This window comes from Pelodiscus sinensis, chromosome 1, assembly GCF_052426305.1.
Source record: "Pelodiscus sinensis isolate ZL-2025 chromosome 1, ASM5242630v1, whole genome shotgun sequence".
Lineage (NCBI taxonomy): Eukaryota > Metazoa > Chordata > Testudines > Trionychidae > Pelodiscus > Pelodiscus sinensis.
The window spans coordinates 227,920,689-228,064,867 of record NC_143052.1 but is presented as its reverse complement, the minus strand read 5'-3'; the positions used below and the strand labels follow the sequence as shown (position 1 = coordinate 228,064,867).

Sequence of the window (144,179 nt, the reverse complement as noted above, 5' to 3'; positions counted from 1 at the left end):
AGGGGAGGGTATGCTCACTCAAATTGTTTAGCCCTGCAAGATAATTAACTGTTGCTATGTAAATACAGCTCATGCTGGGATGGGGAAGGAATCTGTGGTGTGGTTTTGTAAATCTAATTCAGCCAGGGCTGATGGAGGGTGAATTGTTGGAATGGAATGTGATGTATTGTAACTAATTTGGCTGTTGTGGGATCACAAACCATGCTACCCCTAAATGTAGGAACTGTAAAATATGACACCAATTCTTGCAGGAGAGACACCATCATTTTATAGGGTCTCAGATGAATAAGCCTCCCCCTTCCAGATTTGAGTGGATGAGTTTGGGGGGGTGGCAGGCATGAGGGGCAGGGGCAGCCTGCTGCATGCCTGCCAGATGTGAGCCGTAAGACTGGTTCAACCTGTCTCCTTTCCCCCTGTTCTAAGGATAAACCTAAAGTAGATTCTATAAGGAGTCTCTCTGTTATTCCAGTGGAAGCTAAAATCTTTTGGCCAGCCTAGATGGTGGCTAAGAGTTGAGATCACTAAGAGCTGAAGTCACTGGTTTGGCTTGGAGCCAGACCGATTGTGACTGGTGGGTGGCCGGCAGAGCAGCTGCCGGAGCAAGCAGACCACAGGAGCAGCACAAAGGTGGCATGGCATCAGGTTCAGTGAGTGGAGTCATGAGGGTGATGTATCTGCATCCGCACTGACTGGACAGAGCTGTAAGTGGGGCATTTGAAGTGGGATATGGAGAAAGTTTGGGTAAGTGAATGAGACCCTTACACTGTTGGACTAGTGAGCTTGAGAGGCAAAGTACATTGCTCAATCCATTTGAGCTGGGACGGTTACTCATGGGTTGGTTATGAATTCTGGATGTGGTCTTTTCCCAAGTTAATGCCATGTGACTTCTCTCTCTCCTTCATTAAAAATTTCTATGCTCAAACTCTGTACTTGTGAGTGGGGAAGCATTGTCTCTCAGAGGCACCCAGGGTGTGTGTGAATTTCCCAGGCTGCTGGGTGGGGGCCCGAGCCAATTCTGTGTGAGATGGATGAAAAGGAACCCCTAGATATTGAACCCGGCCCTGGCTGCTGCCGGCTCTACCTGGCAGAGGGTTACACCAATGAGCTAGCCTGTTTATACCAGTTGAGGATCTGGCTTTATAAATCTATCCTATGATACAGCATCAAACTCAGTCTAGAAGATTTTCCTCACTCTTGAATTGTGCAGTGTGGGTTATGAGGCATGAAGGTGACTTTGCCAGGAGCTCCTGCTTCTGAGTAATTTGTTCTGAATGCTCCCTTGCTTTTTAAACAATGGAGGGTGTTTCTTCCCACAGGAAACATGCCCTCAAACCAGAATAATCCAAAGAAGCTGGCAATGATAAGTGTGCCTGCTCAGACTTTTTTTTCCATTTAAATACAGTCAAAAGAAAATATCTTACTTATTCAACTACACCAAACATATTATTTGCATGATAAAGAATAGCCTAGGGAAAATTGTGTTATAATATCTGGATTAATTACCCTTTTCTGTGACAGAATTAAGTGGTTAACTTTGTTAACCCTTTTGTGTTTTTAACTGAGGAAATGTTAGTGGTACCCTTGAAGGATTATCACTGTTTGAACAAATCCCTCTAATGCCACTTTACTTATAGGTAACTAAAACTGCACACAACATGTGGCCCAGCTTAATAGCTTTCACTGTTGTAACTCTTGTCTTCTCATACTCTCCCAACACCTATAAGTGTCTGTCATTCTTGCTATATAAACCCTAATTGAAGTGTCAGGCCTTCTAGATGTGGATTTGTCATTTGACACATTCATAAAACACCATGTGGGCCCATAGAATACGGTGAATAAAGAAAAAGCATTCAATCATAACCAAAGAATTCTTCTATGGTTTCAGTAGCCTGTACTGATGGGCTGAGTGTACGAGAACAATGTTTTTTAAAAAATCATGTTCTTGCAAAAACTAGGCTATAGCATTCTTGCTTGTTATCAAAATAGTTTCCAAAGTGTGTAGACAGAGGGCACAAGCCCTGTCCTGATGAGCTTCCAATCTAAAAAAACCGCAAAAGGTAGTGGAAAGTTGAAACCATATATGGAACAGGTGAGTGCTAACAGGGAGTTTTGAGAGGGAGTTCTCCAGGTGAAGGAGAAGCAGATACAGGACTCTTGAGGGAAGTGTGTTTTATTAGTGGGGCGTTCTTACTGTGTACTGAGCTTGTGTTTGTTTGTGTGGTGGTGTTGGTTTTTTTTTTCTTTCTTTCCCTGTTTGAGTGAGGCTTTAGAGAGGGAGTTCTCCAGGTAGAGGAGAGGCAGATACAGGAGTCTTGGGGGAAGTGGCTGTTGTGTTTGGGGCTTTCTTGCTGTGTGCTGAGCTTGTGTTTGTGAGTGAGGGTTGGTGTGTGTTCTTTTTTTGTTTATTTATTTATTTTCCCCTGTGTTTGAGAGTGAGGCTTTTTTTTTCCCCCACCTGCCCTCTGCCCTCCCCCTCCCCTTGATGGAGTTTGTGCTGTGATTGGCAGGTGGAAACTGTTGGCTTCTAATTAAAGTTTGGATTCTAGAAGCCTCTGCTGATTGGCTGAGCCTTGGTAGGGGGAGGGGCTTTATAAGGCAAGTGACCAAGAAGCTTGCGAACAGGTGAGTGCTAACAGGGAGTTTTGAGAGGGAGTTGGGAAGGGGAGAGGGAAGGGCGGGAGGTTCTCTTGCCTTTCTTTTTAAATCCTTTTTCCAGGACAGCAGCGATGGTTGGTGATGGGTCTGCTGTTGTTACCTGCACAGCGTGTGCCATGTTTGTCTTCCTCCTGGAAGAAAGAACGGATTTCATCTGCACCAAGTGCAAGCTGGTCGACATTTTGGAAGAAAAAATTAGAGGACTGGAGGCCCAAGTGTCGACCCTACGCTTGATCAGAGAGGATGAAGACTTCCTCGATAGAAGGCAGCATTTAATCCTTCAAGCATGGCAGGCAGAAGAGCCAGAGAGGGCAGTACGTGACCAAGAAGAGAACTGGCAGCATGTAACTTCTAGAAGGGGGAAAAGGCCAGCACGGGAATCCCCCGATGCTATAGAAGTAAGCAATCGCTTTCAAGCTCTCTCCACAGGCTCTGCAGTGCTGAAAGCTCTGGAAGGGACCTCACAAGGAAGAAACCAGAAGCGAACACCATCTACTGGAAGGCATGGGATGCGTAGTCCTACGGATGGGGGTTCCACGGCCACCCCCCCCAAAGGAAACGACGGGTGATGATGGTCGGGGACTCCCTCCTAAGAGGGACTGAGCCATCCCTCTGCCGTCCGGACCTGGAATCTCGAGAGGTGTGCTCTTTACCGGGAGCTCGCATTCAGGATGTCACTGAGAGGCTTACCAAGCTGATCAAACCTTCAGATCGCTACCCCTTCCTGCTTCTCCATGTGGGAACTAATGATACGGCCAAGAATGATCTTGAGAGTGTTACTGCGGATTATATAGCGTGAGGAAGAAAGATCCAAGAATTTGGAGTGCAAGTGGTATTGTCCTCCATCCTCCCTGTTGAAGGGAAAGGACTGGGCAGGGATCGTTGAATTGAGGACGTGGTTGCGCAGATGGTGTCGCAGAGAGGGCTTTGGTTTCTTCGACCATGGGACTCTGTTCCGGGAGCAAAGATTGTTAGGAAGAGATGGGATCCACCTAACGAAGAGAGGAAGGAGCATCTTCGCGGGCAGCCTTGCAAACCTAGTGAGGAGGGCTTTAAACTAGGTTCGTCGGGGGACGGTGACCAAAACCCTGAGGGGAGTGGGAAAGTCGGATACCGGGAAGAAATGCAGAGAGGAAGGGGCAAGAAAGGAGGACCCATGTTTCGAATGGAGAAGATAGGATGATCAGCTGGTTACCTGAAGTGTTTGTACATTAATGCGAGAAGCCTGGGCAACAAACAGGAAGAACCGGAGGCCCTGGCCCAGACCAAGAAATATGATTTAATTGGGATAACAGAGACTTGGTGGGATGACTTGCATGACTGGAGCGCTGTCATGGAAGGGTATAGACTGTTCAGGAACAATAGGCAGGGGAGAAAAGGAGGAGGAGTTGCACTATATGTAAGAGAGCACTACGATTGCTCTGAACTCCAGTATAAAGAGGGAGAAAAACCTGTTGAGAGTCTATGGCTTAAGTTTAAAGGAGCAAACAACAGCATTGATGTTGTGGTTGGTGTTTGCTACAGGCCACCGAATCAGGTGGATGAGGTAGATGAGGCTTTCTTCGGACAACTGAGCGAAGCTTCCAGATCACAGGCCCTGGTTCTCGTGGGGGACTTTAATCACCCTGACATCTGCTGGGAAACCTATACGGCAGTACACAGGCAATCCAGTTTTTGGAGAATGTTGGGGATAACTTCTTCACACAGGTGCTGAAGGATCCGACCAGGGGCCGTGCACAGCTTGACCTTCTGCTCACAAACAGGGAGGAACTAATAGGGGAAGTGGAGGTGGGTGACAACCTGGGAAGCAGTGATCATGAGATGGCAGATTTCAGGATCCTGACCACAGGAAGAAAAGAGAGTAGTAAAATACACACCTTGGACTTCAAAAAAGCAGATTTTGACTCCCTCTGAGATCTGATGGGCAGAATCCCCAGGGATGTTAACATGAAGGGGAAAGGAGTCCAGGACAGCTGGCAGTATTTTAAAGAAGCCTTATTGAAGGCACAGAAAGAAACCATCCCGACGCCTAGCAAGAGAGGCAAACATGGTAGGAGACCGGATTGGCTTACAGGGGAAATCCTTGGTGAACTTAAGCACAAAAAGGAAGCTTACAAAGAGTGGAAACTTGGACAAATGACCAGGGAGGAGTTTAAAGGTATAGCTCAAGAATGCCGGGGGGTTATCAGGAAGGCGAAAGCGCAAATGGAATTGCGACTGGCTAAGGATGTGAAGGATAACAAGAAAGGTTTCTACAGGCATGTTAACAAGAAGAAGGTGATTAGAGAGGGTGTGCGGCCCCTACTGGATGAAGGAGGTAACCTAGTGACAGATGATGTGGGGAAAGCTGAAGTACTCAATGCTTTCTTTGCCTCTGTATTCACAGACAAGGTCGGCTCCTGGACTTCTGCGCCAAGTGACGCAAGATGGGATGAAGATGGACAGCTCGTGGTGGGTAAAGAACAGGTTAGGAACTATTTAGAAAAGCTAAACGTACATAAATCCATGGGTCCGGACTTAGTGCATCCGAGGGTACTGAGGGAGTTGGCAAATGTCATTGTGGAGCCTTTGGCTATTATCTTTGAAAAGTCGTGGAGATCAGGAGAAATCCCAGATGACTGGAAAAAGGCCAATGTAGTGCCCATCTTCAAAAAAGGGAAGAAGGAAGATCCAGGGAACTATAGGCCGGTCAGTCTTACCTCGGTTCCTGGAAAAATCATGGAAGGGATCCTTAAGGAATCCATATTGAGGCACTTAGATGAGAGGAAAGTGATTAGGACTAGTTAGCATGGATTCACAAAGGGCAAGTCGTGCCTGACCAATCTGATTAGCTTCTATGATGAGGTAACTGGCTCGGTGGACACGGGGAAGTCAGTGGATGTTATATACCTTGACTTTAGCAAGGCTTTTGATACGGTCTCCCACAATATTCTTGCCAGCAAGTTAAGGGATTGTGGATTGGATAAATGAACGGTAAGATGGATAGAAAGATGGCTAGAAGGCCGGGCCCAGCGGGTAGTGATCAATGGCTTGATGTCAGGATGGCGGTCGGTTTCTAGCGGAGTGCCCCAAGGTTCGGTTCTATGACCGGTTTTGTTCAATATCTTTATTAATGATTTGGATGAGGGGATGGATTGCACCCTCAGCAAGTTTGCGGATGACACTAAGCTGGGGGGAGAGGTAGATACGCTTAAAGGCAGAGATAGGGTACAGAATGACTGAGACAAATTGGAGGATTGGGCCACAAGAAATCTGATGAGGTTCAACAAGGACAAGTGTAGAGTCCTGCACTTGGGACGGAAGAATCCCAAGCATAGTTACAAGCTGGGGACCAACCGGTTAAGTAGTAGTTCTGCAGAAAAGGACCTGGGGATGAGAAGCTAGATATGAGTCAACAGTGTGCCCTTGTAGCCAAGAAGGCTAATGGCATATTAGGTTGCATTAAGAGAAACATTGCCAGCAGATCCAGAGATGTAATTATTCCCCTTTATTCGGCTTTGGTGAGGCCGCATCTGGAGTATTGTGTCCAGTTCTGGGCCCCGCACTACAAAAAGGACGTGAACGCATTGGAGAGAGTCCAGCGGAGGGCAACCAAAATGATTAGGGGGCTGGAGCATATGACTTATGAGGAGAGGCTGAGGGACTTGGGTCTGTTTAGTCTGCAGAAGCGAAGAGTGAGGGGGGGATTTGATAGCAGCCTTCAGCTTCCTGAAGGGAGGTTCCAAAGAGGCTGGAGAGAGGCTGTTCTCAGTAGTGACAGATGGCAGAACAAGGAGCAATGGTCTCAAGTTGTGGTGGAAGAGGTCCAGGTTGAATATTAGGAAAAACTATTTCACTAGGAGGGTGGTGAAGCACTGGAATGGGTTACCTAGGGAAGTAGTGGAGTCTCCATCCCTAGAGGTGTTTAAGTCTCGGCTTGACAAAGCCCTGGCCGGGTTGATTTAGTTGGAATTGGTCCTGTCTAGAGCAGGGGGCTGGACTTGATGACCTTCTGAGGTCTCTTCCAGTTCTATGATTCTATGGACAAAAGGGCTTTGTTATATATAAATGAGAGATTGGGAGGTACTTAAATAGCTAATCAAACATGGGATTAGGCCCCAAACCGAATTCATACATATGAGTGCATGCTTCCTTCCTAGCAGGTGTGTTAGTCACAGGGTACGTCTACACTAGCCCCCTAGTTTGAACTAGGGAGGCTTATGAAGGCGACCGAAATTGCTAATCAAGCACGGGACTTAAATATCTACGCTTGATTAGCATATTCCCAGCCGGTCGCCATTTTGGAAACTGACTAGTCCAAAGTAACTGCCCTCGTCTACAAGTGTCAGAAAAGCGGGATTCCGAGAATAAACCCCTTAGTTCGAATTAACTGTTAAACCGACCGCCCAGGAATATGCTAATTAAATGCGGGATATTTAAATCTCGCGCTTGATTAGCAATTTCGGTCGCCCTCATTAGTCTCCATAGTTCGAACTAGGAGGCTAGTGTACACGTACCCACAGTGCTTAAGCTCCAAGGAGTAAAGATGGTCAAGAGATTGGGCTGCTAGACTGGAACTCAGGTTCAATTTTTCTGCTCTGCCACTAAAATCAAAGGGCATGAGATTCCTAAATACCTTTGTGAATTTAAGTTTGCCTGTGTGTCACAACCCTGGCAGTAATAACAGCACTTCCTTACATCATAGGAGAAACTAATTTAAAAATAATGATATTATGGTAGGATTTCTTAAATATTGGTATATTGGGGAAAAAATAGGCCATAAAATCTTTTTATGACCTAACACAGTGGCTTTCACCCTTTCCATATTATTGTACCCCTTTCAGGAGTCTGATTTCTCTTGCATACCCTCAAGCACACCTTACCTAAAAACTATTTGCTTACAAATCAGACATAAAAATACAAAAGATTAATAGCACACTACTACTGAAAAAAATCTTATTTTCTCATTTTTTGCCATATAATTATGAAATAAATCAATTGGAATATAAATATTATGCTTACATTTCATTGTGTATTATATACAAGTCCTTGTCTATATGAAATTTTAGTTTCTACTGACTTTGGTAATTTTTTTATGTACCCTATTGTAAAGCTGGACAAATATCTAGGGGTATGTCTACGCTACAGTGCTATTTTGAATTAGTTAATTCGAATTAAGCCATTTCGAAATAACGCATCTAGACACAAAAACTAAATCGAAATAGTGTTTTTCTAATTCGAAATAGTGCATCCACATTGACTGGACCCTGAATCAAAGCGAGGTGAGGATGACCGTGCCCTGCACTATCAGAGAACGTGCTTGCACAGAGGCCATGGTCGGGATGTCTGGCTCTCCCCAGGAGTGGGAGCTGCCCCAAGACTGTACCCATGCCCCTGTGCCATGTATAGTGCGGCCAAGGCAGGGGGGAGGAGGAGGAGGAGATGTCCCCTGCCTCTGTGTAGAGGGGGCGTGTGAAGGGAGGGCATCCTTCTGGGTCCCGCCCCAGGGTCGGGAGCATGTCAGGTCTCTACACATACACGTGTGCCTATTGGGCCACGGCCCCTGGGTGTCACGCAGCTGGATCCACCTGCCCAAGGGTGGCATTGCACTTGCAAGCATGTGCACAGGTGGCTGCGTGATCCGTGGGAGGCATGGCCCACGTGCGTGGTCCCTGGTCTCCCTCCCTGACTTCCCCCCCGGGTAGGGGACAATGCTGGCACTTACCTGGTATGGCCTCCCTGGACAACCCTGATGACTCCGGTACCAGGACAGCTGGTGGTGGCCCCTCTGCGGTGCCTGGGTCAGGGTCCTCCGCTCCCGGCTCACTGCCTCCCGGGCTGGTGTGGACCGCTCCGCCCCCCAGGATTTGGTTGAGGGCGGGGAAGTAGGGGCAGGTGGCAGCCCCTGCTGCATTGCCACCCCTGGTGTCCCCAGCTCCTTCACCTTCAGGCACGTTCCTCCACCTAGTGCAGAGATCATGGACGTTGGGGGCCTCCCCTCAAACCTCAATGAAGTCCATGATCTCCACACTAGTTCATGAGGGCACGTGCTGTCTACAGCCCCTGGCTGGCCCCTGGGTGCTGGAGGACTGGGCGGGGGATGTCTGGCTGCCACTGGCTGCCATTGTGTGGAGGCCGGTAGCTACTGGCAGGCATGGCTCTCACACATGCCCAGTGGCCAGAATCTACTCCTTTAAGGGCCCCGGGTCTGGGGGAGAGGAGAGGAGTTTTCCTGGTTTGGCCCAGAGAGGCCACCAGGGGAAACTGGGAAGGACTGGTGGCCCCCTAATTCGAAAAAAGTGTCTACACAACACTTATTTCGAATTAGCTATTTCGAATTTGGTGTTATTCCTCGTAGAATGAGATTTACCAAATTCGAAATAAGCGCTCCACTATTTCGAATTTATTTCGAAACAGTGGCTGTGTAGACGCCATTAAAGTTAATTTGAAATAACTACTGTTATTTCGAATTAACTCTGTAGTGTAGACATACCCTAGATGATTTAATGTCCACACTCCAGAAGACCTCTGTGTACCTGTAGCTGTATATGTACATCTGGTTGAGGACTACTTACCTAACATATCACACTGTTTTAATAGGGCAGATCCTACCACTGTTGGTGTCAATGATAAATTTGACCTTGACTGCAAGGACAGCGGTATTGGGTCTTTTTGGTGTAGATAAACTAGATCCTTAATTCTGTGAATTCATTCATGAAGTTTCAAAAATGCCCTGCTGTACCTGACAGACACATCAGTGGCTCAGGGATAATTTGGATAGGCAAGATATACAACTGATATATCTAACCGCCCATTAGATATGACAAGGTTCCAAAATGCTGGGAGTATAAAGGGCTATCTCAACCAGCAAGTAAGCAGAGTACAATTTAAAAATGAAATGAGAGCAGAATAACAATTAATTTATGTTGGCATATTGAAGATGAGATGATATTTGTGAAGTCAAAGAGTGTCAGAATAGTTGCACACAATACCATCATGCTATAGGTATTCCTAAAAGATTAAAAGAGTCTTCAATTATCTAAACTACTATTCCTTGGATGTCTTTCATCCTTCATGTCCTTGGCTTATGTCTGAATGGCCAACTGCATGCTGCAGAGATTAACAAAATATTCCTTGGCACTTTGCTAAACTATATGACAAAGAAAATAATGTTGAATGGTTTATGGGACTATTATGAAGCCAATGTTTAATTAAAAATACATAACTTCAGAGACAAGGTGACTTTATGGCAGGGTGCATATGCTATTTCAGCTGTATCCTTATTCTTATATATCCACTCAGTTCTGTCCTTTCCCTTCTAATTCTCACCTAGCTAGGTTTTTTTTCTTGTTTGTTATCAGAATTTCACTTCTTTCTGTCTAATCTCTACTTTTTCTCTATCTATATTGGTGAAATAGAGTTGTTCTACAAACATGGAACACTTGTAAAGCATAAGACATTAGTTATTCATTCAGGCTGAGATTTTTCAGAGCCGCTTCACAGATTCAGATCCCAATTCCCGTTCATTTTAACCATGCTCAAGCTGCATGGAAAACATCAGCCTACATATTAATGAGACCAAAAAAAGTCCTCTAGTCCTTTTTCCATGATCCTGGTCCTAGAGACATAAAAAAGAATAGACTGAGCTAAATTCTTCTCTCCATTTCCCTGCCATGAATTCAAAGAAACTTTATGCTACTGTGGATTTACTTTGAGGTAAAAACAATTATTTGGCCAGTAATGTTGGTATAAATTATGAATACCATGAAAAAGACCTATTCTGCATATGAAGAATATACTTTCAGTAAAATACAGCTGCTTCTGATCTTTCCATTGCGGATTATTGGAATATCACTTGTAAAGAGCCGTCCTCCTCACCAAGTTTCCCACGGGTCCCTCATCATTGAATTGTAGAACTGGAAGGAACCTTGAGTATGGTTGCCCACTTTCTAACTTCAGAAAACCAAATACCCTTGCTCTACCCACTGCTATGGCCCTTCATTGAGGCCCCCCCTCCACTTTTTCTTGAGATCTCAACCCCCATTTACTTAATCCTCCCTCCTCTGTCACTGCGCCCCACACCATATGCTCATTTTCACTACGAGGCCGAAACAGGCATATTTGTTGTTTTGATAGATGTATTATGCTAAGTTCCAGTTTTATGTGTTACAGGAGTCATTAGAGCTGACAGCAGTACACATACCTTTCCTACACAAAAACACATAGTCTCTTACACCCACTTTCCGTACACTTTTCCAGAAACAAAATTCAAGTTCAGGTATAATCAGCATGGAGAAGAGAGAGGGGGTATGTCTACACTACAATGTTAGTTCGAACTAACGGACGTTCGTTCGAACTAACATTCATAGCCACTACACTAGCACTCCGCTAGTTCGAATTTGAATTGAACTAGCGGAGCGCTTAGTTCGAACTAGGTAAACCTCATTTTACGAGGTAGACCCTTAATTCGAACTAGTGGGAGGCTAGCCCTCCTCAGCTTTCCCTGGTGGCCACTCTGGCCAACACCAGGGAAACTCTATGCCCCCTTCCCGGCCCTGGACGCCTTAAAGGGGCACGGGCTTGCTATGGTGCCCGTGCCAGGTACAAGCCTGCCAGCACCCAGCCAGCAGACCCTGCACCTGGCACGGCACAGAGCCACCCACCCGATGCCCCCCAGCCCACCCCCTCTTCCCGGGACCAGGCTGGCAGCTCCCGGGAGCTTGCCCTGGACCGCAAGAGGCGGGCACCTTCCTGGGCTAGTGCGGACATCGTGGACCTCGTCCATGATCTCCGCACTAGGCACAGGAAAGTGGCCGTCTAGGGCAGGAGAGCTGCCAGCCTGGTCACCCAGGAGCAGGTGTGCATGAAAATCAAGGGGGTCCACTGAGACCCCCGACCCTGAGCCCTGAGCTTACAATGGCCGTCCTGGGTCAGACCAAAGGTCCATCTAGCCCAGTAGCCTGTCTGCTGACAGCGGCCAACCCTAGAGACCCTGGAGGGGATAGACCGAAGACAGTGACCAAGCCATTTGTCTCGTGCCATCCCTCTCCAGCCTTCCACAAACTTTGGGCAGGGACACCACTCCTACCCCCTGGCTAAGACTACTCCATGGACCCAACCTCCATGACTTGATCTCACTTCCCTTTAAACTCTGTTCTAGTTGTAGCCTTCACAGCCTCCTGCAGCAAGGAGTTCCACAGGTTAACTATTTGCTTTGTCAAGAACAACAACTTTCTCTGACTAGTTTCAAGCCTGCTACCCATTCCTTTCCTTTGGTGTCCTCTAGTCCTTCTTTAGGGGAACTCAGGAAGAACTTTTATGAATGCACCCTCTCCACCCAACCCCTGCTTTTAGAGACCTCTATCCTGTCCCCGCTCCATCTCCTCTTTTCTAAGCTGAACAGTCCCAGTCTCTTTAGCCTCTCTTCATCTGGGACCTGTTCCCAACCCCTGATCATGTTAGTTGCCCTCCCCTCTCCCAGCCTTTCTCTTCCCCTCTCCCACCTCCTTTTCCCAGTCTCCCCCAGTTTTGTTCAATAAAGACAGAGTCAATGTTGGAAGAAACGTTATCTTTATTTTGTACATCAATAAGAAGGGGGGCTAGGGAAGGGTAAGTGGAAGGAGGTGAGGGAGGAATGGGGTACGAGCCCCCGATGGGGAGGACTGGGCTGGCTCTGCGGGCTTCTGGGGGTGGAAGCTCTCCTGCAGCCCCCCAATTGCCCCCTCTTCCCAGATCGCAGCCTGCGGCAAGTGCAGCCGGGCTGATGGCCGAGTGCTGTGATGTGCCCAGTGTGGGTACTCCGGGCAATCCAAGCCAGGACTGCTTTGCAAGCGGGGCACCCCTTAGAACTGTCTGTCCGGGGTGGGGGTCGGGACCCTTTAAGCGCAGCCCACGGCTAGCCTGAGACAGCATCTCCACGCTCTAAGTCCTCCTCTGATGCCCTGCCGGCACTGCTTCCGGCCATCCTTAAGCTCTGTTCAGGGTCCACTCAATGTGGACTTGCTAGTTCGAATTAGCAAAATGCTAATTCGAACTAGTTTTTAGTTCTAGACGCGTTAGTTCGAATTAGCTTAGTTCGAACTAACTAATTCGAACTAAGTTAGTTCGAATTAGCGCTGTAGTGTAGACATACCCAGGGAGAATTACATCTCTTTTCTTACTTACACAACTCTGCTAATACATCACAGAATGGTGTTGGCTTTTTTTGTGACAGATTTAGCTTGTGATCAAGTATGACCTCCAGATCTTCTTCCACAGTACTCCTTTCTAGACAGTCATTTCCCATTTTGTAAGTGGCAACTGATTATTCCGTCCTAAGTAGAGTACTTTGCCTTTGTCCTTATTGAATTTCATCCTATTTCCTCCAGATCATTTCTCCAGATTCTCCAGTTTCTCCAGATCATTTTGAATTATAATACCATCCTCCAAAGTACTTACAACGTGGAATCATCCACAACATTTATAAGTATACTCTCTATGCCATTATCTAAATCGCTGATGAAGAAACTGAATGGAACCAAACCCCATATTGATCTCTGTGGAACCCCATTTGTTATGCTCTTCCAATATGGCTGTGAAACACTGATAACTATTGTCTGGGAATGGTTATCCAATTAGTTATGCACCCACCTTATTGTTGCTCCATCTAGATTACATCTTCCTAATTTGTTAAGAAAATGTCATACAAAAGTGAATCAAAAGACTTACTAAAGTCTAGATATACCACATCTACTGCTTCTCTTTTAGCTGCAGGATTTGTTCCCCTGTCAAAGGGCGTGTCTACACAGCAAAGTTATTTCAGAATAATGACCACCTGTGAAGGTGCTGAGAACTGTCGTTCTTGGTTTGCAGATGGGAACTGGGCTTCAGGCACTGGGTCCCCTGGGATGACTGACCATCTTTCTTTGTTCTCCACAGCCAGATCATCTGTGAGTGGAGAGTGGTTCACAGAACCCAGGACATCCTCCTGCACCCGAGGCTTCCACAGATGTGCACATCCAATGGACGAGTACCAGCAACAGCACCTGGTGGCACTGCAAGCCCTGCACAGTACTATCCACTGCTGGGTGGAGAAGGACCTGCAGCTGTAGCAGAAAAGCTGGTGGGAGCTGTTTGTGCAGGGCCGCTCCCTGTGAAATGATGTGCACATCCTGGTGCAGAGCATGCTGCCTCCCCCTGCTCCAGCCTCTGCTCCATCTCTACTATCGCTCCTCCTCCCACTCCCTTTCCCTCTCCCTCTCCCACTTCTCCCCCACCCCTTTCCACCACCCGCCATGGACGCCAAGGCCCCTGCGCCCACGGTAGTGGAATCCAAACAGGCTGGCACCACCCCCAGCCCGAGCCCTGAGCCTTTCCTCCCACTTCCAGCTCCCTCCCAAAAGGTTCTCACCACCCCCCTTCACCTCCCCTTTCTCCTCCCCTCTCCCAGGTTCTTTCCTCTCTCTCTCCCCAGTTTCATTGACCTCCCAGTTATGGAAAATACAGACTGTTTAATTGTTCAAAACAAAAGTGACTTTATTTTATTGTTGGGAAAGGGCAGAAGGGAGGGGTAAGTGGAGGGATGGCAGTGAGGGGTGAAGCAGAAGCCACAATTGGAGCGGACCAGGGAACTCTCCCACAGGGCCTCCCAGATGCACACAGCCCCCTGAAGGGCCTGCTGGATGGCAGCTGTGCACTGCTGATCATAGGCCCTGCCTAAACAGTCCACCTATACTCCCCCACCCTGGTAGGAAAGCCTCCTGCTTCCTCTTCCACATGTTGTGCAGGACACAACACACAGCCACCACATGAGGAATGTTGTGCCCCCCATGATGCAGGTGGGTGTGGAAGCAGCCAAAATGCAGGGGAGGAGGCACCATTGACCAAATGCAGGCCCTGGTCAGCCTGGCATTAAATGCCTGTCATGAGGGGTTGAGGTGGCTGGTGTAGGGCTTTATGCGCCACAGCTGCAGAGGATAAGTTACATCCCCCACCAGGCATACAAGCATGTTCATGACCCCAACCCTGATGTGGCAGTTGGGGAAGAAAGTTCCAGCATGCAGCTTCTGGCAGATGCTAGAACTCCTGAATACGTGTGCATCGTGTGCTTTCCCCGACCACCCACTATTTATGTCCTTAAACTGGCCCTAGTGGTCAGTCACAGCCTGCAGGACCACCAAAAAGTATTCCTTGTGGTTAATGAACATTGAGGCCCAGTGGCCTGGGGCATGGATAGGGATGTGTGTCCTGTCAAAAGCCCCCCTCCCTGCAGTTGGGGAAGCCCTCAATGACGGCATCAACATCTGCCAGGAGATTGACTCTGCGTAGCTTCAAACATTATTCATTTTTTTGAATAATTACCATACATAGTAATTTTGAATCAGAAGCTCATAAATCTTCCATTACTCTTTCCATAATTAATTTGAATTATTTTGTGATTTGTAATAGTAAAAATTTTCTTTACACTAAAATGGCAGTTGAATAGGCAACTCATTTTTAATTTTGTTAGTAAATATTTATATGAACTCTAATAATAATAATCACGACTTTTCTATAATGAAAAACAAAAATAATGATTTAAACCAGTGTTTCTCAAAGTGGTCCATGGACCCACTCCAAGAAAGCTCCTGTTTGTTTACTTACCGGCTCTGCAGCTATGGAGCCTCATGACTCCCATAGGCTTTAGTTTGCTGTTTGAGAAACAGTGATTTAAACCACTCACCCATCATATTCCAGTGTAAAAAGTAATGCATTCAGCTAATTTAAGTGGCAGGATTGTCGATGCAAAATTTGGTATCAGTAGGTAATCGCAAAGTATGACTTTATTTTGAACAGACAAATCCACAAACAAACTCTTCAAAATATATACTAGATATATTCAGATCTGTAAGTAGAGGTGCTTCTAGTGTTTCTTGTAAAACACTCTGAGATCTATGGATGAAAAACATGGAGAGAGTATTGTTCTCTGAAGTTCTGCCTATTTCTGATGTCAAAATCAGTTGTCATTCACAATAGAATCTGCAGACCTTCATAATGCGATTGTCCTTCCCTGCCTCTTGGCCTAGTGTACTCAGCAGTGAAACTCTCATCAATGTTGACACTTAAATTCTAATCATATAAATATGGCTGGCTGTCAATATTTTCATTACAACTTCTTATCGAAGAAAAATGGCTTTTTGAACAAAATAATTTTTTTCTGCAAATGAATATTTCCTTCCAAGCTTTTACAAGTTTTTCTTTTTTTTAGGTTTGGTTTTTGTTTTTAATCAAGAATAATTCAGGTTGTTTTTTCAAATAACCAAATTTGATTTTTCATTAAAAAAACAAACAAAAAAAGAGCTAAACTTCAGATTATCTATCTATCTATCTATCTATCTATCTATCTATCTATCTATCTATCTATCTATCTATCTATCTATCTATCTATCTGTAATTTATCTTGTGAAAAAACAATGACCATTGTTAAGAGTTCAACAGAGTGAATGCTGCAGTCATATAAACAGGAGCAGCTTGCATCTTTATCTGAACTTTTGTTTCAGCGTCTCTGCAGATGCAGGTGTGTGTCACTAAATAACCTCCAAACAATGAACTGTCACAATCATAATTAAATAATTGCCTAGAGTACAAAATAGCAGTCGGTACCAGGAGAAAAGTTCTGGCTTGACAAGATTCTTTGTGCTCCTCCAATGAACCATTGAGAGTGGATAATAAATCAGTCAAAAGGATAACATTCCTGTGTATTAAAAGATTAATTGCAATGAAAATTTGATTTGGTAAAGGGAAAGATAAGCAATGGGACCTTTAAAATAAATGTATTTTAAACCATTTTTGCAGCTGTTTTTTCATTGAGTACTTCTGTGTTGATGTTGATTGTTTTAGGTGGGGCCAGATTGTCCATTAGGCACAGTAGGCAAAGTGCTGAGGGCCTACCAAAAGTTTAGGGCCCTTGCAGAAATTCAAAATTGACTCAAAAATAAGAAAAGAAAACTGCTAAATCTCTCTTACTTTGCTATGTTTTTGCAACATGTTTAAATGTTGAAGATCAATTAAATGCAGGTATATTAAATCTTTAGTCAACAAACAACATACAGGTATAACTTACAATTAAATATTTAGTTTGCTACACATTTTGTTAGCAAAATCACAGATTACATTATCAAATGTTATTTTTCTCAAAAGCTCACTCTCAATTGAAAGTAGTGCAAGAGAAGTTAGTGATTTCTCTCCCATGGTAGACCGAAGACAGTTCTTTATACATTTTAACTTTGAAAAAGAGCATTCCCCTTCACAGTCTGTTCCCAAGATGGTGAAATACCTTCCAAAAGCAATGGTGACATTTGGAAAACTTGCCACCAACTTGCCTGCTATTTGTGCACTGATCATTGCTGCCACATATGTGAGAACAATAGAAATTCATCTGTAAAGACATGCTCAAGATTTGATGGATAGATATTTACTAATGCCCTTGCCCTAGAGGTGACTTCAGCACTGAATATTGATCTATCCACCAAAAAAACTGAACCTTTCATTCAATGTGGCATATGGGGCTTGTTGCCTGATCGTCTCTACAATAAGTTTATCCATGATAGGATAGAAGCACTGTGTGTGAAATTTGTCCCTAACACTCATATCTGAGACAGTATTATTCATAAAACTTCATTAAAGAATTGCTTTCTAAGTCTTTTGCTTTGTGTGGTCTCATTGTAGTCAGATGGTGAGTTGCAGTTGCCTCAAACACATGAAATGTATCGTGGATATCACAGAAGTGTGCTAAAAGTCCATCACATAAAGTACCAGGCTCCTGTAGAGCTTTATCATATATATAGTAGCCCAATGTCTGTGACTCTGTAACACTGTAGCTGTAGCATTACAGAGTCACCTCTGGGGGGCGCTGTTGCCTTGTGCCGTGGCACTAGGCTGAGTTCTGCGCCACTCAGCTGGGCCACCACAGGGGAGCAAGTGGTGCAAGTGGCTGTTTGGGCCCTGCGCTCCCCATGCAGCACCCCCATGCTGCATGTGGAGCATGGGGCCCAAACGGCTGCTTGCGCCACATGTTCCCCCGCGGCGGCCTGGCTGAGTGGCACGGGGAGCCCTAATGGCAGTTTGCACCACTTGCTCCCCAGCAGCGGCCCAGCTGAGTGGCGGAGAACTCAGCCAAGCGCCACGGCAGAAGGTGAAAGGGGGTGGGGCCCAGCTGTGTACATCACTGCCTCATCCCCTTCCCCTCCCACCGTGGTGCTCAGCTGATTTCTGTGCCACTCCACTGGGCCACTGAGGGGGAGTAAGTGGTGCAAGCTGCCATTTAGGCTCCACGCTCCCCATGCGGCATGAGGAGTACGGAGCCCAAACAACTGTTTGGGCTCCGCGGTCCCCCGAATGAGAGGCAGGAGGGGGAGGAGAAAAGAAAGGGAGAGTGAGAGGCAGGAGGGAGAGAAGAGAAAGAGAGGTGGAGAGAGAGGCAGGAGGTGGAGGAGTGCTGAGAGAGAGAAGGGGGAGACAGGAGGAGGAGGCGGAGGAGAGAGCAAGAGAGACAGACATGGAGGAGAGTCCGGAAAAATCCTGTTGTATGATGGGTTATTGGCTACTTCACAAGATTAGTCTTTTGTAGTATGTCATTCCAAATGATGCACATTAAAGCTGTCTCAGACTGATCCAACTTCTTAGTCAGTGACTTTGCCTTATGGACAGCTGCTGGTGTTTGTCGATCACGTTCAGCTATGTCTGTCAAAGTCTGATGAATTTCAGAACAGTTCATATAAAGTGCTCTGGTGGCATTGCTCCGGTGGCATTGCTCCATGTTGACCGTTGTGTTTCTGATATGCTTTGTACAACATGGGTATTTTTCATCATGTTATTTACTAATTTAGATCATCTATGGGTTGAAGCTTAGAGGAACGTAAAAAGTGACTGCAAAAAAAACCCCAAAATCCAAAACAACAACAACAAAAAACCTGACAACAGCAATTGATCCAACCAAATTTAGACTGCGGGCATCACATGGAACCCATTCAGCCAAACTGTTAACCTCACAAAAGCTAGCTTGAACCCCTGATTAAATGCCACTCCTATTGCTGGCACTATCATATGACTGTGACCATCAGCTTGCAATATCAATGCCATGAAGTTTGAGATTATCCTGCAAAAGATCAAATAAGTATTTTCCATCATGATGTTCAATGGGAGTGAACTGAAGAAACCACTCAACCACATTTCCATCACCGAGTACATAACGAAACACCATTGTAAGCTGATAAGCGTGACTAATATCAGGAGATGAATTGATTTTGATTCCATAATACTTTGTCTTTTTGAATTCAGATATTATCTGTGCCATAACTTTAGATCCCAATATATCAATAAATTCATTGCATATAGTTGATTAAAGGTAAGACACATTCCCTCTGTCTGGATTGTCATGTCATTGCATCTGTTCTGAGAGAAATGGCTCAAATTTAGCTAGAAGTTTAATGCAACAAAGGTAGTTTCCATTGGTAGGGCAGATGTGCATTTCAGTGTCCCCATGAAAGGCTAGTCCTTATTCAGCAAGGAATCTTATTACAGCGATTATTCTCTGTAAGACTTCAGTGCACATAAGAAAATTCAACCCAATCAAGGATGGAAATGTTAAAGGGAACACTGCTTATTAATACACTGTTTGCTTTTCACAGTTGTGTTTCAGAAATTCTAGGCTGATACTAATCACTGATTCTGGCAGAAATGTATGGCCAGCATCAGTCAATGTACTGTTATTTCATAAATGACGTTGAACAATCTTGAGACACATTTTTGCCAAGTTGTCACCTCTGTGGTGCAATGCAATACTCTGGATTTTACAGTCATAACTGCATCAACATCACTTTACTTTTCTCCCTATCCACCAATTAACTATCAGGTGAATGCTAAGTATAATTATAGTATACAACAAAATAGCTGTTCTTTTAGAATGAAGTACCATGAAATTCTCACATGGTGAGCCACTTTCAAGAGCGAAAATTAAAGTGAATGATATTAGGTGTATAGATGATAGGGCATTTCTCATTCATATATTTCTATATAGTCTAATTTAATGGCCTACACTTATGGGAGTAACTAGGGGGCCTATGAAAAGCTTAATCCAGCCCTGGTTCCAGGATGATTCAGAAAATCTTAGCAGCTTTCTTTGGAAATTTTGGAAAGGAGCAGTTAACTTAGTTGCCATTGGGTGTAGCTATTGTGTTGTTCTATTTAGAGCTGATCATAAAACTGCTGCGAAATTGTTTTTGCAGCAAAGCCAATGCAGAGGAAACTCTCTCAATAATGACTTTAAGTTCTATAGTATTTTCACAGGATGCCAGAAATCATGCAAAGAGATGAGAGAACGTTTGGAGACCCTGGATTATTTTTAAACAAAACTGAAATATATGTTTAAACTTGTACGTTGGCATGTGTGAGGAATTGTGCCTTGTCTTTGTTTTGAATACATTTAGTTTTGAAATAATAACCTGGAGACATGGAAATATCATAGGGTATATCTACACTACCCCGCTAGTTCGAACTAGCGGGGTAGTGTAGACATACCCATATTGAAGTCTGAAGAAACCTAGTGTGTGTGGATTATATATGTTCTACACATGCCTAGCAAAATTTGCCCCTCAGTTCCTGCATAAACAGTAATTTTGCATGGGGAATACAGGGAGATAGGAATCTCACTGATAAATGAGATATATTTATCAGTAGATGGATGGGATGCTCTGGAGCCTAAGCTTAGGATGCTTTCTAAACATGCTAGCACAGCAGGGCAGAAAGCAACTGCAGACCCCAAGACAAGACGTGGGGGGAGTTGTTCTATGCCCAGGAAGAAGTGAAACTGAGGAAGGGGCGGGGCCAAGGACAGTCAGCCCTTTGCACCTGCCAGCCTGTGGCATGCCCTCCAGGCTTCAGAGCTGCTCCGAGCAGTGCTTCAGTGGCAATTCAAAAGGGCCCCCTCCCCCCCACTCCCCATGTCAGCTCCTATTCTAGGGGAAAAGAAATGGAATGAAGAGAAGGAGCTACCACACACAAAAGACACTCTGGAGGACAGGATTTGATTTCAAACCTACCCTGAAAAATTGGTGTGAAATCAAGATGAAATTAAATCAAGATGAAATTCAAAGCACTGCACTTAGGAAGGAAAAAAATCAAATACACTATTACAAAATGGGGAGTAGCTTGTGAAAAGGATTGGGGACTGCAATGGATCTCAAACTAAATATGTGACAATGTGATGCAGTCACTACAAAGGCAAATATCGCTTTGGGACTTACTGACTGGATTGTCATACGTAAGGTAATTATCCCATTCTACTTGGCCCTGGTGACATCTAAGCAGGGTGTGTTGTGTCCAATTCTGTGTGGCACATTATGAAAGCTTTTGACAAAGTGGAGAGAATTCAGGGAAGAGGAACAAAAATAAGTGGTTTAGAAAACCTGACGGCTGTGTCTACACTGGCATGAATTTCCGGAACTGCTTAAAACAGAATACTATTCCGTTTTAAGTTTTTCCGGAAAAGGAGTGTCTACATTGGCAGGCTGCTTTTCCAGAAAAGCCCTTTTTCTGGAAAAGCATCTGTGGCCAATGTAGACGCGCTTTTCCGGAAAAGAGCCCCGATCGTCATTTTCGCGATCAGGGCTTTTTTCCGGAAAAAACTACTGGGCTGTCTACACTGGCCCTTTTCCAGAACAGTGTTCCAGAATAAGGACTTATGCCCGAGCGGGAGCAGAATAGTTTTTCCAGAATAGCGGCTGATTTTGTACAGTACAGCGTCGTTGCTCTTCCGGAAATTCAAGGGCCAGTGTAGACAGCTCGCAGCTTATTCCGGAAAAGCGGCTGATTTTCTGGAATAAATGGCCCAGTGTAGACACAGCTGACGTGAGGGAAGCTTAAAAAATGTGTGTGTAGTGTTAAGGAAAAGAAGATTATGGGGTGGTAGATCTGATGAACCTTCAAATATGTGAAGGACTATTATAAAGAGGATAGTGATCAATTGGTGTTAATGTCCAGTGAAGACAGATCAAGAAATAATGGGCTTAATTTACAGCAAGGGAGATTTAGGTTAGATATGAGGAAAACATTCTATCTGTAAAGGTAGGACAATGTAGCACTTTAAAGACTAACAAGATGGTTTATTAGATGATGAGCTTTCGTGGGCCAGACCCACTTCCTCAGATCAAATAGTGGAAGAAAGTAGTCACAACCATATATACCAAAGGATACAATTAAAAAAATGAACAAATATGAAAAGGACAAATCACATTGCAGAACAGAAGGGGGATGCGGGGAGGGGGGGGGGAAGGGGGAGGAAGGAAGGTAAGTGTCTGTGAATTGCTGATATTAAAGGTAGGGAGAGTGGGATGTTTGTGAGTTAATGGTATTACAGGTGATAATTGGGGAAACTGTCTTGGTAATGGGTGAGATAGTTCAAATTCTTGTTAAGTCCTTGTTGGCAAGTGTCGAATTTTAACATGAATGACAGTTCAGAGGATTCCCTTTCAAGTGCAGATGTAAAAGGTCTTTGTAGCAGAATGCAGGTGGCTAAGTCATTTAGAGAGTGTCCTTTCTGGTTAAAGTGGCAAGAAACTGTTTTCTCTTTGTGATCTTGTCTAACACGGCTACATTTCTATCACTGTAAAGGCAGGTAATTTCTGGAATGGGCTTCAGAGGGAGGTTGTGGAATGTCCATCACTGAAGGCTTTTAGGAGCAGGTTAGACAAATGCCTGCCCAGGATAGTCTAGGCAGAGAAGCTGGAACATCTTGTGTTGTGAGTGTGCTGAAAGCAATTAAACAAAACCTTTAAATCCTGCATATGAGGAAAGCCATGAATTTGGTTGCATCAAGCTAGGGGACTGCTATTGCCCCCTCAAAACCAGAGATGGAAGTGGGCTGGTATGGGCTGGTACAGCATACTGGTAAGAAGTGGGCAAAGGTATGGGCCCGTACATAGCTGACATTGAAGCACTGCTGCAGCAGCACTTTAACATTGCTCTCCCCAATCAGGCCGCTAATGTGGGGGAGGAGTGGCCAAAGGGGCAGCGATGTTAAAGCATGGCTGTCGGACTCTCCCAGCAGGGCAGCCAACGGGGTGGGGAGAAGGGGCAAAATGGGCAGCTGCCTTGGGGTCTGGTGATTTAAAAGAGCGTAGTGGGCTTCTGAATGACTGAGCCCTCGACAGCGCTCGCTGTGCAACACTGAAAGGTTAGCTGGGGGAGGCTGGCCCCCCGTCCTGCCTCTTCCAGGGACTGGAGGTGGGCCCCTGTACTGGTAAGATTTCAAAATTATTTTCACTCCCTCCCAGAATCCATAGTTCCCAGCTTCCTTAGTCTAGGTATACTCGGTCCTGCCTCCGTCTGGGGAGATGGACTGGGTGACCTCAGAAGGTCCCTTTCAGCCCTACGTTTCTGATTCTATAACAATCCCAGTTCCTAAATGAAGTCAGTGGCTGCTGAAGCTCTTTAGTCCCTGTGAAAACCAAGCCACGTCTATTCAGGTGCCTAAATTTAGATTTAGGAGCTTAACTTAGACACCCAAGATTGCCTACTTCTTATGGTCAAAATCTGTGAATGTGTGTGCACATGTTCTTGCCTGCCCAGTAAGGCCTTGAGACACATACCTAAATTACCATATGATGACAAATGTTTAGAAAAAAAATCACTTCCGCTATTCATCATCCTTCTTGCTCATTGGTCCTTGTCTAAACTCTAGGCTATATGCTTATAAGGGGAGAGACCATTTCTCTTTAGTTGCACTGTGAAACAACAAGCACCATTTTAGATGCTTCCAAACTTGGATTCTTAGGGTAGTTCTAGACATAGGGCAAAGTGCATAATACAGATGCTGCACACCCTGCTAGCTGAGGTATATAAGTAGAGTACAGACACTCCAGAAACCTGTAGTATGTACTCTACATGGCTGTCAACCTGTCCCAAAAGTGCTTCCCTATCTCTATGTCCAGGGCTCGCCAAGCGGCGGTGAACCCTGTTTGCCAGCCGTGCGGTTCGGCACGCTGAGCATGCGCAGACCGTGCTGCACATGCACTTACTGCGCTGCGCAGCTGTGCCAGCTTGTAATCTACTCGCCATGGTTGAGTAGACTACACTAATTGTTGAGCCCTGTCTATCTCTATAAGGATATTTTTAATAGTGCTGTGTCCCTGCTGCATCCTTCCTGTCAGAATCTTTCACTGCTGTCTGTAGCTACACACTGCAGCTACACAATGAACTCTACATGTTCTTGCATGTGTAGAGAAGGCCTTAAATAAACTGAATCTGACCTATGAGCCCCTAGGAGGTATTAGCTTATAGCTCCACACAGGCTATCTAGCTTGTGTATAAAGCTTGGAGAAGAGGTTTTTATGTGTGGATGGGTTCCGGGTTAGAAGAAACATAGAGTAAGAACCCAAGTGAGCTCTTCAGTAAGTGCAAAACTTCAGAAGGACATAATCAGGCTTGTTCTAGCTCAGCATTTCCAGAGGTATTTTGCCTGGGTCATGCACAGCACCTTTGTGGCTTTGTGCTGGGGTGGTGCCTATACTCCGTGCTGTAGACACACAGCTCTGAGGCAGTCTAGGATTCATTGACCTTAAGAACTGGAAGAACAAAAAGAAAAGCCACAGAGCAGCTTTGATGCATCAAACAGTGGAGGAAAGCTTATACGTCAAATACAGTGTTAAAGAAAATTAAGGGAGAGGAAAATAGATTACCTGTAGTTCATGAAACAATTGCATGATGTGAGAAAAGGGGCGAGGGAATAAAAAAATGTGGTAGTTGTTAAGACAAATTTTCCTAATTCCTAGATATCCACTACAAAGTGGTTTCTAAGCAACCAGATCATGTAGATAGCCTCAGGAGTATGAGGTAATATGAATTCTGAGACAAAGAGGAAGGAAAAGATTAAATACTGCTAGGGCCAGGTTGACAGATCACTGAGGCAATGGGATCTGTACGTGCAGCCTCTGCTCTAACTGTGCAATTGAAGAAAGGATAATTTGATTTGTACTGAGGATTTCTTCCCAGTGTAATCCATATTCTGAGGGGATGGAAAGGGGAGAGAGCAAACAGGAAAAGCAAGAACTTACAAGGTACAATTAATTCAGCTGTCTCCCATTACAACCAAATCAACAATGTAATTTCAGAATTTGTCAGTCATGGCCTTTCTGTGTCACCTCTTTGTATTCTAATGCTCTTCTCAAGCCTAACCAATGTCATCCTTTATGCCATCGTGGCTTAAATCTTTAGCTACATTCTCCTTGTAAGTTTCTGTTTGTTTTATGGCTACATTTCTATACTTAAAATAGAGCTGCGGGCATAACCTCTGTTTTGCAGCAGAGTGAGATCTACTGTTCTGCTGCTCTGTAACCAGTATTATCTGTAGTCTGCATCCTATTAAGTGCTCTGTTCTTATTCAGGCAAAAATTCAACCAAATGCAGGATTGAGCCATAAGGGAGAAAAATTATCATCCAAGATTTAAATAGCTGACTCACTATAGATATAACAATTATATAATTATTCAAATTTGATGGAAGATACTGAAAAATGTCCAGCATTATTTTTGACAGCAAACAAGATTACTGCCTTAGAGAATTACTATAATTCAGTACCAGTGGCTGTATTTGTAGTGTGCATAGCAGGCTCCCTATGGCTGTGACCCATTAGTATAAATATGTGTGCGATGAAATTCCTTGTACCGTCTTCATTAAAAAAAGTGTTTTAGGGTCTCTTAGTTTTGCATATTTTATTAAGTACATCCCTACCTAACAAGCTACATCTAGGGGTTAATGCAAACAGACTGGTTGTGACAAAATGTGCCCGCTGTGATAAAACGTGCCTGACCTTTATTTCACCCAGTCATCTTGTTGTATATGAGTTCTCTTTGTTTTTCTTTAAACTCACAGAGTCATTAGCAAATTTCACCAGTTTACTGTTTACATTTTCCTCAAATTAAGTAGGTATTAAGTAACATTGGTCCTAATCATAGACTAGTGGGTACTTTCCACAACGTTCTAAAGAGCAGATATTCACTGTACCTCTTTGTTTTCTGTTTTAGTCATTTTAAATCCATACTGGCACTTTAACTCTTTCTTGATTAGCAATAGTCTTTAATAGGTTTTTTTTTTTACGAAGAATCACATTAATATGGTTTAGAAATTGTTTCAGTAAAAAGGAAATGGTTTGACTTTTCATGTCAGAGAGACTTTTTGTTTTGGATTCAAATTCACATTGAAACAGTTGCAAACACATACACATCATCAATTTATGTTGAAACCCTCTTTAAATAAATTATCACTTGATCATCAAAATAGTTGATATGGGTTGATCAAAAACTTCAGTCAACACAAAAATGAAACTTGGACATTTTGTTTCTCCAAAAAAGTGAAACTGTTTCATTTCTGGTTCAACCTGAAAAAAAGTTTTCAAATGTTTAAGAGCTGAACCTGAACTGAATATTTAATCATTCTCATAGCCCTCATGTCTAACACAGTTATTCTTCACTTTGGAAATTACAAGAGATAGAAAGACCTAGGGAAAACCTATAAAAATCCCTATCTAGTGTTTTATGAACACTTACAAAGAAAATAATTGCTTTGCTCAATGTTAATCAGAAATCTTTGCTTTCATAAAGTTAGCAGAATATAATATTAGTACTGATCAGAAATTGGGAAAATGAGTTTGAAAAAGTTTGAGGTTGTTTCCAGTTTGCAGGGTTTTAAAATGGACCCACTTTTTCTTCTCCAGGCCACATTTCATTATCTTTAGTGAATTTTTCCTCACAATTGTCTCTTTTCCTTTGCATCATTTTGATCCCTATCTAGGAGCTTTTTTATATAATTACTTGAGCTTCCTTGGACAGCTCTTAAAGTTCTCATTTGGTCCTTCTCACAGATAACGGAGCCATTATTGGCATCACTACCTGGGATGGGTGGGTTTTATGATCATGTGTATGTATTTGAAACTGTTTCACTGTGGATTTGAACCAGTTAGCATTTATTTGAGTTACTAAATACACAGGCATTATTGTTTTTCAGTGACATTATTCATAATAAATATAACATAGGCCAATTCTAATAAATGCATTCTTAAAATTTTCCACAGAAGGAAATGAACAAATGTAATACAATATTTTATATACTTGGCATTTAGAAAGAATGAATACTAGATAGAATGAACCTTATATTCCCTCTTCCCCCTGTCACAATGGCCCCAAATTCAGCAAAGCAGATCAGTGCATGATGAAATTCATTTTTATTCAGCAAAACACTTAAGCACAAGTTTACATCCCATTGATTTAATAACACTATGGAAGCTATTCTTTGTTTTAGGTGTGCTTCAGTTCAGTTTAGGGACAATCACCACTCAGCTTCAAAGTTTGGGTTCTTATGTAAAATTTATCTTGAACCACTTTGATCTGAGGAAACTCTTGTTTAGTGCTGGAAATTTGCTGATGCCAGTACCGCTAGAAATATTTCTTGCATGCACACTCACACTCGCACACACATCCTAATCCTGTCTGGTAGGTCTAATTCCCTATAAAAGAAGATGACTATCTAGTGGGTAATGAGCCTGTGCACAGCTAAAGAAAACTAATCTCCAGTGCAGTTGTCAAAATTGTCTATAGGGTAGTTCATATGGATGATCACATACTGAATTCTCTTAACTTCGAGGATTCTCATTGACTTCTATAAGTACAGGCAGTCCCCGGGTTACATACAAGATAGGGACTGTAGGTTTGTTCTTAAGTTGAATCTGTATGTAAGTCGGAACTGGCATCCAGATTCAGCCGCTGCTGAAACTGACCAGCGGCTGACTACAGGAAGCCCGAGGCAGAGTTGCTCTGCCCTGGGCTTCATGGAATCAGCCGCTGATCAGTTTCAACAGGCTGAATCTGGACGCCAGTTCTTTCATACAGATTCAACTTAAGAACCCCAGGCGTCCCCAAGTCAGCTGCTGCTGAAACTGATCAGCGGCTGATTCCAGGAAGCCCGGGGCAGAGCAACTCTGCCTCGGGCTTCCTGTAGTCAGCGCTGGTCAGTTGCAGCAGCGGCTGACTTGGAGATGCCTGGGGCAGAGCAGCTTGGGTGCTGCTCGGTTGCTCCAGTAGCGCCGCTCCTCGGCGCTACTGGACCAACCCAGCAGCACCCAAGCTGCTGTGCCCCAGGCGTCCTGGTTCAGCTGCTGCTGAAACTGATCAGCAGCGGCTGAATCAGGACTCCTGGGGAAGAGCAGCTGGGGTGCTGCAGGGTTGGTCCAGTAGCGCCAAGGAGCGGTGCTGCGGGACCAACTGGCAGCGCCCCACCTGCTCTACCACAGGCCCCGGGCTTTGCTCCCCGTCTCCCTGGTCTGCTGGGGGGGGGGGCACTAGCTGCGTCTCCCCCCAGCAGACCAGGGAGACGCGGAGCAAAGCGGCAGAGGACCCGGGACCGCGGCGCTTCCAGATCAGCGCCGTGGTCCGGCCTGGGTCCTCCGCGGCTTTGCTCAGCGTCTCCCTGGTCTGCTGGCTCCCCCAGCAGACCAGGGAGACGGGGAGCAGATTTTCTCTCCCCGGAGGAGGCGGGCGGCGGGACCAGGCGTCCCGCCGCTCCAGTCCTCCGGGGCAAGAAAATCCATAAGTCGGATCCGCGTAACTCAGGGACTGCCAGTAGTATATAATTGAAGCCATGTCAGTGTGAGCAGCTCTGAGGTTTTCTAATGGCTCTTGACAGGTGGAATCAGCAGAGAAAAAAACCAAGTAAATCACTTTTACAATGAGGCACAGCTTATATCACTTTGAGTTTATTTACTCATAGGTCTTCTTGCCAATCCCCCTAGAAATACTTCCGCATCTGAGAACACATAAATCATTTCCTTCTATGATATATCTGTGGTGTGTATCTTAATGAGGAGTTAATTAACAGGGATGTCTTGTGAGCCTCTAATGCATCTCTGACAACTTCTCTGGAGCTAAGTAAAAGTTGATATTTAAGAGAATCTCTCAAGTAAATGGGAGACTATTAATTGAGGTTTTAGATAGTTTAACCATTAATGAAGTATTTCAGTCATTGCTTCCACTTCCTAGTAAGTTTCCTCATCTTTAGAAAAACAAAGCACAACCCCCTTTAGTGTATACAGCTCCAATTGTGCTGGTCCAAAGTCTTATCTGGATTCTGTGAGTGATGTACTGAAATCCTTCTCTAAAATACTGAATGTGGAGATTTGGAAGAACTGTATACAGTATATATTGCATTTATATTTCAGAAGGCAGACTCTTGGTTTAATAGAATCCTTTGGTAGAATATCCTGAAACAATGAATTCTGAATGCTTAAAACTAAGATAGCAAAAAGATTTAGCTTTGCAATAAAGAAAGCCAATAGAGACTTGATTCTCTTCTCTGTATGCTAGTTTTATGCCCATTTAAATGTATTTTCATTCAGTTATACCGACATATGACTGGTGGAGTAAAGAATTAGGGCCCTATGATCTTTGCAAGGGTTTTTGCATTATATGTGCAATGGTAAGAACTAAATAAAAGCTAGATAGTTCTTATTCTAAGCTAGAGAAATTTGCTCTTTGTCTAAGGATGAATTTTTAATCAGGCAATTTGGATACGAAAAGTGCTACCGAGGACAATTTTATTAGGCAAGAATTTCTTATATTCTTTAAGTATGTTGAGTAGAGTATGTGTGTATGTGTGTGTATATGTGTGTGTGTGTCACACGCACATTTAACATTTTGATCAGTTCAAGAGCCTTAGTGGAACTCAGTGATATTCCTGTCAGTTTCATTTTGATATTGATAACTTTTTCTTCTGTACCTTCTTCCCTGAGCATAGAATTGGGTGTTGAGGGGCGTACATGCTATTCAACCCTCACCCCTGAAATTAATAATTTTTTTTTTGCAAACTTAATGGGCTAATTTACTTGAGAAATTTTACTGTCTATTTTGCAAGTATAACCATGATTCATTTCCCAGTGAAAACAGAGAAACATTTTTAGAAGCTACAGGCTTATCCCTAGGGTGTTTTTTACTTCAATATAAGAGTTTTGAATGAGTAACTAAGATACAATTTAGATCTTTAAGCTTAGAAAAGCTCAAGGACATGTATGCAGTTAGTGAACCAATTCTAGACAAACAAGAATTAATGACTGCTTTGTAATTAAGTATGTCTCTAATAGAAAATAAAAAGGCCAAAACAGGTGAAATATTTGAAAATTGTAGCTAATTTTGAAAATAATTTTATGTTAATGCTAATCTTTACATTAAAATGTGTATGGTAGTTCTTCAACTTTATTCTTTTTCCTGATTTTTTTCCGTTTTTCTTTTTTGTCACTAAAAATGGTGGTAGTGGAGAAAGAATCTGTTATTTTTACCCTTTTATCTTTTGTTGAAAAAAATGAAAACTTTGGGGAAAAGACTTTTTGGAACGACCTGATTTTTTCAATTTTCATATGAAAACCATCATCTGACCTTAGAAACAATAAAGATTTAGCTATTTAAATACCAAGGATATGATCTAATCTAAATTTGTCTTAAGAAAAAAAGTTTCTTAAAGGTTGTAGGACACATATTTTTAGACCTAAGGGTTTGAGGGAAAAATAAAGGATTAAAGTCTTTATTCCTGTGTCATTATTTTGTTAAAACATATAATATGTTATTTGGATTTTATGTTAAGCCCAGGAAAGGTAGAAGAGATCACAAATTTATAATCTTGAATTCCAAAAAGGCAAACACTGTGTGTTCTGTTCTGTTTTGTTTTGCTTTGTTTGTTTGTGTTTATTTTGTTTTAAAGGGAAGGGAATAACACATTTCATAATCTGAGTCATGGAAAGGCAAAGTGGAATGTGAGGTACATTGACATAAATCAAAAAAGACAAAATACACAGAAAGCTAAGTCAATTGGGAGGGAATGGCTGACCACTTTGAAACAGAGGAAAGAAAGGGGCACCGAGGCACTGGGGCACTGGGGCACCTTGCAGGAGGCATAAGGGATCTGCTGAAAAAGACTTTCTTTCTCGACAGATCCCCCTCTAGACTGCTGCTTTTTGGCCGACAAAGTCCTGAGTCGGCAAAAACAGCGGCCATTTTTTATGCAAATTAAGCATGGGATATTTAAATTCCTGCTTCATTTGTAATGTCGACCTGCCTAGACTGCATCCCTTTGCTGACAGAGGGATGCAGTCTAGACATACCCTCAGAGATGAGAAATGTAGAATTGGTAAATGGGAACAGAAACAAGATGGCAATAATTAATGATACCCCTTGGCTCTATAGGGGCACCCTAAACCGAGGTCCTGGTTTTAAAGGATCGGTCCTGTATTTAAGCCCTCCTGCAAGTGTCCTGGCTTTTTCTTTAAAAAGAAATCCAAAAGACTAGAGAAAGATGGGACCTATACATATCTGCTTTGGCAAAAACTTATAAGACGCTTCATCCATGTACAGTAAGGAAAGAAAAAAAGTTACTTCTGGTCATGTTTAAAAGTCTCAGATGGGGAGCCGTGTTAGTCTTTAACTTCAAAAAAAGGGTAGTCCTGTAGCACCTCAGAGACTAGTATCATGAAATTTTGTGGGCAAAATCCATTTTCTCAGATAAGAGTGGAGAAAAAAGGGATACCCTTCCAATTTATAACAGAAAAGGAAGGGAGAAGGGGAGAAAAAATGCCTGTCAATTGTAATGCCAGTGCTAATGAAGTTGAGTGGTCTGGAAGTGTCCCACGCTTAGCTTTTGATATCATTTGAATGTTGAATATAATGGCCCATCCAGTTCATGTCTTTGTTCAGGCCATGAGAGATCGTGTCAATTTGCATATGAAGGCCAGTTCCATAGTTTCTCTCTGTAGTTGGTCTTTTACATTCTTTGTAGAAGAATCACTATTTTAAAATCCATTAATGAGTGCCCAGGTAGGTTAAAATGTTCCCCTACAGGTTTATGTGTGTTACCATTTCTGATATCTGACTTGTGTCCATTTAACCTTTGTTGCCGACACTGTCCTTTTTGGCCAATATACATGACAGAAGGGAAGTGCTGGCACTTGATGGCATAGATCACATTAAAGAATATGCAGTTGTATGAGCCTCTGATGTTGTGGTTTTGCACCCATTATTTCAAAAGAGATTCCAATTTTCCTGTAACACTTGTTCCACTTGTTCCACAACTTTGAGAAACACTGTAGTAGAGCAATTTCCAAAGAATAATCTGGATAAAGGATATAGCTTTTATAAAACAGTAAGTAATAATGTGTATTAGGACCATGAAGTGGGGGAAGATAAGGTTCATTACCTAAGCTGTAACAAAGACAGGAAGACAGACGAAGGATGGTTTGAGGGATAAGAAATACTTTAGGCTTCTTCTTATTTTAATTCCATCAGCCTGTTTCTACTTACAATAGCCCAGTGGTTTGCGTATCATGTCTATTGCTTAACACCAATTTAGACCTGTAGAAACATTCACATTTCATGCATATTGTTTGCAGTGTTATGATAACTATGTTGGTCTCAGGCTATTACAGTAACAAGATGGGGGGAGGGAATATATTTTATTAGAACAGCTTCTGTTGGTGGAAAGGGCACATTTTTGAACTTTAGAGTTTTCTTTAGGACACGAGAAGGTAACTAGAGTGTCATAGCTAAATGCAGATTGGGCTAAATCATTAGTCTTAACATACTCTATATTTATGGATCTGTCCCAGCATTAATTGTGATGCTCTTATTTGTCACAGCTACATACAAATCTCTCTCATTTGGGGAATGCCACACTTCTCTAGCTTTTTGAAAAATTTGTGTCATAAGTGTTTTAACTGAGTATCATATCCAGCTATTGCCATATTTTATGTAGGATGACAAATGTATCATTGCCTTCATGTAATATTAACCTTTATGTAATGTTAATGAAAACAAGCCCATTATCCTCAGCTGAAATTTCTGCTGTCCCACACAACATGTACAACAACCTCTTTTGAGATCAAGATCAGTGTGTGTGTGTATTAAAAAATTTCAGACGCCTGAAATCCATCACACCACTTACTCAAAAGACAGGGCTAGATTCTCTGCTGCTTCTGCCCTCCACTGGGTATATAGTAGAGGGGGGAGCCTTTCAGGGAGCCAACTACAGCTCCTGATTGGCTGTCCAACTCTGGCCCCAAGCACAAGTATAGAGCAGATGATCATGCATGAATTGGCAATGGCCCTTAATGGGCCATCTGCTCCTTGAGGATTGCTGGAATGCAATGTAACCTGACCACTGCTCCTGTGTTCCTTTCCAGTGCTTGTTCTGGGAGCAGTGGGCAGAAGCAATAAGAGTCAGTCCTGCTGGCGATACACCTGCAGAGACGCCCTTCTGTGCTGAGTAAATCCTAATAGAGCACATAAACCACCTGTGCATTCTTTACACTGCTTGTAATATTATGGCCTTGTCTACTCTCAGAAACTATTTCAAAATAACAAAATTCAACTTAATAACTCCCAAAATAACAAAATTGAAATACCGTGTCTCCGCTATGGGGGACCCTCAAAATTAGTCCGAGGCAGGCTCCATTACTGTGGACTCACTACCTCAACTTAGAGCCCCAGGAAGCACTGGGGAGTAATTACTTCAAATTACTCTGGGGAGTAGCTATTTTAAAATAGCAGCCGCAGCACGTCCACACTAATGCTATTTTGAAATAACTATTTTGAAATAAGCACTATTCCCCGAGGAAAGAAGGAATATAGATTTTTAAATAACCCGCCTGTTATTTCAAAATAACGGGGTTAGTAGTGTGAGCATTCCATCTATTATTTCAAAATAGTGTGGACCAGGACTGATTGTGGACACACTACCTCCACTTAGAGCCCCTGGAAGCACTGCAGAGTAATTAGTTCGAATTACTTTGGGGAGTAGATATTTTGAAATAGCGGCACCAGAGCATCCTCACTACTGCTATTTCTAAATAATTGTTTTGGAGTTAGTGTTATTCCCCAGTGAAAGCAGAAATACAGATTTTTAAATAATGAGTCCATTATTTTGAAATAACAAGCTTGGCAGTGTGGACGCTCTTCTTGTAAATTTGACTTAAGGCAGGTTATTTCGAAATAACTCCCTAGTGTAGACCAGGGCTAAGGGCACTAAGACTACATTTACATTGCAATGTAGCTCAAAATAAGATATGCAATTTGAGCTATACAAATTGTGTATCTTATTTCGATCTTATTTCTAAATAACTCGCTGTCCCTTACTCCTTGTGAGGTTTACAGGGATGTCAGAATAGTGAGCCTAAAATAACGGGCTTGCTGTTAAGATGCGGGATAACTATTTTGGGATACTCCAGTATTCTGAAATAGCATTGCAGTGTAGACATCGCCTAAAAGGGCAATGGAACATAGTGTTCAGTCCTTTTCTTTTTTCTTAGCTCATGATGAACCAACACTATCAAATTGAAAATACCTTTCATTTTTCTCAGAGCATTTTATTGCTTGTTGGTATGAGGCTGAGGATGCCATTTAAAAAATCTAATAATTTATTCCTGAAGCAGGTTTCAGGTCGCATTCCTCACTACCACCTCTTTCAAATAGCTTTACACCTATTCCTTTTTAATTAAAGGCTTCAGCACGTCTCATATTGTGTTTCAGCCAATGTGAATATTTAAAATCACATAGAGGTTAACTTTTATTTATTTATTTATTTGCTTCTCTTCACTATTAAATTATCCAGTTGTGACACATGTGGGATGAAATACACGTCTATAAGAGAAGAACAGGGTGCTCCTTTATGGCTGCAGTTTTAAATCTTGAACAATAAGGGTGTGTATAGACTGTAGGGCTTAACTCAAAATAAGCTATGCAAATTGAGCTACATCAGTAGCTTATTTCAAAATTGGGAGCATCTACAGAGCACTTATTTCAAAATACAGAACTCCTCCTCCAACTTCCCTTAGGGTATGTCTACACTACCACCCTAGTTCGAACTAGGGTGGTTAATGTAAGCAACCGAAGTTGCAGAATTCCACCTCGTTCCACGGTAGAGGAAGCCTAATCCGAACTACCTACTGCGTGTCGCGTGTAGCTGCGGGCACGGCGTCCGAACTAGCAGGGATTTAAAAATGGCTACGCCCGGCAAGATGCAAATGAAGCCCGGGAAATTGAAATCCTGGGCTTCATTTGCAACTTCGGTTGCCTACATTAACCACCCTAGTTCAAACTAGGGTGGTAGTGTAGACATACCCTTACTCCTTGTACAATGAGAGTTACCGGATTTGGAATAAGAAGTCCTCCAGTTTGACAGTGTTTTGTCACTATTTTGAAATAGTTGCCTGCTGTGTAGACGCAAACTAAGTTATTTCAGAATAGCACTTGGTATTTTGAAATAGTGTTGCAGTGTAGATTTAAAAGAGAACTAGATAAATTCATGGAGGTTAAGTCCGTTAATGGCTATTAGCCAGGATGGGTATGGAATGGTGTCTCTAGCATCTGTTTGTCAGAGAGTGGAGATGGATGGTAGGAGAGATCGCTTGATCATTACCTGTTTCGTTCACTCCCTCTGGGGCACCTGGCATTGGCCACTGTTGGCAGACAGAATAGTAGGCTGGATGGACCTTTGGTTTGACCCAGTACATCCATTCTTATGTTCTTATGTACCCTAAGTTGTTACAAATGGAAGAAATAAGTGTGAGCAGAAATTGACACCAATGCTCTCTCTAGAGAACTGCCTAAAACTTCACCAAGTCAGACCGCCAGATCATTGAGTTAAAACAGCCTGCTGGGTAAATTGCATCCAGCTGTCATTCTTTCCTGAAACAACTATACAACACAAGAATGTCCTAAACATTTTCATTCAGTTCCTCCAGCGCAATAGGACAGTTTTTGTCCAAGTTTCCAGTGCAAAGCTCTTTGAATCTAGCCGTGTAGGGTACACAGCAGGTGATGGAAACTCCTGTGCTTTGGCATTCCCTACTGTTGTTATAGCTCCATTAGGCTACTGCAAGCCAGTGTATGTTAGAGCACTATAAAAGTTGATCTGACTTGTGCCTGGGGAATAATCCTTTGCAACTTACCCCTGGAACTGAGAGTCTACATGGATGGCTTAAAGCCACCATTGCATTTCCCTGATTTCTAAGGAGAGCATCTCAGTGGAACCCTAAGGACATGTCTACACAATAGGGCAAAATCTGAATTAAGCTATGCAACTTCAGCTATGTCAATTGCATAGCTGAAGTCGAAATAGCTTAATTTGGCTTTTGGCGCTGTCTGCACAGCAGGAAGTCGAAGGAAGAACACTCTTCCTTCAACTTCCCTTACTTCTCATAAAACGAGGGTTACAGGAGTGGGAGTAAGATGTTCTCCAGCTCAACATTATTTCAAAATAATGGCTTGTAGTGTAGACTCGCTCTTTGTTATTTCAGATTAACATCAGTTATTCCGAAATAACGCTGTTGTGCAGGCATAGCCTAGGATGTGACCCAGTATTTTGTTCATTTTGAATGATCATAGATTAGATTAATAGCCCCGGTCATTACAGTATGTGGACACTGAACAAGGACTACAGAAAAAAGTCAAGATCTTCCTAGAAGGACAATTTATTGGCCTTCCTTTTTGCTTACCTTGAATTATACATATATAATGTAACTGAATGCTATTTTATGTAAGAGCACTTAAAAGTATATAAACTTTCATGTTCCCTGGTGTAAACCAACCACCAACTCCCCAGTAATCAATTATTCCAAAGTGCTCTATTACAGGGGGTTTATGTAACTCTTAGCGTCTGGTGCTAGCTGCAATTGGAGCTAAGATATCAAAGAGGATTTACCCTCAGTCTAAGATAGACTGGCAATCCCTTTCGTATTACTGCCAACATTTTCTTTCACTCCTGCTGTGGACTGCTTTGGCAAAGACATAAATCTTGAAGCTTGACCTCAAAATGAAGAGTAGTTACGGACTCTGTCATGTTGTTCAGAAAGCTCTGCCTTTGGTTCCCTTGAGCTAATCAATGGGCTATGTTAGCTGTTGTATGGTAGATGGTCAGAAATGCTGTGCTGGAAAGAGAGGCTGTCCCTCAGGTGCATATTCAGTAACAGGTTTGTTTGATAAGTGCCAGAACCTTAATTCTGGTAGTGAATGGGGGGCTTCTGCAGGTACTAGCATACCATTGTAATACTCTTTGACTTGTATTGCTTGGCAAAGAGCTGCTGTATGACTTGGACCTTTTTAGGGTCAGTCAGATTCAGCCCCAGTTGGAGTGAATTACATTAGAGCAGTCCGGCAGTGACAAATACATGGAACCCGATATTCAAATAGAGGAATGGGCTGGGCCTCCACAGGCAAAGGGATCCTTTGGTGACTCATAACTAGATGTTAGTGGCTGCACCCTAACGTGAGTGTGTGTATATATATGTATATTATGCTAATTCCTCAAAACACATCGCATCACTAGAAAAGGGAGGGCCCAGGGATAAAAACCTGGAAATGTTCAGAAACTGAATTGTGTGCCTGTCTGTGGACAGATAAAGAGAGTCCTGTGCCTGCAGTGCCTTGGAGGAGAATTTTGGGGACCTGAAAAGGAGCTTCCCTCCATATCCTGACCCAGAGATCCCCAAGAGGAACCAATTGCACCCAACATGGAGGAGCTCTGATATTTTCCCCCCTCCCACAAGAAAAACAGAGTGACAATCTTCTAACATATGGAAATCTGTCTACACCAAAAGTCATTCATACAAAAATGACTAGTATTTTGCAAACACAACTCAATGAAAACTATATTTCCAAATGCTAGCAGGATAACCACACATATTCTTGCATGGATGAAATGCCCTGCACACATTAAAATCTCCTTCCTGTGTGAAAATGAAGGTAAAGAAGGCCTTGAGGAAAATGACACTTGCAGCAAACTTTCGGGGTCAAGAATTCCTTCTGCTCCTGTGACATCCCTCCAGTTCAGCTCTTCAATCAGCATAAAAATGGACCACTCAAATACCCATATTCAGGACTCCCAAGAGCAATTTCAATTTCTGAGGAGATGACACCAGGACATCAACAAAACACCTGACCAAGCTTTCTCAATAGTGGTACACACTTCTGGTACTCCATTATCGGTCATGGAAAACAATTATTGGTAGGCAGCATTTAAACCACTGTACCAGTCACTCAGCAGACATTTTTGTGCAAGCCTCTTCTACCATCAGAATATGCATATGTAATGCAAACTGTGCAAGAAAAAAATCAATGAAACACTTTGACAATACTTACAGATGAGTGGACAAAAATATGGGGGAAAGGAATAACATCTCACCTATTTTTTTAAGAAAAGTTTTGAAACAGGAGAGAACAGATATATAGAGTATTTTAGTGAAATATGTGGAGTACTAGGGAAGGTTGGAAGTGAGAAAGTGTTTGACCTGGTGACTGATTACCTGTTACTTGAACTCAGCATAGGACATAATGGTTAACTATGTCTATGATTCTGCAATAGGATGAGCTTCTCATGGCCTAAACCTGCTTCTTAATGATTTCATGAAGTTAAGTACACTGGAAAATCTATAAAATATATGAAAATTACTCATATTTTAGCTCCAGGCTTTAAGAAGTAGTACTGGAAGAATAGTATAACAACACTGAAGAATTCTAGCAAAACAAGACTGGAACTTGTGGTGATGTTATCCAAAAGATTTTATTAAACAATGCTCTTCAAGAAACAGTGGTAATTGACACTTTCTAAGTAGTTACAAGTACAGACTGTGCTTGATGAAGATATCTTCTGGGTTCAACTGCAAAACTCCCTAAAGATTCTGCAGCCAATTGCTTTTGCAAACACTATCTAAATCAATCTGTTGCCGGCACAGAGTGCCTGAGGGAGGCAACAGCTGGGTTCGGTGCCCGGTGTGTGCGCTCCAATAAACACACTGGTGTGGAAAAGCAAAAAAAAGTTTATTTGAATGCTCAAATAGGTGCCAGGAGACTAGACATCTCTGATCAAGCACACCAACGTAAGCAGTTTTCCCTCCTTATATACCCAGGTTGTTTACTTGCAGGAAAATAGTGAACTGTAGCAAGATTCCCACGCTGGGACATGCTGCTAGCCTTATCCTCCTCCTCTCCTCTACAGAAACACATCTGAATTCTTCTTCTATACCACTGATAGTAACTAGGCAACCTCAAGGTAGGTCTTGCCGTTGCCAGCTATTAGCAAGCCAGAGAACAGTTATGCCGGGGGGGGGGGAGGAGACGGGGGGAAAATGGGGGTGCTTTTAGGGTGCTTGGGCCTAGAGCGGGGTGCTTCATCGATTCTTTTGATCTTCCACTCATCCGAGTTACCTAGGATCATGCCCAGTGACCCCAACAGCTCCCTCCTTTGAGAATACTCAACAAACTTTGGTTTGAGTTTTCTCATATTCTGAGGACAAAAGCTGATTAAGTGCTAAGGAACTGGGGTCATTTATGAGAGGGTATAGTGGGGTTCCCAGGGAATGGGAAGTACAGATTTTATGTAGGAGCGCTTTACAGCAAGTGATCAAGAGGAGAGTGATGAGATATAATACAAGACCTGTAAGCAGGAGGCAAACAATGCCTCCCCCCAGTCCTCCCAGGCTAGATAGCCAGTTCCAGAGGCCCTTCCCCATCCTGCATGCGTGGAGGGCGACACGGGAGGCAACAAGAGACTGGCACCTGTGGCCAAAAGTATTAGTAGGGCAAACTCTGCATTAGAACCCATGGTGAGTCTATTGGATAGGGCAGCTATGTTCCCAACAGAACCCCTAACCCCTCAGTGCTTTTTAAACAACAACTTAAGTCCCAGAGCGTCAGTGGATGATGCTCTGGTGGGTTGGGCGGTCCACTGTTCTGCTGGCGGTGATGCGGGCACTACTTTCAGATGCGAGTGATGAATCCAGTTTTTGTGTCCCTCAACCTTTGCTGCCATGTGGGAAACCAGCAGGATGGTGTGGGGTCCCTTCCACTTCTCCCGGAGAGGCTCGTCCTTCTAGGTATGAACGAGCACGGAGTCTCCCGGCTGTGAGCAGTGGACAGGGGCATCCAGCGGAAGAGGCTGTGAGTCTTTGGTGTACCTGTGAAGAGAAGAGAGAGCAGCAGACAGAGAGCACATATACTGAGATAAAAAGCCGCATCCCATTCCCACTCCCCTGCCAGAGCCGGTGTCCCATTCATAGGCCATGCCCTTCCAAACATAATTTTGAAGGGGCTAAGCCCTAATCTACCCTTTGGGAGAGCGCGGATGCGGAGCAAAACAATGGGCAAAGCATCAGGCCACCGTAGGGAGGCTTCTTGACAGATTTTCGAGAGGTGACGCTTAAGGGTCTGATTTGTGCATTCCACCGCTCCACTGGCCTGCGGTCGCCATGGCATGTGGAGCTTCCACGGGATTTGTAGGGCGGCTGCTATGTGGTGGACAACCTTGGATGTAAAGTGGGTTCCGTTGTCAGATTCCATCCACTGGGGCAGCCCGAAGTGGGGGATGAGTTCCTTGACAAACTTGAGAGCCACAGTCTTGGCTGTACAGTGACGGCACGGGAAGGCTTCAGGCCATCCGCTAAATCAATCCACCAGAATGAGGAGGTATTTGAACCCTTGAGTCCGTGGGAGCTCAGTGAAATCTATCTGCCAAACCAGTTCCGGGCCTGGGGTGGGTTCCAGAGTAGCTGGTGGTACTGAAAATCCTGGTCGAAGGTTGTTCTTTTGACAGACCAGACAGTTGGCCTGTATCTGAGATGCTAGGGGCCGAAGTCCAGAGGTTAAGAAGTATTTATTCATAAGCTGGGTTAGAGCCTCTTTGCCGGCGTGAGTGGTTTGATGTAGTCTCTGCAGCACTGGTCAGATTAGGTCCTTCGATAGGAGGATCTTTCCTTCTGTGGAGTGGAGCCATCCCTCCTTTTCCCAGAGCCCGAGCTTGGCGGCCAGGTTTCTTTCTTGCCCAAGGCCACCCCTTTTCGTTCATGTACATACAGTTGAAATGGCTTGGAGAGGTCTGGCAAACCTAGGGCTGGAGCTTCCATCAGTTTTCTTTTTAAAGTTTTAAATGCTTGGTCGGCTTCTGTGGACCAGTGAAAAGGGTCCTGATCTGTTCCCTTAACACATTCATACAATGGCTTAGCCCACAGTCCAAACTCTGGAATCCATATTCTACAAAAGCTCATGATACCCTCTACATGTTTTGTTAGTCTATAAAGTGCTACCAGACCATTTGACACTACACAGTTGGCTGATCTCAGTCCATCTCGATTGGTATTCAAAGCAACCGACAGACTAGAGTGTAAGTATCAATGTTTTTCCTTTGTCCATCACCAGAAGGCAATTGGCCACTAATACAAAATCTGTGTTCTTCCTTGCTCTGAAGCCAAATTGGGATGGTGAGAGGATAAGAGGGTACCAGATAATGATGTTGGAACCAGTTTGTTCCTGCTTTGTCAGTCCCAGGCATGTAACTCATTTCAGGCCAGTCTACTGTCAATAAACACTGATTTTTATTTTTTTTAGAAACGGGATAGACTGTACAATGTTTAATATGAAAATTGTTGCCTGGAGAGAATTACATGGGATAGGATATTCCAGCCAATCTTGCTGTAGTTTTCAACTAGGTAACTTTATAAATGCTTCATTCTAGACTAGCTGGTGGCAACAGAGTTGGGACAGTAACCTGTAGTAAATATAGTAGCTAGGAAAACAATGTCTGACAAATGTCAGTGTCATTGTTGCTGATCAGCATTGTACTGAAATGAGATTTCTCCCCAAACTATATAGATGGTGTGTGTCCACGTATGCATCTTACAAATCTTTATCAAGTGCCTAACAAAACAACCCTGCATTACCTACAATGCCCATAGCAGATCTCTTCAATTTTTTAAAAAATTAACTTTTTACCTCCACAAACAAATTCCGTGAATGTAAATCTTACGTGAGAAATATATTTTTGGAAGATTTGGCCCTGCTTCCCATAGTCTGCTTCACAAATACCCAGCAAGGTTTAGTTTAGCTAAGTGAACGATCAAACATCAGAATGCTTTGACAGCATGAAAGGAGAGGTGGCTCAACAATGAAGGGGTGTAAACGATACAAGTTCATTCCAGGATGAGGGTTTTAGTATAAATCCAAACTTACTTCTCCTTTTTATAATGCTTCTTTCTATGTGCTAACCCATTTTATGATCCTGAATGTAATTTCAGCAAGTAGTTTTAAAGCTATAATAATTAGAAAATCATAAAATAACGCAAACTGACAAAAATACGCTTTTTAGAACAGAACAGATTTTTCTAATGAGAACCAACTGTCTTCCAAAGAATATACTGATTTATTATTGTGCAAGGTTTACATCGTGGCAACTGCCTGTGCAATTCTTTATCTGATGAAGTGAGTTTTCCCCATGAAAGCTGCTTTTATATCTAGATAGATAGATAGATAGATAGATAGATAGATAGATAGATAGATAGATGTTAATCGTAGGAGTGGCCTAAGGCCAGCTGTGGTAGCTGGCGCCCCAGGCAGAAGGCGTGATCGGCACCCCTGCCTGTACAGCTGTCAATGACCGTGACACAATGATGGGGTGCTCGGGCGCCCTGTGACATCATCATTGGCGCCCAGGCTGGCGGTGTCCTAGGCGACCACCTAGTCTGGCTAGTCTCACGGGCCACCCCTGATTAGTCTCTAGAAGCATGTCTACACAGCAGCGTTATTTTGAAATAATTTTGAAAAAATGGGCTTCTAACTCCAGTTTCTGTATCCCCTCATTTCACAAGAAGTAGGGAAGTTGAAGGGAGAGTGTTCTTCTTTTGACTTCCTGCTGTGTAGACAGCACCAAAAGCCAAGTTAAGGTACTTTGACTTCAGCTACGCAATTAATGTAGCTGAAGTTGCATAGCTTAATTCATCTTTAGCCCACACTGTGGATATACCCTAAGGTGCCATAGTACTACTCATTGTTCTTAGCATAAATAGTTCAATGACAGTATTTTTATGATTGAATGAGAGCTGACTGGTATAATTTTCTTCCCTTCCACCTTGTAATCTGTGCTTTCAGATTTGATACTGGTTGGGATACTATGTCTTGATATTTTTATGGATATATGTTTTGAATATGAATATGCGTAATTTGAATATGCTTTATGCATACTGATGCAAGTGACCTATCATTCAAAAGCATGTTATCCCCTGAATTTGTATATTCTGTTTGTATGCATGTATCTTTTTTGTGTGTGAAGTTAAAAATATGAAGTGTAAACCTATTTATTAATTTAGATCTTTTGGTGAAAGCCATTAGTGGTACTAAAGGGACTTAATGACTTGGTGCTCAAAACAATGCTCAGTGAACGATTTTGTTTTCCCAGTAAGCTTGGATTGTGGTTGGTCTTACAAAGACCCATGACCATGCCACCTGATGCTGAAATATATCCCGAATATAGTACTATTCCTGAGAGAGGGTGGACTTGAATAAAGGATTCCTGTCCCGGGGATATTCTATTTAAAAGATGGGGAGCAAACAATGATTGTCCTCAGCTGGCTTCACAGACTGCTCCCCACTTCAAGGGAGCTCATGAAAGGACCTGGGAAGAAAAAGAACTCTCTGAGGGTATGTCTACACTACCCCGCTAGTGCTAACTAGCGGGGTAATGTATGCATACCGAACGTGCAAATGAAGCCCGGGATTTGAATTTCCCGGGCTTTATTTGCATCAGCCGGCCGGCGCCATTTTTAAATGCCGGCTTGTTCGAACCCCGTGCCGCGCGGCTACACGCGGCACGGGCTAGATAGTTCGGACTAGCTAGCCATTCCGAACTATCTGTACACCTTGGCACCTGTGGCCAAAAGTATTAGTAGGGCAAACTCTGCATTAGAACCCATAGACTCAGATCAGAGAAAATATCAGCTCTGGCCTGAAGGGCTTTCCATGAAATAAGGAGTAGTGTAAGAAATTATGAATTGTAACAATTTCTCTTAGGGTGCATCTATACTGCAACCTTACCTCGAAATAAGCTACAGAATTTGTGCTATGCAAATTGTGTAGCTTATTTCAAGGTGATTTCAAAATAAAGCACTATTCTGAAACATTCCTTAACCCTTGTGGAATGAGGGTTACAGGGTTGCTGGAATAGTACGCCCATTATTTAAAAATCTATTTCAAAATAATGGGCTGCTTTAAAGATGCAGAATACTTCCAGTATCCCAAAATAATTCCACAGTATAAACGTAGCCTTAGTGTATTAAGCTTAGATGGTATGCTTTGGTTTATTTTTTTCTTAGCAACATGCTTTGATCTGTCTGTCATCACTTGCAACCACTTATATGCTACTTTTATACTTAATAAAATCACTCTTATTTATTATCAAAGCCAGTGATAATAATTATTACCTTGTGAGAAACAACAGCTGTGCATATCTCTCTTTCATTGATAAAGAGAGTGAACTTTATGAGCTTTCTCTGCGTAAAACCTTTATAGAGTAAGTGGATTTACTTGGGGGTTTGGTTTCTATTTGGGACTGTGCTTATAAGTGCTGTCAAGTCTCTGTAACTGAGCCCTCCAGAGCTGTGCTGTTATCAATGTCTGTGTTACTCTGCTGGGGGGATGTTCCCCCAATTCTGTGCCTTTGCTGGGGGAGAGCAAGGACCATAACATCTGATTTTTTCATTCTCTTCCTAGAGATAATATTTAAAGGCTGGAGATTCATGTTGTGCCACAGTATTTCAGAATAAATATGATGTGATATACCCACCTCTTTGGAAGAGACAATGCATATGTTTTGGGAAGCTGTGGCGAGATGCTTGTTCTGCCATTATTTTCATATAATTCCTTCTGAAACTGAATAGTTTTTGTTATCATCTGTCTTGTGACATTGAGGTGACCTTGCTGATGGCTGAATTGTGAGTAATGCTTTCCAGCATGATGTGCATTTCCTTGTAGACTATAAATGATGTCTCTTCTAACAACATCAAAAATGAAAGAAACAACTATAAAACATAAGCCACAAAAGGGATTTGCATTTTAATAGTCAAAACCAAAGCTAACCTAAAATGTGCATGGGTGAATGACATTAATAAATAGCTAGTGTGTTAGATGTTAGCATTTTTACAGTGGAAATATTGGGTTTGGTTGGAAAGAATGTTAATAGTTATTTAACATTCTGCCTTAGAATCATAATAGTGTCTGCTGCAAGACCCTTCAGTAAATAGTACCTTCTGCAGTAAATCCTTTTGATCTCCTCTTTATTCCACACACTCCACATTATTTTCAATAAGAGTGTGGGTGGCATGCATGATTTTTCTCTTTAAAATAGAATCAATCTAAGCATCAAAAGTTCCTTTTCATATTGCTAGTTACACAAAAGCGAAATAACCCACTCTATACTGGCTCATTTTCACTTTTTCAATGGAGTGGTTCTGAAAAGATAATTAGACTTCACAAGATAGGGGCACACTCTGACAGGCAGGGAATGAAATAACATATATAGAGACTACTTTGCAGAATACTCTTTGCATGAACATTTCCATTAAGGAATTCCTTTATTATTTTGGTAAATGGAAACTTACTTATATGCTGTACTTCACTTTTAAATCTGTTCTACCTATGTATCACATAAACAGTGAGTTGCATAGCTTTGAGGAAGGATAAAGCTACAGGGATCCCTCTGGATTTTTAGATCTGCACTCTTCTGTGTAGACTTTTGTCTAGATCTTAATTCCATTTTCCTATGCAGTTTACTGGGTAGAAATCTTGGTGCTAATGCTACACAGTATAGATATCACATACATGATTCAAAAGAACTCTGCATGGCCTTTTACAAAAGGCCTAAGTTAATACACATAAAACTCTATTCATATCCCTGTTAGGGATTGGCTTTCCCCACTTGGGGCTTGTCTACACCAAGAAGAAGATTGATCCTCTGTAGGTTGATTCTCTAGTGTTCGATTTAGTGGGTCTATTGTAGACCCCAAAATTGAACGCTGAGGTCAGCCCCCACCAGCATTGTGTACTCCTCATTATGTGAGGAGTAAGGGAAGCCCACAGGAGCATATGCTTCCATCAGCCTCCCACACTGCAGAGGCTGCAGTGGCTTGGCTAAAGGTAAACTGATTCCAGCTGAAAATTTTGCATGGCTGGATGGTGTACCATAAACTGACCTGCCTGGCCTAATGTAGACCAGGCCTAGCAGTTCTCTCCCAGTTGGGTCAGGAGTAAAGTTGTCATCAGTTGTCAGATGGGCAGAAAATGGAACCTTTATGCCAGAGACTTGTGCTTACAGTTAGTATATTTGTGTGCATACAAGGCAGGATAAGGACATAGACATACAAGAGTTTAAGGTCAGATTATAGGCAGATCTCACAGTGTTGCCTCTTCCCTGGCATTTCCCATTATAAGCACCTATTTTCAATTGCTTAAATCTTTTCAAAATCTTAATTCTGGTATTTGCTAGTATTTCAGTGATTGCCTGTGCAACCTTAACGTTCTTTGACTATAAGGTTCTATGTGTATACAGCCCTCACAATTTGTTTCTGTTTTTTTTCTTGACATATGCTGCAGTTTGCCTACAGAAGCAAGCATTCTGCGTCTTAATCGGTCTTTATACTGTGCATGTCCAGCTCCTATTATAAGAAGTCAATGTCTTAGATAAATCTTTTTGCTTCAAGCTTAAAATATATCCTAAAATTAAACCACATAGAAACACTTTTGGGAAATGAATTTAGTCCCTTTATTCCTACAAAACAAAATGATTGTCCCTCATGCTTTGTGATTGCCTGGGAAGAATTCAGTGATCCTATGACAGAGGGCAACTTTAAGAAACATTCTTTCAATAACAGTCTCTGAACAGAACTGTTTTTATATTACATGGATTTGCCCCTGTTGTGTTTCATTGTTTGTGTGATTCCCCAAAACACAAAGTGAAATGGAGTCTAAGCCCACTACATTTCACTTAATTTTGCACCAACAATATGAAAATCTGTAATCTTCGTTAGGCCACTTTTTTAACAAATAGGCATTTATTTTAAAGGTTCATGAACTTTATGTGATTCTTTCAACAAACACTCTGAGTTTTAAGTCAAGATTTTTGATTATGCATTTCATATGGTTCTAGTTTTAGTGTGCAAGAATAAATAAGAGTCACAGCTGAGCAGATAAAACGGCTTTTTTTATCTACACAATGAGCTGAATTCTCATTTGGAATAACTCCATTTCAGTAGAATTATACCTACATAAACATCCATGCAATATTTAACACAATTTTTTTTAAACTTCATAAACTCTTTTGATGCCTTGGACACAAGGGTTAAAAATCCATTCATTCCTCAGGTATTCTCTATCCAAGAATATTTCACTGACTATTGATAAGTGATAACTTTTAAATAATTCCTTTGAGACAAAATCTTTCAAAATGAGAAGTTTCAAGTATCTAACAAAACACCTTGCCTGTGGAAATCTCTGGCTAAAATATCTATAATGATGCATTTCTAAGTATCTGAATTGATAAACAAGTTGTTAAGGTTTTGCTAACAAGGTGCAGATCAAACAATTTGTCCTGCCTTGTAAGGGTATGTCTATATTACGCCACTTTGAGCGACAACTTCCATGCAGTGTGCAGCGGCGGTCAAAAAGGCAAATAGGATGCTAGGAATTATTAGGAAAGGGATAGAAAATAAGACCCAGAATATCTTACTGCCCCTGTATAAAACTATGGTATGCCCACATCTTGAATACTGTGTACAGATGTGGTCTCTTCACCTCAAAAAAGATATTTTGGCCTTGGAAAGGGTTCAGAAAAGGGCAACTAAAATGATTAGGGGTTTGGAACGGGTCCCATACGAGGAGAGGTTAAAGCGACTGGGACTTTTCAGTTTAGAAAAGAGAAGACTGACGGGGGATATGATAGAGGTCTATAAAATCATGAGTGGTGTGGAGAGGGCCGATAAAGAAAAGTTATTTCTTAGTTTCCTAAATAGAAGAACTAGAGGACACCAAATGAAATTAATGGGTAGCAGGTTTTAAACTAATAAAAGAAAGTTCTTCTTCACACAGCGTGTAGTCAACCTGTGGAACTCCTTGCCAGAGGAGGCTGTGAAGGCTAGGACTATAACAGAGTTTAAAGAGAAGCTAGATAATTTCGTGGAGGTTAGATCCATAAAAGGCTATTAGCCAGGGGGTAAAATGGTGTCCTTGTCCTCTGTTTGTCAGAGGCTGGAGAGGGATGGCAGGAGACAAATCACTTGATCATTGTCTTCGGTCCACCCTCTCTGGGGCACCTGGTGCTGGCCACTGTCGGCAGACAGGATACTGGGCTAGATGGACCTTTGGTCTGACCCAGTACGACCGTTCTTATGTTCTATGACAACTCTGTGTCAAAACAGCCCTGTCACTAGGTGTGTGTCTAGACTGAATCTCATTTTTTGAGGAATACAGCATCTGTCAAAAAAGGCTTTATTTTCAACAGATCTGCATCTAGACTGCCATGTTTTTCGAAAAAACTCTGTTTTGAAAAAAAGCAGCAGCCATGTTTATGCTCATGAGGCACAAGATATTTAAATCCCGGCTTCATTAGCAATTTCGACATGCCTAATCTACATCTCTTTGTCGACAGAGAGATGCAGTCTAGATGTAGCCTGAGTGACTGAGTTAATTTTACAGAGAATTTATTCTAACAGTGACTCCTTTTAGATATAAAAGCATAATAATGAACTTAGTTCATTCTGCAACTAGCATTACAAGACAGAAATAGTGTAGAAAGTGAGACACTCATTCTTGGAAAAAATACCATTCCTATGATTAAAAAAATCCTTATTGGTTATAAATTTGAATATCTAAAGCAGGACTAATGAGAATTTGTGGCTCAAGATTTTGTGATAAGAAGGATGATCTAGTAGTTAAGGTGCTTGGGTGTGATGTGGGAAACCTAGAATCAATTATGTGCTCTTCCAGGGACTTCCTGTGTGATCTTGGATAAGGCCTTTGGCTCTAGCTCCTCAAATGTTTTTAGGCTCCTCACTCACAATAGATGATTGAGGATCTGTACTTAAGCCTCTTTGTATCTCAGATCCCCCATTGTAAAATAGTCATAATACTCCTCCCCCCCCTTTAAGAGGGATGCCATGAAGATTAATACACTAAAAATTGGGGTGCTCAATTATTATGCTAATGGAGGTATATTGGTATCTTGGAGCATTCAGCTTCCACTGAGGAACAATCTGTGTAGCAAGTGGCTTCATTTAATAATAATTGCCAAAGTTATATTGGCACCTAGATTTTGTCAGGTATAAATGGAACAGTCAACTAAACTCAATAAATGTGATTGGCATAGCATGAAGGGAGTACAGGCAGTCCCCGGGTTACGCGGATCTGACTTATGTTGGATCCGTACTTACGAACGGGGCTTTTCTCGCCCTGGAGGACGCGGGCGGCGGGACCACCCAGACGCGCCGTGGTCCCGCCACCCGCATCCTCCGCGGCTTTGCTCCCCATCTGCCTGGTCTGCCCGCGTCTCCCTGGTCTGCAGGGGGGGGCAGCTAGTGCGTCCCCCCACCTCTGCAGACCAGGCTTTTCTCACCAATGCCTGGGGTAGAGTAGCTGGGGCGCTGCCGGGTTGGTCAGCTGGCCCCCCAGCAGACCAGGGAGACGGGGAGCAAAGCCACAGAGAACGCGTCCTCTGCGGCGAGAAAAGCCGCTCCGTGTCTTCCTAGTCTGCTGGGGGGGAGCCCCCAGCAGACCAGGGAGACACGGAGCAAAGCCGCAGAGGATGCGGGCGGCGGGACCACGGCGCGTCTCGGTGGTCCCGCCGCCTGTGTCTCCATGGTCTTCTGGGGGGGGCACAGCAAATGCGCCCCCCAGCAGACCAGGTTTTTCTCGCCGATGCCTGGGGTAGAGCAGCTGGGGCGCTGCTGGGTTGGTCCCCGCAGCGCCACTCCTCGGTGCTACTGGACTAACCCGGCAGCACCCCAGCTGCTCTGCCCCAGGCATCCCCAAGTCAGCCGCTGCTGAAACTGACCAGCGGCTGACTACAGGAAGCCTGAGGCAGAGTTGCTCTGCCCCGGGCTTCCTGGAATCAGCCTCTGATCAGTTTCAGCAGCAGCTGATTTGGGGATGCCTGGGGTAGAGCAGCTGGGGTGCTGCCGGGTTGGTCCCCGCAGTGCCAAGGTGCGGCGCTGCGGGGGCCTACCTGGAAGCGCCCCAGCTGCTCTGTCCCAGGCGTCCAGATTCAGCCTCTGTTGAAACTGATCAGCGGCTGATTCCAGGAAGCCCGGGGCAGAGCAACTCTGCCTTGGGCTTCCTGTAGTCAGCCGCTGGTCAGTTTCAGCAGCGGCTGAATCTGGACGCCAGTTCCGACTTACATACAGATTCAACTTAAGAACAAACCTACAGTCCCTATCTTGTACGTAACCCAGGGACTGCCTGTATTTCAGTTCTCGATTTTGCAGTCTTATTGTTTTCCTAATTGATTTTTTACATGTACTAGCCTATGAATGTTGATTTAAAAGCAACTCTACTATATTAGTGGAATAATTTGCCTATAAAATGAATTTTAGTTCAATGATTTTCACAAGTGAATTGCAAACATGTTAGTTGCAGGAGGGCTCTCACAGAATATTATGTGTATTAAATGGGCATGATAGAACCAGATGCAGGAGGCTACCTAGGGGGGTTTATTATTAAAATGCATACTCTTTGGGTGTTCCTAAAACAGGGTCAATGTCTTGCATCATTTTTCATCAGCTGGAGAGAGGGACTTGCATCTAGGAAAAGGTGGTACAATGAGAACTGGGTATATTTTTCTTCTACTGCAGTGTGAGAAGAGATGGTGGAAAAATGAAACTGTTCAATTTGAGTAAAATGAAACTGTTTCTTTGAGTACAATGTCTTTCAGCATAATGAAGAGATTCAGCACTTTCAGAATGATCTTTTTTTTTCTTGTGGCTCTGTATGAAATAATTACATAATACTAATATATTGGCATTAACTACGTTCTATACATATTTATTTATATTTATTCATATAGGCTGGAGCCAGTAAATAAACACACCGGAGCAGCAAGTTAGCAGGTTTCTCAGAGTAGATCCACAGACCACTTTGAGAAACACTGTTCTAAAGGAATGAAACCATCTGCTGGTTTGGGACAGATGGTTTTACCAACAAGACAAGTGGGCTCACCCAATACTATTGGTGCTACCACAGAAGTCCCACTGCAGGCTTGTCATGATCAAAGGGGACATCTGGGAGTAGAGTGGCTAAAGGTCCTGGCTAAGGCAAGACTCCATGGGCCTGGATGAGGAGGTGAAAACGCACCATGTTCCACCTTCATGAGCTGTATCCAACAAAAGACAATTCCTCTTGTCAATGGCACAAGTTTGGCACCCATAGAACTTTTCTTTTTGGATTTAGTAACAAACAGCATTCGGAGATGGCCTTAGTTTACTTGGTCCTGCCACAGCACAGGGAGCTCGACTTTACCACTTTTTGAGACATTTGCCAATTCTGTTAATTTGTGATTCCATGGGACTCCGCTATGAGCAACTCCTTATCTTCCAGGAAGTATCTCATAGAAGTAAGATTAGACAATTACTCTCCCATTTTTGGTAACAGGACCTGTATTTTGTGGAGGTGATGGATATGGAAAGGCTACAGTTGAGAGTGGAGAACTGAGGTTTTGTATTGCAAACCTCAGAGAATGAGGATGAGAATGGCACGAATGGGTGCTGTGCTAGGTCGAATATGCACATTCGGTGCTAGCAGTGGATGAAGTGCTTTGCATTAAGGTGGGCTGAGTTCACCTTTGCTGGTGAGTGCGAGCTGTTCTTTAGCTCAGGTATGTGTTGGGTCACTGCTCTTCCAGCAGTAACTATTGAATTGCTGTTCATCCAGAAATATAATTTATGACATCATGTGCCAACAGTGTCCTTCTGCTATGTATATTGGTGAGACTTCTCAGACACTTTGCCAAAGAATTAATGCCCACAAATCAGACATCAGACATCTTCACAAGGAAAAAACAGTTGGCTTTCATTTCAACCTATCTGGACATAGTCTTAATGATCTTACGACATGCATCTTACTTCAAAGAGACTTTAACACCAGATTACAGAGGGAAACTTCAGAACTTTCATTCATTCTTGACACTTTACGAATGGGCCTTAACAAAGATGTTAATTACCTTACCCATTACAAAGATAGCTTCCCCAATTTTCACCCCTGATTAGCCATTCATTGACTCATAAATAGCTATTCCCTCCCTCCCTAACCCTCGCCCCACCTTCTGTACTAAATCTGATTTGTCAGTTTAATAATGTGTTCACTTTTTTCATTGTATTACTTTGGTAGATATGGTCATGCCAATTCTCTTCCAGACTATGATCTGAGGAAGTGGGTCTGGCCCATGAAAGCTCATCACCTATTAAACCATCTTGTTCATCTTTAAAGTGTTACATAGTTTTTCCTCGTGTGTCAGTCACTCTGGGGAAGGAGGTATTTGCCCTGTGTGGCTGTCTGGGCTTTGGCAGTGTCTTACTTAGGATGAATAGTGGTGATAAATTCTGGTTCTGCAGAGAGTAGCTTTGAAGTACTAAGTTATTTTCTCTCTTCCTCTTTGCACTTCAGTTCTTTTCCATAAATGTGAGGATGCTTTTTCTTCCAGCCTTCTTCACTTCCACATCCAAGGCTACTAATACATCTGTTCCATTTTGTTATGCCCTAGCAATTTGCTTAATAAGCCATTTTATCACTCAGAATTACACCTGCAGCTCTGGCTTGTTCTCACTGACTTTTTAAATCATTCAAGCAATTTGCTCAATCTAATGTTTTTATTTCACGTATTGTACCGTCAGTTGTGATGTTCTTTAAAGCTTGTCATTCCTGCTGTGATCGTCTTTGCTTTTATTTTTATTTATTTAATTTTAACAATTAATAAGCCCATGTGAGAATCAGATTGCCTTTAAATGTACAGTTACAACTATGATCTGTTCTAGTCTTTGCATTATTTCCACCACCCCGTATTTAGGACTATTCATATCTATATAAACCTTTCCTTTTCTATTTCTATTTTCCTTGCAATAGCCTTAGAACATTGACTTCGGTTGAAGATCCTTTTGACTTATCAGTATAAATTCTTAAGAGTAAGGATAACTATCCATTGCAACAAAGATTGTGATGGGTTCTCCAGTACTTTTAAAATCAAGTCTGGCTGTTTGTCTAAAAAGACATATTTAAGAATTATTTTGCAGAAGTTGAATGACCTGTGTTATACAGAAGATCATAGAATCATAGATTCCTAGGGCTGGCAGAGATCTCAGGAGGTCATTGAGTCCAGTGCCCTACCCAAACAGGACCAACCCCAACTAAATCAACCCAGCCAAGGCTTTGTCAAGCTCGGACTTAAAAAACTCTAGGGATGGAGACTCCACTACTTCCCTAGGGAACCCATTCTAGTGCTTCACTACCCCCCTAGTGAAATAGTTTTTCCTAATATCCATCCTAGCCCTCCCCCACTGTAACTTGAGACCATTGCTCCTTGTTCGATCAGATGAGTTGATCACAATGGCCCCTTCTGGCCTTGGAATCTGAGTTCTGACTGGGGCATAATAAATCTGAAGGGAATGTGAGAACACACAATCTAGCTGCATAGTTTTGGTTTACAAACTGTGCACCCATTGAACTGCTCAGTGGGGATAATATTTAATTATGAAAAAAATGCTCAGAAAGGTCAACATGTTTAAAAGGCTTTGCAATAAACTGAGATGAAGCTCATTTATATTGCTTAGGAAAGAAGCACGAGTCTTCCTTTTGGACTGTAACTCAGAAAGAGGCTGCCATTTCACACTGAAATCGAGCCAAAATTTCTAGGCTTTCGTGGGATAATATGAATGTACTATTGAAGCCACATAAGAGTAATTAAGTATTCTGGGGGCATATTTTTTATATTTATTCTTGGAATATTTTACCTCTTCTACCTTAGGTACTTACCCTATTTTCTCCCTCTCTGGTATTACTTCAGGGTCCGTAACACAGGAGAGGCATTTAGAGACTGCATGCCCTGCAGGGAACAAAACAAATGTTATTGAATCATACATAGAAGTGCACCCTACAGGTGAGAGTTTTGTTTATTTTTTTCCCCAAAAGGAACAAACAGGAGTTAGGTACCTTGTTCCCTTTTTTGACTTTGAAAATCTCTCTCTAAGCTTATGTCTAGGCTACACCCCTCTGCCTGCAGAGGGATACAGATTAGGCAGGTCAAATTTGCTAATGAAGCGGGTATTTAAATATCCTGTGCTTCATTAGCATAAACATGGCTGCCGCTTTTTTTCAGCACGGAGCATTGTTGGAGAAAAGTAGCAGTCTAGAGGCTGATCTTTCGCTAAAGAAAACCTTTTCCGATAGATCCCTTTTGCTTCGTAAAATGAAGTATACAGGATCTATCGGAAAAGGCTTTCTTTAGCGAAAAATCAGCCTCTAGACTGCCGCTTTTCTCTTATAAAGGTCCGTGCCGAAAAAAAGTGGCAGCCATGTTTATGCTAATGAAGAATGGGATATTTAAACCCCCACTTCATTAGCAATTTTGACCTGCCTAATCTGCATCCCTCTGCTGGCAGAGGGATGCAGTCTAGATATACCCTATCACATACACTTTCTCTACAACTCTTTGTAATGTATAAAAACTTGACATAGTGCCCATGTAAATAAAATGAACAAACCCTTTCAAAATGGTAGGAAATGGTGAATTTAAGGGTGTGCAATTTATCAATGGCAAGCTACTATCCATATGATGACATAATATGCTTGCTTCTAGGAGATCGGCATGTGATGTCAACCGGTGTGGTAGGGCAAGAAGGCTGACCTAGTACCTAGATTGGACCAGGACACGGGAAACCTGGATTTAGTTCCTGGCTCAGTTGGTTTTCTCAGCTGATGTTGAGCAAGTCGCTTTGTCCTGTGCTGTAAAACGGGGATGATACTTTGTCGGGAGTATAAAACCCATTAATGAATAAAATACATACAGCCCATATGGAAATAAGGGCCATATAGGTATTTACAGAAATATGGGGCATTGCCATGTCATGACTCACAGCCTAATTCTAAGAAACATGCCTCGTGCTCATTCTGACAGGTTGCTAAATGGAAATTTCAAAGCACATGTCATGAAGAACTTTCCCCAGACTTGTTTTAGCACATCTCCTCATGCCCTCATAAATATTTGCAATTAAGTATATTCTTTCTATGTTCTAAATTAGAATACAATTTACATAGAAAATAGTTTGGGGCCTAATTATGGTATTATTTATAACGATACAGACTCAGGGATGCAATACAGGCATGATATTAAATGTCTTATTATATGATGAAGCTTATTTTCCCTCTGCTAGCTTATATGCTTTTATCATCAACTCCTTTGCTGCATGGGAGATTAATTTATTTGTAACACATAATTTAACATAATCTAGAGTGGAAAGTGCCTATTTTTTCTTTAGTTTTCTGGCTCATTTTTCTTTATTCTGCAGTTAGAACACATTCTCGGTTTGAAAGAAAGAATTATTTTTGGTGTTTGGAAACTATGGAATGACTTTTATACGAACCTTCAACTCTACTTTAATAAAATAATTCTTCATTTCTGACACCAGATGCAAAAGGTTGTAAGAAAAGTCCTGCTGTTTTATGGGCCAAATTCTCTGCTGGTTTAATTACATTGAAAGCACTGGATTTACACTAGCAGAGAGTTTTTCCCTGCATATTTAAGTATTTGACATTATTTAGAGTGGTATCAAACATGGCTATTAATTAACACAAAGTAGTTTTGAGTTCCATTTTCTCTCTATTAGAATGAGTATGTAGATAAGGGTGTTTTTTAATGCCATAATTGAAAATCAATTATAAGAGGCAACAATTACAGGTTGGATCCAGATGGTCAGATCTGTGGTGGTTCTTTGCATTCATTTCATGGGAGTAATGGGACTTTTGCTGGTTGTCTTTACCTTGTTGTGAACCATCCCAGTGTATCTGTGTGAAGTCATCATTATGGGTGCTCCCAAACACTGTTGGTGAGAATTCTAACATTCTCTTTAATGTTCCTAAATGAGAGATACCCATTGCACTGAAGAGAAAAACTTCCATATCTATCAGGAATAGAAAACATTCACTTTTGAGTGCAGATGCTTAAGTCATTGACATTAAGCCCTTTCTGTTGTCTACAAGTCATTCAGTAACCAGTCCTCCCTTCAACAAGTATGTATGTTCCTCAGAAACATTTGATAGTGTGTGAACCAATTCCAGGTGATAGTACTGAAAAAATGGTCACTTTAAGAATTCATTATTCATGGTGTGTGATTGGCCAGCCTAAGTTGCATGCTATTGATTGTTGTCCAGTCAAGGAGTAGAAACCTCTTAAAACAAAGTGATGTACAGTATATAATGCATTCCTGGTGTGATGTTTTGATAAATGTTATTTCATCCCACCTGACTGAATATATTGCCACAATAGCCTCTTCACAGTCTCATTCTTCAGTTTTCACAAGCAAAGTGACAAAATGGAATGGAGGAATGAACCCAGAGGCCTCCTTCAGGTCAGCATAGAAAGTCTTAGGTAGTTTACTAACCTAAAACATTTTGTTATGTCTATATCTATTTGTGCCACCTTCATTTTGATTGGGTAAATGAGAGGAGGAGCACATAGCCTAACAGCAGTTCTTTGTATATATTATGTGTCAACAGATGCACAATTTTCAGGCATAGTTTACAACTACAATACAGATTCAGCTACAATGCACTAAGATAAGAGCTCTGGGCTTTACCAATACATTTTTCAGAACAAGTGCTCCAAGACCTAATGGTGACCTATCATAACATGGTAAAATTTTAACAAAACCATACCCTAATGAACACTTCATTGAAGTTGCATTTTAACAGCTTAATTAAGGAGAACATGTGCTTTCAGCTTTGAAAGGATGTCTTCAATTAATGCTCTCAGCAGCATTCCACAGCTTTAGGAGAGTGGAGAAATGGCTGGGGTAGGGAAGGAGATCTGGGAAAATCAAGTTAGCTAGCAAATGAGCTTAAAAACAAGGAAGGGAGGTTAAAGTCTTGTGTCACTGAATACCAGAGGATACCAGGTGAGGTTTTTTTTTTATTGCTGGTAACTCTCAAAATAACTTTTTAAAAATGTAACCTGACACTGATTTAAATCCTTGTTATAAAAGAAAAGCAACAGCCAAGAAAAAGTAATGTGTTCTGTCAGTCTTTTGAAGGCGTGTATTGATGAAATTCTTCCCCCTTCTGCTACAGAAAAAACATTTTGTAAAATACAGTAAAACATGTGTCAAACACATTTTAAACTCTGTCACTGCTGTCAAAAAGCAGAGGACAACATTCATTAAAGAATTCAGTGCTTTAAGGAGCATAAATACCTAATGCAGATTAATAGTCTCTTGGAATTATAAGCACATAAGGGAGAAAAGGAATCTTATTTCTCAATTCATTTCCAATGGAGAAGCCATCTTCTGCTACCAAATGGCCTCATGGATTTATACTCAAGCAATAAAGACCCTTGGTCAGTATGATGTGAAGCTTATTATTCAAAGAAAGACATATATGCCCATACATTTTAATGTTAATATCAAATCAAATTTATATTAAAATATAAGATCGCTTGCAACTTACAATTGTACAAAAAAGGGCAAATTTGAGTAAGTGGTGGGGTAGGAAGAGGTACTTCCTACTGAAAAAAAATCAATGAAAAACAGACGATTAATCAGTGGGACTCCTTTTAACATGGCAACAATGAAAAACATATGAATTTAATAGCTACCTGTCAGAAACTATTTGGCAGCAATAGTTTTTCCCCTACTGCTTTTATGGACATTAGAAAAATCTGGCATTATCTGTATGAAACATGCCCTCCACCCCACTAGCAGATGTTTCTTATGCTCAAAAAGGGATAATTTGACTACTCACTGAATGAAGTATCCATATTTAAGCTGAGGTAGAAGTGACACTTTAAAGAGAAAGAGGACCTTGGTGGGGTGTAGGGAGACCAGTCCTGAGGAAGGATCCTAGGAGACCAAAGACCTTGTCTACACTTAGCAGAAGATCAGCACTGAGGGGATCAATATTCTGAAGGTGGATTTAGCGGTCTAGTGTCAACTGCTAATGGTGCCCTTGTCGATTCCGGTACTCCACCAAATCGAGAAGAGTAAGGCAAGTTGATGGGAGAGTTTCTCCTGTCGATCTCCCACACCTCCCATGGAGATGACATGGTAACTCAGACTACAACTCCAGCTGTGCTATTTGCCTAGGTGGAGTTGCATACCTTAGTTCGACATTGCCCTCTAGTGTAGACCTGGCCTTAGTATAGGGACAAGGCTTGACAAAAACTCTTATCCTGTTCTTAATTTCTTTGTTAATAAATACCATGCCCCAGGAAACATGGAGACTTTTTATATAACCTTAAATAGTGTGATGGAATTCCTCTTAGTCCAGCCTTAGCACCTGCTTGCACATCACTAAAACGTATGACTGTTCTGTGCTCATGTCATAAGCTCTTATGGAACCAACAAATAACTTAAAAATATTTACAATTAAAGAATTTCAGCCTAACATGAAAAAGGCCTCTGCAAACAACATATGTTTTACCAAATTGGTCTAACCTTTTGGAAGTGATTGACTGGTGGTTTTGACAAAATACAGCCTTTTTTTGTTTGCAAGTTTATTTTTATCTGCAGTATGTTGGCCTGCTGACACAAAATAATTGGAGCAGGTAGGGAAAGAAACATTTAATGAGGAGTCTCTACGTAACTTTTCCCCAATATTGTCAATTTTGGGGTTTGTTTGTTTGTTGTGTGCATTTATGATGCTGAAAAGACCATAAAAATCACTCTTGAAATTTACGTTGCACAGATCTTACCCTTTTTCTTAAGAGGCCAATCTTCCGTTGCAACTGACATTTGCGAATTGTAAAATTGAACGTCATAACTTTGAGTGAAAACTGGTTTAATTAGGAAGTCTCAACTTCAATCTGTTTACTTACGAGCCCACTGAAGCCAGAGGGACTTGGAAGCTTTGCCGTTTACTTCTGTGAGATTCCAATAGGTTCCCTGAACTCTACCAGCAGTTGATTTAAAAGAAAGTTCTCTATCAAGGAAGAGGTAAAGCATGGTGCTCATCAGAAATGAGAAAATAAATTCACCAGCCACCACCACCCCCAAAAAATCTGGGCATTTTCTCTGAAGAGGTTGGTTAATTACTTGCACCAGAAATGAGGGTTACATGGATCAGGTTCTTGGACCAAGGGAGGAAGTAAATGGCAGACATGTAACACTGAGGTGGATGCCAGGACTTCAGGTCCTTCGCCTTGTTATTCTGCTTTCATTCTTCTCTTTACTTTAATAGCTGGGCCCTTTGTGAGAAGAAAAGTGGGTAGATGCTGCCTGCTAAGACCAGTCATCAATGGCTGATACTTTCTTTCCTGCCAATCTTGCAAAAGACGACAGCCTCTCTCCTGCCTGTAGCACTAGGATTTGTCTTCCAGGGCGATGCTTGGGAAACCTCATGTGCCCATCAACTCCTCAGCTAGTTCTAAGAAAGGTTCACAGGAGTACAAATCCCACTCTCTGGAAGCAATGGGTATAAAAAGGAGGTGATCTAAAGCTCTCCAGAGTGTGGCCCAACATCCACTGTTCAATATTTTTATCAACAATCAAGCAGTAAATATAAAATTGCTACTGATAAAAACTCACATGGCACAAATTGGCAGAGGCGTAGATAATGAGAATGGCACACCTACAGCATTCTCTGGATCATTTTGTAAGCTAGGCCCATTCAAACAAAATTCATTTTAATGTAGTCAAGTGCAAGGTTATACATCTAGGTACACCAAATGTAGGCTATAGCTACATTCTCTCTCTGATAGCTATCAGAGAGAACACGTCACTTGTTGTGACTAAGGGATAATACAACACCATTGGGAGCTGCAAAGGAACTGTTATTAGAACTTGGTCTTCTGTAAATGTACATGAGTGACACAGTCAGTGTGGACCACCAGGACCAGAACCAGGACCATAAGCTATGCTTACCTTTACCTCTCCCACAACTACAAGCAGATTGGGCTCTTAGGGTATGTCTAGACTACATGGCTCCGTCGACGGAGCCAAGTAAACTAGTTTACCCGGCATAGGCAAAGAAGTGGTGATTTAAATAATCCCCACTTCATTAAAATAAACATGGCTGCCATGCTGTACTGACGATCAGCTCATCTGGCACAGCGCGGTAGTCTAGATGTGGATCAGTCGTCTGGGGAAGCCTTTGCTGACCGATCCCCTACGCCTTGTGAAACGAGGTTTACAGGGATTTTTGTATAGTGTGTCTTAAATCCTTTTAAGACACACTATACAAAATAACACATTATCCTGCTGTCATTGGAGCAGAGGTGGGCAAGATGCGGCCCACAGGCTGGATCCAGCCTGCCAAGCTGTTTGATCCAGCTCGCAGCCTGCCCTGATGTTCCCCCGCCCCCAGGCTCTCTTCCTCCATCTGGGCACACAGTGTCTAGAGGGAGCCACCAGCCATTTTAAACAGTGAATGACTTCACACTCTCTCCCACCCCCAGGCCCAGATTGGCCTCAAGCCGGGGGGGGGGGGAGTGTATGAAGTCTCCTTCCCACACCGGGGGCACAGGGTGCCTAGTGGCAACCACCAACTGTTCAAAAATGGCAGGCGGTTACCCGCTAGGCACTGCATGCTCCTGGCAAGGCAGGGGTGGGAGGCAGGAGACTTTGTGTGCTCCTCTACCTCAAGGCCTCAGTTGGGGGCTGGTGAGTGCATGACATCTATTCCCCACCAGGAGCATGTGGCACCTAAAGGCAACCACTCCTTTCCACCTAGGACTCCACCCCTTCTGCATGAGGCCTCTTCCCTCTGAGGCTCCTCCCCTTCCAAGGCAGAGCTGGCCCGCAGCTGCCTTTGTGAAGTGCCCCACCTCTTACAAAAATGATTGCCCATGTCTGTACTCAACACTATCAGCCCCGGCCTCCTAGTTCACTCATTGTAATTACAAGTTTTGCCTCTAGAAGGACTGTGCCATTTTCCTCTCTGTCCTCACCAGTAACACAGCTCTGATCAGTAGTGACTGACAGTTGCTAGCTTGTCATATATTCTGGTTGATGCTCACCACAAAGGGTGAGGGTGAACTACAATGAACATGTAACCTTTATAGTGCTAGAAATGTAGCTGTATTAGTCTGGTGCAGCTGAAACAAAAAACAGGACTATGTAGCACTTTAAAGACTAACAAGATGGTTTAATAGGTGATGAGCTTTCGTGGGCCAGACCCACTTCCTCAGATCCAATAGTGGAAGAAAATATATATGGTTGTGACAATTTTCTTCCACTATTGGATCTGAGGAAGTGGGTCTGGCCCACGAAAGCTCATTACCTATTAAACCATCTTGTTAGTCTTTAAAGTGCTATATAGTCCTGTTTTTTGTTTCATGTAACCTTTATGAGAGCCTAATATTCCCCGCAGTATGTATCTTGTTGAATGTACTGAAGCCTTCTTTACTTGCAATCTCTGCTGTGAACTGAAAATACTAGATTTGATTGCTCATTGCAGTGGAAGAGGATTTGCCTGTCCGTTTTATGAGCCTAAAGCAACTGCAAAAAATTGGTTCACTCAGTACTATCACTCTCCCTGTGCCTTTTCCCAGACCATCCCTTACAAAATGACTTTTCTGAGCTTCTCTGCAAGGCCAGTGTCTCTTACCCATTCAGCTCTCTTCTGAAGGCCACATCTTCTCCCACAACTGCAAGCAGCAAGTCAACAAAAATATTCAGTTTTTTTCTCTATCATCAAGAGAAAAGGAGTGGTGAGGGGACTGGGGAGAGACCACACTTCACCACACTGTGTGCCTGACTTTATTGAGTCACCTAAGATCTTATTGTTGTAATGCCCACCCTTCCTTCTCTAGCACATCATAGTGTCTTCTCTCCCTTCATTCTATCATTGCCCAGAATTAGACCTTGTTCCTGCAATCATGGGTGGGCACCTGCACTCATGTGGCGCTTCATTCACTTCAGTCAGAATTTGCATAGGTGTAAGTCTGTCTCTATTGATTTGATTGTACCATCAGGGCCTGAGACTGGAGATCTTTGGGGCAGCAGGAGCTATGTCCTCTTATGTATTGTGAAATGCGTTGCCTGCTATTGGGTGTTTTGAATAATAAACAATATTTTACCTTGACTTCCCTTCCCCTCCGCCATTTTGACTTGTTTCTTGCATTTTAAAACTCCAGAGGGCAGATGCTAGATTTACACAGCTCCATAGATCAGCCAGGATCTGCCCCTGGGATATTTATAATTCTAATTTCTGGAATTCACTAGGGTTGTGCTGCCAGGCTCTACTCAGATTTATTTTAGTTCACCTTTATTCACTCATTACTATGCTAGATGGTATAAATGTATGAAAGGGGTTGTGATTGTAATGACACACTGCATGTTGGCTAATGAATGGGTATGAATAGGTAATCAGGTTATAAATCAAGTCAGGGTTTAGCTTATATCATGAACGATGTCAAGGATGCTTGAGCAGTTAGTCATAGCTGAGACTTATTTGTAACTAATACTTTTTCAAACCCTGGTCATTGTTCTTAGAACACTTGTGGGGGAGAAATTCACACTTTGTGAAGACAGAAGAATATTTTTAGTTTGCTTATGTTGTCTGGCCAAATTCCAGACTCAGTAATTGCATTTGCATTCACCAGATTTCCTTTATAGTTTCAACTGGAGAAAATGTTCTTCATTTCCTCTTCTAAATCCTTCATCTCCCCATCCCCCATGAGAAACTAACAAACTCTTGTAGTATTGCTAATGCAGATTAGCATCTGTAGTTCAGTAGTGAATCATCTTTCTGTCATTTATATACGCATCCCTTTTTGTCATGTGCCCCAAGAAGATGACTCTGTGTGTGTGTGTGTGTGTGTGTGTGTGTGTGTGTGTGTGTGTATTAACTTTCCAAACTTCCAGAATTATATTGGTCAGAGGCCCACACTGGCAAGATTCAGTATTGTAACAGGAGCAGGTTTAAAGTCTTATATCTTAAAACATTCAAGGCTAAAATGTGGAACTTCATAACAGTAGAAATGGATTTTTTTCTTCTTTTCTTTGGAGATGCACACCCCTTGACCCTAACATTAGGAAATCCAAATCTATAATACCTTAAGTCGCTGACATTCTTTCATATATAAAATGCATTTTAAATATTTTATAGTTTTCTAAATTATATTAGTCTAAAAATCTAATATTTTTGAATTATAATTTGTATTTATGGTTTATAATTTATTTTAAGAATAGTTTAAACTGCACAAATATACAGTAATATGATTTTATATACAGAATGATTTCTACCAGGCAACCCCCAGTATCTAATCTTCCCTAATCATAGATCTGCGCATATCAATCATGCTTTTGCTCTCAATGAAAGAAATGTGGTTGTAACTTATGTGACCCTACACAGAGCTGCAAAAAGCACAAGTTAAAAAGCTCACTACTTTGTATCCATAAATAATTTTTTTCCATAAAATTGAAAGAAACAGCCTGTAGTAAATGAATGTCCTTATTTGTTAATTTTACTTTTTCTAGTCAAAATATCTCCAAAGGAAATTAAGATAGAGTAGCATGCCAGGATTCTCACTTATTTTTGTCATCAGCTATATGCCTGCTTACAATTGTTATTGTCAACAGGGTAAAAAAAAATATCTTTGGTATATTTGAATAGATGGCCTTGAGTGTAATTCACTGACTCATGCAGCACAGTCAGACAAGTAAAGCCCTCCAGAGGTGTTTTGGAGGAGAACTAGACATAAGCAATCTAACTCAGCTGATTTTGATTTGCCCCCTGGAAATGTCAGATCTGAAAGTTCATTGACGTTGTTGGCAATAGATGTATGTCTCTGTTAGATTTCATTTGAGCCTGGATGTATGGTACATTTGCTGTTATCCTGGTGCTGTAGGTCTAGGGAAGTCAGACCTTGATTTTTGGAAGGAGTGATATAACTTTGATCAGGCAAATATTCAATGCTGGTATAGAATGGGGGGGAAATGAGAAAGAGAGACTGTGTTTTGTGTTTGGGGGGAAGATTGCTTATGCCTAAAGTGAGAGAGTAAGAGCATATGTTTAAACCTTCTAAAATCCAGGCTGCTAAATGGAGATCTGCAGATCAAAGAACCATGTGAATACATATTTAAAATAAATACTAAGCTGTGGAAGCAGAGGGATTCCCGTGAAGTGAAGAATTTTGGTTAATCTAGGGAAATGGTTCATTCTAACCCTTTTTCAGCACTGGGTTCTAATTCTCTCTACCTCTAGTGAAGAATGATAATCTTAACCATGAAAGCTCTGGAATGCAAGAGCCAAAGGGTTAAAAAAACTAGAAATCCAGCATTTATTTCCTCTCGTCATCTGATGGAAACTTTGTTTTTAAAATATGACTTTTGGTTTAAAAAGGTGTTCACATTCCAAGTACTTAGGACATAACACATACAGAGCCATATACAGGCCATTAGGTATGGATGCCACAGATCTGCAGCCAAACTTAGGCCCCATGTTCATGAAGTTGTACTCTGATCCCATGTGGAAGGCCCCCTATTATCTGCTCAGTTTGGCTGCTTACCAGAGGTTGCCCTGATGGCAACTTCACTTCCACATAAGTAGCAGGGGGCATTCAGGAGAAGTGGTGACCCATTCCACCTCCCAGTGTGGAGAACTAAGTCTCCCTCAGAAACAGTGTCATCATTTAGGAGCGGACATTCAATAAACAAAGAACTCCCCCCCCCCCCGCATCCTGTCTACCAGACAGTCGGGGCAAGGTTCACAGCCACTAACCAGGCAATACACCAGAGCTAATTTTTCTATAGACTCTGAGTGCTTCCTCTTCCATGGATTCTACAGTCTACACCATGAAGTCTTCTCTGTGGTGATTACTGCAACTTTCTGGTGCAGTAGCTACATCTCTCTCTGTGTTGCTTATGCACAGATAAGCCAGAGGGATCCGCAATTATGTAGGGCCATTAGTGGAGATGGGCCTGAGAAGTCCTTAACCATGCAACGTAGATGAGAATTTTTTCTATCACCACAATGGCCTTAGAATTCTCAAGGCTTTTTTAGATCAAGGGTGATGCTCTCCTGTGTGGGAAGGTGGAAGCCCTCTCTGCCTTTCAGGATCTGGGCCACCATATTTGTTATCTTGGACAACTTGTCCTGTAATTGCATAACAAATTGCAATATTGTCCACTCTAGCTCAAGGGTGGGCAAGAGGTGGCTAGTGGGCAGCATCCAGCCCACCAAGCCACCAGATCAAGCCTGCAGCCACCTCGCTGATATCCTTACTACAGAGCAGCTGCAGGCACTTTAAACAGCAGGCTGCTATTTGCTGTGCAGTCTAGGCAGGGAGAGGAAAGCTTTGTGCACTATCCCTGCCTCTAGCAAAATTTTCCAGCTCCCATTGGCCAGTTTTCAGCTGAAAGGAGCTGAGAAATGTTGCTGAAGGCAGGGGCAGTGAATTATGCTTCCTTCCTTCCTCCCTTCTTCTCCACTCACTCCCTGTGCTAGAGCTGAGCCACATGGAGCAGCTGCAGAGCACATAGGCAGGGAGTCTGCAAAGTTGCTGGCTGGGGTCCACCTAGGTAAACTCCTCCCAGCCAGAGCCTGCCTCTGGCACCCCACCGCCTCTCCACAACTACCTACCCCAGGCCACCACCCAAACCCTCTGCATCCCCACATCCATCAGTTCATAACTTCCTCCTAGACCCTGCACTCCCCCGCCCCAGGCCAGAATCCTTTCCTACATTCATATTGCTCCCTGACCCTGCACCCCATTCTCCTACCCTACATCACCAACCAAACCCTCTGCACCCCTTCCCTCAGGTCACAACTCTCTCCAAGACCTTGCACCCCCTCCTACATCCCTTTCCCATGCCAGAATCCTCTCCTGCACCCATAACCCTCACCCCCCACCCCAGACTCTTTACCTCAAGCTGCTGTCCCAGATCATAACCCCCTCCTTCAGCCAAACTCCCTCTCAGACCCCACACTCCCTCCTGCACCCCAGTCCTCTATCCCAAGCTCTCTTTTACACCCCACCTGCCATCCTAGACTGTGCACCGCCTCCACAAAAGTGTGGCCCGTAACCACGTATCAAAATCTTGGAGTGACTCCCCCATTAAAAATTATTGCCCATCCCTCAACTAGCTTGTCATTTTTCAGTATGTTCTGCTATATACTGTTCTAAAAGGAACTTGTTCAACTTTATTAAATTGCAACTGACAAAACTGTCTTGGTGTTATATTGTGATTTTTAGGCCAGTGGTGATCATGTTTAAGTTTAGAACATTTTATCATCTCCTAGTTACCATAATCTTTATGTGTCCCAATCAATGCTAAACTTGCAAGGACTGTAAATGTCTAAAAGTCAGCTCATGCTAGAGAGGGGAAGCAGGAAAATCTTTTTCTTATCTTAAAGTACACGCTTTATGGGTCAAGCTTGTTCATTTCCTTAGTAAAGGATCCGCATTTGATTTTGAGCTACAAAATGTTATCTCCACAGAAAGAAAGTGATATTCACTTTTGAAGGCTTTTCTTAATACAACCTTATCCTCATCTCAGTAGAACCAAGCATTTCCTTTTTACAAATGAGTGGTAGTACCATCTGAACAGAACAAATGCCTCTTTCTGAATATGACAGCATTACTAAGCATGAGAATCATATGAATGCTCTTTCCTGGTTAGAAGAGAATTCATTAATCCAGTTGATGGCTGATCCAAATTACTAAAATACATTCAAGAAAATAAAAATTACTTTCTGATATTTGATGCTAATTGAACATATCTTGGACAGAACAAATGTCTCAAGCCATTTGTAAAGTCCGCATGTTCTAAACTATAAAATAATTGAAATATGTCCTCATCTTGATTGTGGTTTATAGACTATGTAAAACATTGTATGAATGCATTGGATTTATTGTAAATGTTAAAAGAAAGGATTGGTTTTACTGAACATCAAAATTAAATGTCAGTCATAAGAGGTCTGAACATCTCTGAAAAATGTACAAGGTATTTTTAAGGAAATCTTTGTAAAAGCAGTATGTATCCCATTTTGCTTTTTTTCGTATATAAAGATGAAAAGGACATTAGTGTGAGAATGTGTTATACCTGAGGTACATCTAGACTGCATTGCTTTTCTGGGATACTAGAGTTATCCTGGAAAAGCAATGCTGCATCCAAGGAATGTGTCCGCTTTATCGAAAAAAAGATCGAAAAAGTGGTTGTGCTCTTTTGCCATCTGTATAAACCTTGTTCTATGAGGAAGAACACTTTCTTTCAACATTTGGAGCTATGTAAATGAACCAAATTTTGAAAGAGCCTCTTTTGAAAGAAAATTGGGAAAAGATACATAATTTGCGTACTGAAAATTGTGTTTCTTTTTCTGATGTAACATTAGAGTGTAGACCTAGCCCTAGGCTTGCCAGAATTTCATTTTTATAATCTTGAAATGTAGCATTGATTGTTTTTCAACATTCTGTCAAAAATTGTATTAAAATTTTCGAAGTTGTATGCAATTATGGGAGAGGGTGTTGGACAATAATTATTTAATGACAATAGCTGTTGAGATTCAAAAAGTTAAAGCTACCTAAAAGGCACATTGAGATGGCACTCTTAAGTTCTCAAGCAGCATTTTTTAAAAATTTTGCCTATCTGCAATGTCAATTATTCTAACTGGAATACAGGTTGGAAGTCTGTGGTCCAGGACCAGGGAGTTTGCTGGACCAGGGGAGGTCAACGCTCCTCTCTGGGCTCTTGGGGGTCCCCGGAGGCTGGGCTCCGCACTTGCTGTTGGCCCCATGCTGGGGCTCCCGAGGTCAGCCTCCTCGGGCTGGGACTCTCCTGCCGCTGCCGTCCCTGCTGCTGCTGAGGTCCCTGAGGCCAGGGGTTCCCCCAGAGCTGCCACCAGAGCTCCCAGCTGGGGTTGGGGATTCCTCCTGGCCACTGCCAGGGATCCCTAGGGCTGGACTCCTCATCCACCCCAGGATCAGCCCCTCCCAGCCCAGCTGTGGCTGCCCAGCACCTGTGGGACTCCTGGCTTGTGTTCCTTGCTTTTGGGGCTCTCTGGTCCAGAAACTTCCTTCCAGACTATGGAAGTTGCAGAATCAGGGAGTCCTGGATTTGAGAGATTCAACCTGTATTTTTATTGGTTTATGTGTGTGTACAGTGACATGAATATCTACCAATAAAAACCTAATCCTGTCAAGCCTAGTTATACCTATCTGTGTGTAATACCATATGGCTACGTCTACACTGCCAGCTTCTTGCACAAGAACTCTTTTGCGGAAGAGTTCTTGTGCAAAAACTCTTCCAGAAGGGAGCATCTACGCTGGCATGTGCTATTGTGCAAGAGCATCCATGCCAGCGTAGACGCTCTCTTGTGCAAGAAAGCTCTGATGGCCATTTTAACCACAGGGCTTTTTTGCGCAAGAAATTCATGTTGCCTGTCTACACTGGTCTCTTCTGGAAGAGCTCTTGTGCAAGAGGGCTTATTCCTGAGCAGGAGCATCATAGTTCTTGTGCAAGAAGCCCTGATTTCATACATTAGAACGTCAGTTTATGTGCGCAAGAACACACGGCCAGTGTAGACGGGCAGCAAGTTTTTGTGCAAGAGTGGCCGCTTTGGCACAAGATCGCGCCAGTGTAGGCACAGCCCAAATGTGGAAGTAATACCTATGACATAAATGTAAAAACATGATATATTTATTTCACTCACGGTTGTCCACTTCACTTGGATTGTGACCTCTAACCAATCCTCTTGGAATTTGTGTTAACACTTCAAATCCTAGTGCCGCTTCAAATTGTTGCCACTTACATTTAAATTAACATGCCAGTAAAATATTTTCCTTTTAAAAAATATTTCCTATTCCTAAAAAATTTCTCCCTGTTTATTGTGTAATTCTCCTCTCTCAACCCAAAATAATCTGTCTGAGGCCCAGCCCAGGTAAGAGTTAGTCATGGCCAGTAAAAGATGACATAAAAATGCCCCAGATTTAAAAAGGATATCTCACATCTTCGCAGGGCTAGACAAAGTAGATTTGTTTACTGGGAAGGGGACACAAATTCTTATTTCTAATCCTGGGAACTTCTGAGATACAACCCTTGACAATTATGAAATTCTATGGCATTTCTGGAAGTATTTGTGATTATTTACATGGATGGTTTTCAGCCAGGGCTACATATATCCCTGGGAGTATACAGTGGTGTCTCAAGGGTTATATCAACTCATTTATATATTTGCCAGTTTTACAGCAGGTTACAAAGAAAGCATTTTAGTACAAACTAAAATTTCATATAGACATATTATACACTGAAACATGAATACAATGTTTATAGTTAGATGGGTTTATTTTATAACTGCATGGTAAAAATGAGAAAGGAAACAATTTTTCAGTAAGCGTTCAGGGACCTTCTTTGTATTTTTTGTGTCTGACTTTGTAAGCCAGTATTTTTAGGTGAGGTAAAACTTGGATACTCAAGATATAGTAGACTTCTGAAAGAGGAACAGTAGTCAGGAAAGGTTGAGAGCCACTGATTTACATAACTCACTCTTGGCTTTGTCACTTGAATAGGTCTAACCACCTCATGTCAGTAAGCCAACTCATTAGTAAAGCCTTTTATACCATCATATTCAACTGTCATTGATAGTGGATGTTCAATATGTTTTACGGAACAACTATGTAATTAATCTTTTATGGAAGTTTTTTTAAGGAACTTTTTTTATCCTCTTGCATGGGCAGCTCAGTATCTTAATTGCCATGAATCCAGTTATGCAGGTTCTGAGGGAGAGATAAATTAAAATGAATATATGTAAAACTCCTCCAGTAATGACCTGAATATGCAATGTTGTAATTTTAAAACCCAGTATCTCAGCATCTGCCAGTGCTAGCATTGAGTATTCTTTAGTGTGACCCTCTTGAAGTTGGGAAGCTTCCTTTCTCCAAACTGAGACCAGGCACTCCAGCAGAGCCCTCTTTCCTTTCTTACTTTTTTCGGACTAAATACATAAATCACATTCCATAAGCTTGTATATGAGGTATAGCTATCTGTACCAAACTTGATTCCAAATTCTCCCACATTCACCCCCTCCCTGGAAAATGTCAAGCTGTTTCTTTCATCACCGAAACATTCCTCATGGAATGAGGTGTAACAGTTAACTCGAACTAAACAATTAGTTCAAGTTAACGTCTGACTGCCGCGTGTAGCCATAGGCATTTAGTTCAGACTAGGGGGATTTAAAAATGGGGCCCGGACGGGAAGATTCAAATAAAGCCCGGGATATTTAAATCCCGGGCTTCATTTGCAACTTTGAATGCCTACATTAGCCTCCCTAGTTCAAACTAGGGGGCTAGTGTAGACATAACCTCTGACTCTCTTGCCTATAGCTTTTTTTTTCTTATTGAGACTCCTCTCTTCTCTCCCAACTGTCAAAACCAATCCACAAGTTAATTTGCTGATCAAAAAGTTTGCAACCCATTCTCTATGACTAGAATATCTCCTCTGGAAAACTCACAAGGACTAGCTTGTTCAGGGTGCACATTCTAATTGTGCACAGACCAGAAGCATCAAGGGCCTGATTCTCTACCATGCTTTCTCATGATTAATACCTGACTCCAGTCTGCAACTAGTAGTACTGTTGCTTGACTGGCTCTGTTTGAACTGCTTGCAGAGTAAGTTACAACTCAACGTAATCAAGACCAGCAGAATCTGGTTCTTAGGGCCTGATCCTAAATTCACCGAATTCAGTGATCTCAAAATGAGTAATTTTTCTAATTTATTTCAGTAGTTTCTTTATGGTCCCAGATGAACATGATCATGAGGTAAAGAGACTACAATCTTCATAAAATGCCCACCCAGGTACCTTCAATTGATTATCTTCATTCATTGCCTATGGAAGTAAGTAGCAAATAGATTTTACGACTTTCATGTTGATAATCCTTCTGCTTTTTGCCTATCCCACAGTTCCATAGGCTCACAATGATTTTTATATAGCTTAACATCTGTGTGCCTATTTCAATCAGATAGTTTTCTCAAAATAATATGTTAAAAGAGGATGGTCAGTGTACGTACGCACAGGAAGAACAGTAATGCACGATGTATTCTTATTTGCAGTGTAACTAAAGATTTTGACTAGCTTTCAAATATTTCAAAGAAGATCTATGAAGCCTTCTCTTCTGCTTAATGATGTAGAAAATGTTCTGCATTAGAATGAAGAAATTCTCAAGCACATAAATTGCAATTTTACCCTGAAGGGTTCAGCTTTGTGTTTACCCAAACCTTTCAACTTCATCATAATAGAAATGAAAGCTTGGATAGTGCAACACATCCCTTGGTCACCCTGGGAATCAAGCTGCTTTTGCAAGTACCAAGGATTCAGATACTGCTCACTGTTTTTATCCTTTTCATATAATGATAGTCTGCAGAATGGTTCTAACTGAAACCATTCCTGCTTCATTTCCATCTCTAATCCAGCTGGGCATTATAGGCTTGTTTAGTGTTTTAGAGAGAGATGATTTATTTAAAAAAAATACAAAAAATTTTCAGGTCCATCACTCTTGAAATTCAGAATCTGAATTTCAAACACCTTTTCAATTAACATGCAATATATCACAAGGGAGTTTCACTGAAAGTTTTTAAAATGTAGGAACATTTCACAAAGGCAATGGTATGTTGTTAGTAGTGATGTATTACATTAGCCAATCATGATCACAGTTCAGTCACATTAAGGATTCTAAAAACACATAATAGGAGAATCTTCTGCACCAAATAATTCATAATTTAAATAGGATAAAAAGGACAAAAGCTGGGAGAAAGGAGAGATTGTTTTTTTAATTTACAAATGCGAACTGAGGAACACATATTAAAACTTTAATTCTGCAAGAATTTTCATATGTGCTTAATTTTAGACATATGAGCAGTCTTATTAAAAACATTGAGATTTTTCATGTGCTCAAAATGAATCACACACATGAGCATTTGCAGATTGACCTTGGGCAAGTCACATATGTCCCAAACAGGAAACTCATGCCAGATCTGGTTCTAAAACAAAAGCTTATGAACCACATTCTAGTGCCTTAAACACAAGACTATCCTTTCAGAGAATGGGCATGAGCTAGCCACTGGACTTTGTGATCGTTGTATGTTCATTTCCAAATGTTTGTGACAAACAATTTCTCTCTAGCCACCAAAGACCCTCCAAATAAATCATAATACGAAACATTTGCCTGTATGAATTTTTCCTTAGTTTTATTTAAATTTTCAGGTGACTGTTTTTTTCTTTTTTAAAGCAATAACAAATAATTAATATATCTTTTTCTCTATGATTTTGAAACAAACATGACATTTTCTATGCCCTTTCTGAACTAGTTGTCAAAATGTAACAGCACTTTAAGAACACAGACGTTAAATGAAAATAAATTAATATCTGCCAACATTGTAGCTGTAGTTACGTTGGTCCCAGGTTATTAAAGACACATAGTGAGTAAAGTAATATCATTTATTGGACCAGCTTCTGCTGATGAAAGAGACAAGTTTTCAGGCGTACACAGAACTCTCCTCCATGTCTGGGAAAGATATTCAGTTTCACAGCTAACTTCAAGATGGAACAGATTGTTTAGCATAAGAAGTGAATAGATGAAACAAGAGACCATTTAAGGTGAAGTGAGAAGTTAACACCTCTGCAATCACAGGATGAAGGAGGAGGAGTGTATTACACATTGGATTCATGGCTCCTTACAGCAATGTCTGAGACTTCTTCAAGTTAGACTACTGTGCAACATGCCAGTGTTTCGAGCTTCCTGATTTACCTCTTGAACAGGCCATGTGTTCAAGAGGTAAATCAGGAGGTTCTTCCCTTTCCATAGAGTTATGGGAGTTTTATGGAGGAATGAGGGATGAGCACTGATTCTAAGGCCCGAACAAGTGCACTGTGTGCTCTAAATAAATGGGACATTGTGCTAGCTCAAAGAGATGCCTAGGGACCCTAAGAGAAGGACAGAGCCTGAACTCTGATCATATTTTGGAGCCATAAAACACACAGGGGATTAAGTGCCTAGATCTCATTACAGCAATCTGGTGAGCTAATGGCAGAGCTAGACTAAATCTATGACAAGAATAAATTAACAGACACATTTTCCAAACTATTTTTATCTCCTAAATGGGAGGGTGGTGGGTTTTTTTGTTTTTTGTTTTTAGTCTTAATGATTATAACACAGATTCATATACAGCAATTCCTTTGAGAAAGTAATACATCATAAAATTGCCTTTTGGAAATACACTAAATTAGATAAAATATATTTGAAATACATATTGTCCAAAGAGCATAATAATGTGCAATGTAATGTGATTGTCCCTATGTATGGACATAATCTCCTTCTGGTACACTTTTGTAACTCCCATACAAACCCGTAAGAGTTAAAATGTGGTGCCAGTGCAATGAATAATGTGCTTAGATCATGAGTTAGGTGTAATAAAAGAATACATTATATTAATGTTGCTTAACAAGGAGTCATCTGGTATGCTATCTATTCAAGATCTTTAAATATGTGCCCTTTACATTAAGCTTATAAAGCATCCAAATATTGTGATAAACTATTTAGTGTGTATGCCTGACTCTGTTTCCTCTTCGATGTAACCAGAACTGTTAACAATAGCTGTTAACAACTGTTAACAATGAAATTTGGAATTTCCTTTGAGTGATATTCTACTTTTTGGATCATCCTGCTTCAATTCTTTCCCTACTGCAGCGATAAATTTCCAAATATCTGGGCTAGAGATGACTGTGAATTCCTAATCACATTTGTTACAACAAAGACACATAACTCAACACCACTATGAATACATACATAATTTTCCTAACACGAGTATATTTCTTGCCTTTGCAAATAGGAACTAGGTAACGAGGAAGTACAATACTTGATTTGGTTCTTCCTTCATAGTTGTGGGGTGTCAAATATAAAAAAGGAACAAAGTACAGCATATCAGGACAGAGTATGGAGTGACATTCATGTATCATTTATAGAAAATCAAAACGAAAAATGCTACCTTTTCTAAGCCAGCTTGAAACAAAATATAAAAATTTTAAGGTCACAACATAAACTGTTGTGAAGCCAGACTAACTGCCAGAAGCAGTTTATGTTTTTTTCTTTAAGTTAAAGGGTATTGCAAGGGAAAAAAATCCTGCTTGGAATACTAAATAGAAAATAGGATATAGGAAAATAAGCACTGAATGTAAAATCAGATGCAGCAAGCAACTGTGGGCTAAAGTCATAAATAGATAATTTTCCAAAAGTTTCAGTTCAGATATGGAACCTCCTTCAGCTCTTTTAACTTTTGGCGCTCCCTTCTTCAAACTTGAGAACAGACTTCTTATTTCCCTGCTACTATGTTCTTCAGTCCCCTGACCCATTTATCTAGTGACACTGTAGCTCTCAAAGCCAGCTCCAGCTCTGTTCTCTTCTAACCAATTGACCCTTCCTTTTCCCTGGTCCCCACCTTTAATCTGTCTCTGGTATTGTTTCCCAGTCCCCACTCTGATAATCTTCACAGTATAGCTGGTCAGGAACTTTTTCAGTGAATTGTTTTTCATCAAAGAGTGCCAATTTTCAAAAACAGTTTTGACAAAAGTTTTCACAAAGTTTTCCAACTTGAAAAAACATTGGGTGAGAGGGAATTTCTGAATTGTCAAAACATTTCATTTTGACTTTTTTAAAATAAAATATGCAGTTTTCCAATTCAAAACACCTTTTTATTTTGTTTGGAAACTAATTAAACTGAACAAATTTTTTAAAAAAATTTGAAACATTCTGATTGACCTGAAGTGTGTGGGGTTGGGTTTTTGTTGTTGTTGTTGTTGTTGTTGTTATTGTTATTCAGTTTTGAGACAGGAAAGAAAATCACTCTTGCACATGCTCCTGCTGGCTTCCCTAACTCCTCACAGGAGGAGGAGGAGTACAGGATGCTAGTGGGGCTGCCCTCAGAGTTTGATTTAAGGGTCTACACTAGACCCGCTAAATCAAACACTGTAAGATCGCTGTAGTATAGACATGCACTTGCTGTCCTGTTTGGCAATGATTTGATATATTCTCCTTGAGATTGAATATGATGCCAAAGATTGACAGTTGGACCCTGTGATGGGGCATATCAACCCCACACTGATGCTCAGGGAGTTGTCTTGGCCCAGCTGGGTGAGAGGGCCCCATCCCACGGTCCTGCTGGGCTTACTCCAAGTGGAGACAGACTATAAAAGCCACTGAAGAAGCTCAGTCTGGGCTGACTGCGGAAGGGGAAGGAGGCACAGAGAGAGCTCTGGAGCCAGAGGAGCAGATGCTGCCAGACCACAAAGCAGCAGCCTGGTTGAGAGAGGCTACCTGAGGAGCCATAACTCTGGAGTAAGACATCAGACAAGGAACGGTAGGAAGTAGCCCAGGGCGGAGAATTATTCTCTGGATGCTCAGCGTGTTGTGGCAGGATTCCCCATTGAGTGGGCAGTGGACCAAGCCACTGCCAATAGGGCCCTGGGCTGTGACCCAGTGGAGTGGGAGGGCCCAGAACCCCCTACCCCTTCTGTAGATAGCCTGTGTAGGGGAAGTTTTCCTACGTGGATTAGGCCTCTGGGCCATATTATCCCTAGCAGAAGGGATTTATGTATGGACTCTGGCCACTAGGTCTTATTATCCCCAGTGGAGGGGACCTGTGTACAAACTCGGGGTTAAGGATATAGACTGAGACCATTGTGGGGTCTTGTAAATAGGCTTAGGGAAAGGCCAAATCATGCCATTAAAGGGGATTAGACCCAAGGGGCCTCCCAGAGTAGGTCGCCCCTTGACAGACCCAAACAATAACAACCTGCTAAGTCTCTGAGATTCTGCTATAAGACTGTCAAAAACAAAGGGAGATCACAGGAGGAAGTGCTAGACTGGATAATTTTTATTCATCGAGAGTACTGGCTGGATAATTTTTATTCACTGAGAGTACTCAAAGGTGTTTTAACTGCTTCACAGAAGACAAAGAAACAGTCATTTAGAGTTTAGATTGTAAACTTGAGAGGAGGCACAATAGTGGAGCAGTTATTTAACAAGTGGGTAAACAGCACATTTGGGGTTTACCACTGTGTGTCTTGTATTCACTTCTTGCAATCCACAGCTCTGGGGTCTGGAATCTGCACTAATTTAGCATTTGTTCCTTACTATTTATACCTGCTACAAAGGGGACATAGTCCTGCTTCCAAAAATAGAGATTCTGTGCAGGCTGGTGCATACTGTACTTGAACCTCTTTAATCTGGCAACCTTGGGAAACAGCGTATGCTGGAATAAAGAATTCGTCAGGCCAGGAAGGATTCTGTGACATGGAGAGGATGGAGGTGAGGTGCTTATCTGGCATCCTGATCCTGGGGGCACACAGTGAACATCAGTGTGCAGAGCCATTTCCTCCTCCTCCAGCCAGGGTCTGAGCCATGGGTGTTTTCGGATTAGGGTCACCCAGAGTATGGAGGTTTGAGTGTATAGGTAGTCAGGATTCCATGACTACCTAGACACTTCTGTGGCCACACAAACTCTAGAATAATCGGTTTTACCACTTACCCTGGACACACAGGGCCAGAGCCATCTGGTGTAAATAGTCATAGCTTATATACTTCATGTGCCGTTGCTGAGGATCTGTCACACAGACTTCATGATGCTCAACTAGGACAGACTTTGAGTACAGTATGCTAGAAATACAGGTCTCTGTCACTTGAACTAATGGACAATCATTATTGACTTTCAGCTGTAGCTCTACCACTGACTTACCCAGTGTTGATTTCTGTCTGAGTTGAGTGCAGATGTGATCTATAAATTAGTATAAACTTAACACTAATTCCATTTGACCTACTTAGTGTACACAAATCTGTTGGGGATTTAACGATGTGCATTAGTTGGTGTAATTTACCTGCTGAGGAGTTGAACGAGGAATGAGGTCATACGTTGAAGAACCCCCACTACACTTTGATTTCCAGTTCTTTGGCATATGAGTTACACAAATTAAGACTTTTTGTACATTGATAGTGAATATAAGTATTTGTAGGGGAATCACAGTTCAAGCAAAGAAGCTTTGGGTTGGAGGGAGAGGAAACTTAAACCACTTTGTGTGTCAAGGAAGGAAGGAAGGAAGGAAGGAAGAATAGAACTAGTTAAAGGCATTAAATATGTCCAACAATTTCAAAATTCTTAGTTTAGGCTCGTAGCAGTGATGGAATAAATTGCGGGCTTAAGTCAAGCCTCTGGAGTACATCTGCAGCTTGGATGAGTCATTCAGTCCTTTGTTCCAAGCTTCAATTTGTAGCAAAGTTCTTCCAGAGGTAAGAAGCAGGATTTTTAAAAATGTAGGTGTTTCCGGGCTCTTTTATATCCTCAGCAATGTGGAGGGAACTCCATTGTTCTTGCTGTGTAACAGTACATCCCAAGATAGTGTTTGGTGTCATATGGGCTAGTGACCAGTCCGTGCATCACTCAGTTCTTTGCAGGTGAATGCCATTAACCACATTCCAGATTGAAGGTTTGCAGGCCAGTATAGTTGGATGTCTCTCATGCTTCCTTATCCATTGAATGTTTTTTGATGAACCAATCAACCTGAATAGCCTTTCCCAGACATGCTGGCTAGCTATTTTGTGGTATTAGTCCAGGAACTAACATTTGAAATATGTTCCTATCTATTTTACTTTTCTCATTATGCCAAAGACAGAGAAATGCTTTACCAGGAAGACAAAGCCAGTGAAACTATTAATGTGCAATGTCCGTGGATTAAGCTTGAAGCTATTATCTGTATTCAAAATCTCTGTTGTTGGGATACTTCTTCCAGCATGTCCTCTGAAGAGCACTCCAGGTGTTAAGGTGGGCACAACACAGTAACAGTTAATTGCATGACACATTGGTTGATCCTCTTCTCTTTCCTCATCTGTTCTGTTGACATGGGAGACCTTAGTCATTAATTAGGAGGCAAAGTTGCCTACAGTTAGAATCTTCCATCTCCTGCTTCTGATAAAGCAACGACTGATGTTATTGGACATCAAGTCTTAGGAGTCTTTCCAGTGGATCTTTAGCTGGGGTTTCATCACACATTCTGTTCATATATTCCTCTGAGGTCTCCGGGGCATTCAGAAGTTTGGTTTTATTTGTGTAGACTTCTATTGTTCCCCTGTGTGATGCTCCAGGCATGCACCACTTAGTGCCTGACAGTACCCTTGGGCTGTGTCTAGCCTGGACAGTTTTTCCAGAAAATCAGCCACTTTTCCGGAAAAACTTGCCAGCTGTCTACACTGGCCACTTGAATTTCCGCAAAAGCACTGACGATCTCATGTAAGATTGTCAGTGTTCTTGCGGAAATACTATGCTGCTCCCATTCGGGGAAAAGTCCCTTTTGCGCAAAAGGGCCAGTGTAGACAGCTGAGATTTGTTTTGCGCAAAGAAGCCCCGATCGTGAAAATGGCGATCGGGGCTTTTTTGCGCAAAAGCGCGTCTAGATTGGCCATGGATGCTTTTCCAAAAAAAGTGCTTTTGCGGAAAAGCATCCGTGCCAATCTAGATGCTCTTTTCCGAAAATGCTTTTAACGGAAAACTTTTCCGTTAAAAGCATTTCCGGAAAATCATGCCAGTCTAGACGTAGCCTTGGGTTTTAGTCACTATACAATGGGGAAACTCTCAGGGTGACTAAGAAGGAGAAGTCTCTGTGTCTGGCATCTGAAGAATAATGTTCTTTGCATATCTCCAGCTAGTGTCTTTGAAAGTGTGTGTACTATTTGTGATAGAAATGTAGCCGTTTGTACTATTTGTGTTTTGGAATATTATCTTGATGCAATAGAAAAGCTTCAATATGAAATTATCCAATATATGAATGGATGCTGGAAATAACAGCTGTATCCTGCCACAGCTACTTCATCTCTGTCTTCCCCACTGATAAATGTTGGAGCCTTTGTTCTCTTATAAAGGAAGTGGTTTCTTTACTCCGACTGTAGCAGGTCCATTTAGCAATTTGCATCATTTTCTTCACAGCACAAAGCTATGCTGCAGAGTGATGCTGCAAGGCCTTCTAGCAGAATTCTCCCTACCCCCATTGCTTTCTCATAACTGCCCATACAATCAGCATGTCTTCTGTGCTTCATTCTTTTGTGGCACAGTGTGTATATACCATTGCAGGACCCCAGATGGCTAAACAGAATAGAGAAGATCAGCAGGAACTGCACAGAAAAACTTTATAAAGTCATCAAAAGAGGAAAATTGTCTTAGGGAACTTTGGTATCAATAAAAGCTTGCAGCCTGTTATTGTGTATAAAAGGTATAACTGTTATTTAAATGACAAATCACACCTCAGAGTAAACATCTCATGCTGTAGTTTGGGGTTAGAATTAAATACGGTGATTAAGTCACAAGGAACAATTTCATTTCTGTTTGTGTGTGTTCTCCCTGTGAGTTGCCACAGCTGGCACGATGGAGCCTGAGTGAACCACACAATATTCCCAAGAAACATGAAGCTATGAAGGCACCAGGCTGGGTTTATTGCCGATGAAGCATGGGCTAGTAGAGTTGCCAGTTGTCTGGTTTTGGACCAGAATAGCTCATCAAAAAGGATCCTGGTGACTCTGGTGCAGTCTGGCTGGTGGGGCTGGCAGCCTCCCTACTTGGCTCTGCATGGCTCCCAGAAGCAGCAAAATATCCCTCTGGTACCTAGGTGGAGGGACTGCCAGGGAGCTCCATGCACTGCCCCCCACCACAGGCACTGGCTCTACACTTCCCATTAGCTGGGAACAGCAGCTAATGGTAGTAGTGGGGGTGGCACCTAAGGACAGAGGCAGTGCACACCACTCAGAGCCACCTGACTGCATTTCTGCCTAGGAACTGAGGGATATGTTGCCACTTCCAGAGAGTTCCCTTGTTACACTCGTAGAAATAGAACTAGCAGAATCTTGTTAGGGAGATAATGCAATATGTGTATTGTGAAGGCAGAATTAATCTTTTTATGTGTTTTAGTCCACTGATCTTGTCCTATCCCTCTGCCCCAGGGCACTGTTGTCATCGGTTAACAGCAGATGGGACTTCAATCTTCTTTTCTTGGTGGGCCTTTTCTCTCTCTCTTTCTTCGGTGGATTCTTTTTCGGGGCTTTTGCATATTGTTCTTCAGCCATCAAGGTGGTGCTGGCAGCTGGTTACCTAAACAGCCTGACATTAGGGACTGATCCCTTTACCTGGGAGCCTCCTGCTTGCTGTGCAGGGTGTGGGAGAGAGAAAGGGGGGGGGCACTGATATCAGGGAGTTCTTCCTCCCCCACAGCTGTACCCCATCTCCACACAGAGAGAATGGGATGAAGGGAGCTTGGCAATGCAAATCTCTGTCACTCTCACACACTGTGTGTGTCTCTGTCATTGGCACAAACACACACTATCCTTCCCTCTCATCTCCTGACCCAACACATATGTAGGGGGCTGTTGTTACTCCTTTTACTGCTTGCAAAGTAGGTTATTTATGGTTTTTGACTGGTCTGTGCATTTCATAATTTTCATTTTGCTCTTACACTTCCATTTGAGTAGTGAGTCCTAAAATGCCTAACCTGTTGTGGCTGGAGTAATTATCCCTGTGGTAATTGCTGCTCCTGGGAGTGGCTGGCATGTCCCTGCAGCCTCTGAGAAATGAAGAGCAGGGCGTCTCCACATGCTGTCCTTGCCTGCAGACACCACTCCTGCAGCTCCCATTGATCAGTAATAGGGAAGTAATGGCCAGTAGAAGCTGTGGGCTCAGTGCCTGTAGTTGAGGGGCAGCACATGGCACCATGGAGCCATTACTGTATGTGCCAGCTGCTTTCAGGAGTGGTGCAGGGCCAGGACAGGAGTAAGCCTGCCTTAACCCCACCGCTCTGCCACCCAGAAGCCATCTCAGTTAAATGGTGCCCAGTCAGAGCCTGCTTCCTGAACTCCTGTCCCAGCTCTGAACCTCCTCCTACACCCAACCTCCAGCCCCAGACATGAGTCCCCCTGCATCCAAACACCTTCCCAGAGCTTGCACCCTGAAACCCATGCTGGACCCCAATCCCCCACCCTGGACTAAGCCCCAAGTCCCTCTCACACTCCAAACCCCTTAGCCCAAGACCAGAGCCTGCACCCCAACCCCCTACCCTAGCCTGGCGCAAGTGAGTGAGAATGGGAGAAGGGGGATGGAGTGAGCTGGATGAGGCCCTAGAAAATGGGTGGAGCAGGGTCTCAAAGAAGGAGGGGGGGAAGGAAGTGGGACAAGGGTATTTGGGTTGGAGGTAGATCTTACATTTCACTTAAATGGAAAAGTGATCTTGCGGTTAAAAAGGTTGGAGACCACTGGTTTACATACTACCCTTCTGAAATATTTACTGCCCCCAATATGCCTAGTTATCACCCATCAACTTTTACATGTTGGCTTACTCAAAATATCTCTATTACTCTGTCATCCTGACCTTATCTTTTAGAAGAGATAACATTCCTCTGTTATATTCAAGGAATGTTTTTTTACATGAGAACATAAGAACGGCCATACTGGATCAGACCACAGGTCCATCTAACCCAGTATCCCGTCTGCCGACAGTGGCCAAACCAAATGACACAGAGGGAGAGAACACCACAGGTAATCCTCACGTGATTCCTCTCTTGTCATCCATTTCCAGATAAACAGAGGCCATTCTTAGGGATACCATTCTTACCCATCTAAAAGCCATTGATGGACCTAACCTCCACGAATCTATCTAGTTAATTTTTGAACCCTGTTAAAGTCCTAATCTTCACAACATCCTCTGACAAGGAGTTCCACAGGTTGACTATGCGCTGAGTAAAGAAAAACTTCCTTTTGTTTGTATTAAACCTGCTGCCTATTAATTTCATTTGGTGACCCCTAATTCTTATATTGTGGGAATGAGTAAATAACTTTTCCTTATTCACTTTTTCCACACTAGTCATTATTTTATAGCCCTCAATTATATCCCCCCCCCCTTAGTCTCCTCTTTTCTAATATGAAAAGTTCAAGTCTTCTTAATATTTCTTCATCTGGGACCTGTTCCAAACCCCTAATCATTTTTGTTGCCCTTTTTTGAACCAATTGGGCCACCCAAATAACATGGATTTTTGTTCACAGAAATTAGTCTTTTTTTACTTACAATGATCTTGGCAGTCTGTAGGTGGAAAATACAATGCTTGGGCTATCCCTGGAAGGATAACAACAAGAAACTCTGTTTAGTTAGTAAAGGACAACAAACAATTGTGACTTCTTCCTAGACATATTTTTAAAACTCTGACTGCTGAGTAGTAAAAGATGAAATATGTAAATGAACTAGAGTTTCATATTTGGAGATCTGGATGTAACTTTGGCTTAGGATACAAATGAAAAGGGTTTGGTGTGCTCAATATGGAAAGGAGAGATCAGTCCGGAATATAAAATTGCTATATAACTTGGCATGATTTGCCCTCTCTGCAAATCTACTTTGCTGCAGGTTAGAAATAAGGTGCAATTGCAGAATTATAATGCTAATGATCTATTGCACCTCTTTCACTATGCCTCTCTCTTCGTAGATCATGACAGTAAGAATTCATTTGATTAAACCTTTCTTCCCTGGTAAATCTGAATAATTTAAATGGATTAGATTCTTCTTTCTTTGTGGGCTCAGTTCTGCCACTTTTTACCCACGGTGAAAAAGAGCAGAATTTGGCATGGCCTCTACAAAGCAGAACTCCTCTTCTGAAAATGTGTCTTTATATAAATATCGAGAAATTATGGAATAACTTTAAACTGTATTATCTTTTTGGTCTAGTGCAAACTGAGAAATCATCCCATTTACATTGAGATTCCTTTAATAATCTTCATAAAAAGCTGGTGTCAGCATTTGAGAAGCATTGCCATATTTCCATTGTTGAGCAGTGTGTTGTTGTTTCATTGATTCTTCTTGGCATTTTGTTTCCCGCTGAGAGTGGTATTTAATCCAAAAGTTGGCTTTTGTGGCTCAGTAGATTTGTAATGTATTTGTGATTTATCTGGAGTGAAATCCTAGCCCCTCACTGAAGTCAATGGGAAGTTTGCCATCATCGTCAGTGGGACTAGGAACACTGTAATCTGATCAAAACTCTTGCATTATACAGGACATAGAATTCCATCCCATAATTCCAGCAGTGAAGAACTCTATCCTGCTGTGTGTGATTAAACACTGAATTCGATAAACTGCTGTTCAGCTAAAACATGTTTCATAGAAAGACATCCATTCTCAAGGTGAAGACTCGAAGTGATGATGAATTTACCACTCTCCCTAATAAGCTGATTATTTTCTGCCATGAACTTCCAATGAAAAAAAAACAAATATGTTCTCTCACACACACACTTTTTTAAAAATAAACTGGAATGACTGAGAAACTATTCAAGCAGTACAATCTTTCTTGTTAGCCAGCCTGGATTTAGCATTGCTCACAATAGAATACTTCTTTGATCCAGTGAAGATTGTCTGATACCACTTGCTCATCATGAGCCCGACATTTGCTCTCCCCTTCTAATAACGCACCACAAGTATAACCAACCTGACCACTATAAGGAAAATTTTTTTGTAGTATTGCTAAAAGCAACTTACAGGGACTACATGGTTTGGAGTATGCCAGTCCTACGGAGGCCAATAGAGTGGAGTTTACGAGGGAAGAACAAATAGCTAAAATCATTAAGCCGTATAAGAAATTCTTTAACTATATCTGGAGCTGGGTGCGTGAGATAGATGGTGGGTGTGCTGAACCAAAGGGGAGTAGAAAATGGAGGAAACAGACATTGAGCCTCCTCTTTTCAGCATTCTAGCCTTCCCACTATCTGCCATCTCCCCTGCCATCAGCCACCCAACTCCTCAGTCCTGGCAGCTGCTACATCCCGTATCTTTCTAAAATCCTTTGAGTGCTCCTCCCTGTGTGAAAAATAGATCTGAGGCTAACTATTATTTATTATGAATCTCCAAGCAGAGCCTCTTACTTGGAAATTTGTGCACTTCAACTGCCACATCATAAAATCTGTGTTCCAAATCTTACAGTATGGCAGGACAGAATTTCAAGTATATCAGGTGGAGCAACAAGACAATTGGAAGCTCCCTGCCAAGGTCTTCACATAGGCTATGTCAAGACTGCACGCCTTTTTCGACAGAGGCTTTGTTGACAGTTACTGTTGACAAAGCCTCTGTCGAAAAAAGAATGTCTAGATTACAACCAGTTCTGTTGAAAAAGGAAGCCGTTTTTTCGAAAGCGAGTGTAGACGCTCTCTTTCGAAAAAGCACAGTTTGCATGCAATAGTGCCTTTTTTTTAAAGAGTACTTTCTAAAAAAGGCGTTCTTCCTTGTAAAACAAGGTTTACTGCCATCGACAAAACTGCTGTGTTCTGTCAACTTACTGTCGACAGAATGCGGTGGTAGTGTAGACGCAGGTATAGTTTTGTCGACAAAAGGGCACTTTTGTCAACAATACCCTGTAGTCTAGACACAGAACCAGAGGTGATGTGTATGTGTGGGGGGGGGGAGGGGCAATGTGGGGTCCTATGCTACCTACAGATTTCTCAAGATGTCTCTGACGAGGATGCCCCACAGCAAGGAGGCAGCACTCCCCTTCTGGAAATGCTACTCAGTCATTGGAGGAACAGACTTGTCTCCTCTGTAAATACCTATCTGCTGTCAACTCTCTGGTGTTCCCATCAGCAGCCATTTCCCACCCAATCAATAAACTTCCTGTGAGAATATTTGTAAGAAGGCCTTGCTGTGTCAATAAATTGTACAGCCTTCACTGTGGCACTCCAATGCTACTGGACTGTTTGCATTTATAAGGAGGAAGAGGAGCCGAATACTCAGCTGCCATTGGGATGTAACTTGAGCCCTTGTTCAGTTTTAATTGTAACACTCAATAGCCTAAAGAAATATGAAAATGACTGTGACCTGTTCCTGCTTTTGGTTGCTAAGCTCATCTGCATTTTTTTCAGTCATGCCATAACCTCACCTAAGAACCCAAAGGGTCTTCAATTATTAACAAAGTTCACACACTTCTGCTAAAATCTGATAGAAAATTATATTTCTATGAACTACTATTAATATACCTTTTGAGTTTTAGGAAAACATAGCCTGCCACTTGTATATGCTGTGTGCTCATAACGTGCTGGATGTTAATGCAGCAAACAATATTTCTACATGAAACATTAAACTCCTGGGGCTAGCCCAGAGATATGTGGGGGAGCGGGGAGGGAGGCAGGAGAGGCATGCATCCTGGCTGCCAGCTTCACCCTGCCCAAGGGGGAGAGCCCTGAAGATCACCCACCAGTTTCTCTCTGGGCCTGGCCTGGAGGCAGGGGGTGATGGGATGATGCAGTGGTTGACAGCAGTCAACGTCCCGGCCTGCCCTGAGGAGCAGCTGCTAGTGGCTTGCTAGAATGCTTGCTGCCCCCTGTGGTCATTCTACAGTATAACTCCCTCCTATCAGCCCCCTCCCCTTCCATTTTATGTGAAAAAAATTAATTCCAAGCACATCCCTTCGCCTTGACACAACCAAATCCCGATCTTACTTTAAGTTAGGATAAGAGGAAGATTCATACCAAATTTGGTGCTCCTAGTTCTTATCATTTAGGAGGAGTTATTGAACAAACTCACTGATGGAAAGACACTAAAATATATAGATGGATTTATAGACATTAGCACATTCAGAGCTCTCCTCAGAATTAGAGCGCCATTGTACAGGGTGATATGTAAGTACAGAGTAAGAAAAAGTCACTGACCCAAAGAGATGGCAACAGACAGAGAAAAGAAGGATTTTTGAAGATGGAGAATTGATCTATGGAAAGATTCAGACCCAAGCTCACAAAGCACTACAGTGCCTAACATTTAGGTGACTAGTCACATCGTAGAGTCTATAGAGCCTGAGTTAGCCTGTGCAATGCATGGGGAGAAACAGGCATCTAAGAATATGATCCACACAAGCAAGCATACGAAGCAGGGAGTCATCTAAACTAGCCAATAGCAAATGGCAAAGAAGGAGTGTGGCCTAAGCCTGTCCCCTCTCAGGGAGTAAGCAGCCTAAGGGTAAATATAGACAGCAGTTTAAGTCCCAGCTCGAATAGACATATGCACTAACTCTGCTTGAGCTAGTGCCTAAATATAGCAGAAGGGCTACAGCAGTACAAGGGCAGTTCAGGCTCACTGCCTTAATACATACCCTGAGGCTGCGTGACACTGTACTCAAGTAGCTAGCCAGAGCCTGTACAGTCACACTGCTAGCATGCACATACATCTAGAGCTTGGAATTACACCTCCCAGATGCTGTAAAGACATACATTTTATCCAAGCTAGAGATCAGCATTTTTTGTGTGCTTAGGATCTATAGCTATATCAGCCCTCTCTGGGAATCAGGCGCTCAAAGGCTACATCTACACTGCAGGCTTCTTGCACAAGAACTGTTTTGCAGAAGAGTTCTTGTGCAAAAAATCTTCCACAAGAGCACATCCACACCGCCATGTGCTTTTGCACAAGAGATGTGCTTTTGTGCAAGAGCATCCATGTCAGTGTGGACGCTGTCTTCTTCAAGAAAGCTCTGATGGCCATTTTAACCATAGGGGCTTCATGCGGAAGAAATTCATGTTGCCTGTCTACACTGCCCTCTTGTGAAAGAGCTCTTGTGAAAGAGGGCTTATTCCTCATGGAGAGAAGAATAACTCTTCTGGAAGAAGCCCTGTTTTCCGACACTATACTGTAAATTTACTTGCGCAAGAACACACGTGCAGTGTAGATAGACGGCAAGATTTTGCGCAAGAACAACTGTTCTTGCACAAGAAGCGTGCAATGTAGACACAGCCAAAGTGTTTCTAGCAAGAATGAGGGCAGTGCCTGCTTAACTTGACACATAATGCTAAGGAGAGAGGGGAAAGGAGCCTCTCTTATAACCTATAGCCCAACATCAGGCATGCCGAACACCCCAGTACAGTTTCCCCCTCTACCTGGTGAGGAGAAGGGATTTCAACAAGGATTTTTCCACTTCTGTGGTGAGTGCCCTAACTACTAGACCATAGAATCATTCTTCTTCACTCTTTAACATTATGGATGCTTAATTATGTACATAAAGCTTCAACAGGAGATATTGAGAGAACCCTATATCTGAATATCCCATAGACCAGTGGTGGGAGTCCCATGTTTGAATTCTTCTCCTCAGGCCGAACGGAGGTCTCTCACATCTCAGCTGAGTTCCTTCTCTGCCAGACTAAAGGTTATGAGCAGAGATAAGCAAGCCGCTTCTTGCTCCGAGAACACCTACCAGATTTGGCCCCTCTGTTAGAGAATTCTTCTGGGTTAACCGTGAGATAGGTGCCCGTGTGACTTATCTGAGGTGGAAGCGCACACTTTGTGACATAGACACCTAGGGGACTTTCACAGAAGAAATTTAAGTGCCTCCAGAATTAGGCAGCATCATAGCCAGGACTCATAGGTATGGTAAGAAAGGATGGGGGGGGGGGTGTTGCTGCAAGCATGCCCAGGCTTTAGGATCCTGGTCTGTTGGGCCCATTTCCACCCAAGGACTCTGCTGCTGGCCCCCAGGTCTCACTCAGCCATTGGCCCCAGGTCGTTGTGCTTGGCTACTAGCCCTGTGCCCCACTCAGCCCTGGGGTCCTGCCTGGCTGCTGGCCCCACACCTGAGGACTCCATCACTGGATCCCACGTGAGGGATGCCACACGGCTGCTGGGACTGGGGTCCCAACTGCCAGTAGAGAGGGAAAAGGGCAGGAGGCTGCAGCTCAGCACCCCCACTCCAATAACTTTTCCAGTGCCACTGCCAGGATTTTAAAGATCTCAGTGGTGCCTAAATTCTGGACTTAGGCACTAAACTTCCACTATAGGTGGCTAAGTCCTTTTGTGTATCTGGGCCTAAGTGGCTTGCTAAAGGGAGTCTGTGGTGTACCTGAGCACTCTGTTTGGGACTCCTGAGTCCCTGGTTGGTGTTTAAGACCATTCTTCTTCCATTAAGATGCAGAATCATGTAAGTTTCTCTGAAGGGTACATGGGATTCAGATTCATTTTCATGTGAATTTTTCATCTGCCAGTTGGCTGTCTTGACACTTTCAGGTCAGTTGCCTTTTATTTTTGCACAGCATCCCCCTGTTTTCAGTCAGCTTTCTCTACTAATGTGCTTACAAATTTCCCTTGTTGTAGGTGTAAATCGCTTGTCTGAGTAGTATCCATTTGTTTTCCATTACAAGAAAGAGCAATATTGTACAGCTGACCTAGAGCTGATACGAGACAGAAGTAATTGATGAGTAAGGCCCATAAGACTGTAATGAGAAGGATTTGTAATCTTTGTCCTGAGGAGGGATTATCAGAATTTGATTAGCTTGCACTCACTATGTAAATCAGAGTCTGAAGTGCTACTTTGAACATTCTCAATATTATATATGTGGATTAGTCAGTCCTAGTCATTTCATTTTTCTCTCTGGTTGCTATGGCTTTATAATGGAAAATATGAATGTCCACTCAATCAAATTAGAGTGTAGGAGCAGTGAAAATATCAGACTACTGATTTTCACAAAATGTAAAATGGATTAAAAACCTCTTTCTTGAAATGACTGTAATGAGACTAGAGAGAGAGACTGTGTAACAATCCATTCTTAGGCTAATAAGGGAAAGCGGAATAAGAAATGTTAGTAGCTGACCTGCCTATCTGAAAATATCTGAGCATGCAGATGCCATATTCACAAGCATTATACAAATCCTTAGTGATTATAATGTAATTAGAACCCAGTTTTGTGTCACTAAATTATATTAGTGAGCAGACAGAAAACTTAGGAAAGCATCTCATTGGCAGGTGTATATGAAGAGGTGCCTCCACAAAAGGCCAGGTCTTTCACTCCATATGCAGGCAAAACTCTAGTTGTAGTGAAGGCGAACTTTACTTCCCTGCATAAAGAAATCTCAATTTAGCACAACACTTAGAAGAAAGAAAAGAAAATCCAGCATTATTGTTCTTGTAACTCAAACACAGGAAGGCATAACACTAATCCAGAGGGAATCTACACAGGCTGCAGAGTGTGTTTTCTGATGACATGTTTACATAGTACCTGAAGGATTAACATTACAGAAAAACAATTTCAAAGAAAGCCGTGGTTTTCTCACTGCATGGAAGAACTAGGGCACTTCACATGTGAAGTGTGGGGGAAACTGGAGGGCGAGGAAAAAAGATTATAATATTAATTTCTATAGCACTTGGTGCTGTGGCAGCCAATCCAAAGGATGACTTCCACTATTAAAGAAAACAAACTGCAGTCAATGGAGCATTTACATTTTAAAGTTCTTCAAGTTAGCATTCATAGGCTAACTTTTAACTGGTGCCAAAAGTTGTTGAGGGTGAGGGGCAGGTGTCTTTAAGAACAAAATAGGAGCTGATTCGGTCCTTTTTTAGATTATCACCAACACCTTGCTTGAACTCAGAAGTGAAGAGGAAGCTGATACATGATTTTCATTAGGATTATCTCCTAAGTAGTGTGGGCAACAGTGTTTTTGCATTAGCAAATGACTGCATTAGCAAATGACTGCAATGATGGCTGCTGGAATATTTAGAGCTTAGTGTGCTAGCGTCATGGGAATGGATGCATGCAACATAGTCTGCATTTCAGAGTAATACCACAGTCTCCTAGCCAGGTGTCAATGCTGAAAATACTCTGCTATCCGGAAATCCAGGAACTGAACTGAATCCAGTAGGACCCCCAAGGCGGCAAACCATTTTGGCAAATGCAGGATATGCATAGATGATACAAGCAGGGATGACATGCAGAAGGTATGGGAGGCATATGGGCGGTAGGGTCAAGAGGCCAGCCAGTCCCAGGCCTCTGGGAGGGCTAGTATAGGGAGGGGAAGGTGCCTGCAGCAGGTATACACACACATACACACACCCCATACTCACTGACAGTAGCAGGGGGAGCAGAGCAACACAGCTCCAGTTTGTTCTGCTTTCCTGGCCACCTTGCTTGGGGGAAGGTGCAGGATCACCCCCACTTTCACCGGTGGGAAGCAGAGCACCACAGCTGGGGGGAGCAGAGTGAGCTGGGGCCTCATTGCTCTACTTCCCCCTTTGCTGCTGACGAAGGTGGGGGTCCGCGGCTGTCTTGTTTGAGGGACGAGGTAGGCGGGGTAAAGCAAAGGCAGGGAAAAGGAGGGTAGAAAAGGGGCAGGAAGAAGCAGGGCTTGGGATGGAGGAGACGTGGTTGGTGGCCCTCTGGGTACCCTTTTATTAGTCACCAGGGATACAGGCTTAGCTTCTATCAGTAGAGCCCTGCCAAGCACAGATATCCACAGCTCATTTGTGTGGATATGAGCTGATACAGATACAAATTTTGTACCTAGAACCCTGCAAATTTGCAGATATCTGCTTCATATTTACAGGTATCTGCAGTCACAGAGATGGATGCAGATCATTTTTTCAGATGTGGATGCCAGTTTTGTATCTATGCAGGGCTTTATCTATCAAGCCCTCAATACTTCCTTCTTACTATAAAAATTATTTCTGGGTTGGACATCTTCTGTTTTTGGTTTGAGTTGCTTCACAGCTAGTTGGTTTTCATCAAGATCTCAGCCTTATCAGCAGAGAAAACTAAAATAACCTGTATATTAGATTTTAGGATTAATCTATCAGCATTGCATAATTTCAAATCTCCCTCTAAAGACTTGTGAATGGGGAAAATAAAATTAGACTATTCTGCTTTCCTTAAAATTCAATCAAAATTCATTTGTAATCATATCAGATGTTAGTTTAAGATTCATTATAAATTACATGGTACCATCTTATTTTAAGTGTGTACCACGCAGCTTGCTGAATGATAGAACACCTATGGGAATGGATATGAATTCCATATGCATACCAGATGAGTTTGTTATGATCACTGCTATTATGCTGAATATGAAATTCATTCATAGTAGTCAGTCACTTGAAGCATGCCTAGATAAAGATTGCCCAATAAAACAGAGTGAGGCTTTGGCCTGTACAATCAGAACAAAACACTTATTCTATATTAAATAAAGATTAATTCATATAAAATGGAACTTGTAGCAAACTAACTTTTACACAGCATAGCAGGATTAACACAATTTAAGTACAATTTAAAATCAATTCTAAAGCATTGATTATAATATGTAAATTAGTTCTCATCATTGACCCTCCATTGCAGACAGCAAAGAGCTAAAGGATTGGAGTGGGGGTGGGGGTAGGGGTGGCAGTGGGGGAAATGAAAAGAATAATTGTTTCCCTGAATAGCAAAGTATACTTAAGTCTGGGTGTACTGTAGTATAGAGTGACTCCAGCTCATGTCCAGCCTTAGATTTTCCACCAGAAATATATGTCCAGTACTGACTAAGCCTCTCTTGGACAAGTATGTTAAGTCTCTTAGGGTACGTCTACACTACAGCGCTAGTTCGAACTAACTTAGTTCGAATTAGTTAATTCGAACTAAGCTAGTTCGAACTAACGCGTCTAGAACTAAAAACTAGTTCGAACTAGCGTTTTGCTACTTCGAACTAGTAAGTCCACATTGAGTGGACTCTGAACAGGGCTTAAGGATGGCCGGAAGCAGTGCCGGCAGGGCATAAAAGGAGGACTTAGAGCATGGAGATGCTGTCTCAGGCTAGCCGAGGGCTGCGCTTAAAGGGTCCCGACCCCCACCCCGGACACACAGTTCTAAGGGGTGCCCCGCTTCCAAAGAAGTTCTGGCTTGGAGTGCCCTGAGTGCCCACACTGGGCACATCACACCACTCGGCCATCAGCCCGGCTGCACTTGCCGCAGGCTGCCATCTGGGGAGAGGGAGTAATTGGGGGGCTGCAGGAGAGCTTCCACCCCCAGAAGCCCGCAGAGCCAGCCCAGTCCTCCCCATCGGGGGCTCGTACCCCATTCCTCCCTCACCTCCTTCCACTTACCCTTCCCTAGCCCCTCTTCTTATTGATGTACAAAATAAAGATAACGTTTCTTCCAACATTGACTCTGTCTTTATTGAAAAAAACTGGGGGACACTGGGAAAAGGAGGTGGGAGAGGGGAAGAGAAAGGCTGGGAGAGGGGAGGGCAACTAACATGATCAGGGGTTGGGAACAGGTCCCAGATGAAGAAAGGCTACAGAGACTGGGACTGTTCAGCTTAGAAAAGAGGAGACGGAGAGGGGACAGGATAGAGGTCTCTAAAAGCAGGGGTTGGGTGGAGAGGGTGCATTCAGAAAAGTTCTTCCTGAGTTCCCCTAAAGAAGGACTAGAGGACACCAAAGGAAAGGAATGGGTAGCAGGCTTGAAACTAGTAAGAGAAAGTTGTTGTTCTTGACAAAGCAAATAGTTAACCTGTGGAACTCCTTGCTGCAGGAGGCTGTGAAGGCTACAACTAGAACAGAGTTTAAAGGGAAGTGAGATAAAGTGATGGAGGTTGGGTCCATGGAGTCCTATTAGCCAGAGGGTAGGAGTGGTGTCCCTGCCTAAAGTTTGTGGAAGGCTGGAGAGGGATGGCACGAGACAAATGGCTTGGTCATTATCTTCGGTCCATCCCCTCCAGGGTCCCTAGGGTTGGCCGCTGTTGGCAGACAGGCTACTGGGCTAGATGGATCTTTGGTCTGACCCAGTACGGCCATTGTAAGCTCAGGGCTCAGTGTCGGGGGTCTCAGTGGACCCCCTTGATTTTCATGCACACCTGCTCGTGGGTGGCCAGGCTGGCAGCTCTCCTGCCCTAGACAGCCACTTTCCTGTGCCTAGTGCGGAGATCGTGGACGAGGTCCACGATGTCCGCACTAGCCCAGGAAGGTGCCCGCCTCTTGCGGTCCAGGGCAAGCTCCCGGGAGCCGCCAGCCTGGTCCCGGCAAGAGGGGGTGGGCTGGGGGGCATCGGGTGGGTGGCTCTGTGCCGTGCCAGGTGCAGGGTCTGCTAGCTGGGTGCTGGCAGGCTTGCACCTGGCACGGGCACCGTAGCCAGCCCGTGCCCCTTTAAGGGGTCCGGGGCCGGGAGGGGGGCATAGAGTTTCCCTGGTGTTGGCCAGAGTGGCCACCAGGGAAACCTGGGGAGGGCTAGCCTCCCACTAGTTCGAACTAAAGGGCTACACAGCCCTTAGTTCGAACTAGCTAGTTCGAACTAGGCGTTAGTCCTCGTAAAATGAGGTTTACCTAGTTCGAACTAAGCGCTCCGCTAGTTCGATTCAAATTCGAACTAGCGGAGCGCTAGTGTAGCACCTATTAAAGTTAGTTCGAACTAACGTCCGTTAGTTCGAACTAACTTTGTAGTGTAGACATACCCTTATTTCTTCAAGATAATAATATACAAGGGGGGCATTTAAGGAGGGCTGGGGAAGCTGCAATTACATGTACCAGGATGCTGATTGCTCTTCTTCCCATTTCCCAGTTATCAGAGAGCAAGAAAAATGTTCATTCCTCTCACTCCTGGCTGGTGAGGGGAGGGGACAGAGGAATAATTCATGCAAGCTTTGTGGTTTCCACTCACTCACCGACAGTAGAATGGGGGGAGGAAGAACAAGCAGTGTTCCAGTACGTGGCTCTGCAGCCCTCTGCCTTCTCTAAATGGTGCCCTTGATAATATGCCAGTATATTATTTCAAATAGTTCTTCATACGCTTGAATTTTAAAAAAACCCATGAGATTACATAAAAAAGTGTATTGACTACAAAGAAATTATTAGTGAGTACAAGTAATGAGGCATAATAGTCAGAAATGGGTACAGTAAAAATAAAGATAAAACACAAGTGCCCAACTTAACAAATTATGTTAAATTCAAAGGAAAGTTTTTCTCACCACATGCTCTCAACAATCTTACTGTCCAAACTACTTGGGCGAGGACCTCTTCTGTTTGGCTGCTGCTTCCTCTGTCCGTTCTCATGAAGTGAATCAATGAAGAGAGAGAGAGAGACAGAGATGGACAGGGAGAGACAGAGAGATGAGACATCCTCCTTTAGCCATTGGAAAATATTTTCAGGCTAGATTAAGAAGACAGAATGTGAAAGTGTCTGTATGTAAGATTATTCACTGCTGGCTTTCCTCGCTTGTTTGGGGTTTCTTTGTCTACCCATCCTGTTGGATGACTGTTTACTACTTAAATGCAAATTAAACAGAGCACACATTCCTTTGTTTGACTCAGCTGTTTGCCAGATTCTGTATGGAACATGTGCTAATAACATCCTACAGAAAAATCTTATAACTTTACATAAAATGTTGTCACCCAAATTTTATCAGGGTAATATTGACAGGCAAATTATGAGTTGCCCAATGGTACCTTACAAGACATACCTTATACAAAGATCATTACAGTAGTATATAGGATGTGGACATGGGTATATTCCATCACAATGGCCGTGTCCAGACTCAGGGGTTTTCGGGAAAAGTAGCCTTTTCCCGAAAAAACTTCCCCTGCGTCCAGACTCAAGCCGCGTTCTTTCGAAATTATTTCGAAAGAACGCGGCTTTTCTTTCGATGGCGGTAAACCTCGTTTCACGAGGAAGAACACCTTCCTTCGAAAGTTCCTCTTTCGAAGGAAGGCGTTCTTCAATGTAAAGAGGCCGTCTTCAAAAGAGAGCATCCAGACTCGCTGGGTGCTCTCTTTCGAAAAAGCGGATTTTTCTTTCGAAAGATCCGCCTGCAGTCTAGACGCGATCTTTCGAAAGATGCTCTTTCGAAAGATGCTTTCAAAAGAGCATCTTTCGAAAGAAGCCTTCAGTCTAGACATAGCCAATGAGATCTCTTTTTGAATTATAAGATTTTCTGCCTAATATGCAGATTCTTTAATTGCAGTTTATGACTTAATGTCTGATGACCTTACCCCAGTGTAAATCAATCAACATCAACAGAGTTACATCTTTGTCAATTTTTGTGGAATCAAAATCAGTACAAATCTTAAAATATTATATACAAGAAGAAAAAAAGAAACACTAATCAGAGTTTAGAACTATTACACACAAAAGTAGAAAAATGGTGTGTGTATAAGTGAATCAGCATAACAGATATTTTCTGTATTTCCACTTTATGAAAAATGTTTGATTATATTGGTTATTGGAACTGAGCAATTAATTTGACTGAATTATTATTTACATTATCTAATTAAACCTTTTTTTCTTGACTGTTCATGAGCAAATTGTGATTTCCTCAGATTTATCCTTTATTCAATTAATACATTTAATTTTGTTTACTCTGGAGTTAACCACAAAATTGAATTATGGTGCTTAATCATGGTGGATCAGGCAAGTCATTTGGTGTTTATTTCTTGACTGGATGAGTGTGCAAAAAATTCTGCAGCACAAACTTGAATGTGCACATGTAAAATTTTATTCCAGTGGACACTGGCAAATTTGACACTAAATTCATTTTCTGTAAACAATTTTTATGATAAAAAATGATAGTTTGAACATTTAGTCCTATCTGATTCTTTCAATTCTTATTTAGCTTCCTTCATCCTTATCACAGTGAAAAAAACCTCTCTAGGCATTATGTGACATGCATATGGTATCAAATGCATCATGATGGTGCATCCACAGACGCACTGATATATCAGATATCCTCCACTCATACTGACAGATGTCACCATTGAATGATGGCTCATTACCAGTGAGAAACCCAAGACTAAAGTAGAGACCTGGGACTAGGGAGAATGAAATATCATGAAAACAAATGTATAGTATCAGAGTACAACATGCAGGGCAATATTGATTAAAAGTTTAGATCCATGCTATTACTTGGAGAAAAAATGAGGAAATAAACCCTTTTCTCCCTCCCCTCAGGAAATATAGTATCAACATGTTCAATAATGCTGAAGATGTTCATATTTATGGTTTGTGGTTGGGAGATTTTTTGACAAGAGAAAAACATTGCTCTCCATTCTTGCCCATTGAGATGTCAATAATTACTTATTACTGAAGGCGCTGGTAGTCAGAAAATCTAATATAGGTTTCTTTTTCCCTTATGACAAAGGAATTGTGCCTAGTTCTCAAGCTGCATTATGGTTTATTCATTTTGACAATGCTTGTGGTATAAATGTCCTCTTTCATCTTGAACATGAGCAATAACCACTGTTTAGAATTGAAAGATGGCCTGTGAATTTGTGATCAGGTAACTGTTTCTGTTAACTAGAGTAATGGTGACTCAGACCTACAAAAAGAGAAGTGTCATTTGCTGAAACAAAATGCTGAGGAAAGGTTTAAATTGTTGGTAACTGATTTTGAGTCAAACAAGCAGTCTGGCTAGAATGATGGTAATCACAAATACTATTAGGCTGTGTCTAGACTGGCAAGTTTTTCCGCAAAATCATCTGCTTTTGCAGAAAAACTTGTCAGCTGTCTACACTGGCCGCTTGAATTTCCGGAAAAGCACTGACGATCTCATGTAAGATTGTCAGTGCTTTTCCGGAAATACTATGCTGCTTCTGTTCGGGCAAAAGTCTTTTTCCGAAAGACTTTTGTGCAAAAGGGCCAGTGTAGACAACACAGTAGTGTTTTCCGCAAAAAAGCCCCGATCGCGAAAATGGCGTTCGGGGCTTTTTTGCGGAAAACTGTGTCTAGATTGGCTGCGGACGCTTTTCCGCAAAAAGTGCTTTTGCGGAAAAGCATCCTGCCAATCTAGACGCACTTTTCCGAAAATGCTTTTAACGGAAAACTTTTCCGTTAAAAGCATTTTTGGAAAATCATGCCAGTGTAGACGTAGCCTTAGTGTCTTTGGTTCTATATATCCAAATGTGGCGTACTGAAAAAATGTGTTAAAATTGTCAATAGTCATTTTAAATATTGGGGATTTCCTTGGCTCTACTTTCAGGCAGTAGGGCATGAGAACTGGGACTAGCAGTCTGCAGACAGACAGTATCAGTAAAACAGGGTGGTTTGTGTCTCTCCATTTGAGGGAGCAGCCTGCTTAGTGTGTCTCTGTTTGGGGGTTCCTGTTGCATCATCATTCTGAATGCTAAGAAATAAAGTCATGTTATGCTGCAACCTTCCAGCCAGAGTATGTATCTAGCTTTTCTCTGTGTTGTATAAATAATAAACATGAGCTGGTTATTCCTATGGGTTACTTGGTCTTGTGCAGGAGCCTGTGAGGTGGGATAGAGCTAGAAGGCAAAAGGAAAACTCTCTCTTCAATCTAAGCTCCAATACAGTGACTGAGCATGATGCATCTAGGGAAGAGACAATGCTCCCAGCAATGCTCCCTTGTCATTGTGTGCACTCTTTGTGTGCAGAGCTGGTCTGAGGTCCAAGGGTGTCACACACCTCACTTTGAAGTAAAGGAGCAGCTAATGTAGCATGTGCTCCCTTAGCATCCCAGAAAGAATTTTCACTGTCACTCAGCATTGATCCTGGGGACTCCCGTGCATCCCTCCTCCCACATACACAATAATCTGTTAGATGGTGTTATGTTTTATTTCCAGCGTTACCGAAGGACTTCAATAACAATGAGTTGTCTCAAGAGAACTAATGTACATTGTTACTACCTGGAGTTAAAGGGGAAAACCAAGCCAATTAAAACATAAGTAAGGCACAAACAACTTAAGAACTCTAGGAATTATAAAGCACTTTCCCAGACAGTTTCCCAGACATCAGAAATTATCTAAATGAAGATACCAGGATTTGACTTCAAAACAGTAGCAACATTTGAAAACCGGAAGACAGGTTTGCAAGCCCTCTCTACTAGAAGAGTGCAAGGTGAAATAATTTATGATTATGAATTATGTATCCAAAGAGTTCTAGGCCCTTTAGAAAGCAATATGTAGTCACAAAATTTATAATCTAAAATCCAGATTCTACAGCACTTACTCATGCTGAATGGAACTTTTGACAGCCTTTGACATATCATCAACAAACATTATGAAAGATAAACTTTACTGGATTAAGTTAAACCTTATTGAATTAGGTTTAATACCCATGGAGTTCATTGTATGGAAAATGAAATTATCCTAAAGTTAGATAATCATGACACTGGAAGGGACTTCAAGAGGCCATCTAGTCCAGGCCCTAGCACTCAAGGCAGGACTATGTATTATCGAGTACAGTAGAACCTCGAAGATAACATACACACCAGAGCTATAGACTGACCTGTCAGATGCACAACATGGGCAACTGGAAGTAATCAGGCAGCAGCAGAGACAACAAAAACACAATCAGAAAAGACAATACAGTAATGTACTGCAGGGGTTCTCAACCTTTTTCAGCCAAGGAGAGTTGGGGGTGGGGTACAGCCGCAGGGTAGGGGAGTCAGGGCTCTGGGTGGGGTAGGGTGGAGGTGCAAGGGACTTCTGATCCTCAAGATACTGAGGCTTCAAGTGGAGTGTCAGGGCTACTGCCTCATGGAAACACTGGAGCTTGGACATCAACTCCATGGAGGGGGCCCCACTCCAGTAATCAGCCCCACAGGGAGCAACAGGGCTCCCCACAGCTCTGCTCCCAGTTTTACTGGGAGTGACTGGTTTTAGCTTGAGAGGGGCTCCCTGCAGTTCTGCTCTCAGCTTCAGTTTTGGTGCTCCTCCATCCCCGTAGCTAAAGTCCCAAGCCCCAGCAGATACCGGGAGTGGAGCCCTGAGGAATCCCAAACCCTGATACCCCCTGTGGGGATGAAGATAGGAAGGGAGATATGGACTCAAGTTCTGGTGCCTGGTGCCAGCCATGAGGCTGAAATCAGGAAGGGAGTTGCAGGGCTGAAGTCCTGAGTCCTGGTGCCCTCTGCAAGCCTGAAACTTGGAACAGATTCATGGGGAGCCCCAAGCCCTGAAACTCCCCTCAGGGCAGAAGCCAGTAAAGGAGGCTCGGGGCTGAATCCCGTTCCCCAGCATCCATTCTGGGTCTAAACCCATGAGCACTGGTGCTCCCGTGCGGCAAAATCCCTGAGCCCCATGCCAGTGAGGGTCATAAACACCACGGCACCCCTAACTGGAGCCTGATCCCCCCAACCAGGGCGGCAGCCCCCACATCCCTCTGACAGAAGTCCATGATGCTTTGTCCAGAGTTACAAACATTTCAGAATTATGGTCAGCCCCCACTCCTGAGGTTCATAAGTCTGAGGCTCTCCTGTATGTGTGAAGTATTTTGTATGTGTTATTGTAGAATAGCATGTAACTCCTCTACGAGAGGGGGATGCTAAAGTATTTCGACCATTATTAGCTCTTTGAAGCCACCCTGCTGGATTGGTGAGCATATTTTAGTTCAAACTGGATCTTCTGGGGACCACAAAAGGATTTTTGGATCAAGAGGCTGGTTTAAATAGGTTCAGGACTTTCTTCCTGATCCAACAAAAAGACAGGATCTCTGGTCCACAGAAGTCGAGGTTTACTTGATACTGCCTTAGTGCAGCAGGCAGGGCTTGATGACTTTCTCACGGTTCTTCCCATCTCTATGATGTTGCAGACCCATAAGACTATGCTTGAAACTGAAAGGAAATCCCTTAGGTGGGTACTAAGGGATTGCTTCTGCCAAAGCCATTTTGGGGTTGGAGTGATCACTGGTAAGCTTATTATCATTCACGTAAGTTTTTATTATTTATAATATGTTTTCTCTGAAATGCTTCTTAGGAAGAACTGTGTAGCAATTTTCAACCATGTGCCATCACACTTAACTGTCTTTGCAAGGTCAGCCTGTACTTGGTCAGCCTGTTTCTGCAGGGAATAACCTAGCCAAGGCAAGGAACTGGTGAGCAAGGACATATCCTGGTCAAAAGAGAGACAGAGGATCATAGAGTCATACAATATTAGAACTGGAAGGGACCTCAAGAGAGCATCAAGTCCAGTCCCCTGCCTTCACAGCAGGACCAAGTACTGTCTAGATCATCCCTGACAAATTCTTGTCTAACCTGTTCTTAAAAATCTCCAGTGATGGAGATTCCACAACCTCCCTATGCAATTGGTTGTTTAACCAACCTCACAGTTAGGAAGTTTTTCCTAACATCCAACCTAAGTCTCCCCTGTTGCAATTTAAGCCTGTTGTTTCTTGTGCTATCCTCAGAGGGCAAGAAGAACAATTTTTCTCCCTCCTCCTTGTAACACCCTTTTTGGTACTTGAAAACTGCTATCGTGTCCCCTCTCAGTCTTCTCTTTTCCAAACTAAACAATCCTAATTCTTCCAGTCTTCCCTGATAAGTCTTGTTTTCTAGCCTTTTAATCATTTTTGTTGCTCTTCTCTGGACCTTCTCCAATTTCTCCACATCTTTCACCACAGGTCTCCACCCAAGAGAAGTGACAGCCAAGGGAGCTGGAAGCCTGACAGTGGGTTTCCTGGCAGGACTACACATGGAAAATGCAAGTGCAGTTTGTCTGGACTGTGGCATTATTAGGGGAGCCAATAGTCTTGCTGGGCCTCTGGGCAAAGCATGTGCGTGTGCAGGCGAGTGGTTCTGTGCTTCCAGAAGAGGTGGATCCTCAGGTGGAAAGGGAGGAGCCAGGGGCAGCCAGCCCTTAGAGCTGCCCAGAGCACACTGCACAGTGCTCCAGCAGCAATTTAAAGGTCCCAGGGCTTCAGCCACCACTGCTCCTGTGGTAGCAGCTGGGAGCCCCAGGCCCTTTTGAATCGCCATGCCTTGGGGCAACTATTCCCTTACCCCCATTAGTGGGCCTGGATATTATCTGCCTTCACAGACAGTTCAAGAAGATTACTTGCAGAATTAGTTGCTCATCTAAATAATAAAAACAGCTTGTCCCTCGGCAGATGGTGGGATGCAACCAAAACCAATCAATTGTGAGGGGCTGATATACTCCTTTGTAGTTCCGCATCCCCCTCTTTTTTGAGTCACCTATGTACATACATCATTGCTTCATGAAATCAAGGAGCAAAACCAGCTGTTCTTGGGCTTTGTGGAAGGAGAGGGGAACCTTCACCAGCTATAGTTGAGTTCTGGAGTCATAAGAGGCATCCGTGGAGAGCTGACAGAGCATGAAGAGGATAGTGAGGGCAAGAGGGATACATAATGCACTAAAAGGATTCATATTCTGTCCTTATGGAAAACTAAAGTGGAAGCGGAAGAAAGATTTGACAAACGGGAGTGCCAGTGGTAACAAACAGATGTTTATTTCCAGACCTCAGACACATGACAGGATAGCAAAGATTAAAATCTCAGTTTCAAAACAAGACACTACTGTTAGAGACAAAAGAAGCTGTGAGAGGAAAAAGGTGGAAATGAGTCTAATTAATTATATCTTCCAATAAACAATACTCCAATGGGGAAAAAAGTCTCTGGATAGCTGCTTCTGGGTGCTCTCATAAAACAAGCACCAGTAATCCTATGGGTCTCACATTCTTGGTTCTCCACAATGTAGGTTATCTGGAAACTCCTTACTTGATTCCCCTTATTTGTATGATGAACAGTTTTCTCTTTTAAGTTGGCTTGTAGCTGACATGATTTCTTCTTATTTGCTATTGATTTAATTCTTGCAATTTAACTCACAGTACAAGATTTATGTGATTCTCCTGCCTGCACATTATATTTAGCCATCACCATTAGTAATGGATTCACTTTAATGCCCATTATTAACAATAAGTTAATGGTGTAAGGCAGAAGTTTCCTTGCAATTAGTGAGGGATTTTTTCTTTCTTTGTATCCTTTGTATCCATCATTCTTCATATGGAGATAAGTTCCCTTGCTCTCATTAGAAGGGTACACATGTTAGTCTGAATCTGAAAAAGCGATGAGGAGTCCTGTGGTACCTTAGGGTATGTCTACACTACAAAGTTAATTCGAACTAACAGCTGTTAGTTCGAATTAACTTTCATAGGCGCTACACAGGCAAACCGCTAGTTCGAACTTAATTCGAACTAGCGGAGCGCTTAATTCGAACTAGGTAAACCTCATTCTACGAGGACTAACGCCTAGTTCGAATTAACTAGTTCGAATTAAGGGCTGTGTAGCCCCTTAATTCAAACTAGTGGGAGGCTAGCCCTCCCCAGCTTGCCCTGCTGGCCACTCTGGGCACCACCAGGGAAACTCTTCTGCCCCCCTCCCGGCCCCGGAGCCCTTAAAGGGGCATGGTTTGGCTACGGTGCCCGGGCCAGGTGCAAGCCTGCCAGCACCCAGCCAGCAGACCCTGCACCTGGCACGGCACAAGCCAGCCACCCGCTGCCACCCAGCCCTCCGCCTCTTCCCCTTCCCGGGACCAGGCTGGCGGCTCCCAGGAGACTGCCCGGGGCCGCAAGAGGTGGGCGCCCGCCTGGTCTAGTGCGGACATCGTGGACCTCATCGAGGTTTGGGGGGAAGCCTCCAATGTTCATGACCTCTGCACTAGGCACAGGAAAGTGGCAGTCTACGGCAGGATAGCTGCCAGCCTGTCCACCCAGGAGCAGGTTTGCATGAAAATCAAGGTGGTCCAGTGAGACCCCGACCCTGAGCCCTGAGCTTAGAACATAAAAACATAAGAATGTCTGTACTGGGTCAGACCAAAGGTCCATCTAGCCCAGTAGCCTGTCTGCCGACCGGGGCCAACAGTAGGTACCCTGGAGGGGATGGACTGAAGACAATTACCAAGCCATTTGTCTTGTGCCATCCATCTCCAGCCTTCCACAAACAGAGGCCAGGGATACCATTTCTACCCCCTGGCTAATACCACTCCATGGACCCAACCTCTAAGAATTTATCTAACTTCTCTTTAAACTCTGTTGTAGTTCTAGCCTTCACAGCCTCCTGCAGCAAGGAGTTCCACAGGTTGACTATGTGCTTTGTGAAGAAGAACTTTCTGTTATTAGTTTGAAGCTTACTACCCATTAATATCATTTGGTGTCCTCTAGTCCTTCTATTATGGAAACTAATGAAGAACTTTTCTTTATGCACCCTTTCCACACCACTCATGGTTTTACAGACCTCTATCATATCCCCCCTCAGTCTCCTCTTTTCTAAGCTGAAAAGTCCCAGTCTCTTTAGCCTCTCTTCATATGGAACCTGTTCCAAACCCCTGATCATTTTAATTGCCCTTTTCTGAACCTTTTCCAAGGCCAAAAAATATTTGCTGGGGTGAGGAGATCACATTTGTAAACAGTACTGAAGATATGGCGTACCATATTTTGATACTTCCCTCCTCCTTCTTCCCCTGGCTTCCCTCTTCCAGCTCCCTCCTCCCAGGTTTCCTCCTCCCCTCTCCCACCCTCTCTCTTCCCCTCTCCCACCACCTTTTCCCAGTCTCCCCGAGTTTTGTTCAATAAAGAGTTTCTATTTTTGAACACACGTGTCCTTTATTTTGTACATCAGGAAGGGGGGCTAGGGAGGAATAAGTGGAAGGAGACGAGTGAGGAATGGGGTACGAGCCCCCGATGAGGAGGACTGGGGTGGCTCTGCGGGCTCCTCGGGGTGGATTGATCTCCTGCCGCCCCCTCCCCCCCCGGATGGCAGCCTGAGGCAAGTGCAGCCGGGCTGATGGCTGAGTGCTCTGATGTGCCGAGTGTGGGCATTCAGGGCACTCCAAGCCAGGACTGCTTTGCTGTCCCTCATCGAGTTAGACAAGCGAGCGGGGAACCCCTGAGAACTGTCTGTCCGGGGTGGGGGTCGGGTCCCTTTAAGCACAGCCCTCAGCTAGCCTGAGACAGCAACTCCACGCTCTAAGTCCTAATCTGATGCCCTGCCGGCACTGCTTCCGGCCATCCTTAACCTCGGTTCAGGGTCCACTCAATGTGGACATGCTAGTTCGAATTAGCAAAATGCTAATTCGAACTAGTTTTTAGGTCTAGATGCACTAGTTCGAATTAGCTTAGTTCGAATTTACTAATTCGAATTAAGTTAGTTCGAATTAGTGCTGTAGTGTAGACATACCCTTTTAGACTAACAGATTTATTGGATCTTAAGCTTTCGTGGGCAAAGACCCACTTTGTCAGATAGACTCCTCCTCGCTCTTGCTCTTATTGTCATTCTGCTCATTGCTCTGCTCTGACTGAAAATTTTCACATCATGGCAGCACAGAATAACTTGTTACTTATTTAGCTTGTGTTAATTGGTTCATGACCTCTTGTGTCAGCCTCATCTATGCAAAGTGAATCATAGCCATGTCATATTTTCCTCACATTCATAGTAATTAGTTAAAACACGAAAAATAAAACCAAAAGTTAGAAACTGTAAATATAAATGTGTTTTTCATTGCCATAAAAATGTCTTGCTCAAAAAGGAATCTGCATGCTAGATTTTAGACAGCTGCATTGTATGCAGGAGAGCCAAAGCCATGCTGGGCCCTTGGGCAAGGTGGGGAAGGGAGGACACTGTGTTCCTGGAAGAGGTGGGGCCTCATGGCTGGGGACAGACAGCCCTCAATGCTGCCAAGACTATGACCTCCCCCCAGCACTGCCTGGATCATGGCCTCCTCCCTCAGCACAGCTGGTGTGTGCCACACCAGAACTCTCCAGCCCTCACAGCCACGTGGCTGCTCTGGTGGCTCTTTATAGTGCCCAGAATCCCAGGCCCTTGAGAATTGCCAGGCCCTGGGGCAGTTGCCCCCTTTGCCCTCTACCCTCATCAGCGGGCTGGATTGTATGAATTGTGGGAATTCAGGTAAAGATTGACCAAAGATGCAGAGTTAGTATCTGGATATGGATTTCCCTTGACTTCATGGGTTTGGGAGTTCAGAATTTTGGGTTGTCAACTATATAGGTAGAGGCCATTTAAATTTTTGACCTGGATTCAGATACAGACTCTTCCATAACTGGATAAATTGTTCATCTGATGCTTTTAGTATAGGTGCATCCAGGGCCATTGTGGGGTGGGGGCAGCTGCCCTGGGGCCTAAAGGCATGAAGGACCATCTGGGGAAGGCTAGCCCCTAGACCTGCTATCTGCTCCAGGCCTCGCCCCTTCTGGAGGCGTGGTGAAGTCTGTCTTCAGCACTGGGTGCATCAGGACAGTACAACACTCTGTTGTGGAAGTTCTCCATCTATCCATTTTCAAAATACTGCTTCAGGCATGATTTACTTTTTCCTTCTGCATCTCGATCAGCCCACTTTTATTAACTACAAGCCAATTAGCCCATCATAAGACAGGATTTTCAGGTCTTCTCTCCTGAGTGCTCTCGATCCGTCTCTCTCTCGCTCTCTCTATCTCTCTTTCTCTCTCCTACTACTGCCTCCCCCCCCCAACTCTCTTCCACCTCCTGCCTCTCTATCCGTCTCTTTCAGGATACCTCTGAGGGGGAGGGAATGCCAGTTAGGAAGAGGAAGGTGTTAGTAGTGGGTGATTCGATCGTTAGAAACGTAGATAGTTGGGTTTGTGATGACCGGGAGAACCATATGGTCACTTGCCTGCCTGGTGCGAAGGTTGTGGATCTCTCAAGGCATCTAGATAGACTTATGTGTAGTGCTGGGGAGGAGCCGGTGGTCGTGGTACATGTAGGTACCAATGACGTAAGGAAGGGTAGTAGAGATGTCCTGGAGGCCAAATTTAGGCTGCTAGGAAAGAGACTGAAATTCAGGACCTCTATGGTGGCTTTCTCGGAAATGCTTCCAGTTCCACGCGCAGGGCCAGGTAGGCAGGCAGAGCTTCAGAGTCTCAATGCGTGGATGAGACGATGGTGTAGGGAAGAGGGGTTTGGATTTATTAGGAACTGGGGACACTTTTGGGAGAGGGGGAGCCTATACAGGAAGGATGGGTTCCACCTAAACCAGGGTGGAACCAGACTGCTGGCACTAAACATTAAAAAGGCCGTAGAGCAGTTTTTAAACTAAGAGATGGGGGAAAGCCGATTGGTGCAGAGATGCACGTAAATCGGAGGGAGACTTCTCTTAGAGGAGAATCCATTGATAGAGATTCTCTAAGCAGTAGTCAGAAAGAGAGGAGGGGAGAGGGCAAACCATGGGCCAGAGCAGACAAACAACTGCATACAAAGGAATCCAATGCATCAGGGAAGGGCAGACAAATAACCAGTGGCAAATTTCTAAAGTGCTTGTACACAAATGCTAGGAGTCTGACTAATAAGATGGGTGGTACCTCGTATTAAATGACATAATAGGCATCACTGAAACCTGGTGGAATGAGGAAAATCTGTGGGGCACAATCATACCGGGATATAAAATATATAGAAAGGATAGAGCAGGCTGGGTGGGTGGCGGAGTGGCACTGTATGTGAAAGATAATGTAGAATCAAATGAAATAAAAATACTAAGTGAATCAACATGTTCCATAGAATTGCTATGGATAGTAATTCCATGCTCCAATAATAAGAAATTAGCAGTAGGGATATATTACCGACCACCTGACCAGGACAGCGATACTGACATAGAAATGCTGAGGGAGATTAGAGAGGCTACCAAAATAAAGAACTCTATAATAATGGGGGATTTTAATTACCCCATATTGACTGGATACATGTCACCTCAGGAAGAGAAGCGGAGATAAAATTTCTCAATGGCTTAAATGACTGCTTCTTGGAGTAGCTAGTGCAGGAACCCACAGGGGGAGAGGCAATTCTTGATTTAGTCCTGAGTGGAGTGCAGGATCAGGTCCAGGATATAACCGTTACCGGACCGCTTGGGAACAGTGACCATAATATAATAACATTCAACATTCCTGTGGTGGGAAGAACACCTCAGTAGTGCAGCAGTCTGGCATTTAATTTCAAAAAGGGGAATTATGCAAAAATGAGGAGGTTTGTTAAACAGAAATTAAAAGGCACAATGACTAGAGCCAAATCCCTGAAAGCTGCATGGAAACTTTTTAAAGACACCATAATAGAGGCCCAACTTAAATGTATACCCCAAATTAAAAAACATAGCAAGAGACCTAAAAAAGAGTCACCGTGGCTTAACCACCGTGTAAAAGAAGCAGTGAGGGACAAAAAGGTATCTTTTAAGAAATGGAAGTCCAATCCTAGTGAGATAAATAGAAAGGAACATAAACACTGTCAAATCAAGTGTAAAAATGTAATAAGAAAAGCAAAAAAAGATTTTGAGGAACAGCTAGCCAAAAACTCAAAAAGAAATACCAAAATGTTTTTTAAGTACATTAGAAGCAGGAAGCCTGCTAAAAAACCTGTGGGTCCCTTAGATGATCGAGCTATAAAAGGAGCAATCAAGGACGATAAAGCCATTGCGGAGAAACTAAATGATTTCTTTGCTTCAGTCTTCATGGCTGAGGATGTTGGGGAGATTCCTGAATCTGCACCGTCCTTTGTGGGTGATGAATCTGAGGAACTGTCCCGGATTGAAGTGTCATTAGAGGAGGTTTTGGAACAAATAGAAAAACTTAATGTTAACAAATCTCCGGGACCAGATGGCATTCATCCAAGGGTTCTAAAAGAACTAAAATGGGAAATTGCTGTGCTATTATCTGTGGTTTGTAACCTATCCTTTAAATCGGCTTCCGTACCTAATGACTGGAAGGTAGCCAACGTGACACCAATATTTAAAAAGGGCTCTAGAGGCGATCCTGGCAATTACAGACCGGTAAGTCTAACTTCAGTACCGGGGAAATTAGTCGAAACAATAGTAAAGAATAAAATTGTGAAGCATGTAGAAGAACATAATTTGTTGGACAAAAGTCAACATGGTTTCTGTAAAGGGAAATCCTGTCTTATTACGCTGTTAGAGTTCTTTGAAGGGGTTAACAAACATGCGGACGAGGGGGATCCAGTAGATATAGTATACTTGGATTTTCAGAAAGCCTTTGACAAGGTCCCTCACCAAAGGCTCTTGTGTAAATTACATGGCCATGGGATAAGAGGGAAGGTCCTTTCTTGGATTGAGAACTGATTAAAAGACAGGAAACAAAGGGTAGGAATAAATGGTAAATTTTCAGATTGGAGAGGGGTAACTAGTGGTGTTCCTCAAGGGTCAGTCCTGGGACCAATCCTTTTCAACTTATTCATAAATGATCTTGAGAAAGGGGTAAGCAGTGAGGTAGTAAAGTTTGCAGATGATACAAAACTGTTTAGGATAGTCAAGACAGAAGCAGACTGTGAGGGACTCCAAGAAGATCTCACCAAACTGAGTGATTGGGCAACAAAATGGCAAATGAAATTTAATGTGGATAAGTGTAAAGTAATGCACATCGGGAAAAATAACCCCAACTATACGTACAGTATGATGGGGGCTAATTTGGCTACGACAAATCAGGAAAGAGATCTTGGAGTTATCGTAGACAGTTCTCTGAAAATTTCCACACAGGGTGCAGCGGCGGTCAAAAAGGCAAATAGGACGCTAGGAATTATTAAGAAAGGGATAGAAAATAAGACCCAGAATATCTTATTGCCCCTGTATAAAATTATGGTACGCCCACATCTTGAATACTGTGTACAGATGTGGTCTCCTCACCTCAAAAAAGATATTTTGGCCTTGGAAATGGTTCAGAAAAGGGCAACTAAAATGATTAGGGGTTTGGAACGGGTCCCATATGAGGCGGGGTTAAAGCGACTGGGACTTTTCAGTTTAGAAAAGAGGAGACTGAGGGGGGATATGATAGAGGTCTGTAAAATCATGAGTGGTGTGGAGAGGGCCGATAAAGAAAAGTTATTTATTAGTTCCCTAAATAGAAGAACTTGAGGACACCAAATGAAATTAATGAGTAGCAGGTTTAAAACTAATAAAAGAAAGTTCTTCTTCACACAGCGTGTAGTCAACCTGTGGAACTCCTTGCCAGAGGAGGCTGTGAAGGCTAGGACTATAAAAGAGTTTAAAGAGAAGCTAGATAATTTCATGGAGGTTAGGTCCATAAAAGGCTATTAACCAGGGGATAAAATGGTGTCCTTGGCCTCTGTTTGTCAGAGGCTTGAGAGGGATGGCAGGAGACAAATCGCTTGATCATTGTCTTCGGTCCACCCTCTCTGGGGCACCTGGTGCTGGCCACTGTCGGCAGACAGAATACTGGGCTAGATGGACCCTTGGTCTGACCCAGTACGGCCGTTCTTATGTTCTTATGTTCTTTCTCTTCTCCCCCTCCTGCTTCTCACTCTTCCTTTCTCTTCTCCTCCTCCTCCTGCCTCTCTCTCCCCTCTGTCTCTCCCCGCCCCCTTTTCCCTCTTCCCTCTTCTCCCTTCCCTCTTCCTCTTCTCCTTCCCTCCCACCGTGGTGCTTGGCTGAGTGCTGCCTGCTCAGCTGGGCTGCCACGAGGGAGGGGGGCAGGGTGGTGACATACATGGCCAGGGGGTGGGTCCATGTACGTCACCGCCCTCCCTTCCCCTCTCACCGCGGGGGAGCCCAAATGGCCCCTTGCGCTGCTGGCTCCCCCGGCGGCCCAGCTGAGGGGCGCAGCACTCAGCTGAGTGCCATAGCGGAAGGGGAAGGGGGGTGGTGATGCCCTTGATTTTCATGCACACCTGCTCCTGGGTGGCCAGGCTGGCAGCTCTCCTGCCCTAGACGGCTACTTTCCTGTGCCTACTGCGGAGATCGTGGATGAGATCCACGATGTCTGCACTAGCCCAGGAAGGTGCCCGCCTCTTGCTGTCCCGGGCAAGCTCCCGGGAGCCGCCAGCCTGGTCCCGGGAAGAGGGGGTGGGCTGGGGGACATCGGGTGGGTGGCTCTGTGCCGTGCCAGGTGCAGGGTCTGCTGGCTGGGTGCTGGAAGGCTTGCACCTGGCACGGGCACCGTAGCCAGCCCGTGCCCCTTTAAGGGGTCCGGGGCCAGGAGGGGGGCATAGAGTTTCCCTGGTGTTGGCCAGAGTGGCCACCAGGGAAACCTGGTGTTGGCCAGAGTGGCCACCAGGGAAACCTGGGGAGGGCTAGCCTCCCACTAGTTCAAATTAAGGGGCTACACACCCCTTAATTCGAACTAGTAAGTTCGAACTAGGCTTAATCCTCGTAAAATGAGGTTTTCCTAGTTCGAACTAAGCGCTCCGCTAGTTCGATTTAAATTCGAACTAGCGGAGCGCTAGTGTAGCGCCTACGAATGTTAGTTCGAACTAACGTCCCTTAGACATACCCCTAGTGAAATAGTTTTTCCTAATATCCAACCTGGACCTCTCCCACCACAACTTGAGACCATTGCTCCTTATTCTGCCATTTGTCACCGCTGAGAACAGCCTCTCTCCAGCCTCTTTGGAACCTCCCTTCCGGAAATTGAAGGCTGCTATCAAATCCCCCCTCACTCTTCACTTTTGCAGACTAAACAGACCCAACTCCCTCAGCCTCTCCTCATAAATCATATGCTCCAGCCTATGATTGCCAAAATGAGGGCAATCATTTTGGTTGCCCTCCGCTGGACCCTCTCCAATGTGTCCACATCCTTTTTGTAGTGGGGGCCCCAGAACTGGACACAATACTCCAGATGTGGCCTCACCAAAGCTGAATAAGGGCTTTCTGTAAGGGCTCATGGTAAGCTAACTGCCTTAATTAATAATTGGTTACCTCTTTGAATGAAGTTTGCTTTCTTTCAGTGCCAGCATACCTGATTATTCTAAAAGGATGAATCAAGGAAAAAGCAAATGTATGGGTACAATCATGTTCATTTCAATTAAATTGTGTTGTTTTGAGACGGGCAAGGGCTCAGAGATGCTGCAAAATACTCCAATGTCAGTTCAGAGGATTATTTTATAAATGAATAAATACAATAGATTTATAGCGTGTAGTGTTAGTGTTCTCTTTGGGACAGCCTACGCGTAAGAGTTACAAAGCAAAAATTGGTGATTTTTGGTACCTACAAGCACAAAGGGAAGATTCTCTTAGGCCATGTCTATACTAGGAAAGTATTTCAAAATTACTAAATTTGACTCAATAACTCCTGATTTAACAAATTTGAATTATCATGTCCGTACTACAGAGAAGCCTCGAAATTAGTCCGAAGCAGGATCTATTAATGTGGATGCACTACCTTGGACTTAGAGCCCCAGGAAAAACTGGGGAGAATTACTCTAGGGAGTAATAATTTTGAAATAGCAGCACTGGAGTGTCCACACTACTGTCATTTCAAAATAATTATTTCGGGATTAGCGTTACTCTTGCTGAAAAGCAGGAGTACAGATTTTGAATGACTCAGCCTATTATTTCAAAATAACAGGCTTGGTAGTGTGAACATGCTGCTTATAAATTCAACGTTGGGGTGAGGTGATATTTCGAAATAAAATCCTAATGTAGACCAGGGTTTAGCAAACTTGTCTACTTTCCATACATTCATGTAACTTCCACTCTCATTAACACTAATGGGACTTAGTCAATACAGTGAAAATAGCGAAACACCATGGCTTTGTAAACTCTGGAGACACTAGTTTGCATCAGTGTGCCCTAATATGATGAAAGGCAGGTCACCAGGAAAGAGCAAAATCATTTCACCCAATAATACAAACCTTGGGGAAAGAAAGTTAATGTAAATTAAAGCAGAAAGTCTAATTGAATTCAAAATGCTTAACTGCTTTGATGGATAAGCAGTGCTTAGAACCTTGCAGAGTTGATTCCCAAAAGACAATAAGCATGGAACTCCAAAATGTTCTTTTTGGCAACTTCTTTTTCTCATGAATACAATTTAAAGTTCTGCCTAGTATTAGACATCCAGGAAAATACTTGCCCACTCCTCATTGCTGGGATGTTGAGGGGGATTCACCAGGTATGAATGAGACCTCCAATTTGATATCATGAGCTATGATATTGGAAACAATATCTCTAGCTCTTAGAAGAAATAATCTTTCTCCCTCTCTCCCAGCAGTGAAAATAATTTACAGTTTCTTGCAGGTACTGTCTTAGGGTAACCAAGGTCCCTGCTAGCTTTTTAAATAGCTCCCTGCCGGCTCTTGCCAGAGCTGTGCACCAGCTTACTTTCACCTCTGCTCCCTCCCCATATATTTTGAGGACATTTTTTACTAATGAAAATCCAAGATGTTTGTTAAAATTAAGTTGAAAGTGAATATCAATACCGACTCTCTCGGTCAATTTCTGGATTACACTGTGGAAGCCTTCTCTTCTCTGGGCATAATAATAGTATGTCCAAGTGTGACAGGCTGAATGTATCTGTCAATAAAGTAATATTTAACAATCAAATGAAGTGAGTTGGTGAGAGTCAGATATACCCAGCCAGGAAAACTACCTCCCTCAAGATGCAGTGGGAATGGCCCATCATAAATCACTTTGCCTGATATACATGTCGTATTTGAGCCCATATCTATACTAGTATAGTATATTAGTATAGGAATTGTAGTATACTATGCTGCCAACGTGCTATGAGTACAGCTCTACTGGCAAAGTTGCACTTTGTACATGTATAAGGCATCCACACCACACAAGCAAAACAAACTATACTTGTAAAAGCTCAGCTTAGCCTGTATAGCCACAGCTGGAGTAGGGAATTCTGCTGTGGTGGTGACAGAGCATGCTTTGTCATGTCTCAACAGACATCACTATGCCAGCAGAAGTCTGTAGAAGACATGGCCTGAGGATATCTAAAATGAAGTGATTAACCTTTTGAAAGGCACAGTTTAAAAGTTATGTATACAGCTGGTCAACTTATAGATTTTGATTGGATGAAGACATAGGTCAAGTCTTTGCTACAGATGTCTGCCAGCACTGCTAAGTCAGCCAGGTGTGTGAAGAGGTGTGATTTCCTGACCAACTCACCCATGCTGGTGGAAGCCACTGGCCATGATGCAGTTTACACAGGGAAAGCTGTGCTTTGGATAAATAGCTTGTTTTGCTTGTACGGGAGGTTTTACTTACCAGTGCAACGCTCAGCTATAGATGTATAGCTGAGTCCACTCTAGGAGAGCTTTGTGGGTATCATATTGCTACCCCACAGTGTAGACATGACTTTAGAGAAAGCAATAAAATTCAAACTTTGTTTTGTGTGCGTATGTATCCAGGGAAACCTTGTTTGGAAGATAGGAGAGGATGTATCATGAGATGATGTATGGGCTCGAAAACAGAGGACTGGGACAAGTGAGAGCTCTGAGGTCTGTGGAAAGATGCTCTTTGCCTCTGAGAATAGAAATTAGAAATCGAATGCTGGGGTTAGAGCTGAAGACTGTTATGGAACCTGTGAGCATTTCCATTTCCTTTCTGTAACTAGAGGAGACTGTGTGTGTGTGTGTGTGTGTGTGTGTGTGTGTGTGTGTGTGTGTGTGTGTGTGTGTGTGTGTGTGTGTGTTCCAACCAGTCCATTCATAAAGAGGAAAAGTATCCAATCACCTCAAAAGTTAGGAATAGGAGGTAAAAGTTGTTCTGGAATCCAGCCCCCCCAATCTCATCTTGGCCAATAAGACATGACTAAAGGAATCCCCGCCCTATCAGATGGGTTTCAAAAGACTGTGGTGGGAAAACACCCAAGCAGATGCCTGGAGGGCCAAGGAAGGGATGAGAGTTGGAGGTGTGAGTTAAGCGACATGTTTTAAAATTCTTACTGGTAAATTATTTTGCAGATATCTCAGGTATATTTTATTTCTTTAAACAGATCAGTAGTGCATTTATTTTAAAATACTCATCTGGCAAAGTGTCTTCCTAGAACAGGAGCCAAAGAATTTTCTCCCTATGAGCCAATCATTACTATGAATATCCCACCTTTCTGAACGCAGCAAGAAATCGTTCATGTTCAAATGAGAACACTTTGGGGAGCCCAATAAAATAAGAGCAGCTTATCTGTTGGAAAGAAGGCAATAATTCAGCCTACAAATCATGTCTCCAGTCGTTATCTTCTGTGTTTGATTTGCTCCTGGGGACAGAGAATGTGTTGTCTTTTATGTTTGTATGCTACAGAGTTCCTGACAGCACTCAAGAAATAAAAAATGACACTAACAAAAATGTTATAATTAAAATATTAGGTAGTTAGTGCAATTTGAATACAATTTACAAATTCTAGACACATATAAGCATGACTGCACAGTGGATAACTCAATACCCAGGATATCTGAAAATAGAGTCCTTTATCTGAATAAGCCATAACATTGTTTCAAAGGTCAAATGCAAATCCTAAGGGGCAAAAATACCCAAAACATATTCGTTAGTGAGCATTTGTTTATGTTGCACAGAAGTTGCCTACGGATATCTTGCAGTCTTTGGAAAGTCAACAAGAAAATAGTTTGAAAATGATTAATATTGATTTTGTGAAATACACTGAAGTTCTGTTGGGGAATTTTTTTCAGTCTACCACAGAAAGATATATTCATTGTTTTGGGCACAGGACAATTAATATAGTAAAAGTGACCCCAGAAATATTGAGCTAGACTGTTGTTTCCTTTTCTGAAATTACTCTAGATATTAGTGCTCAATTGGTTTTATGAATGGAACTGAGAATAATTATTACACTTGGCCATCTGATTATCGATTCACTAAAGGTTTAGCCAGCTACATGAACTCATCAAGGAACAGTATGGAGGTAATAACATTGATTTCTTTGGTCAATAGCAAAGATTCCATCTGTATCTTGTGTTAGATTAAATTTACCATTGCAGAGTTTTAGAATGCAGATTGGATTACCTATGAGACTGCTCCAGTTTTATATACATTATTAAGCTCTTTTTATCAGAAAATGGGTGTAAATTTAGGTTCAACTTCTCCCTTCTGCTTTTTAGAATAGAGAAGTGAAAAATTGTGGATGCAATAGATGGACCAGGCCTTCATAATACTGTCTTCTTTCTCTCAACCTGTCATTAGCAAAAGTTTACACTGCTGGGTCAGCACTAATTTGTGCTAGTCTGTCACCTACAAAACCAAGCCTGCACAAAACAGGAATGCGGGAATACTGACAAGCAATGTGGGTTTGGCAGCAAGCTCTGCTGATAAAGAAATCTATGAGAAGCATGGATGCATTGAACAGGACTCCATTAGATTTCAGGAGAGCGTAGATTTTATTGGGCCAAATACTTATTGGCTGGGGGCTCTGGTGGGATGTACATACAGATCAAGCTGTATTTTGGGACCCCAACACCAGAGCATGCCTTTTTTCAGCGATCTTCTACAGGTTGGATCTCCCTGGTTCAGACCCTGGGGACCTGAACGGTCCCAAATGGGGGAATGTGTCAGACCTGGGGAGGTCCCCTGCTGCCAGCTTTTTAGTCTGCTGCTGGCTCTGCTTTCAGCTCTGGATGGTCACCCTGCTAACCACCACAGCGGAACAGGGGTTGTTCCGAAAGAGGCTTTTTTTTCTGACAGTTGGGCAATTATTGGAAAAGCTTGTTTCAGAAGAAAAGCGGGGAAAAAAAAACACAAATTGTGGTTCGCAATTTGCATATCTTTTTCCAATAGAACTTTGTAGTGTAGACATAGCCTTTGCGGCTGGGGTCCTTCCTGCTAGAGCTGCCACTGTCCAAACTTCTGATCTGCCATCTAAATTCTGAGAGCAGTCACAGAGTTGTAGTTGCTGGTTTGGTACTCAGGCAGAAGGAGGAAGGCAATCCATTGAACAATCAAAACCTCTGTAATGCTGTTTTAACTTTGGATGTTTCCCATTGAAATTCTATTTTAACTTAATGGTGCTTAGCTTAATTAACCTAACTACTAGGATCACAGCTTAAGATGTTGTGCTTTCAGACAAGCATAGTCCCATTACACATTTCTCATTAACAATTTTACTTTCCAGCCATCTTTCTTGTCTTCTTCGGTACTTTTATTTCTTTGCATTTACGTTTGTCATCTGTGCATCTGTTTTGTAGAAATAAGTTCAATCTCATTAAAATAAATTATATTTCCATGGTTGCAACACAGACAGTCACAACTTGTTGCTTGAAATGCTGAAAATGAAAGACACTTTTCATAGGTGGAAAACGTGGTTGTCACACAAAGCAAAAGTTGGTTGGTTTCTCACAGCTCTTTTCTGGGATAGATGGAGCAAACATTTTCCAGTGATTAACATTATTCTTACATGCAAACTGCAGTAAAAGTTGTAACATTTTCAGTGTGCTTTTCCAACACACACACACACATACACACACACGCACACTTTCTCTCCCTGACCTTTACCTACAAAACTGAAATCTCATAAAAATTACCAAGCTGGTTTCACATGATCTGTTTTCCAAAAATGCATGTTGATTAGCATTTTAGTATCTCATCTTAATGTTACTGATGTAAAGTTAAAATAGAAAGCCATATGTTAATATTGTATTATTTATCTGTCCATGTTTAAAGAAAAGAGGAAATAAGCTACAGATTGGACGTCCACTCTCTAGTCCAGCACCCTGACTGGTCCCAACGGAGTTGTTTGGGAGAGGTTGGACCAGGAGAGGTTGGCCTCTCTGCTGACAGACTCTTGGCTCTCTCAGAGTCTGTCAGCAAATTGGCAGGCTTCCCTGCCTATGAGCCACCGGGCTCCCAGCCCCTGGGATGCTGGGGCTCCACAGCTCTACCCCAAGGCTGCTCTGCTGCCAGGTCTCCGCTATCCCAGGCTTCCGCGGCTCTGAGACTCCACTGCTCTGAGGCTCCACTGTTCCAGCGCCAGTGGAGCACCATGCCAGCCATGGGCCTCCGGCAAATATCGAAAAGTTCTGTGGACTTCTTGCCAAGTGAATTACTTTTGCCAGCAAATAAACAAGGCTGGCAGTTTGAACATGAGATTTTTTAACAACTTATGGGACTGTGGCGGTACTTTTGGAATTTCTCAGCTTCCAGTACTTGAGCTGCTGAGAAAAGGTATTAGAACTTAAACAGCAATGGGATATTATTAGTGCAGGTATCACCAGCTGGCACTATTACACATACTGTTGCAAGGTTATTCCTTTGTTTGTTTCATTAGTGCCTGAGCAAATGTTGAATCTTGGCAATACATGGTGGTGGCAATAGTTTCTACTATGCAAAAATGTGGATAAAGGCAATGGTCCTTGGATAGGCAGCTGTGTAAGCAGCAGGAGACTTTGCTCTCCAATTACAGTCAATTATTGAGGAAGAGTTAGAGTTTCTCTCTAGTAACCAAGCACTGGGATAGCGCTGAGATTCCTGAAAGAAGGGATTGCTCTGTTTTTGTTTGTTTTACTACCTCTGTTCCAATGGTAAATATGTGTAAATACAAATAGTTAGAATATACCAAGACTCTGCTCTGTGATTTTTCCTCCTCTGGAAAATCAATATATAAAGCCAGGGACAATTGCTTGACGGAGGGGACAACGGGTTGTCAAATAGGACAATGGTGTCATAAGAAGGGATAGTGGTACTTTATTGTCTTTTCATGTGCAAATCCCTGTAATAAAGAGGAGAGCTGCATGCCTAAATCCCCACTGCCTGAAATAAGGTTTTCTTCCCAGAATTGAGTGGTCTCTGTTGTGAACCCTGTCTAAAGGTAGATGTGAGTGTTCGCCCAATGTCTTCTGCTGTGTAAGCCATTGCGGCAGAACTGAAATCAGCATGCAACAGAGAGAGTAACAACAGTGTGCACTGTTGCATGAGTAAGTGAATAGAACAGCTCCAGCTTTCTGATCATCCAAAAGGGGCTGTTTAGCATTCCTTTCTCTGAGACTGAGTAATTCATCACCGCGGTATTAAATGATTTAATCTGTTGCAAGCAACTCATTTCCCACTCATTATTTTGCTTTATTTCCCAAAAGGAAATCTCCACTGTGATACAAAATGATGCAAATGGCCATAAGGAATATTATCTGGTATAGAAATGTAGTGTACATGGAGGCTGCCAAGCAGTTTTTGCCAAAGATCAGGGAAAATAAACTGCCCTCTGTAGGTGCTGAACCCTGACATATATTTAGTATGTAACTGGAATTTTTCTGTTAGGTCCTGTGCATTTTAGGATTATCCTTGCAAGAAATAAAATGAGGCATAGTCAATCTAAACTGAAGAAAATATGAGCGCTAAATCGACTGCCAGTGGACCAGTGTCAGGGTGTCAATACCCACGATAGTGTAGATATAGCCTAAGTTAAAGCCACTTCCTGGGCCAGGACTGGCACTAGACCAAATGGTGCTTCAGGCAACTTGGGTGCTCCTCTCCATTTGCTAAACTTTTGAATACCTATTTTTATTGCATTTGTAGCCGATTTCATGATTTTGATGCATGGTTTGAATGCATTAGTTATCCCTGTCATATAAGATGATAGGATCTGTAAATCTATATTTATTCGTGCCATATACAGTGTATAAGGAAATAAAAATAATCATTTATTCTAAGCTTATAGAAACGTTTCTATTTTAAGAATCACTGAAATGTACTAACATCAGGAAATTGAACTGTACACCAACATTGGGGGGTTAGGGGGGGCACCAGTATTAACTAGTGTTATAGCAGGTGACAGCCTTAACCCCAGTCCTTTCTCCCAAAAGACTTTTCTCACTTTTTCCCTCTTGAACTGAAGCACAGCATCAGAGAGATCCAAATATTGGCCAATGACATTTTCAAGTAGTAAAATAGCAAGCGATGCCAGTCTCTTGGCCACCATTGATCAAAGATAGGTTTTAATGATCCTGAGCTTCAAAAAGCTGCACTCGCCACTCACAACTGTGACCGACAGCATGAGCAAAATCCTCAAAGCTATCCTCACTTTAGGAGAAGCTTAGATTTCTAATATTGACAGTGAGGATCTCCCATCTAATAGCTGATGCTGAAAACAGGATGCATTTCCTCTGCAGTGTTCAGAAGAGAGATACTGAATCTAAAGAAGATGCTGTTGCTTCTGGGGATGTCTCCACTGCAGAGTTTTTTCAGAAAAATGGCCATTTTTCCCAAAAAAAACCCTTCACTTACGTCCACACTGCAATAGTGTTCTTTTGAAAAAAAATTTAAAGAACAGAGAGGGTTTTCAGACAGTAAATCTCTTTCTATTCTTATGGAGTAACTTGTAAAATGTTGCTTCAGAGGATCAATTAACTTATGGAAGTAATTGTACCTAGAAAGTGCAAGCAATGATTTGTCATTCTGCTCAAATATTTTGCAACAAAACCAGAATCGTTTGTCAAATGGTTTCAAGTAAACTAGCCAATGTTGACTCTGTTTCTCACCATTCTTGAGCACGCTGTCACAGTGCGACTTTGAGAAGTATCTCTTCCGCTCTTTTACTGGAAACATCATATCCTCATTTTTGCCTGGCCCATTCAAAATTGTATAATCAATCTAATCAAAGTTTAAGATCTTCAGTCATATAGCAGGACCTGATGTATTGATTTTCATGGTGTGCAATTTTTCTCACTGCTGTTTCTCTCAGCATGCAAGGCTGATTCTTCTTTATTGTTTCTCTCCTTTTCATGTAAACCATATTTTTCTTTGTCATTAATCCTCTTTTAATATAAACCACATTCTTCTGTATCATCACTATCCTTTATGCTTCCAGGAAAACTGGATGCTTCTCCATCATATTTCCATTCCTTATTTTCAAATAAATCTGTTATTTTCTTACTAATCATGTGTGCTTCACACTTCAATTTCTTCTGCACTGGGAAGATTTCTACTGCATAAAGCTCAGGCTATATTGTTCTCTTTCAGGTATTTTCCCATCAGCTTTGCCCCTTGCTGCAACCTAGATTGCAATTAAGCTTTTCCCTTCCTATACTGAGCTCCTGAAGGCTTCTTTAGGGGGTAAATTTTATTTTCTATGGGGGATAACAGACAGAGTTAGGAAGAGCTAGTTTATGTTCTGCAGTCTTAGAAAGTAATCAGCTATTATGTGTTAAAAATGGCAAAACAAGTAATGGTATTTCTTTCATATTGTTGCATATTTAGGGGTTTGATAGCTACTTCTGGCATCACATTAAATATGTCCTTTATTAGTCACTGCTTACACTCTTCAAGTCTTAAAACAAAAGGGCACTTTCACAGTTACACAATGAAACAAGGTTCATGATATTGCTTCTGGGTTCTCACTGTTAATGATGCCCCGCCCCTTGTATGCCTGTGAGGCCATGGCTCACAGTATTCTAAGAGGTTTGAGCAAAATGTAGTACTTAGAGGCTACGTCTACACAGGCCAGTCTTGCACAAGAACATATGCAAACGAGGTGAGGCAATGAATATTGCCATGCCTCATTTGCATACGTAATGAGTCATCACTTTTGCACAAGGGGCTTTTGCGCAAGAAGGAGCAGTCTACACTGCTCCTTCTTGCGCAAAAACCCCCTCTTGCACAAGAGCCGCTCTGCCTGAAAATAAGCGGCAGACCAGCTCCTGCGCAAGAGGGGGTTTTTGCGCAAGAAGGAGCATTGTAGACTAGTATTTCATCACTAGATATTCATTGCCGTGCCACATTTGCATATGTTCTTGCACAAGACAGGCCAGTGTAGACATAGCCAGAAAATCTGGAAGGTTCCATGAGATTCTACAAAGCTCCAGAACATTCTCGGAGGCCAGTGAAAAATGAATCCACACGCAGAATGCCTGCAACATTTTACTTCAAACATTCTATTTCCCCTTTTGTCACTAACAGCCAACCCGCAACCCAGAGCTGGTACCCAGATGGCACCTGCCCCCAAATCCAGCTTTGCCTAGGGCCACTTTATGGGCTGCAGTGCTACCTGGAATCAGCCTAACTCTGTGTCCTTTTTCTGCTTCTGACATACACCTCTCAGCCCCAGCCCTACCTCCACTAACTCCCTACTTGCAAAAAGTCCTTGGAGACATCCTTAAGGCTTTGTTCCACAATACGTGCACTGCCAGATACAGTGCTTTTAGGATCCCTTTATATTACTTCAGCCCTTTTGCTTACTTAATAGCAGTCTGGGTTGGACCTCCCTGGACCTGACCCTCAGGGGATTTGCCAGACCAGGGGAGGTCCCTCAACTCTTGGCCTATGCTAAATGTCCCATCCTCACCTCCCCTACTAGAGCTCCAGTCCACCCTGCTGCTGCCTGGCCAGCTGTCATTCTCTGGGCCTGAGTTCTCCAGCTCCTGCTGGCCCCACTGCTGCCAAGGTCGGAGCTGCGTGGCCAGGGCAGGAACTCCCTGGCCACCACTGAGGCCGCAGCAGTGTGGCTGTGGCCAGAGCTTCCTGGCTGCCAGCAGGGCTGAAGCTCCCCTACAGAGAGTCCCGGTTAAAGAAGGTACAACCTGTGGAATGGGGTGAGACTCTCACCCTTGATATTTTCCAGCCAAAATGGGATTCATTGGAAATCACTAAAGAGATTACAGATTTTTTCATTGTTAACTGACTTCATAATGCATTATCATTCAAGCCTTTTTCATCTTTAGACATAGCAGTAACTCCTGTGCCTATTTTTTGGTCGGGGAAGAGTTCACTTTAGGAATGGTGAGAAATTTGGGGTGTTTTGTCTATAGGAACTCTGTAAATACAGCTTGCTTATCTAGATCTTCTTTTCTATATTAAAGTATTCTGAGTCTTATATAAATATATACATTTGAGAGGGCCATTTTTAGGTGCTTCAGCAAATTGAGCTTGAGACTCTTTCTAGTGTTTAGAGACCTGCTGTCCCAGGCAGAATATTCTGACAAAAGAAGATTCTGATTGCCTCGCTTGCTTTCTGTATTTCTCACTCTGCTTTTATTTTTTTCATATAGACACTTACATTACAAGTATCTTTGCTACTTAGAAGTTCATGATCCTTTGTCTGAAATCTCGTTTAATTGCAGTTGAGCTGGTATGATGTCATTAATCAAGGCTTATGACTTCATCAATTTATGCTCTTTTTCCTTGTTCAAAGTTCTCTTTTGTTTCTGACATTGCAATCGTAGCAATTACTGTGATATCAAACCCAGGCTCATTAGTGCCTACGGAACAAAGTTGCTATTTCATACAATTTTTTCCTTTCAATAAAAAAGAAGACAGATGATCAGGATATAATACATTAGCTGAATAATTCTATTTCCCCTTTTGTCACTAATGACAAACCAGCACCCCAGCCTGCACCCACCCTTAAATCCAGCCTTGCCTAGGGCCACCCTACCGGCAGAGCAGCAAATAGTGCATGCGTAGTTTGAAGACCTCCCCAAAATGGCCAAGACTTATATACAATATAACAATAATAAAGTTAAAACCAAATCCTGAGATTCTCTCAGGATATGGCTTTTAGCTAACTTCCAATGTAAATCTTGCTTTTTCCACGTCTTAGCAAGATACTGCCTACCTCAGTGATACTATGTAAGAAAGCGATCTTGGCATTGTTGTGGATAGTTCTCTGAAGACATCCACTCAGTGTGCAGTGACAGTCAAAAAAAGCTAACCGAATATTAGAACCCTTTAAGAAGGGATAGATAAGAAGGGGGAAAAAATCATAATGCCACTATTTCAATCCATGATACATAAATACTGCATACAGTTCTGGTTGCCCCATATTATACTTGGAAAAGGTACAGAAAAGGGCAACAAAAATCATTCTTGTCAGGAAGACCTTCCATGTGATATGAGCAGAGAGTAAAAAGACTGTGACTTTTCATCTTGGAAAAGGAACAACTAAGAAGGGATATGATAGAGGCCCATAAAATCATGAATGGTGTGCAGAATGTGAATAAGGAAATGTTATTTACCCCATCACACAACATCCATTGGCAATGAGTTCCACAGATTGACTGTGCATTAAACCTGCTATTAATTTCACTGGGTGAGCCCTAATTCTTGCATTATGAAGACCAAAACTATAACTGTGTTCAAAAGAGGTTATAGAGGATACGTTCATTAATGGCTATTAGCTAAGATGATCAGGGATGAAATTGCATGCCCTGGATGCCCTAAGCCTATAACTGACCAAAACTGGGAATGGACGGCAGAGATGGATCATTTGATGATTGCCCTGTTCTGTTCATCCCCTTGGAAGCACCTGGTATTGGTCATCGTCAGTTGACAGGATACTAGACTAGATGGATCTTTGGTCTGACCCTGTCAGGCCATTCTTATGATAAGATTCTGGTCACTCTTTCATGACTCATGACATGGGTCATGGTTATAATAAGCTAATTCCCTTATTAATATCCCCTGACTCCAGTAGGCATCTTTGCTATTGTCATTCTTTTGTGTAACCATTGTTGCGCTGTTTTGACACCTTCATTTTGCTTCTGTTTAAAGGTGGCAGATGTTCAGGGCCTTGCACATTGGCTTTCCAGGAAAGAAGAAATTGGTGATATGGGGTTCTGTACGTACGGTGTGTGGCCTGCTTTATTTATACATGAACACCAGTTCTGGAAACAGACATAGTCAAATAGCATGCAGGCGATCCCTTCTCTCAGGAATCTCAGCTCAGCACCTATGCCGGATCCCCACAGAGCAGCTCTGCCTTGAGAAATTAATGTTACCAAAGACCAAGGCAGAAAGAAATCTCCCCTGCTTGTTTGCACAACTGCCATGTCCAGAAGCTGCTTCCACACAAAACCCTTTATACCAAAAAATAACAATATTACAGCATGTCTTCTCAATACTGAACATTTGCTCATGCTATTATTTGTTTTACACCTTTACATGTAACACTAACCATGACAATGTTATGCAGCAGGAAAACAAACAATTTTTCAAAAACAAGAAATCAGACTTTTTTATTCAAGAAAAACACAACCATCATTGGGAGTCTTAAATGAGTAAGCAGAGTGAGCTCTTGCCATCATTATTATTAATTATTATTATTTACTTATTTATATTGCCATAACATATACAGCCCTCTTTCCCTCTCCCCCTTGTCGAGGACTAGCATCTCATTTTTACAGGCATATTACAAAAATATATATTGTATTATTTAAGAACTAGTCAATTAGCCCATCATAAGATGGATTTTCAGGTCTCTCCTCCACATCGGTCTCTCGCTCCATCTCTCTCTCTCTCTTCTCCTCCTACTGCCTCCTCCCCCTCTCTTTCTCTCAGCTCTCCTCTGCCTCCTGCCTCTCTCTCTGTCTCTCTCTTTCACTTCTCCTCTCCCTCCTGCCTCTCACTCGGGGGACCGCGGCGCCCAAATGGCATTCAGGTTCCGCACTCCCCGTGCTGCATGGGGGGGGGTGCAGAGCCCAAATGGCCGCGGCCTGGCTGAGCAACGCAGAAGTCAGTCGAGCGCCACAGCAGGAGGCAAAGGGGGGCGGGGTGGTGACGTTCACAGCCAGGAGGCAGGGCCTGGAGCCGCTGTCACACCGCACGTCACTGCTCTGCCCCCCCCCCCCCCTTGGCCTCCCACTGTGGCACTTGGCTGACTTCTGCGCCGCTCAGCCGGGTTGCCGCGAGGGAGCAAGTGGCGCAAGCAGCACGGGCCGCCCAGAGGGAACAGCCAGCATTTTGGCATTACAGACTCACAGACACTGGGCTACAATATATCTGATGGGAGCCAGGGGAGCAGATCGGGCTAGAGCTGGGTCACTGTATTTTTCTCTGCTGGTGAGTGCAGGAAGTCCCTGACCACTGCAGCCTGCACAAGGCCTCCTCAATTCCCTGGGCTGTTGCTGAGGGAGGGAGTTTGAGAAAAGAGGCAGAATTGCATTCACCAGCAGCAGGAAGTGGAGTGATGTAGCTGAAAGCCAGGGGAGATCAGAGTGGGCTAGGGCCAAGTCACCCCACTTTCTGCAGCTGCCTTTGAGTGAGGGGGATGCAACCCCTACTACCAATGCCAGGCCCCTGCTAATGTCCTGAACAAAAAGATGATTTCTGCTTCATGAATCTTATAATCAAATTGTAAGGCAAGAGACAACAGCTAGAGACAGACCAGCAAGCACAAGTAAACAGGAAGACAAGAAATATCAGCAAGATAGTCAGTGGCTCTCCTTACCAGCTGTCTGTTACCAAAACATGCATTGCAAATACAAACAGTTTTATATACAATGGGTGTTGTTCAGTTGTCTGAGATGACTTAAAGAAAATAACTAATTAGAAAAATAGTTTGTGATCATTACTGAGACTCCAAGTCAGTTCAGTCAGTCAAATGAAAATCTTAATTGTATGCAAATCTCTGCTACTCAAATCTCCACTTTTTTCATGTACACTGATGTGTTCAGTGCCTCTGTAGTGAAAACATATAGTGCATAAGGACTTTTAAAAAGGTTAACAAATATACAATGAAAAGCTCAAGGGAGTTGAAAAGGGAAAACTACTACTTGACCCTCATTTGAATTTCAAGCAAGGATGGCTTTCATCATTCATTTCCATTATATTTTATCAATCTGCTTTTTGAGCCTAATAACTGTGAACCAGGATGAAAGTCTGCCATGATGTGCTGGTAACAAGCAAATGTGTTTGTTTTTTAACACTAAAGGAATGTTTTTTTTGGCTTGTTACAAAACTCCCTTATAACAAAGTTTTGATCCTCTTGATTTCATTGTGAATGTTTTTCCAGGAAGATATGTCCCAGTTCTGACACTGCTCATTTTCATTCCCTCCACTCTGATTTGTTTTAAAAAATACATATATCTATTATTTCTGCAAGCTTCATGTTTAGGTATAGGAATCTTAGGCCTTGTGTACACTAACTGCTGCCATTGATGTACTTGCATAGCTAAAGACGACATACTCTCCATGGTGTCTTGCATGTGGTAAGGTCAACAGGGGGGCTGCTCTCCCATTGACACCGGCTACTCTTCTCATTTGGTAGAGTATTGGCATTGATTGGAGTGCTTTAAGAGAGTGATTTATTGTATTTAAGCAGATGCGATAAATTGATTGCTGGTGGATCAATAGCTGCAACATCAATCCCCAGAGTAGTGTAGACCAGGCCTTAATGTATGATAAGTTGCCTTTAGAGATAAAGTAGTTAAGGGCTTGTTTACACTACACCGGCGATCGACACTGCAGCAATTGTTTCACCAGACATGTATTTATCGTATATTCTTAGATGTGATAAATTGATTTCTGATCCTGCTCCCATCGATGCTGGTACTCCATCAAGACAAGAAGATTAGCTGGCATTGACAGGAGAGCAGCCCCTACTGACTTTATCAAGATGTCATGCTGAGTATGTCAACTTCAGCTATGCTAACTGTGTAATTGCAGTAGTTTGACGGTGGGCATTAGTCTAGACAAGGCATAAAATAGGAACTTTGTCTATATCTGACTCCTGCACCTCTGAATTTTAAAGAAGTTCAATTACCTTTTTCTCCTTCCATTTTCACATGTCTCAGTGCTTCCAGAAGTACCAAAATACTCAGAAAAGATCGGAGAGGGGAGAGGAATGGATTTTGTGGAACTATACCAGACATGACTTTAGCACACATTCTTTTCTAATTCAATGAAATCACAAAGTCACGTAACTCTTAGATGAAATGTTGTCTAGCTGCGTTTCCGACTGATGACTTCCAATTTATCCAATGGCAGTTAATAGGAATCACTTTTAAAGGGCAGTTAACATTTAAAAAGTCCTCTGATAGAAAACTGTGTCAGCAGATGGAATTAGTTTACAAATCTGTGATGTTATCATGGAACTGATGAGCCAAAATTGGGTTCAAAAGTAGTCCTCAGAAAAACAGATCACACCACCTATTGATAGATTTATTCTAGAAATAAACTGTCTCAATAATAGTCAAGACATTCAGGGTATGTCTAGTCTACAGGGGTTTTTCCAAAAAAGTGGTCTTTTTTCGAAAAAAACTTGCCCTGCATCTAGACTGCTGCTGCATTCTAAATCTAAAGAATGTGGCAGCTTTTTTGACCACGGAAAACCTCATTTTACGAGGAAGAACTCCTTTTTTCGAAAGCGCTTTTTCAAAAGAGAGCATCCAGACTTCCTCGGTGCTCTCTTTCGAAACAGCAGCTTGCTTTTTCGAAAGTACCGGTTGTAGTCTAGATGCTCTTTTTCGAAAGAGGCTTTTTCAAAAGTATCTTTTGAAAAAGCCTCTTTTGAAAGAGGCTTGCAGTCTAGACGTAGCCTCAGACTAAACTATGTAGTCTATCCTTATTTATTATTCAAATGTGCTTCCACAGGGTGGCTCCACTGAGCCATCACAGCTCACAAAGCCAATCCTGTCATAATCCTTTTAAAGTATGAAGCTGTGTTTCACACTATCCTTTCATCACTCTGTTGCCTAAAGATTTTCTCCAGTGGAGCAGTTCGAGTCACATCACATTTAATGCTAGCAAATGGAAACGTGATATGTCTGTAAACCCTGAGATGCAGCAACAATTTAGTCAGGGTTAGTTAATAAATAAAACTAAAACATCCTCAATTCATATTTTGTGAACCTATTGCCCACACTCAGGAAAGAGCATTCTTAAATAACACAATATAATTTTTTTGCCCATACTCATGGCAAAATCTGCATGGCAATGAGCCACTGTAGCATGTCTTATGAGAATCTAGATGATTTCTCTTCAGAAGCAGGGCAGGTTTTTTTGCAGTATTACCATCACATGGTCACTTTAAAATTCTTTGCTGTCAAGTCAAATGCTGAGGAGAAAATCAATGTACACTTCTTCATGATGCTGCTGGCACCTGAAGTATGACTCACTAAAATGTCCACACCAAAACTGAGGACATTCTATTTCCAGAGGAATAGGAAACATGTACAAAGATGATTCACTAACATTTCTTGAGGGATCAAACAATTGCTTGAGACTATTTTAATTGGCTTGGTAAATTAAGGAAATTTCAGCAAAAGTAAATGAGGATCAACTCAAGCTCACAAGTAATTTTTCCAAAGTAGCATTGTTATAAAACAGGAATGATTTTATATTTTGGAGAAATACAAGTAAATTCAACATTTGTGAAAGATCCTGAGTTGACAGCCCTAGAGAACAAAGAGCAAACCATGGACCAGGGCAGTGAAAGCTATGCTATTCTGCTCGTTACTGTCCCTTCACTAGGGATGAGACCACAGTACGATGTGCATGTAAGTCCTTGGTTTCTTTTTTTATGGGGATGCCAATTGTGCTGGGGGTTTTTATGCTGATACTGTCTACTATTAATTAATAATTGACCTGAGACCACCAAAGAATTTCACATACACTACCAAATATCAGAAAGCAACAGCTTTCATTTTGGGACTATGATAGCTATTAAATCCATCTCTTTTGTTTACATTTTAGGGTGAAGAAGCAGTTACTTTGTCATGACAGCTGTTAATAAAGTCTCTAAACTAATTCTTTTAGACTTATATGTTGCCATACTATTGTCTAAGAAATGGTGATTTCATAATCCATGGTCTCGAACAAGAGAAGGGAGTCACTGTGGAGCGTCTCCTTTCCTTTCTTTGTGAAAAATCCTAAGAATAGTTTTAAGTAATCATCCCTAAAAGATTCTAAGTTGTCAGATCTCATGTTCATTGTAGACAAAAAGCAGTTATAAAGATCAGCAAAGTGACATTGGTTGCAGTCACTTCAGTGTGCTAATCATACCATTTGATATAGTAGAACAAATGACCCAGAGTCTTAATGGGACTGAAACTGGTTAGCTGTCATCAGCTCATTTTGGATAGGATTGATTATAGGGGAGGGGAAGGTTTTCAGTTCAAATGCTATTAGCTGGGCAATTCATGTCCATTGTTTGTCTTTTGAGATTTTTATTTGTTTGCATTTTGTAAGTCAAAACTTTTTCTAAGAGCCTCTACAGCTAAATACCTTTTATAGATAAAAGACCTAATGAATCAATAAAATAAACATATCACTGTTACTATATCTCAACATTAATACATTCTTAAAGCATGGTGATTATATGATAGCCTGCCCCTGTTCTTAACTGAAGTCATTGGGCTCAGCAATAGGTAGTTAATGCAACATTGTTATATAGAGGCCTAATAAGTCTTTACAAGGATCTCTTGACAGCACTTAAACACCGGCCCAAGACAGAAAGAGGTAAAAAGTTGTCTATAGGAAAAAGCCCAGAGGATGAAAACTGCAGAGCTAAGGTAAGGACAGACATATCCTGGGATATACTTTACTGAATTATTGGTAGCACTAAGCAGAGTTAGCAACATTATAGACAAAATACAGTATGTCCCTGAAGGCCTTACTGTAAGCAATGCAACTGGAGTCTCTAAGCAACACTGCACTCTGCACCAAAGTGATTTAAATGTTTTAAAAAATAACCTTGTCAGTGTCATCAGGAGAGAGGAGGACATGAGGCCTGTAGCTTTATCATCTCAGTTAGACCGTAAATGGCGGGGTAAGTGAAAGCTTTGTCATCAGCTATTTCACTTACAGTCCACCAGGGAATGGGTATGCAGTACACAATCGCAAGGAGAACAAAGTGCTAGAATTTTTAACCCCATCTCCCGTCACTAGCAACTTGGACATTTTTTCTGAGCTCAGATGTAATGTGGATTGTTGTGACTGAAACAGTGGCTCTGAGCTTGCCCAGTTACCTTGAGTGCACAAATGAAAGCACTCAGGCTACGTCTACACTGCCATTTTTTTGCCGCAAAAGAGATGCAAATCATGGTCTCATTTGCATATCTTCTGCTGATCCTTTTTGCGGAAGAGGTTTTGCTGCTAAAAAGCCTTGTGTAGATGGGGCCATTTGTCAGAACCCCCCCTTTTTTGCAAGATCCCTTATTCCTCAAAAAATAAGGTTTACAGGATGTTGTGCAAAAGGTGTGTTTTTTTTGGTTTTTTTTTTTTTTTTTTTGCCAACAAATAGCTCCATCTACACAGGACTTTTTAGCAGCAAAACCTCTTCCACGAAAAGGATCAGCAGAAGATATGCAAATGAGAGCACGATTTGCATATCTTTTGCCACAAAAAGAATGGCAGTGTAGACATAGCCTCAGATACCACCACAATGGACATATACAGATATTAGCCAGGAGGTGCTGACTTCCATTTTTTAAACGCCCTCTGAATTTCTCAAAATCTATAGGGGTGCTTCCAACATTTGGCTTTAACAAGGATAAAATTGTGCTAATTTTCTGAACAGAAGAAACCCAACCCAAGACATCCAATGTACTAAGCTGATTTGTAATTCTATGGGCTTATGTGCAGCACATGTTCCTATTACACCATCTCTTTCCTTTGCAACCCATTGGTTATATAACAGGCAAAGTGGCACTTTAGCACCACACAAATCTGAACAATGTTGCTAGTTGAAATGGCATCCCGTTAAAGAGTTTATAGATCCATTCCTGTTAAGTGTCATTCAGCTGGAGTGGCTATTTGCCCTTGATGTGACTCTCGCTCCTATCGCTCTCATGAGGAGGACTAGAGGTGGTAAACAAGGTATACGTTTGGGCATATAACTTGACAGAAGTAACTTAAGTCATTTCTTAGTGGGCAACAATGGGAAGGTAAATGTCAGAAAAATCAGTAGAGACAGGATGTCAGTACTAGCTGAGGTGAGAGGGAACACCCTGGTACTATTTGCAGTGTGCAAGATAATGATGGACAAAATAATCCTGGAACATAGAATGAGGTGAAAAGTAAGTTGTGTCTACACCAGGGGTGGGCAATAATTTTTGATAGGGGGCTACTCTAAGATTTTGGCAAGTGGTTGAGGGCTGCACTCTTCCATGGTATTAATGGAGGAAATGCAGGGTCTAGGATGGAGCTTGTGGTTCAAGGGATTGGGGTGCAGAAGGGAGAATGGCATCTTGGAGTCAGTTTGGATGAAGGAGACAGTTGTGACCTGGGGAGGGAACTGGGGTGAAGGTTTTGGGATGTGACTTAGGATAGGAAGGGATTGTGAGCTCAGGCAGGAGATTGGGGTGCCAGATCTGTGCGGGGGTATGGGTGCACGTGGAGTAGCAGGGCAGGAGTGTGGGCAAAGGGTTGGGGAACAGAGGGGCTAGGGTGCCAGAGGTAGGTTCTGGTCAGGATACTTACCAGTTACCAGCCAAACCAGCCTGCTTACAGAGTTTAAAATGTTTCTTCCTGCTCGGCTATGCACTTGAGTGAGTGAGCAGGAGGGTGGCTGCCTGTTATTCAAACAGGCAACTCCCATTGCCTGTTTCTGTCCAGAAAATGGCCAATAGGATTGTGCTGGGGATGGGAACAGTGTCTGAATCTTCCTCCTTCCCCTCCAGGCTCCAAGAGAAAGTGCCCCATAGATGTGTTTCTGAGCGGCGTGTGGGGCTATCAGGGAGGCCTGCTTAGCGCTCCCCTCTGCCTCCACAGGCTGAATCCGGGCGCTTGGTGGGCTGGATGTGGCCTGCAGGCAATATTTTGCCCAGGCTTGGTGTACACAGTGTATGGGCAGAGAGTATTATACAGAGATTGGTTCATGTGGAGTAACTAACTCAATCTAGAAATCTGTGATAGATTAAAAATGTATGTACTATTAGTATTTGTAATAATCTATGTATCTGAGACAGATCATCTCAAAGTAGCTTTGTTCTATGTCAGATAAAGGAACCTGAATGATGAAACCTCAATTGAACAAAGTTCTTGGGGAACGGTTACTTGGGGTTTTCAGAACCCTCCAATAGAGGCAACTTAACTATTTCATTCCAGGCAGCATAAGGACTAAATCAACAGGAACTCACAAATTCTGTCTGATCAAGGCATGTTGTAAATAACTTGCTCTTGTTTAACACTGCAATTTATTAGATTTGCACACGGGCATAAGCAATAGTAAATAACATACTAGATATTTACCTATATTCTGAAGTAGTATTGAGTAATCAACAAGAGGTCAGCACAGACCAGATACCTCCCTGCTGGGGAGTAAAGATGTCAGGGAAAAAATGTTTCTGGGTAGCTCCAGAAGACTGTTACCAAGTACACACCATTATCTAAATTTTGTTATTACTTCTGCAAAACACACAGGTCATAATGACCCCTACTAGATTATCAGTTTTCTAACTTTCAATAAATTTTCATTATCAGAGGCATCTAGACTCAAGGCTGTCCATCCAGCTATCTTCCTTCACTCTCTGTTCTTTATATTTCCTCCCCTCTTCCCATACTGATGAGAAAAATTGCCAGTTGTTATGCCCTTGCTTCTAAAAGCCTGTCTCCAAATTAACTCTTAATGATGTGGTATACTATTTCATTAATTTATAGAAGCTGAGTGTATAAAACAGGGGTATGGAATCTAAGGTGCAGAGGCTGGATGCAGCCTCTGGCTTGCCTGGATCTGGCCCCTGAGGCTTGGGGGATCCCTTATTCCTCCAGCCCCAGGGCTGACTGGTTTTGGCTGTTCTGACCTGACCCAACCAGACCTGAACCCATGACCCTGTCCTTCCCAGAGCAAGTGCCCTATCCCCTAGGCCACACAAGAACCCACCCCACCACTTTACTGTCAGCATTGGTGAGGGATTGGGGGGGGGGGGTTGTTTCACTCATGTGTGCAGCTCCCAACTAATTGTTCTGTGGGTCAGTGGCTCTGACCCAAAAAAGGTTCCCCCACCCCGGTATAAAATTTGGCTGCAGTTAACTTTATCTCATTTTGGGTATATATACCTTTCAAATCCAGGGCTGCAGAACCAATTGGAAGACATCTCAGGGGAACCCCCACACAAGGGCCTCTTCAGTTTCATCTTCAAATTACTAGATCCTGCTGCTGGGGTTCCTATTTGAGTTCCCCAGGGCTTGTGCCCACCCACATCCAAAGGCCCCCAAGCCAAAGAGGACGCACTACCAGGTCCAAGTTTCAAATAAATATGGGGGGCAATAAATGATGAAACAAGAGCAGGTGTGAGGGTCATAGGGTCTAAAGCAGGGAACACCCACTGCTCCTCAAAGGCATGCAGGGAGCTGGCTAATGTGGCCCAGAGGTAGAGAAACAAGCCAGACAGTCTAAGAGCACCTCCCCATCCATCTCCTTCTGATTTGATGGACTGCCACCTTGGCCAATGCCAGGAGAAGGTTGACAAGGAGGTCACATGGTTTATAGATCCATTCCTGTTGAGCCAGGGATGGACTGTGCAAATATAAGCAGGTATGGAGAAAAGTGCAGCAAGAACCTAAGGAGAAGGTTCTGGAGGAGTTTGAGGCAGATGTGCAGAGCTCTGCAAATCCAAATATCTGCTTTATATCTGTTGGTAGCCACATACGTGCATGCAGATATCCATGGCTTGCTGCAGATGCAGATACAAATTTTGCATCTAAAACCCTGCAAATTGGTGGATATCTGTTTATATCCATGAGCATCCACATCTGCAGATGTGCTGAGGTTATCTGAAAAATTGACTACTTTATTGAGCTATCTAGATGAAGAGTGAGCACTTTTGCGTTTAGAGTAGTTTGTTACTGATTTTCAAAAGTAGATGAAAAAAGATAATAAAGTAAGTGGCTTACAGATTGTGTATCACCCCAAATAGCACATACATCTCAGGCTCTCTAAAAACATTACGGAATTATGCTATTCCACAACTCGTCAAAGCTGTGAGACCAGACAGCACAAAAGCAGACAATAGTAAGATATGATATTTTAGGATGGGGGAAATGGTAGGAGAAGGCATATATTAATAGTAAGAGAATGAAGGAGGTAGGGAGACGAGAGGGAAAAATATGGGATTAGGTGGAATGAAGGACTGGAATTCTTTAAGATATTTCAATATTTTTTATCCAGTGGGGTCCAAATCTCCAAAAACATATAACTGTTCTGTATAGCTCTTCTACTGCTAATTCAGGCTGTCTCTAGACTACACAGTTCTTCTGGAAAAAGATACACAAATTGCAAACCACAATTTGTGTCTTTTTCTGCTTCTTTTTTCAGAAGAGGCTTTTCCAACATTTGGCCCGTCTACACTGGGCCAAATGTCAGGAAAAAAAACCTTTTTCAGAACATCCCTTCTTCCTCGTAAAAAAAACATGTCTGCTCATCTGAAAAAAATTCCAGAAGAGCAGACACATTCCTTGGACATGACAGAGTTGGTATCCCGGAAGAACTCTGCAGTCTAGACATACCCTGCTCCCTAAGCCTTTTCTTCCATATTTGTAAAATCATGCACTTGACCCTGGAGGCAGAAAAGAAACTAGTTACCTAAATTCCTGCTTTCGGCTCCTTAGTCTTAGTTTTGGAGCCAATGGGATGCAATAATTGCTGCTTCAATCCTGTAGGCTCCTAAACTCACTCAGCGTCTAAGTTTATTCAGTAAAAATTCCCTCTGTGCCTATGTGTCTGACACTGAACATGTGCACTGCTGCCTCCCTGTGCCGTTTTGATCAGACAGTTCTAGGTGTTCATTGAAACGCACAAGAACTGCAGAGGTTGGTAAACTGAGCTGAAAACCTGACCACATAGGACAAGTGTGGGCAATAACATGGCATGGTTTGCCAGGATTAGTACCTGGCAAACCACCACTGCTATATTTACCTGCTTGGGTTGGCTTAGGCATTAGCAATTGCAGCTGTTAAACGCGGATCACCATTTCCGGACTGTGGACCAGGACACTGCTTCCCACAGCTTGCAATGGTGATCTGCAGCCAATGTGAGCTATGATCACTGGCATCTGCGACCGTGCAGGTAAATACAGTGGTGGAGGCCCACCAGGATTTAGCCTTAGTGGACCAGATCTGGATCATGGGCCAGTATTTGCCCATCCTTGACATAGGACCAGTGCACTGTCCATCAACCATTCACAAGTGCGTCACAAAATACCAGGGATTGTAGATCTCAGTTTTAGGACCTCTGATGGAGAGCATAACACAGAATAGACAATTTCATTGTAGGTCGGATGTCTCCAGTTGTGCATTGTGTAAATTAATTCAGCATGAGGAGTCTTCCAAACAACTGCAGGGCAGGAGTACAAGGGTTAGGGTTTTTCGTGACCGGAGTAAAAAGTTTTCATTCCATAAAAGTGATTTTTTGTAGAGGGCAGTTTTGGAAACAAGCAGATATATTAAAAAAAAAAAATACTTGAGCCATGGGTGGTGAGCTCTATGAGCCCTTGGTTCTGGGGCACCAGGAATATTCTTAGCCCGGAGTTTGGAGCCAACAAAGTTCGGGTCTGGGTCCCTCCCCCGGCTGCACGTGTGCAACCCCTCCAGTGCATTTTCCAGCCCCATATTGCTGGCCCCTGGTAATTTAAAAGAGCCTGGGACCTCCCACCCCATCACCACTACCATCGTCAGCAGGGCAGGGTCACTAGAGTATCCTGCAGGTGCTCCTCAGGGCTGCTGGTATGTCCGTATGGCCGGGGGAATGCATGTTTCTGTACACTGCCCCCAGCCCTGCAGCCAATGGTAAGCTGAAGGCAGTGGTACTTGCAGGCAGCAGTGCATAAAGACTCCTCCCACCTTCCCCCACCTGTCAGAGGGGGTGTCATAACCATGAGGGCTGACCAGCAGCCTCGTGGCTAAGGGGTTAACCTAGCCAGGTAGTTGGTCAGCCAATAACAATGCAGATAGGGATTTCAAACTGGGACAAAGGAACTACTTTGTCTGAGTCAGAGCGGTTTCTTCCATGTAACAGGGAGATAGGAAGGCCTGTCTCTCGCCCAAGAATGGACTTACAAGTGTAAGTAGGGAAAAGTCTAGATAATCCATCAGGCTTTATTGTTTTCTGGTTTGGGAATGTGGAATTGATATCTGAGCTGTTCAAAGTGTATTTTTTTCTTTTCCCTTTAAAAGTGTTTTCCTTTTGTAATTAAGTTTGAGCCCATGGGAGGAGGGGGATAGTCCCCCATGAGTATATCAAGTGGTGGCTCTTTTTCATCTAGCCACTTTATTATGCTTGCAACTATGGTGTTGTTTTGATCATAAAAGTTTGTTTTCTTTTTCTAATTAACCTGGTAATGGTTCATTTTTGTGTCCTGATGTTATCTTAGGGATGAAATTTCCCAAGTGATTTCTCCCCTGGTTTTCTTACAAATACTTGGGTGGTGGCAGCAGTTTTTATTCTCCAAAATCTGAGGAAGTGGGTCTGGCCCACGAAAGCTCATCATCTAATAAACCATCTTGTTAGTCTTTAAAGTGCTACATTGTCCTGCATTTTGCTTCAGCTACCCCAGACTAACATGGCTACATCTCTATGGGTATTAGGAGGAGGACTTTTGGAACCAAAGCCTATAGAGATAAGGTTTTGGGGCACTTTTGCGGGCCCCACTTTTGCATTTGTCATGCCAAAGTGGGGAACAGACTTGACAAGGGAGTTCCCCAGGTAAGCACTGCACCTACTACCCTCTCTCCCAGTACCCTCTCCAGCCCACAAATTCCTTCCCAGAGCTTGTACCCCTCACCCATGCCCCATCCCAGAGCATGCACCCAGTCCCCATCTCACAGCCCGCATCCCTGACCCCCTCCCATACCTGCATTCCTTCCCCAAATCCAATCTCTTACTCCCCCCTGCACTCAAATTCCCTCCCAGAGACTGCACCCCGCACCCTCCTGCACACCCAGTCTCTGCCCCAGGCCAGATCACTCCCTGAACCTGCACCCCTCCCCCATCCAAGCCAACTCTGGGTGTTCTGGGCATCCCCAAAATGGCTGCAAATTTGCTGCTCCTGCTTGGAGCTCCCAGCTGTGAATGTCTCCCACTGTCTTTGATTTTTTTAATTAACTGATGATGAAATTAACAAATGTAACAAAGTGTAAATTCAAATCCACCTTCCACAATTCAAATTAAAGGTATTTTTAAAGGAGAGCAATTCTTCTTACCATTGGAGAGACTCACTTTTTCAAAAATATGTACATTACAATAACCTAAGGATTAGGAAGGTAGAGCTCCCATCATCAGCAGATTGGCCATTCCTTTCCTGGGTTTTGAACTCTACCTTGTTGTTCAGTCCTTATGTATTTTGAATTTTCAGTAAATTCCACATCTGAATATCTAAAAAACCATCCCATCCTTTGTGTGTGTTTTTTACAGATCAAATGGTCACAAAAGATTTCTATTTATTAGCTTTTAATCTAATTCTATCAAATTAGCTTTTAATCAAGGTCTAGGAGTGTCCAAATAGTTCCTTCTACCTAAATTTGTTAATGTCAGAAGTTAACATAACATCAGTAAAATTCTGTGATCATCTCAGTGTCTAGAGCAGCATGAAATATGCAGAGGGTGGAATGCTGGATCAAAAAAGCCTGAGACTTTTCACATAATATTGATGAAAAGGAAGATTTAACCATTCCAAAGTCAAGTTAAAAGGAATTCAATATACAGTACACATGATTTTATTTAGCTTTTCATTTATACCCATTTTCTTCATGCTTAGAAAGAAATTTCACATCAGTTTCTTAGCTCAAATCTGCATTACTGAGTGTTAGAAACTTTGCATATCAGTCTTTCAGAACATCTGACAGAAGCCTGAGCTCAATACAATTAAAGCTTACGCAGAAAAGTTAAATTAGTTTTAGACTCGTGCATAATGAATGGCATGACTTTGATTGCTTCTTCTTTATTAATTATGTTTTGTTACTTATTAATGCCTAGATGCCTGTTTTTAATTACATTTATAGCCATACTTTTCATACCCAAACACATTAATACATAATAATTCTATAATACATATAAATATTTGTATCAGCCTGTCTGTGCATAACCTATACAATTAATTTGCATGTTTGTATAGAGCTAGCATCTTGACATTTGGAACTATCATTCACTGAGGGATTTTTTTTAAATAACACGTGGGAAACTTGAGTTTTCTTGGTTTTATCAGACACTTCCAGTACCCTAACCTGCATATTAAGGATTTACGAGTAACACAATATTTTTTGTATGAGATGAACTTGTTGAGTATGAGGCCTCCAGTACAGGGAAATCAGTCTGAGCTCATCAATTTTTATTGATTTGTTGGTTTAGAGGACTGTTATAGAAATCAACATTAAATGATTGCGAGGGTGGAGGAAGCTGTTCCAGATTCAGCAGCAGTTCTATAGCGAGCTTCTCCAGCTCTGATACCCAAGGCAGCAGCATGAAACATGGAACCTTTAAAGAAAACTGACAGCTGAGTCATTTAATTGATGAGTCCAGTCCACTGACTCAAAAACCAGCAGAACTGTTATATGCAAATTAGCTGCAAGATGGCTGACGACTGGTTGAATTACTGCTGAAATCAAAACAGCTCAACTTCATACTTCTCTGACCTGTTGAGATGATCTTTCCTGTTGACATTATTCATATAAGTGAGTACAACCATTGTTATTAACTTTCTTAATTCCAACCTATTTTTTCAAATATAGCATTTGTACAAAATTTCAATTACGTTTTAATTATAGGGAAAGTTAGAGTCTGTGTTATTCCATTGTTTACATGGCAAAAAGACTTGATACAAGCATGACATTTCTGAATGGACCTATGTTTAAATTAATTCTAATTCTTAAACTAATTGGTAAAGTTGCTTTAAAAATCTAGGAAATGTATTTTATACACAAGGAACAAGTTTTCTAATTTGAGAGACGATATGTGGCATTTTTCATACATAATTAAGGGACTGAATTCATGCTTTTAGTACAAAACTGAACCTAGCCTTCATAATATATATGTGTATGTAAGATCAATAAATCACAAAACAAGTATATCAGACACAGTAATTTATTATTTTCTAATATGTCAAGCTATATGTGAATTTATACTTCTGGAGAGAAAGCAAGCTTTGGTTGATTTTTTTTTCAATTGATCTCTGTTCCATGGTTTTCAGTCCTTGAAATCTAAGACTTGTTTTATTTATTTCTGTCTATTGTTATGACCATTAATTTTCCTAAATGTGCAAATACCCTTTTACAACTTTGTAGTTCAAATGACTTGTAACTACTGTAGTTCTATTTGCAGACAAGTTTCATAGTTCAGTTTAATGAGGCTTCAGATTTATAATGAATTATTTTTAAGCAATAAAATTTTAATGATTGGGTTCATTACACTGAATTTTGAAACATGATATTTTCCCAGGCCCTAAAGCCTCACCAGAATCTTTCAGCTTCATCTCTGGCTTTCTAGAAGCAGACATGATTGATCTTTTGATTTGAAACCAGAGGGAAATAACTATCTAGGTCACTTGAAAAACTTAAATGGGCAGTATACACAAGGGTATCAATACTTTACAGTTAGATCAGTAGCTCACATAAGACAGTTTACTGGAAAATTTTACTTCATACTACTAAAAGCTACAATGCTCTCATTGCTGCATGTTCTTTGACTACAGCCATACATTCTTTATACTGGCACACATTAAAAAGTTCATTTGTTTTAGAGATGTGTAGCATATTCAATATGTGTAGCATACATCTATTGCCACAACCCCCCTTGTTTTCAACTCTTCTAAGCTATCATTCTTATGGCTTCCTGCCTGGAAAAAGACTATATAAAGTGTTACTATTCAAAATCACTTTGCACAGACAGTAAGTCAAAATTTGTTTTGCTGCGGTATTTTCACAAGGAACAGAGCAACCAAGTTCACATATGGTGGAATAGTTCCAGAAATGACAGTCAGAGCAGTGAGGTGCATGCTGTTGCTTCTTCAGGAAATGGTCAGGTAAATATAAAAGTTCTCACCCAACTTATAGCTCAGTGAGTTCTCCGTGCATTTAGGCTGGGGCTGCACACACTGGTTTTTTTTTTAAAGGTTACAGAGGTGATTTGGGAGGATTGTTTAACCAATATAGTAATTCTAGTACAAGTGCTATTATGGACACAGTTATAGAAGATAGATTAAAGGTATAAAGATGTTGTGTACTGAGCTCTCTTAAACCCATATGGAAATAAACTTTACTCATATAGGCACATTTATACCATAATAGGAGGTTGTAGTGTTTTGACCATACCAGTATAGATAAAGAAGTACAACTTTTTTGATTCAGCAAGGCCTTAATCTGTCTGTAAGATGCTAAATACTGGGGGTGAGACAGACAAGCACTTCTTGTCTGACCCTGTGACAGGGCGGCAGAGCTCCGCACTTGCAGCTCTCCCCTTTTGTTGGGGGACATGGCGGGGCGCTGGCCATCGCCCCGCACGGTGGAGCCAAAGCAGCTGGACGGTGCATGCGCCAGCGGTGCCACATCACAGACCAGTTCACCCGGGGTTGCTGGGTAACCGGATGCCGCCCCAGCTGATGGGGCCAGCGCACGTAAGGCCATCCAGGGAGACGTGGGTGGCAGCAGTGCCACGCAAGGGGCCGCCTCACCCCGGGGTTGCCAGAAAACCACCCACTGCCCCAGCTGCAAGTGGTGGCACATTTGGGACCACACAGGGAGGTGTGGGCGGACGGCGCAAGACCCGCCGGCCGTGGGTCAGGTGACCTCAATGGAGACATCACAGGGTATCCTGGAGCAGAGGCTGGGAGGATAAAAGGGAGAAGGGAGGAGACAGGAGGGGAGGACAAAGATGTGGAAGGGGAGGAAGAGAGTAGGCGAAGGAGGGAAGGAGGACTGAAAAAGGGAGTGGGACCGGAAGAGTCTGGGGAGAGAGGGAGCCCGGACAAAAAGGGGCATGGTGAGTCTCGGACACCGGAGGGAGAACACCCAATGGAGGTGGAGCCGGGTGAGCCAAGAGGGGAGGAAGCTGCCCAGGGCAGGGCTAGGGAGGTAAGTCTGTGGACTGGTGAGTTAAGGGGTTATGCCTCACCAGTCAGGTCACACGAGGGAGTTGTGACTTTCCTTCGACCTTAGGGTCAGGACTCGGAAAGAGGGTGGGCCCGAGTCCCCCTTCCCCTCCTCCATGGCGCACTATCCTGGGTAACAGGAGCAGCGTCTGTGGCGGCTGATAGGAGAATAGCCCTGTAGGGCCTGACGGGGCCAGTGACTAGAGGCCCAGACTGGAGTGGCCTTTTCACACGTGGTGGAGAATGTGAGTATCAATGATCCATCCCTGAGTTAAGGGGATCTAGGGTTTTCCTCTTGGTGGGTTCTGTTTTGTGTTTGGTTGAGGAGAGATTTAATTCCAGAGGGGAAGACATGAACATCATAGACATGGAGGTCAACAAGCTGCTGGAGTGGTTAATGGAGAACCAGCACCAGCAGAAACAGCAGCAGACTCACCTGGTGCAGCAACTGGTGAGCCAGTACCAGGAACAGCAAAGACAACTGGTGCAGAAGATCGTGGACCAGCAACAAATAGCCAGATGGGGGCGTGCGTCGGAAGATCCAGCTTTGGGAGCAGAGGAAGACCTGGAACCTGGCCACAAGTTACCAATTCATTTATGGGAGCTGGGACCCGAAAATGACCCCGAAGCATTTTTGGTTATGTTTGAACAGGTGGCGATGGCAGCCAAATGTCCAGAGGAGCACTGGGCCACCCTTCTAGCACAGTACCTGTCGGGACCCACCCAGTTGGCCTACAGAAGTTTGTCGGCAAAGGACGCCTTACATTATTTCAAGGTGAAGGAGGCGATTCTTGATCAGCTTGGGGTGACCCCAGAAACCTACCAGCAGCATTTTTGGCAGGACAGTACACACCCGGGGAGAGGCTGCGGATGCTGGCGCAGAGACTCCAAGAGGCATGCTGGCATTGGCTACAGCCAGAATCCAAGACAGGTGTCCAGATCACGGATAAGATTGTGCTGGAGCAGTTGTACAGGTTTTGCCACCTGAAGGACAAAGCTGGGTATGCTGACACCCTCAGGCCACCTTGGATGAGGCGGTGACACTAATGGAGGATTATCTGGTGGATGAAGGAGTCGGGGGAAAAGGAAAGCCCCTCACAGGTCTGAGTGCACTGAGGACCCCTCCTACCACAGACGTGGTGCCAAGAGCGGAGCTGAAGGAGGAAAGAGTGGGACATCCTGGGCAGGGGAAGGAAGGAAGTTGGCCCTGGTATGGAAAACCTCGATGAACCCCAGTCCCATACCAGAGGGCAAAGGAGAGAGAGGAAATCCAAGTGAAGAACCAAGTAAAAGGGGGGAGGAGTCCAGTAAGAGGAGTCTGATACCAATGCAGTCAAAAAGGACACTTCAGGAGAGAGTGCCCCTTAATGGACTATACATTTGGATGGATCACTGGGGCCTGCCCCGCCATCGAGGTGTCGCAGCTAATCCAACCCGTGATTAAAGTAAAAATGGAAGGGAGGTCACACAAAGCCTTGATTGATTCCGGCTCTGGACAGACGATGGTATGGGCAGGCTCGGTGGGAAAGGACCCGACAGAGCGGCCAACCCATGAGGATGCAATGTATCCACAGAAAGGTGCGTACATACCCGACCATGTAGGTCACCCTTTGGGATGAGCACAGGGAGGGCCGCTGTTGCGTTGCCCTCACCCCCAGACTAGCGTACCCAATATTGCTGGGTAGGGACTAGCCCGATTCGTGCCGGATTTAAAATGGTGGGGTCAAGAGGCGGGCTCCACTGCAACGCAGGGGGACCAAGGTATAACATTGGTGGCCCCTAGGGTGGAGATGAGGAGGCCGCATCACGAGAATAGCCAGGAACGCACCTGGAATGCCGTGGACGAAGACGACCGGGCGCCATTTGACCTAGACATCAGAGAGGGGGACTTTCTGCAGCAGCAGCAGGAAGACCCCACTCTGCGGGGAGTGTGGGACCAGGCCGAAGCCTCCGCTGGAGAGGATGGGGTGGAGCAACCCCAGCACCAAGGACTACAATTGCAGGTATGCCGCGATCATCTGTATTGAGTATTGGCACCTAGAGAGGGCCTGGGGGAAGAGAGACAGTTACTGGTCCCAGGCAGCTGATAGGGGAATAGCCCTGTAGGGCCTGACGGGGCCAGTGACTGGAGGTCCAGACTGGAGTAGCTTTTTCACAGACCCGAAGAAGAGCTCTTTGTAGCTCGAAAGCATGTTTCTTTCACCAAGAGACATTTATCCAGTAAGGCTACATCTAGACTTCAGGGTTTTGGGGAAGAAGAAGCTTTTGTCAGAAGAGATCTTCCACAAAAACGTCTTGCACAAGAGCATGTCTGCACTGCAAAAGCGCATTGAAAAAGCAATGCACTTTTGCGAAAGAGCATCCAGATTGCATGGACACTTTAAAGTAAACACTGATTGGTATGCACGGAATGGCCACCAGGGCACCTGTGCTTTTTCCTCTTTCCTATTTTTGCGCAAAAAAAACCCTCTTCCCCGTCCACACGTGTCTTTTTGCAGAAGAACTCTTTCGCAAAAAGACTTCTTCCTTCTTCCCCATTTGTGCAAAACCGCGTCTGTTCTTTCGATTCTCTTGCACAAAAATGGGCTTGAGTTTTTGCAGAAAAACTCTGTAGTGTAGACATAGCTTAAAAGATATTAGCACACCCACCTTGTCTCTCTGGTATCCTAAGACCAACACAGCTACAACAACACTACATGTAAGACCCTAACACATTTTTAATTGCCGCAGCAGTTTAATGATAATTTAAGCTGCTTCAGAGCTATCCTAAATTACTTTGAAAACCTGGTGCAATGCATAAAATTATCTTGTAACTGATAGACACATATGATTAATATTGCATAATTCATTTCTTAAGCTGCAAGATATTCTTTTGAGAGCACTTAAACTCAGTTCTAATTAATTATAAATTGGAATATGTGTGCCCAATAGCTGCCAAGTTTTGGACATGCTCCATTTTCTTCATAATATCAAATAATGTAGTGCCCTTAGATAAGTCAGGATACAAACTTTGAATAGATTTTGAACTTCTTTTAAAATCACGGGTTAAAAAATTACCTGACAAATGTGAAAATCTGAAATTCTAGAAGACAACACGAGTTAGTAAATAATGAAATGGAAACAAGAGCTGTAGGAAGATTAGTGGTATAAGAAGTGGGAGAGAAAATGGTGATCCAGTATCAAGGCCACTACGTAGGATCTACTAATGCAGGGGTGGGCAAATTCCGGCCCATGGGCTGAATCCGGTCCACCAGGGTTAGCTAGCCCAAACCACTTCCTACCACTTGTATTGGCCAGGAACAGCGATTGGTGGCCTACTGGAGCTGTGATCTCTAGCATCTGTGGAAGCAGCTAACCCTGGTAAATCTTTGCTGTTTTATTGCCCACCCCTATACTAGTGTGTGTTTGAGCTACGATCATGTTGGGAGATCTTTTGAATGGCCCAGTTGAATGGTGATGTTGAACACTCTTGAGGGACAATGGTTAGTGAGGTGAAATGAGTTCTGGAGTTGAGAAACGATCGTATAAGGAAGTAATAAGGATAACTGAATTATTGAAGAAGAGGTTTTGAAGAGAAAAGATGATCCAACATAAAGATGTCCTCCAGGGACTGAGGTACAAACCACTTCATTTTTATGGTTCTAGTTCAAATTTTCCCCTAATAAGTGCTAGTAGCAGAAAGTTGTTACCATTTGACAAGTGTGTATGGTTTGAGTGAAGTGAGCCAGTGAGTACAGTACTTGACGTGTCCACATCACAAAAATTATCACTTTGCCAGCAATCTTGGAAGAGAAGTCAAGTACTGAATATTTCTGGAGACAGCATATTTCCTCTCTCTCAAAAAGCAGTTCTTTCAGTTTAAAATAGAGGCAGGTTGGTAGAATTTTGCTGTGTACATGTTATGTGGAACAAAAGAGAACCTCATTTTTAATGCTGTTAAATTGATACCTTTGTGGACCCTTAAACAAAAATGAGGTAGTTTACCTAATGGCATAGAAGGAAAAGAGTTGCTTGGAACTCCCAGGACTATGAAGTAGAATAACAAGAAGACATTATTGCTGGAAGTTGATGGAGGAGAGTCCCAAAGTGTAATACTCATGGAAGGATGGAGATGAACCTGTGCAGACAGGATGGGGCATCTCAGTTTAGTGTAATCATGTTCAAGAATATTTCTGTATGGCCATTAAAGCTGGTCAAAAATTGGAAAAACAATTTTGCGGAAAATGTTGATGTTGTTGCCATTTCTCATGACTTCAAAATCTAACAATTGTCCTTGATTTTGATGTTGTTAAATACTGTTTTGAAAAAAAAAGTTCTGTTCCTTCCTGGATATTCTCTCCCCCTTCCTCCCCCCCCCCCCCCCCACCCTGCTCCCCATCTGCCTTTCTCCCGAGTACAATAAAATGAATGAGGCCTAGATTTTCCCCTCTTCACTTTTCCTCTGGCTACTCTGTCACTTTCAAACACTTTTCTAACATTGGAATAGTTTTAGAGTGGCAACAAGAATACTATTTTTTCATATTTTAATTCATTGAGCCAAAATTTTCCATATTTAGTCTAATCCTT

General features: G+C 42.8%; 1 long non-coding RNA gene across 1 annotated transcript; it reads left to right on the top strand.

Moving 5' to 3' along the window:
- Positions 1 to 24,562: 24,562 nt before the first annotated feature.
- Positions 24,563 to 137,176, top strand: LOC142823995 (uncharacterized). The gene is made up of 3 exons (XR_012899052.2): positions 24,563 to 24,704; positions 53,530 to 53,622; positions 136,880 to 137,176. It is a non-coding gene; the product is annotated as an uncharacterized LOC142823995 (long non-coding RNA).
- The last annotated feature ends 7,003 nt before the right edge of the window (positions 137,177 to 144,179 follow it).